Consider the following 144,179-nt stretch of genomic DNA (forward strand, 5'->3'; position numbering starts at 1 on the left):
TTATTTGAAAAATGGTGACTAGTATAAAGTAGAAAACTATTGGTCAATATTAAAGTGCACGTCATACATCTTGGCGGCCGAGTTTAGGTTCGTTCTGCGCATCTGACGTCACAAAACACAGTCAGCCAATAAACAGAGAACGACGTTGCCATATCTCGACAGCAATGCAGAGCACGGACGAGTGTCTTCAGTTTTAGAAACGTTCAGTCATAAATAAAGTAATAGAACAAAAGCAATGTCTTGATAGCAGACTCTTTTACAGAAAGTTTGGAAAAAGCATTCTTTATACCAATTGCTTCATATTCTATTAATTAATTAAACCAAACAAGCAACAAGACTCCTAATTCAGGCGATAGCAAGGAAAGGTGTTTGTTTCAATCTCACGAACTGCTTTTTCGCAATAAAGAACAGCGGTAATTGTTTATTGTTATTTGTACTTCGATGAAGCGTGAGTAATTCATAGTCATACCAACAGTGTTTATAAGTAGTTGCGTGAGGTGTTAGAGTCCTTATGGAGTTACGCTGTTCGATGAGCTGAGGTAGCGGAATGGCTAAGGTGTTGGGCTTCCAAGTGAAAGGTTATGAGTTCAAACCTTGTGCGATGCTTGATCTTTTCTTTATTTAAAAACAATATTGGAGTGCCTTACTTCACGAATTTTATTCGTTTGAATGAAATTTCTAGTGCTTTGCCTCTTCATTAACTTTTTCGCTGCTGCAGACACATGCTCCCCGCATTCCGTGCTGTGCGCGATTTTGTCATCACTGCACTTCTCGCCTGTGCAGACACATGGTGTTCCCACTGCTTTGACACACTTATCATTCGATTTCACAAAAACTATTTGGCCAAAAAATTTGATTTTTACACGTCTTCTTGCCTGATACCTTCCCCCCATAAATGACTTAATTTTGTTTTGATGTGCAGAATCAAATGTAGTAAACCATTGTACGAAATTTTGAAGAGTTTGCAGAGGTAAAAGTCCATAGCGTATACTTTCCGTATGGCCGATTTTAGTTGCCACAATGTTGAGAATGAAATGTGGACAAGATACCTAAATTTCATATAATATTTACTGTATAACAATATCGCATTTAATTTAAGTACCACATAGGTGTCGTATGTAATATTGAGAAATATCCGTCTTTGGCGACTGTAATAAAAGTTTATATACACACGGCGCGTTTGGCTTTATTTTAAAGCACTTCCATCGGTGAAAGGTATGGCACATACACAATGGTATTCATGTTCTATTTCTTGTTTTTGTTCCATAGTCGTAGTTTTACCAATGGTATTGAAATATATCCCTCTTCTGCAACTGTAATAAGTGACTTATTTCGACCAGACGCGTTTCTCTCTTTTGAAGCATCATAAGAGGACTGTATTTTGTGTCCTCCATTGCCAAGTCACCTTTCGTAGTTTTGTGCTGCGGTAGCACAATATTCAACGTTTGTGTTGGCTCATCAGTGTTTTAGCAAATAAATGCTGTTTGTGTGTGCCACACACAAAATTATATTTGACATAGCTCTGAGCACTTCACTGACAGACGGTATATTCAAGTCCTAATGTTTTTGTAAGTCCACAGTTTTGTTTAATGTATTTTGTCTACTTCCTTTTGATTGATTGAAGTGCTTTAAAATAAAGCCAAACGTGCCCAGTGTAAGTAAAACTTTTGTTACAGTCGCGAAAGGTGGAATATTTCTCAATATTACATACGACACTTATGTGGTACTTAAATTAAATGAAATATGTAGGTATCTTGTCCACATTTCATTCTCAACATTGTGGCAACTAAAATCGACCATACGGAAAGTATACTCTATGGACTTTTACCTCTGCAAACTCTTCAAAATTTCGTGCAAAGGTTTACTATATTTAATGCTGCATAATAACTGCGTTGAACATCGAAACAAAATTAAGTCATTTATGGGGGGATGGTATCAGTCAAGAAGATAGGTAAAAATCTAATTTTTGAGCCATATAGTTATTGTGGAATCGAATGATAAAGAGTGTCAAAGCAGTCGGAACACAATGTGTCTGCACAGGCGAGCAGTGCAGTGACAAAATCGCCCACAGCGCGGAATGCAGGGAGCACGTCTTTGTAGCAGCGAAAGGGTTAATGCGGACGTGGTGGCTTTATTTCATGAACTGCGCGCTCCCACCTACACGTAAGCTTGCGAACTATGCTATACTATGGCCCTGCTTCTATTGGCGCGTGCGTCGTGTGCAACTGGCAACGCAGCAATCTCCAGTGTCTGGGCGGGCATGCGCGAGCCGCCAAGATAAAAGAACTGAACTATAGTCCTCCCAGCATTTTCCAAAATATTAGAAAACCTGATAAAGCACAGCATCAACAGATATCTAAATGACCATAAGTTGCTAAACAGAAATAAGCATGGCTTCCAGATAAAAACACAGAAACAGCAGTGGAGTGCTACACTAAACAACAATCAAAAATCTAGAAAACGATAATAGCATAGTAGGAGTAAATTTAGATCTCTTCAAAGTATTCGATACCGTCAGTCATGGCATTCTTTCAGAAAAGTTGGATGTGTTAGGAATTCATGGGACAGAGAAACAGTGTTTTGAATCATACCTACTAAACAGAACACAGATCGTAGGACTGGTGTCAACTTACTCCAACCACAACACAAATTTAATATCAGATGCAAAAAAGTGGAAATAGGAATGCAATAATGCAGTATTCTATGCCCAATATTGTTTCTTGTCTATATAAATAAAATCCATACTTCAGATGGTGCAGCCAATACCATTATGTTTGCAGATGATACTAGTGTCATAATAATTGCACTAAAGCAGCTGTTTCAAACAACTACTGATCTAGTCCTAAAGAATGTCCACTCTTGGTCAAATGCAAACAAGTCGACATTAATGGCAAATAAAACAAATTATATGCAATTCGAGAAAAAAACCAAAATGTAAATGATGGTCTAGTTTTGGGTGTTCATACTATAGACAGAGAAGGATTCATGTTGATGAAAACTTAAATTTTAACAACGATGCAGTGAAACTTTCACAGAAACTTAATTTATCTCAGAGGTCGCCAGGCTGGAATATTTTGGCTACTGTCAGTCTCTTGCAACTTAGGGATAATATTTTGGTGATTCCACACACCGACACACCCACCCACTCAACCACCCACCCACCCACCAACCCACACACACACACACACACACACACACACACACACACACACACACACACACACACACAAACACACACACACACATATATATATATACATATATACACACACACATATATATATATATATATATATATATATATATACACACACCCAAATTAGCACAGCACTCCATACTCAAAAAGAACAAAAAACAGTTAAAATGGCATGTAGCCATATTGGCACAAAACTTTGTAACAGACTGCCAGTCAGCATCAGAAAGTCAGAAGATGTTGTGAAAGATATAAATACAAAAAATCAAAATGTAAAAATGGTCCAGTTAACCTAACTGTAACCTACATTTGGACAATTTCCATACAATATTTATTGTCTGTTGATGGATTAATAAAATAAAATAAAGATCACATCCCAATAACGAAACAATATCACCAAATCACCGATGTAGCCAAACATCTTCTGAATAGCATATTAATAAAAGTTGAATTAATAAATATTAAATTAAAGTGTACTCCGAGTTGTTAGTCTTATTGCTGTAACCCAGATAGATATTTATCACACAATATGTATCAAATTAGAAAGAACATGACAGGTGTCAGTAACCAATTTCTCAAGTACTGTGAAACAGCGAATGTAGTGCAGCTGACCTTTTATATTATGTTGTTGCTTCTACACTGGCAAGCTATGAATGCATTATTAGGCATGCCGACACGTCACGAGTGATTTATCAGGAAATGATAGTCTTTATCTTGAAAATAAATAGTTCTTGGTCTGACAGCTGATTCGGGTATGTTGCCAGAGGCGCAAAATGTCATATAAGAACATAAACATTTGATCAGTGAGTTATGTTGTCTGATTGTCACGTGTATTGTATTTCGTTTCTGAATGTATACCTGTTAATGAAAGTGGCTCAGTTAACCCCACCACATAGCTCAATTAACTTGCTGCAGTGGGTTAATTTAGTTTAGTTTTTTATTTAGTTATGTGTTCCACTGGTCAGTCTCACAGCAACTGTTATAATGTGTAATGTGTCAAGTGCATAAGAAATGCACACATGAATCAAGGTTTTGTTATGTGTTTTTGTTTTTAAAGCTTAATATTTGTACTACCTGTCCCATTTCCTTAAATGGCAAAAAATTGATGTATTATACCTATAGATTTATTTATTCCCATTCAAGAATTCATCTGTGGTATAGAAGGAGTTTTCAAGGACATATGATTTCAATTTATTTTTGAAACTATTATTGCTGTCTGTCAGGCATTTTACTTCAACAGGTAATTTATTGAAATGTTTTGCAGCAGCGTATTTTACCCCTATCTATGCCAAAGAGAAGTTAAGTAGAGGATAGTGTAAGTCTTTCTTCCTTATGGAATTATAATCATGAATGTCACTGTTGTTTTTAACTGGTCCATGTTGTTGAGAACAAATTTCATTAGTGACTAAATGCGCTTTGAAACTGTTGTAAGAATTCCTGGTCTTTAAACAGATACCTACTAGATTTGCGACTATGAGCCTCACACATTATTCTAACCACTTTTTTTTTAGCAGTGAATACTTTTTGCCTAAGAGTTGAGTTCCCCAAAATATTATTCTGTATGACATCAGAGAGTGAATGTATGCAAAGTATGTTAGCTTACTAACTTCTATATATATTGGCAGTTATTCTGATTGCAAAAGTTGCTGATCCTAATCGCCTTAGGAGATCCTAATATTAATTTTCCAATTAAGATTTTCGTCTATGTACATCCAAAAACTTAGTATGCTCTATCCTGACTATTGACTTCTGTTGATATGTTATATTTATTGAAGGAACTGTACTCTTTGCAGCAGAAAATTTGATGTAGTGTGTTTCTTCAAAGTTTAGAGTAAGCCCATTCGCAGAACCCAATTAATAACTTTTTCTAATGAAATTATTTGTATAATTTTCTATTGGAGTTTCTTTTATTGGATTAATAATGATGCTTGTATCATTGCAACCTATGTCAGTTTAGCTTCTTGTTTCGATAAGAAGGGATGTCATTCATGTATATCAATATCACAAGGAGACACATAATCGAACCCTGTGGAACACCTAATGGAATTTCACCCCAGTTAGATGAAGTGGTAAACTTCCTTAAATCAACTAAACCACACAAACAAACTTTTTGCCTTCCTGTTCTGTAGATATGACATAAACCACTCACATGCTGTACCATTTGTACCACAGAATTGCAATTTCTGTAACATAATGTCATGGTTTGCACAATCAAATCCTCTGGATAAGTCACATAAATTCCTATTGGTGACATTTCACTATTTAAAGACTCTACTAAGTGGGCATTGAAATTGTATATTGTCTCAGTGCAGCAGCATTTTTGAAATCCAGACTGGGATTTACTAAGTATCTCATTACTGTTGAGAAGGCTAACCACTCTTGGATACATTATTTTCTCTGGGCAGTAATTATTGACATTTGTGGTGTACCATTTTTTGTACAGAGGCTTGACAATGACATATTTTAACCTGTCTGGGTTAAATACCTTGAGTTAAGTGATGCATTACATAGCTGACTCAGAACATCAGCTGTAACTGCTCCACATCCTTCTAATATCTTGTTAGATATGTCATCTACTCAAAAGAGCATTTATTTTTCAAAGATTTTATGATTTCTTCTTATTTCACAAGAGGTTGTTAGGCGAAAATTAATCTGATTAAGATTTCTCAAAACTGACTGTTCCATGTGCTGCTTGGCCTTTTTCTTTTGAACTATTCTCACCAATTTTTTACCTACATTTAAAAATGGTTGTTAAATACATTATCTACTTGTGTACTGTTGGTTAAGATAGTCTCATTCTCTTTAATAGTAATACTATCTACCCCAGTAGTCACTTTCCCTGTCTCCCTTCTAACAACATTCCATATTTCGTGATTTCGTGATCTGTTTTCTTAGTATGTTAGAATAGTTTTTATAATGTAAAATTACTTCTGGTGTTTAATTAATTCTTGCTGTCTCATGTAGTTTTCTTTTTCTTTCTGAAGACACTGTAATACCTTTGGTAATCCAAGGTTTCTTTGAAAACTATTTGTTGTTGCAGTTAGTAATTTTTTTGGGCAACAATGTTCAGAAAGGGATATAAATTCATCAAGAAATTTGTGGCATTTATTATTAGCATTTGACTCATTATATACATCTTCCCAATTAACATTTCTTAAACGTTCTCTGAAGTACTCTATAGATATCAGAATGAGCAACTTTACACTTTTACTTAGCGGTTTCTGGACTGTACACTCTGCTAGATTTTCAAGTTTATCAGTTGTGCATCATGGTCTGACAATCCATTTATCACAGGGAAAGTGTGGGTCAGTTTTACATCCTATTGCTGTGCAAATACATCTATTAGAGTGCTACTATCTTCAGATGTACGTGTAGGGAAAACGATTACTAATTCTAAGTTATGTCATTAATAACACTTCTGGTTCACCACAGATTAATAACTTCTTCTTTCTGTCTGACAGAGAGCATAATGTGTAGTAAGACTTTTTTTATGAATAGGTCTGAATCTCCTAATAGGGACATGTACACTATTGCTGATATCAACACTACATTATCTAACTGTAGTTCACATGCACGAACTTTAAAGTGCTGATTGAAACAGAATTTGCTTACTTTTACAATTTCTTATTTAAATCCTTGTTTTGTGTTAATGGCAACTCCTCCTCTATCCACATTAGATCTGCAGCTGTAAGTTGCTAAATTATACCTATTTATACTGACAATTTCTATCCCCACAGTTACTACTACTTTATTTTTTATTCCCCCCATGTTTTAGATGAAGTAAATTGATACTACCCTTAGCTTTATCTCTAATTACTGTACATGAAGCTTATTTTATACTATTTTTCTTGATTGTTGTCTGTCTGGAGTTTCACTTTAACCTAAAAAACCTGTCTGCCTGGTCCCCACTAACCACAGGGATCATCACTTGTGTGACTGTGGCCCTCCCTACAATGGACCACTTGCAACTATGTTACGTTTTGGTCTCTCCTTTTGTTAACAATTAGGTCTGGTTCTTATAATTTTTTTTTCAAACATTGACTACATGGAACCAAAATAATTATGCACTAAATATTCACTTGTTGTGAGAGATATAAATACAAAAAAATATAAAAATGGTCCAGTTAACCTAACTGTACACTAAATTACATGTACAACTACCATATAACATCTATTGTCTATGGGTGGATAAAAAAAATGAAATAAAGACCACATCCCAACAGTATCGCCAAACCACCAATGTAGCCACAACGTGCACTTAACGCAGTTAATGTCAAAGTGGTTCATGTTACCCCACTGTCCTATTTTACCCCATTTTACAGGAGGCTTTTAAAATAAATGTCTTAAATGAATGTTAAAAGGAGGCTTCACCAAAAAGATAAGCTTTTTGCTCTTATTCTTTCAGGAATTTTAAAATGTCGCTATATAATTATACAATATTATATAATATTAAAATACCGAAATATAATGAGATTTTTGCACCTTTTAGTTACATATGCTGAGACGATTCCATCTTTTGAACAGCATAACAATAAAAGTTAAATTAATAAATATTAAATTAAAGAGTACTCTCAGTTGTTACTCTTATTGCTGTAACCTAGATAGATATTTAGCATACAATATGTGTCTAATTAGAAATAATGTGACAGGTGTCAGTAACTAATTTCTCTAGTACTGTGAAACAGCGAAAGTAGTGCTGCTGACCTTTTATATTATGTCGTTGCTTCTTCACTGGCAAGCTATGAGCGCAGTATCAGGCATGCTGACAAGTCACGTACGATTTATCAGGAAATATTCATTTTCCTTCTTTATTGTGACGATAGTCTTAATCTTGAAACAAAGTAGTGCTTGGTCTGACGGCTGATTGGGGTATGTTGCCAGAGATGCAAAATGTCACATCAGAACATAAACATTTGACCAGTGAGTTGTGTTGTATGATTGTCATGTGTACTGTACATTTACATTGTTCTGCAAGACAGAGTGGTTTTATAGAGAAATGGTGGGTGGAGGGTTTGGGCCGTCGTTAAGTAAAAGAGAAGCGGTACGTTTGAAGGGAGTGAGAATGGGCGGGTTTCTGCCTTAGTATAGCGCTAATATCCTCTCACTGAGTTAACCATTTTTTTATGGACTGTGGAGTATTAGATATGGTTTTGTGCTATATTTCTGTGGTCATGTACAGTGTAACCGACTCAAAAAAGCTTGAAGTAACGGTGTCGGAAACAAAACGGATGTTAAGTGGTACTAGCAGCCCAAGATTCATGTCTCACAAAAACCTTTCACATGCCCCGTACAGTTTTAATCGATATCTGTTAAATATTGCGCCTTTCCATCATGCGAAATTTATTGTAAGTTGCTTTGACTGTGTTAAGTTCCTGAAACCAATTTTAAGAACTTTCGACCAACTACGAAAACAGTAATTACAAGATGTAAACACGTTTTACTGTGTTAGCGAAATTTTCTCTTTCATATCGGTGTTACGATGTGGACCAATTGACTTTAAAAATTGATTTTTGCATACGTTCTGTTAAATACGCCCTCCCCAAAACTTTTTCAGTTGGAATTTCATGAAATATGGAGGGTTATTGTTTAAACTTACCGAAATATAGTATCTGCTTGCGGTATTACCGAGTTTTTTTTTATAAATTGTTTCTCTGAGTCGAGAAAGAGTGCCCTTTTTTTCCAGCTGTGTATAAATTCAACGTCTTCATTGTACATTAAGGAATTCATTGAGAAGAGTTCATTATTGCGTCTTTCACGCAGCGTTTTGTACTCAATCAATCGATCTCTGTATTCATCCGTTAACAATATACATTGTATGGATGTAGTCAATTACAATATAGTTTCTTATCTTTAATTTGTTTCAAAAACTTGGATAATAAATACATTTTATACCAGTATATATAAATATTATTTTTCCATATTCAGATATTCTTCAATGCTATAAAAACTGTGTGTTACTAAAAATTGTTTAAGATCTACCTTGAATTTAAGAAATCCTTTAATTTTCTTTATTGTAGAAGGCAATGCACTAAAAAGTATTTTGAGCTGGTAATTTATGTAAGCATAATAGGCACACAGCTATGATTCAGTGTTGCAACCTTCCCGAAGCATTCTTAGCACATAGCAGCATTTACTTAATTTTTTACTCAAAACTTCTAGATGCTTTTCAAGTGCTCATCCACCCATATAATGAGGAATTTTGTGAATGGAGCTTGTGCAATAACATAGTTCCCTAACTCAGCTTTCTCTTCTTCTAGCTTTACTTTTAATATTACTGAAATTCATCAATACTGTTTTATCCTTATTTATGATCTAAGCATTATCACTAAACCATTTTCCTGTCTCATTTATTGTCCTAGAGACACTGCTGCAGATTATCCTCAGTGTATCCTTTTATAAAAATGCTAGTGTCATCAGCGAACATCACAGTTTCTGCAACTGTCAGATGGTTTGGCAAATCGTTTATGTACACCAAGAACAAGAGGGCCTAACACAGAACCCTGGGGCACTCCATATCTAGTTTTTTGAAATCTGAAAGACACTCTTTGCCTTCATGACTTATTTGTACTTTCTGCTGTCTTATCAGAGAGATAAGCCTTGAAGCATTTGAAGGCAAGTCCCCAGACCCCATAACATTCTAGTTTCATAATAGTCATCTCTGATTAAATCAAACGCTTTAGATAAATCTAAGACTATTTCACATCTTAATTTGTTCTTGTACAAGGCATTTAGAACCATTTTCTTAAATTGGAAGACTGCCGTTTCTGTGGATCTGTTTTTTCTAAACTCGTTTTGAGCGTTAGTCAGTGTTTTATTTTTATTCAGGAAGTGAGCTATCCTTTCATACATTACTCTTTCACTATCCTTTTTGTGAAGTGGCTTTATCATGGAGAGTTTGTTTTGATGAGAACACCCTTGTCCTGAAAGAAGTATTAGTAATGTCCGCTAGGTGAGTATCTACACTGGTAGAACTATGTTTGATTACCTTGTCTGGAATTCCGTTAATACCACAAGACATTTTATTTTTTAGTTTATTAGTAGTCTTTGTATATTCACATTCTGTTACTGGGTAGTCTTTTCACAAGTTGGTACTTTTATGTTTTTGTTGTTTGAATTGCACAGACTTTTAATTAGGTTCGGTGCTATGTTCACATAATGTTCATTGAATATATTGGCTACCTGTTGATCATCTTCTATCACTTTACCCTCACTTTTAATTTTGAAATTATGAGTCTTGGTTTTACGTTTTCCAGCCGGCTGAAGTGGCCGTGCGGTTAAAGGCTCTGCAGTCTGGAACCGCAAGACCGCTACGGTCGCAGGTTCAAATCCTGCCTCGGGCATGGATGTTTGTGATGTCCTTAGGTTAGTTAGGTTTAACTAGTTCTAAGTTCTAGGGGACTAATGACCTCAGCAGTTGAGTCCCATAGTGCTCAGAGCCATTTGAACCATTTTACGTTTTCCCATTGTTTATAACATTCCAAATCGATTTTGATTTATTGCTTCCCTTATTAATGTATGTATCATTGCTTAGCCATTTTTCTGCCTTTAAAACTTTCCTATAGACCCTTCTATATTTCCTGTAGTATGGTTTTATTGTTGTATTTATTTTAGCATGTTTGCTTAGGTTTCTAAGGGTGGTTGCTGATTTTTTTAAAAAAAATCTCTTGTGTTACCCCATGTGTTTGTCTTCTCACTGACTTTAATTCTTTGTGACAGGAATGCTCCATTGTAGCAGTATTTATAATCAGTGAGAAAACTGTCATACTTTCTGTCTGCAATATCAGTTTGCTCTATGCCCCACTGCACCCTTTTTAGCATACAATTAAATACCCTTATGTCATTTGCATTAACAAGTCTTCTTTGTACGTATTTTTCAGTGACTGTGTATTTCTTATTGTTCTCATTTAAAGCCATATGGTCAGAAAAGCCTGTATCTGTTACTTCAACATTGTACTCACAACTTTGTTTGTTGGTAAATATCTGATAGTGTTGTTTCAGACCCATCCCCAATATCTGGTAATTTCCTGCACTGTAGGTTGCATGTTGTACGTGTTAAACAGATTTAATAATTGTATCTTGTTCTTATTACTTTTGTTATAATTAATGTTAAAGTCACCAAGAACTATTGTGCATTTTGACCTGCCTCTCAATTCATTTAAAAGAACATCTATATAATAAGAATTGGGTAAAGTAATCTAATGGGAACCTATAGATGCAAGCAATGATAGTTTGACAGTCTGTAAGTTCGCAAATACAACATTCAAAATATTTTTCTGCGCACTTCACCTTGCTAAGTTTTACCTCCATAGATCACATAATGTAGGAGAAACTGCAGTGTTCTCAAACAAGTTAATGAATAGGTTAGTTAAAAAACGTAAAATATGTAGCTTTTAGATGCTTTGTTAATTGGTATAATTGTTGTTGGTCTGCATTAATCTTACTTTGTACTTGGAATGTCTGAAAAATGTGTTGTATCAATATAGAGGAAGGCAACTTTATCACTAATCAACAGTTGTTTTACCTGCTACCATGTTATCTTTATTTAATTAAAATGGGAAGTGGATTGTATTTTACTAGTAATTGAAATAGGAACAACAACAACAGCTTTAACACACAAATGTATCAACCCTGTTAAAAATGCCTCTCCGTAAGTGGTTAACAATTAGGTGCAGTTTTTCTTATAATTTTATCCTTTGTATTGTATATTGGTGTGAAACTGTATGGATAACAGTAACATATTCAGCCAAAGAACATATATTAATATACTGTTAAACTGCTATTGGACCATTTATTTATACTTGAAAGTAGGCCCTACTTGCACAAATTGTAACTGGAGTTACGAACTATTTTACTTTGAATCGTCTGAATTTCAATGAATTCGTGAAATTCACTGTTATACTGTAAGCTACTTGTGGAGGACTTTCGTAACAGGAAGCTAATTTGGAACTAATACAATCACTTAAGAGGATGTTTGGTCTTTTCAGTCATTCCAGTAGTTAAGTTTCCCAAACAGTCAGAAGCATCAGTGTAAAGGTCATTCTGGTTTTGAAAATAATGTCTTGAAGGTATGTGATGTTCCTTCAGAATTCTTCCGGTGAACTGCTATCAGATGTTTTTGCCCAGTCCAAGCTGCATGCAGTCGTTTCATGTTACACATTTGACTAAGGGTCATTCATGGTCGGAGGGACATTTTACTGGAAGTTGTAAAGTGGTAAAATTATTGTTAATTTATTCTTGCACTGTTGTCTACACTACATTCTTCTTGCCAACAATGAAATTTTTGGTGAGAATGCATTTTGTATAAGGTTATAACTCCAAGAAGATAGTGCTACTTCTTGTGATTATTCCATCATTTTCTTTGTTTTCAAGGCATGGTTTTGACAATTTAATAGTAGTATTTTAATGAAAATGTATAAGAATTATTTTACTTACATTTTAAGGTACAAAATAAAATGAGAAGACTGCACTGCGGTACTAATAGTCAAACTATAGAAGCTTTAGAAAATATTATCATCGTCATCTTGTGTCTAAAGACAGGTTTGATGCATCCTTTTAGGCTGCTATATCCTGTGCAAGACTCTTTATCTCTGAGTAAGGAATCCTACTGAATCTGATTGCTGTATTTGTCTCTTGGTCTCCCTCTACCTTCTACAGTTTTTGCTCTTCTCCATCCTCCACCCTTTTCCCATTTCTCTGAAATGTGATCCCTTGATGTCTTAGAATTTGTCCTATCAACCAATCCCTCCTCATAAAGTTGTCACAAATTCCTTTCCTCCCCAGTTCTTTTCAGTGCCTTCTAATTAGTTACAGGGTCTATCTGTCCATCTACTTATCTAATTGTGAGCCTGTTTCTGTAGCACCAGATTTAGAAAGTGTTGATTCTCTCCTTGCCTAAACTGTTTGTCCATGTTTCATTTTCATACATGGCTACGCTCCAAACAAAGGAAGGTGACAATAAGAGAGATGTCAGTAACCACTGACCTGTTTCACTACTGACATCATTTTCTAAATTTTTGAGAAGGTGATGTATTCTAGGATAGTATCTCACCTTCCAACAATAATATCTTCAGCAAATTGCAGTCTGGGTTTTGGAAGGACAGTTCTACTGAGAAAGAGAGATTTGTGTACACTCACCGGATTTTATGATTGCATTAAATAATACAACAGCACTGGTTGGTATTTTCTACCGCTGGGTCAATGGAAGCAACAGATTCCACACAGTAGCTTCAACCTGTGATGTAATGGTAGTGGTGTGTGTGGTATCACTACGGCACGGTGTTTTTGAGTTGGTTCTGTTTGTAGGCGTTGTTGAATTTCATGATGCACCTCTGGTGTTGGATGTGGACGTGCAGAGTTTAACGTGTGGTGTTCGGTTCATTTGATTTGAATTTTGGTTGTCGTTGTGCTAAAGTGGTTTCGAGTTTAGGTAGTTGATGCGGTAACGTTTTGTTATTTGTTTTGGTTATTCTATAGTAATTGTGATGTTATGTCTGTTGTATATTTATAGTAGGTTAGTTGTGTTTTAATTCATGAAGTGAATATGGAGTATTTGGGTATCTCTAAATTGTTGGAGTTTTTGTTTCCACTTTCTGGAGTTGTCGGTGTTAGTTTTTTGGTATCGATAGCTGTGGTTAAGCTATAAAGGTAAGGAGAATTTCAGATTCCACCTTTCAGCGATGTAGGTGTTGGGGTTGAATCATATAGATAAAGGGAAATGTCAGATTCCTGTGGTTTTGTTGGTGTAGCGGAATGTTGTAATTTAATTTTTTTTATATCATTTGTTTTAGGATGGTGTGGTGGTCTTTTTTTATTATTACATCTTTACCATGTCCCCCCCCCCCCCCTCCCCAACTCCCAAATTTCCACGGTTGTCCCATTAGCTTCATTTTACTTTTAGTGTGAGACATTATTGTTTCATTTTTATTTTTGTTAGTGTGTGAATGTAGTGATGCCATCATCAGTTTTGTATATCTTGCAACTAGCCATTTCTGCCATACTGGTGACATCATCTGTCAAAGCAGATGAATAGAATTGGACACTTTTGTAATGCCCTGTGGCCTATCTTGTGTGAATTACAGTATTCTCGCAGATAAATTGAAGTTTCATGGTATTGATTATACATAGCCAACCAATGGATAATATCATCGAACAAAAAAAAAAAAAAATTGCAGGAAGTTGTACTTAGTAATTCAACCAAGTCTGGGGTCATAATGCTGACTGGGGAGAAGAAATATCGCTGCGGTTCCCTGATGCTCAGTCTTAGGTGAGCTATTGGTCTTCGTATCTACACCTACATCTATACTCCACAAACCACAGCGAGGTGCTTGGCATAGCATATATCCCATTGTACCAGTTATTAGGGCTGCTTCCCATTCCATTCAAGTATGGAGTGCAAGAAGAATGATTGTTTTAATGGCTTCGTGCCTGCTGTCGGTATCCTTATCTTATTCTTATGATGCCTGTGTGAGAGAAATGTAGGGTACTGTAATGTATTAGTAGAGTTGTCATTTAAAGCGGGTTGTTGAAACTTTGTGAATAGATTTTCTTGGGGTTTTTGAGCCCTGCAGTTTAATTCCTTCAGAATCTGTGACATTCCGCCACAGATGAAACATATACGTGACCATTCATAAGGCACTTCCTTGTATGTGTTAAATATCCCCTGTTCGTCTTATGTTGTATGGGTCCCGCACACTTCAACAATATTCTAGAACCAATTGCAAGAGTTATTTGTAAGTAATATGTTTTGTAGACTGATTGCGTTTCCCCAGTATTCTACCAATAAACTGAAGTTTACTGCTTGTTTTTTCCATGACTGAAGCTGTGTGATCATTCTGTTTCATATCTCAAGTGTTACATCCATGTAGTTGTATGAGTTGGCTGATTCTAACAATGACTATTGTCATCGAATACTAGGTTTTTTGTTTTGTGAAGTGCACAATTTTACAAGTCTGAACATTGAAAACAAGTTGTCAGCCTCTGCACCACTTTGAAATCTTTCAAAGATCTGACTGAATATTTGTGTACTTTCTTTCTGACAGTACTTCATTATAGATAACTGCATCATCTGCAAAAAGTCAGAGGTTACTATTAATGTTGTCCGCAAGGTCCTTAATATATAACATGAACAGCAAGAATGTCAACACACTTCCCTGGGGCACATCTGAAGTTAATTCTACATATGACGAAGACTGTCCATCCAAGATAACATGCTGCGTCCTCCCTGTCAAAAGGTCCTCAGTCCAATTACAAAATTCGTTTGAAACCACATATGATGGTACTTCAACAGTAAGCATAGATGTACCAGTGAGTCAAATGCTTTTCGGAAATAGAGACATACTGTATCTACCTGACTGGCTTGATCCAGAGCTATCAGTGTATCATGTGACACAAGTGCGAGTTGGGTTTCACATTGTCAACGCTTTCTGAATCCTTGGTGGTTGGCACTGATGAGGTATATGTAAACAATCTTCCATGTAACTGATGAAAGCAGAATAAGTTCTCTTTGGAGACAACATTAGTATTGTAACGAATCCAAGCATAGATACAGAAACAGAATAAATGATTAGCAAAATTCTTAATAGTACCATTGACTTGTTTCTGCGAATGGCCTCGCCCTCAATTTTAAAAAGACACAGTATACTCAGTTCTGCACATCTATAGGTGCTACACCAGAGATAAGTGCAAGACATGGTGAGGAAATTAAAAATAGGGTGTAAACTTCAGAATTATTGGGTGTCAATACTGATGAGAATTTAAATAGGAAAAAATGCGTTTTGGATCTCCTAAAACAACTGAGTTCAGCCACATTTGCACTTAGTCATTGCAAATCGTGGGGAGAGACAAATCATTAAGATGACGTGTTTTGTGTATTTCCATTCAATAATGTCGTAGTGAATAATGTTCCGGGGAAATTCGGATAAGAAAGAAAATCTTCGTTGCACAAAAAGATGCAGAAAGAATGTGTGATGCTCACCCACGATCATCTTGTAGACATCTGTTTAAGGAGTTGGACATTCTGACTACTGCTTCATAGTATATTTGTATTCCCTCGAAGTTTGTCTTAAATAATTCACTACAGTTCAAAAAGAGTAATGATGTACATAATTACAATACCTGAAGGAAAAACAGCATTGATTACTCCACTTTAAGATTGTCTTTAGCACAATAAGGGGTGCACAATGATGCAACAAAAATTTTTGATCTCTTTCCAAGTGATATAAAATGTCTGACAGACAGCAGGGTAAATTTGGAAACAAGCTGTGAAAGTTTCTCCGTGACAGATCCATCTATTCTGTAGAAGCATTTCTGTTACTGTAATGTGTAAAAGGTGGTGGGTAGGAATTACTGACTGGCATCATATGATATCTTTTTGTTCTTTTTGGAAAAAGAATTAGAAACTCTCAGAATGTAAACTTGTGTACAAATTAATTTGTGATGTAAATGTAAAATGACTCATTCCTCATCAGTACATCCTATTGTGCAAAATGAAAGTGACTTACTAATTAATTTCCTTCCTAATAGTCAAATCTATATTTGATAACAAATTGCAAAACTCATCTACTACTTTGTGTCTCATTTCCTTACCAAATTTTCTCAACGTCACATGATATAATTAGACTGCCTTCAGTTATCCTTGTTTTGCATTTGTTGTTGATCATATCATATCCCCATTTCAAGATTAGATTAGATTAGATACAGAGTTCGTTCTATAGACCAAGAAAGAAAATGATTCTTGTGGTTGTGGAAGACGTCAAATTATAACACAGAAAACATAGAACATTTGACTATAATACTCACTTCTCTGATCATTTATCAAGAGATGGTCAAAATATGTGAATACGTTACACTAAACTGGAACTGCTAATATTTACAGAATTAATCAAATGTCAGAATGGAACACAGTCTTTCAAACTCTGTTTAATCTGTGCTTTATCTGAAACCAAGTTTTTAATGGTTGCTGGTAGTTCATTGAAAATGTATGTACCTGAATATTGGACCCTGTTTTGGACCAAAGTAAGAGATTTTATATCTTTATGTAGATTGTTCTTATTCCTAGTATTGATTTGCAACAAATTTCAATAAGGAATAAATATACTGAGAAGCAGTGGTTAGAACAGTCTGTTCCTGGCATTGATTTGTAAATGATGAGCTTGAAATGAGTTTATTACATGCTTCCGCACTTTAAAAACTTTTGCTTGTTTGATGAGTTACCCCAAATATGATCCCATATGACATAATAGAATGAAAGTAAGCAAAGTATATATATCTCCTACATCTGACATCACTTGTGTGCCAAATATAGAGTTATTTAGGCATGTCAGTAATTCAGTGGTATTTGCTTCCCTTCCGACTTTATTTTAGAGTTGTAATCCCAGAAATTTAACAATGTCAACCTCTTCCAACTGCAAGTCTTCATATGTTATACACATGCTGCAAGGAAATCTCACACAGGTTCTGAATTGCAAATAGTGCATTTTTTCAAAGATCAGCAACAGTGAATTAGCTTTAAACCATTTATTAATGTAAGTGAAAATTTGATTAGCAGTCATTTCTAAATCTGTACTCGACTTGGTATTTATTGCAATGTTCGCATATTGCAATGTTCGCATCATCTGCAAACAAAACAAACTTACCTGGCAGTGTTACATGCGAGACATCATTAATGTACACAAGAAAAAGCAGTGGATCCAAGATGGAACATTGAGGAACATCACATGTAGTTAATTCCCAATCAGATGAAGACTCATTGCTTACTCAAGACATTGTCCATTCATTTTAGCTTTTCTTCAGAGTCCTTTGCTGTCTGACAGAATTACGATGTCATCGGGGAACCTCAAAGGATTTATTTCTTCTCCCTGAACTTCAGCAAGGAGAGCTGCATCAAACCAGTTGCAGGACTGAAGACAACAACAACAACAACCTGAACTTCAATTCCTTCTCCAAATGTTTCTTTGGTTTCCTTTACTGCTTGGTCAGTGTACAATTTGGACTGCTTCCCTTTAACATCTCTCGACTCTTATAACTACAGTCTGGTTTTTGTAAAAGTTGTATATAACCAGTTGCTCCCTGTATTTGACCCCTGCTACCTTCAGAATTTTGAAGCGAGTATTCCAGACAACATTGTCAAAAGCTTTCTCCAAGTCTACAAATGCTATAAACACATCTTCTAAGAGAAGTTGTAGGGTTAGTATTTCCTCATGTATTCCTACATTTCTCCAGAATCCAAACTGACCTTTACTGAGTTTGGTTTCTACAAGTTCTTCATTCTTCTGTAAAGAATTCATATTAGGATTTTGCAGCCATGACATGCTAAACTGTTATATCAGTAATTTTCACATCTGTCTCGACCTGCTTTCTCTCCAATTGAAAATATTACGTTCTTCTTGAAATCTGAGGGTATTTTGCGTACTGGGTAGAAGAATTTTGTCATGGCTGGCACTTGCAAGGCTGTCACTAGTTCTGACAGAACGTGGTCAATGCCTAGGGCCTTGTTTAGACGTAAGTCTTTAAGAGCTCTGTCAAATTATTCTCCCCCTGCAGATCCAGGGGTAAGAATAGGCCGTAGGTATTCCTGCCTGTCGTAAGAGGCGACTAAAAGGAGTCTTACACCTTTCAGCCTTAATGTGATGGTCCCCTGTAGGGTCTGACCTCAATTCTTCAAAATTTTTCCGAAAAGTGAGCTAATTGGGGAAGGGCACCTTACACAATGCATCGTGTCCATCGTGCCTTGAGATCTGTAGCCCGCTTTCTTGTCGGCGCATTCCAGTCCTTCTCATTCTCCATCTCTTGGGCAAGGACACCTTCTTAGGTGTGTTTACCACCATGCACCATGCAGTGTCACTTTGTGCCAACGATGACCATGGACTTGTTCCAGCACAGTAGCCAGACCGTTGTGGTGGGGCCGCCATGTACCCTGTTGGTTGTAGCCCCCTGACAACATAGGGATTCCTCTGCTGATGGCTGCACTGTTAACTCCCCACGTATGCCAAGGAGTAGATGCCTGTCACCCTGGGACATCGGGACTCCCAGCAGTGACCATACTGCCAGGTGGCCTTTGCTGCGGCTGGCTGGCACCCGTGGGGAGGCCCCCTGGTCTGAGTGGGTGGCATTAGGGCGGATGATGCACGATGAACTGTACCACATGCTCACACTGGTGATCAAACACCAGCAGTCTCTAAGCGTTCTAAGTCTCAGTACAATGTAAGGAAGTACGACCCTAAATCATTGGCTTCCCTGGCCACACCATAGGAGGAACACCATGCTAAGGATGGCAGCGAACCTTATTCACTCTGGTACCTCGTATGTACAAGAACTGACGTGGACTCCTTTGTTTTGATGAAGCCACAGTTTTTTGTAGACCATTTAGAAGACAAGTGCGGTCGGGGTCAGTCTTGATAAAAACAGCATCCTTTGCCCAGTTAAGAGGATTACTCACTTGTGACAAGCTGGGGGATGTTCCATTACCGTCACACCCCATAAGAGCTTAAATATGGTCCAGGGTATTATATTTCACAGGGACCTTCTTTTGCAGTCTGACAATGAGCTGCATGCAAACTTAGTGATGGGGCATTCATTTTGTTCGGTGCGTCCATCGGGGTCCGAGGGGTAATCAGGTTGCCACCAGTGCCTTCCTTTTGGCCTTCCAGGAGGACCCATTGCCCAAGAATGTCAAGGTGGTGGTCTATTGCGTGATGTAAAGCCATGTATCCCTCCCCCTATGTGGTGCTTTAAGTGCTGGAAGTTCGACCATTTGTCTTCCCGCTGGACTTCCAGCGTCACATGTCGAGATTGTGGGTGTCCATCACATCCCAATAATCCATGTGCCCCGCCTCCTATCTGTGTCAACTGCGGAGAGCATCTATCCTCTTGGTCACCAGACTGCAGGATTTTACAGCGCCAAAGGGAAATCGTGGAATAAAAGACCCTAGACCGACTGACACCTACACTGAGGCTAAGAGGAAATTTGAGCATCTACATCCTGTGGCTATGACCACCTGTTAAGCCCATGCTATGAGAATAGTTGTAGCCGCATCCGTTCTGCGAATTCCGGTTGGCTCTCAGAGCCGGAAGACTACACCTGCCCCCTTGATGGTGGGGGCATTTCCCTTCCTGTTGCTCCCACACCACCTACCTTGGGAGCACTGCCCCCCCCCCCCCCCCCCCTTCACCCCCTCAACCATCAGGGACACCTGTCCCCACTTCCCAGCCGGAGAAGTTTGAATCTTCTTCTTCTTCACCTCTCACTAGAAAGGGGTCCCTTGGGTCACTCCCTTCTCAAGTTTCTGCTAGTGGGAAAGATTACTCCCACCAGTGGCTGAAGTGCCCAAAAGTAGCTAGTCATAGGGCTTCGCGATCATCCTCAGTCCCGTAGACTGAACCAGTGAAATCCTCCCAGCCAGAGAAACCCAAGGAGTAGTGAGAGAAATCCAAAAAGAAGACCCCCTAAGGCCAAGGGATTTGCGGTTGCACCCACACCACCACTACCAACAAGCTTTACTCCTAAGGATGAGATGGAGATTCTGGAGTCTGCTGAGGACCCAGATCTCGCCTGACCCACAGATACCATGGATACAGACTGCTCAGGAAATAAATTGGTGGCTGCAGGTGACCCTGAGGCGTAAATTGCCTCATCGAATGTTCCATGCCTTCTCAGCCTCTTGATCACGTCATGCTCTAGTGGAGTTGGGGTGGTTTTTTCCACTGCCTGGCTCAGCTACTGCAACTGTTTAGCTTGACACCCTCTTTCTGCATTGCCCTCCAGGAAACCTGGTTCCCAGCAATGCAGAACCCTGCCCTCTGCAGCTATAACGGATATTACAGGAACAATAGTGACAACAATCGAGTGTGAGGTGGAGATTGTGTCAATGTTCTCAACTCGGTATGTAGTGAACCTTGCCCCTTCAAACCTCTCTTGAAGCTGTGGCCGTCAGGATAAGGATGACGCAGAAAATAACTGCCTGCAACATATATCTTCCTCCAGATGGTGCAGTACCCCTGAACGCATTGGCTGCACTGATTGATCAACTCCCTAAACCTTTCCTACTTCTGGGGGATTTTAATGCCTGTAATGGCACCGTGCTCATTGGCCGAGGCAGAGAGATCAAAAATGTACTGTCACAACTCAACCTCTGCCTCTTAAATACAGGTGCCCCCACACATTTCAGTCTGGCACATGGCACATATTTGGCTATTGATCTCTTCAGTTTGCAGACCTGGCCTTCTTCCATGTATCCACTGGAGAGCACATTATGACATGTGTGTTAGTGACCACTTCCTTACCTTCCTGTCACTCCCCCAGCATCAGGCGCACGGAGGCCTGCCCAGATGGGCTTTAAGTTATGCGGACTGGGAAATTTTCACCTCTGCTGTCACTGTTGAATCTCCCTCACATGGTAATATTGATGTGATGGTTGAGTAGGTGAGTACAACTATCGTTTCTGCAGCAGAAAACGCGATCCCTCACTCTTCAGGGTGCCCACGGCGAAAGGCAGTCCCTTGGTGGTCACCAGAAGTCGATGAAGCAATTAAGAAGCGTTGGCGAGCTCTTTAGTGGTGTAAGCGGCACCCTTCCCTGGAGCACCTCATAGCCTTTAAACGGCTCCGTGCCCACGTTCGCCAACTTCCCAAACGACGGAAGCAGAAGTGCTGGTCGAGACATGTCTCGACTATTGGGTGTCATAAATCACCTTCTCAAGTCTGGGCAGAGATCAAACGTGTTTTCGGGTACCAGACCCCAACAGGTGTTCCCGGTGTTACCATAAATGGCGTGTTTTCTATCAACGCAAATGCGATTGCTGAGCACTTTGCTTGAGCCTCTGCATCGGAGAATTACCCCCAGCCTTTCGCACTCTCAAATGGCGGCTGGAAGAGAAAGTGATTTTGTTCACTACACATGACAGTGAATCCTATAATGCCCCATTTACAGAGTGGGAGCTCATCAATGCCCTTGCACATTGCCCTGACACAGCTCCTGGGCCTGACCGGATCCACAGTCAGCTGATTAAACGTCTCTCATCTGACTACAAGCAACATATGCTTGTGATCTTCAACTGTATCTGGTGCGATGACATCCTTCCATCGCAATGGTGGGATAGCGCCATCATTCCGGTGCTCAGTCCCGCTAAAAAACCGCTTGATGTGGATAGCTATCGGCCCATCAGCCTCACCAACGTTGTTTGTAGGCTGCTGGAACGTATGGTGTGTTGGCAGTTGGTTTGGGTCCTGGAGTCACGTGGCCTACTGGCTCCATGTCAGGGAGGCTTCCGCCAGCATCACTCTACCACTGATAATCTTGAGTCCTTAGAGTCTGTCATCTGCACAGCCTTTTCCAGATGCCAACACTTGGCTGCTGTCTTTTTTGATTTACAAAAAGCGTATGACATGACCTGGCGACATTGTATCCTTGCCACATTATATGGGTGGGTTCTCAGAGACCCACTCCCGTTTTTTATCCAAAATGTCCTGTTGCTCTGTACTTTCTGTGTCCAAGTTGGTGCCTTTCACAGTTCCATCCATATCCAGGAGATTGCAGTCCCACAGGGCTCCGTATTGAATGCGTCTATTTTTAGTGGCCATTAACAGTCTACAGGCAGCTGTAGGGCCATCAGTCTCGCCTTCTCTATATGCGGATGACTTCTGCATTTCTTACTGCACCTCCAGTACTGGTGTTGCTGCGCGGCCCCTACTGGGAGCCATTCACAGGGCGGTATCATGTGCTCTAGCCCATGGCTTCCAGTTCTCAGGCGCGAAGTCGTTTGTCGTGCACTTCTGTAGATGTTGTACCATTCATCCGGAACCAGAACTTTATCTTACTGACGATCAACTCACTGTAGTGGAGGCATATCGATTCTTAGGACAGGTTTTTGATGCCAGATTGACTTGGCTGCCTCATCTCTGTCAGCTTAAGCAGAAATGCTGACAGCACCTCAATGCCCTCCGCTGCCTGAGCAACACCAACTGGGGTGCAGATCGCTCTAAGCTGCTGCAGCTCTACAGAGCCCTTGTTCAATTCCATCTTGACTATGGGAGTGTGGTTTATGGTTTGGCAGCGCTGTCGGCGTTGCGTTTACTCGAACCAGTTCACCACTGTGGCGTTCACCTAGCGACTGGTTCTTTTAGAACGAGTCTGGTGGCTAGTGTCCTGGTGGAGGCTGGAGTCCTTCCATTGAAGGTGCACAACTGCTCGCTAGTTACATTGCACATGTTCATAGTTCTGCGCATCCAAATTATCGTCACCCACATCGGCGACCCAGGTGAGGGCTAATGATTGTGGTTCGCGTGCGTTCCCTTCTGTCTGAACTGGAGTCCTTCCCTCTACCACCTCTGCTTGAGGTCCATTCACATACAGCTCGATGATGTACACCTAGGCTACCGCTTTGCCTGAACCTTCCACATGGCCCTAAGGACTTAATGTACCGGGGCCATGAAGTGGTTTGCACCGATAGCTCAATGGCTGATGGTCATGTTGGCTTTGCATATGTTCATGGAGGACATATAGAACAGCACTCCTTGGCCAGTGGCTGCAGTGTTTTCACTGCAGAGCTGGCAGCCATATTTCGTTCTCTTGAGCACGTCTGCTCATTCTCAGGCGAGTAATTTCTCCTGTGTACTGACTACTGACTCCTTGAGCAGCCTGCAAGCTATCGACCAGTGCTACCCTTGTCATCCTTTGGTAGCGACCATCCAAGAGTCCATGTATGCCCTGGAACAGTTCAGTCGTTTGATGGTGTTTGTCTGGACCTCAGGTCACGTCAGAATCCCAGGCAACAAACTTACCGACAGGCTGGTCTAACAGGCTATGCGGAAACCGGTTCTGGAGATAGGCACCTCTGAACCTGACCTGCATTCTGACTTACGCCGCAGGGTTTTTCGGCTTTGGGAGACGGAGTGGCATAACAGTACGCACAACAAACTGTGTGTCACTAAGGAGACTACAAATGTGTGGAAGCCTTCCATGCGGGCCTTTTGCAGGGAGTCAGATGTCCTCTGCCGACTCTGCATTGGCCACGCTTGTGCGACCCACAGTTACCTCTTATGCCATGAAGACTCGCCTCAGTGTCGGTGCGGTGCCCAGTTGACAGTGGCCCATCTTCTGGTGCACTGTCCCACTTTGACTGCCCTGCGATGAAATCTTGGGTTACCAGACTCGTTGCCGCTAATTTTATCTGACGTTTTATTCGTGAGGGTGGGTTTTATCATTTGATTTAAGTTTTAGCACATGTCCGTTGTCTCTGTGTTCTCCAACCTTGTGCTTTTAGGGTGGAGGTTTGAATGTGTTGCAGAGTGGCTGGCTTCTCCTTTTTATTTTCATGGCCAGCCAGCCATGGTCTTCTGCTTTGTTGTTTTTGCTCTCTTCATCTCGTTCCTGTGGTTTTTTTGTTCCTCATTTGCCCATTTACACGTTTGTTGCCCTTCATCATTCTTGTGATTTTTTTTTTCCTTTCATTCTGTTTCGTGTTGTCAGTCTAGTTTGTTTTATTCTCACACTTGTGGCATTGTTTTATTCAGAACAAGGGACTGATGAGCTCATAGTTTGGTCCCTTCCTCCCTCTTTTAATCCAACCAACCAATCAAATTCTTCTTGCAGTATCATGTATTCCATTTCATCTTCATGTACATCCTCTTCCATTTCTATAATATTTCCTGCTAGTTCATCTTTCTTATGTAGATACTCTATATACTCCTTCCATCTATCGGCTTCCCTACTTTGCTTAGGATTAGTTTTCCATCTGATCTCTTGATATTCACACAGCTGCTTTTCTTTTCTCCGAAGGGCTCTTTAATTTTCCTGCAAGTCTGTTTTCCGTAGTGATATATGCTTCTAGATCCTTACATTTGTCCTCTAACCATTCCTGCTTGTTGTTGTTGTTGTTGTTGTTGTGGTGGTCTTCAGTCCTGAGACTGGTTTGATGCAGCTCTCCATGCTAATCTATCCTGTGCAAGCTCCTTCATCTTCCAGTACCTACTGCAACTTACATCCTTCTGAATCTGCTTAGTGTATTCATCTCTTTGTCTCCCTCTATGATTTTTACCCTCCACGTTGCCCTCCAATGCTAAATTTGTGATCCCTTGATGCCTCGGGACATGTCCTACCAACCGATCCCTTCTTCTAGTCAACTTGTGACACAAACTTCTCCCCAATCCTATTCAGTACCTCCTCATTAGTTATGTGATCTACCCATCTAATCTTCAACATTCTTCTGTAGCACCACATTTCGAAAGCTTCCATTCTCTTCTTGTCCAAACTAATTATTGTCCATGTTTCACTTCCATACATGGCTACACTCCATACAAATACTTTCAGAAACGACTTCCTGACACTTAAATCAATACTCGATGTTAACAAATTTCTCTTCTTCAGAAACGCTTTCCTTGCCATTGCCAGTCTACATTTTATATCCTCTCTACTTCGACCATCATCAGTTATTTTGATCCTCAAATAGCAAAACTCCTTTACTACTTTAAGTGTCTCATTTCCTAATCTAATTCCCTCAGCATCACCCGACTTAATTCGACTACATTCCATTATCCTCATTTTGCTTTTGTTGATGTTCATCTTATATCCTCCTTTCAAGACACTGTCCATTCCGTTCAGCTGCTCTTCCAAGTCCTTTGCTGTCTCTGACAGAATTACAATGTCATCGGCGAACCTCAAAGTTTTTATTTCTTCTCCATGGATTTTAATACCTACTCCAAATTTTTCTTTTGTTTCCTTTACTGCTTGCTCAATATACAGATTGAACAACATCGGGGAGAGGCTACAACCCTGTCTCACTCCCTTCCCAACCACTGCTTCCCTTTCATGCCCCTCGACTCTTATAACTGCCATCTCGTTTCTGTACAAATTGTAAATAGCCTTTCGCTCCCTGTATTTTACCCTTGCCACCTTCAGAATTTGAGAGAGAGTATTCCAGTCAACATTGCTTAGCAATTTTCATTCCTTTCCCCAGCCGATGTTCACCAATTTTTCCATCTCTATCAGTTCCTAATATTCAATTGGAGTCCCCCATCAAAATTAAATTTTTGTCTGCTGTTACTATCTAAATAATTTCTTTTGTCTCGTCGGACACTTTTTCAGTCTCTTCATCTGTGGTGGGTGTGGACTTTGCATATCTTGTCTAAGGTATCTTCCTGTCACTGCCCCAGCATCAGGCCCACGGGCGCCTGCCCAAATGGGCTTTAAGTATGGTGGACTTAGAAACTTTCACCTCTGCTGTCACTGTTGAATGTCCCCCACACGGGAACATCAATGCGATGGTTGAGCAGGTGACTACAACAATTGTCTGCGGCAGAAACCGCGATCCCTCGCTCTTCAGGGTGCCCCTGGCGTAAGGCAGTTCCTTGGTGGTCATGGTCACCAGAAGTCGCTGAAGCAATTAAGGAGTGTCGGCGAGCTCTACAGCTGCATAAGTGGCACCCTTCCCTGGAGCACCTCATAGCCTTTAAACGGCTCTGTGCCCACGTTTGCCAACTTCCCAAACGACGGAAGCAGAAGTGCTGGTCGAGATATGTCTCGACAATTGGGTGCCATATATCACCTTCCCAAGTCTGGGCAAAGATTAATGTGTTGGGTACCAGACCCCAGCAAGTGTTCCCGGTGTTACCATAAATGCCGTGTTATCTATCAACGCAAATGCGATTGCTGAGCACTTTGCTCGAGCCTCTGCATTGGAGAATTACCCCCAGCCTTTCACACTCTCAAACGGTGGCTGGAAGGGTATGTGATTTTGTTCACTACACATGCCACAGTGAATCCTATAATGCCCCATTTACAGAGTGGGAGCTCCTCAGTGCCCTTGCACATTGCCCTGACACAGCTCCTGGGCCTGATCGGATCCACAGTCAGCTGAGTAAACATCTTTCATCTGACTAAAAGCGACATATCCTTGTTATCTTCAACTGTATCTGGTGCGATGGCATCCTTCCATCGCAATGGTGGCATAGCACCATCATTCCGGTGCTCAAACCCAGTAAAAACTCACTTGATGTGGATAGCTATTGACCCATCAGCCTCACCAACGTTGTTTGTGTAGGCTGCTGGAATGTATGGTGTGTCGGCGGTTGGTTTGGGTCCTGGATTCACTTGGCCTACTGGCTCCATGCGAGGGCGGCTTCCACCAGGGTTGCTCTACCACTGATAATTTTGTGTCCCTTGAGTTTGCCATCTGAACAGCCTATTCCAGATGCTCACACCTATTTGCTATCTTTTTTTCTTACGTAAAGCATAAGACACAACTTGGTGACATCATACCCTTGCTACTTGTATGAGTGGGATCTCCATTTTTTTTTTTCAAAACTTCCTGTCGCTCTGTACTTTCTGTGTCCAAGTTGGTGCCTCCCATAGTTCCATCCATATCCAGGAGAATGGAGTCCCGCAGGGCTCTGTTTTGGGTGTCCCTCTATTTTTAGTGGCCATTAACAGTCTAGCAGCAGCTGTCAGGCCATCCATCTCGCTTTATCTGTATGCAGAGGACTTCTGCATTTTATACTGCTGCTCCAGTACTGGTGTTGCTGAGAGTCGCCTACAGGAAGCCATCCACAAGGCACAGTCATGGGCTCTAGCCCATGGCTTCCAGTTTCCCATCATGAAGACGGGTGTCATGCATTTGTCGGTGTTGTACCGTTCATCTGGAACCAGCACTTCACCTTAATGAGGATCCACTCTCTGTAGTGGAGACATATCGATTCTTAGGTCTGATTTTTGATGCTTGTTTGACTTGGCTTCCTCATCTTCGTCAGCTTAAACAGAAGTGTTGGCAGCACCTCAATGCCTTACACTGCCTGAGCAACACCAACTGGGGTGCAGATCGCTCCATGCTGCTGCAGCTCTACAGAGCCCTTGTTCAATACTGCCTTGACTGTGGGAGTGTGATTTATGGTTCAGCAGAGCGCTCAGTATTACATTTGCTTGACCCATTGCAGAGTTAGACTAGCGACAGGGGCTTTTAGGATGAGTCCGGTGACAAGCATACTGGTGGAGACTGGAGTCCCTCCGATGATCAGATGTGCACAACTGATTGCCAGTTTAACGTTGCACACATTTATAGCTCTCCTGAACATCCTAATTACAGTCTTCTTTTCCCAACCATGGCAGTTCAACTCTCGCGTAAGCTGCCCAGGTCAGGGCTAATGATTGCAGTTTGCGTGCGATCACTTCTATCTGATCTGGAGACCTTCCCTTTAACACCTCTCCTCGAGGTCCATTCATGTACACATCCATGTAGGTTGAAGCTTTGCCTGGACCTTACGCGTGGCCCTAAGGACTCTGTTAAACCTGCGGCTCTCTGCTGTCACTTCCTCTAGGTTCTTGAAGTGTTCCGGGGCTCTGAAGTGGTTTACACCGACGGTTCGATGGCTGATGTAATGTTGGCTTCGCCTTTGTCCACACAGGCCATATTGAACAGCATTCCTTGCCCGATGGCTGCAGTGTTTTCAGTGCAGAACTGGTGGCCATGTCTTGTGCACTTCATTGTATCCGTTCATGCCTCGAGGAATCAGTTTCTTCTGTGTACTGACTCCTTGAGCAGCCTACAGGCTATCGACCAGTGCTACCCTCGCCATCCTTTGTGGTGTCCATCAAGGAGTCCATCTATGACGTGGACCGGTCCCGTGCCACAGGCTGGCCTAACAGGCTATGTGGAAACCGCTTCTGGAGATAGGCATCTCTGAACCTGACCTGCATTCTGACTTGTGCCGCAGGGTTTTTCAGCTTTGGGAGACAGAATGGCATAACATACGCACAACAAACTGTGTGTCACTAAGGAGACTATGAATGTGTGGAAGTCTTCCATGCAGGCCTCTCGCAGGGAATCAGATGTCCTCTGCCGGCTCCGCATTGGCCACGCTTGTGCGACTCAGTTATCTGTTGCGCCATGAAGACCAGCCTCAGTGTCAGTGCAGCGCCCAATTGACAGTGGCCCATCTTCTGGTGCACTGTCCCACTTTGACTGCCCAGTGACGGAATCTTGGGTTACCAGACTCATTGCCGCTAATTTTATGTGACAAAGCCTCATTGGCTGATTTAGTTTTACGTTTTATTCATGAGGGTGGGTTTTATCATTTGATCAAGTTTTAGAGCATGTCCTTTGTCTCTTTGTTCCTCCACCCTAGTGCTTTTGGGGTGAAGGTTTGAATGTGCTGCAGATTGGCTGGCTTCTCCTTTTTATTCTCGTGGTCAGCCAGCCACTGTAATCTGCTTTCTTGTTTTACTCTATACTATTTCTGGCGTCTCTGTTGTTTTCTTGTCTTTTTTTTTTGTTCCTTTTAGTGTTTGTTGCCTTTCCTTCGTTCTTGTGGTTTTTCCTTTCTTTCCATTTTGTGTTATATGTCTCGTCTTGTTTATTCTCACATTGTGGCATTGTTTTATTAGGAACAAGGGACCGATGACCTTGTAGTTTGCCCCCCCCCCCCCCCCCCCTCCCTCTTTTAAACCAACGAGCCAACCTTTCTTTGTGCAGAATATGAGAGTTGTGCTCCGACCAATATCTGCATTACAGAAGTTTTCATAACCTGACAAATGAAACAGGTGTTGTCTGACACGAAGCGAGGGATCTAAGTAACCATCAGCAGTTGACGTTCACAGCCAGTTAAAATTATGAATTTTTTTTTTTTTTTCCCTGATCCTCCAACTACAGCTCCTGCTCTACACCCACACGATAGACTTGTGAGTTCATGTCTTTTCGTACACGATGACATGCTGTGAAAGATACACCAACCTGTTGCAGTAATCTCCTTAATGACTTGTGGGGACTTCTCATAATGCAAGTGCATTCTGTCTGTAGAGTCTGGGGTCTTGATTCCTCTGAACTTGCTGAACGGATCTTATAGCCCCCCCCCCCCCCCCCCCCATTTCTTGTACAGATCCAAAGTGCTGGTCGAGGGGAGTTTCCTACCAGGACACTTCAATTGAAATATTTCTTTACATTCCTTGATGGAGCCTGTCTTTATCTAACACTCCACAATATCAATTTGTCTAGTGCAAAGTGCTCCATTTCTGTGACAACTCAACAATACGAGCTTCTAACAACAACTGATGTATGAACACACAGTAGCTCTCAACTTTCCAGTAAAATGCAGTATAGCCAACTTTAGAGACAGTGTTGCCACTTCATAAGCATTTCAACTAGAGATAATTAAACGGTACATGAAATATACTGGTTTTATGTGGGACACTCTGTACTTATACATTACCACTGAAAAAAGGAATAGAAGTAAATCCATTCACTGTACCTGAGAAATGTCCCAAAATTTGTGTAACTGCTCACTTTGCAGCCTCAGAAAGAACATAATCTGAGACTTGTAGTTAAATACTCCACACTATTCAGTAATGGCCAAATCTGAACTGTACTTGCTGGGTTGTTAACTACTTTCTGTGATGGGTTCCTTGGCATCTTCATCTATGTGCATAATCTGCAAGCCCCCGTATGGTGTGTGGGGAAGGGTACGTTGTACCACCATTAGTCTTTCTGTTCCACGTGCAGAACTAGGGAGAACCAATGGTTTATAAGCGCCATTTGTGCCCAGATTTCTCTTATCTTCATGGTACTTATGTAAAATGTAAGTTGACAGCAGAACAACTGTTCTGCAGTCAGCTTGAAATGCTGGTTCTCTTAATTTTCTCAACAGTGTTCTAGAGAAAGAATATAGTCTTTCCTCCAGGGACTCCCATTTGAGTTCACTAAGCATCTCTATAATACATGCATGTCAATCAAATCCACTGGTAACAAATCTAGCAGCATGCATTTGAATTGCTTCAATGTTTTCCTTTAATCTGACATCCTACAGATAACAAATACTCGAGCTATAATCAAGAATGGGTCATACTGGTGTTCTCTGTGCAATCTCCTTTAAAGATGAACCACACTTTCGCAGAATTCTCCTAATAAACTGAAGCCAACCATTTATCTTCCCTACTACAATCCTTAAATGGTCATTCCATTTTATATCGCTTTGCAACATTATGCCCTTAGATTTAATTGTCACGACTGTGTCCAGCAACACACTACTAATGCCATATTCAAAAATTATCGGATTGTTTTTACTACTCACCTGAATTAATGTTAATTTTACTACGTTTGCAACAAGCAGCCAGTCATCACACCAACTAGAAATTTTGTCTAAATTGTCTTGTATCGTAAGCAAAGAGGCACAAATTGGTGCTCAAACTGTCCATCAGACCATTTATGTACCCTCTAAAGCAAAGACACATCATGAAGAAATTATCTGAATGACACAGAAATCAGATGGTGTGACATACTTCAACAGAAAAACAAATGATTACAATTTCAGAAAAATTGGACCCCCCACAGGGTTCAGAATTCCTTTGTGAGTAGGTGCTTGGGTATCACAGGCCTCCAGCCGATGCAGCATTACTTCCCTTTCATGCTGCACACTTGTACTTCCAATATCCTTTTCCCCCCTTCATCCACTCGGATGGTTTTCTTGGCACAGGCCCAGTTTGAACGTGGTTATGATTATGATTTGGGACTCTGTTTCTCCTTCCAGTGATCTCTGTAACTTTTCGTTAAATAAACACATTGTTGTTGGGTTTCACTGACCACCAGTTTTCAAAAGTCTCCAAAAGTGCAGATCATTCAGGGAAGGTTGCCCAATGTGGTGTATGCTGCTGACCCTTTGTGTCTTTCCATCGTTGAACTCTTCCCTTTATTAAGGCAATACACACAAAACCCAGCATGATAGCCATGCCATTGTGGTGGAGGTGGAGGTGGAGGTGGAGGTGGAGGGGGAGAGAGTCGTCATGACCTGTATGGTAGTAGCCCCTGACTGTGCAAGAATCACATTGTTTGTACATGAGCTGAAAACTCCCCATGCCCACCAAGAGTATGTGCCCATTGTGACTGGGTACAGGGACTCCGAGCAAAGGATTTACTGGCCAGGTAGCCATTGGTGAGGCAGGGTGGCACCCATGGGGAGAGCTCCCATTTAAAGTGGGCAGCACCATGGCAGATGAGCTGCAAGTGAAGTGGATGAAGTTATCTCCATCTAGTGGTCATACAGCCCCAGCAGTCTGTATGGAAGGAATGTCCTCGTTTAATGCAGAAGATATGACCCTAAAATGGTCCCTTCCCTGGCTACACTGTGGGAGGAGTGTAGGGCTAAGCAGCAAGCAGAGAAATACTCCCTGAAATACTTGGTTTGCGCAAGGACGGTTGGGGATTCCTTCTGGGCCAAAAAGCTCTTATTCTGCTTGGAAAACACAGAAGACAAGTTTGGGGGAGCGGCAGGCAGCTGTAAAATTAAAAGCGGATCAGTTTTGATCCAAACAGCATCCCCTGTCCAGTCACCGGTGTTGCTTACTTGTAACAAGTTGAGTGGCATACTGGTGACTGTCACTACTCAAAATAGTCTAAATATGGTTCAGGGATTCATTTTTCACCAAAACCTGCTCTTGCAGTTGGATGATGAGCTATGCGTCAACTTGGATTGTATGAGAGTGCACACTTTGTCATGTCCATATGGGGCCAAAGGATTTTAGGATTGTTACCAGTGCCTTCATCTTGGTATCTGAGGGTAATTCATTGCCTGGTCCATAGGGGGCCAAAGGACTTCAGGATTGTTAACAGTGCCTTCATCTTGGCCTTTGAGGGTGATTCATTATCAGGAAACATCAAGGTGATGGTATACCAGTACAATGTGAAACCGAGTCTCTCCCCCCCCCCCCCCCCCCCCCTCCCCGCGTCCCTCTCTCTTCCCATGCAATGCTTCAAGTGTTTGAAATTTGAGTACATGTCTTCGCATTGCAAGCACACCCATCTGTAGAGATTGCAGAAGACCACTGTGTGTGAATGCTCCTTGTGCACCTCCCACCCATCTGTGTTACCTGTGGAAAGCACCATTCTCCCTACTTTCTGGATTGCAGAAAGAAAATAAAATAAAAGAATATACGACTCTGGACAAACTTATCAAGAATCTTAGTAGTAGTATGAGTGGCTGCACCCACCATGTAGGATGATGTCATATGCTGCAGCTACGATGACATTTACCCCTTTGGCGATGGTACTCCTGCCCCTTACACCACCTACGTGTGCCGTCAGGGCCAATCGACCAAGCCTGCCCCCTTGATGGTTGGAGCTCTCCTCTTGCTGTTTCTTTCACACCTACATTGGGATCATTGGCTTCCCACCCTCTGGGGCCATTGGTCCCCACCTCCCAGCGAAAGACAGATCACCTTCGTCTGACAGCTTCTCTTGCTAGAAAGGGGTCACTTGGGACCCTTCCTTCCAAGGCTACTGCCGGTTTACAACCAAACACCAGCTACTGGCTGAAGGAGCACAGACTACTGGTTGCAGGGCTTTGCGATCATCATTGCCTGAAACAAGTCCTCAAAGAAGAGGAAAGATAAGAAGTAGTACTCCAAGAGGGAGGAAATTCCAGTGGTCCTCATGCTACCGTACCCCGCCTGTTCCACTCCTGTGGCTAAGATGGAGAAGAAGCAGGTGGCCTGTGAGGCACCGGGTCACGCCATAAAACAGAACCCAGAACCTATGTGTTTATGCCTTAACCAGCAGCAGAAGCAGCAGGTGACCCTAGGTCATGACGTGCCTCCTTGGTCCCTTCAATGGCCTCACAGAACATCGACAACATTATTCTACAGTGGAATTGTGGTCCACCACCTGGCTGAGCTAAGACATCTTTTAAGCACTTTCCCTGCCTTCTGTATTGCCCTTCAGGAGACTTGGTTTCCAGCAACTTGTACCCTGGACCTTTATAGATATTAGGGATATTATAAGAATTGTTGCTATTTATGACAGTGTGTTGGGTTGTGTTAGCTTGTATGTTCTGGACACACTATATATAAGTGCATTTCGGATATTGCCATCTGCAATGTTCGTCTCCCTCCCAATGATGAAATGTCTGAGGACATACTGTTTTCATTGGATTCTCAGCTCTCCCCACCTTTCCTAATCTTGGATGATGTCAACACCCATAACATTTTGTTGGGTGGTACAATGATCACTGGCTGCAGTAAAGACCTCGAAAATTTACTGGCACAACTTGATGTTTGCCTCTTGAATACTGGTGGCCCTACACGCTTGATTGTGGCATACAGATCTTATTTGGCCATGATCTTTCCATTTGCAGCTCTTGTCTCCTCCCATCCATCCACTTGAGAGTCCAAGATAACCTTTATGGTAGTGACCACTTCCCTTCCCTCCCTCAGCATCACTCCCCTGCATGCCTGCCCAGATGGGCTCTCAACAGTGCTGACTGGGGTGGGGTATTTTAGCCTCAGCTGTCACCCTTTCACTCCCTCCGCCGCATGGAGATTTCATGAGGCAGTCCAGAATACAACTATAGCAATTCTTTTTGGCAGCTGATTTAGTGGTTCCCAGTTCTACGGACCGACCCCAGTCTAAGACAGTCTCTTGGTGATCATCAGAAATCGCAAAAGCCATTAGAGGTCGTAGGTAGGCTCTCAAATGCCGTAAGTGGCACCCATCGATGGAGCACCTCATTGCCTTCAAGTGACTCTGTGCCCAGGACCAACACTAATAAAAAGATAGAAGTGAGAATGCTGGGAACTATAAGTTTCAACCATTGCGCTACATACCTTTCCTTCGCAGGTTTGGACAAAGATCAGATGTCTCTATGGGTACCAGATACCTGTTGAAACTGTGCTGTGGCGGTATACATGGGAAAAAACTTTCAGGGTTTCTCTTCAAAATAACGTGTGTGACATCTGTACAATGTTTGGTTCTTGTGCAATAAATAATTGAAAGTGTTCCCGGACTTTATGTACACCCTGTATGTTAGAAATGTCATTAACGTAAGAGAGGTCTGGTTTTGAGTGAGGCAGTTTGAAAAGTTGCCTCCTCAAAGTGTTCTATGTAGAAAACAGCAATCTTGGGGGGCCAGTTGGGTTCTCCTGGGTACACCACCTGTTCCTCATAAAACAGCTACTATGTATAGAGCAGGTGGGGCTGAGGTACTTGGTTTTGTTCCCTGTATAGGGATGCCCTTAGCCAAGCTTGCAAGGGTTTTCAGGAAATGAATCATTAAAACTCTTCAAACCACTGCAAATGCTGAAAGAATATTCGAAAGAGAAGTTTTCTGTAAGGCTGTAGTTCTTCATGCTCACAAGAAAAGAATTAACATGTTTCTGTGTTATGTTTTGCTACTAAAATCTTATTTACTGTCCATCCTTCGTTGTTTTCCTTTACCGTCTTTTGCTACCCATATTTAACAAATATCAAAACCAAACTTTCATTGCTAGTTGGATATACTGTCTTCAGGAAACAAGGGTGAATCACGTTTTAAGAACAGCAATCATTTGACACCCCCCCTCCCCTCCTCCTCACCCGTTTGAATTTTTCCACTATATGGCTATGTAGCTCATCGGTGCTGAGAAGTGAAGTGGTGAAATGTGATGTCAATTGACTCTTCCCTGTCCATGCAGTCCATCCATCCTATGGTATTTTGCTTTTTCTTTGTTATTTGTTTCATTTCTAATAGAGCATGGCATTTCATTAGTAATGGGGCAGAACATGTATGTTAATTTCGTAGGAAGAAATTAATGACTGAGTCGTAACTGTTACATATACTGGTATTTTACAGGCAAAATGGATGATAATTGAATTATCCTTCACTTTTATCATTCATTATCAAATAAAAGAAGATGGCTTGTGAGGAATGCTCTATTCGGTTTTCTGTCTTCAAAAGAAAAGTAAGTAGTTGCTACATTAATATTGAAAATATATGTTAGTGCGTGTAAATGTAAGTAATGCCAACAACAAACTATCCAAATACTCTGCATAGCAAAGATAAGTTAAAGTAAAACCATATTAACAGTTTTTGAATTTAGATAATTTTTAATTTAGAATTTACCTGGGAAATTCATTTTTTAAAATAATCCTAGTTGCAACTTATCATTTTATCTAAATGAAGAACCAGTTTTCTCTTTTGTTGAAAATTCAGTGATTGTAATTGGTCATGATATGGAAATGTCAATTACGTAACTATAGTTGTAGTAGTAGTAGTAATAATAATAATAGAAGGAAACAAAACCAAACATGCAACACAAACAAAAAGAAATTTTACCAGACAATAGATAACACACACATTAAAATAGACAATCCACCAAACATAACAGACATGGAACACTTCTGGAGCAACATATGGTCAAACCCGGCACAACATAACTGGCATGCACAGTGGATACAAGCAGAAACAGATACATACAAGATGATACCACAAATGCCTGAAGTGATAATTTTGCAACATGAAGTCACCCGAGCAATTAATTCTACGCACAATTGGAAAGCCCCTGGAAATGATAAAATAGCAAATTTCTGGCTAAAGAAGTTCACCTCAACACATTCACATCTAACTAAATTATTTAACAATATAATAGAAGGAAACATTCCACGTGGGAAAAATTATATATAAAATCAAAGATGAGGTGACTTACCGAACGAAAGCGCTGGCAGGTCGATAGACACACAAACAAACACAAACATACACACAAAATTCAAGCTTTCGCAACAAACTGTTGCCTCATCAGGAAAGAGGGAAGGAGAGGGGAAGACGAAAGGAAGTGGGTTTTAAGGGAGAGGGTAAGGAGTCATTCCAATCCCGGGAGCGGAAAGACTTACCTTAGGGGGAAAAAAGGACAGGTATACACTCGCACACACGCACATATCCATATGTCTGCTTGTGTCTGTATGTGTGGATGGATATGTGCGTGTGTGCGAGTGTATACCTGTCCTTTTTTCCCCCTAAGGTAAGTCTTTCCGCTCCCGGGATTGGAATGACTCCTTACCCTCTCCCTTAAAACCCACTTCCTTTCGTCTTCCCCTCTCCTTCCCTCTTTCCTGATGAGGCAACAGTTTGTTGCGAAAGCTTGAATTTTGTGTGTATGTTTGTGTTTGTTTGTGTGTCTATCGACCTGCCAGCGCTTTCGTTCGGTAAGTCACCTCATCTTTGATTTTATATATAAATTATTTAACAGTTACATTGCAGACCCATACACATTCCCTGATACACTTACACAAGGAATAACTTATCTGAAACCTAAAGATCAAGCAGACACAGCAAACCCAGCTAAATATCGCCCCATAACATGCCTACCAACGATCTACAAAATATTAACTTCAGCCATTACACAGAAATTAATGACACATACAACACAGAACAAAATTATAAATGAAGAACAAAAAGGCTGCTGCAAAGGAGCACGAGGATGTAAAGAGCAACTGATAATAGATGCAGAGGTGACATATCAAGCTAAAACTAAACAAAGGTCGCTACACTACGCATACATTGATTACCAAAAAGCTTTTGATAGTGTACCCCACTCATGGTTACTACAGATATTGGAAATATACAAAATAGATCCTAAATTGATACAGTTCCTAAACATAATAATGAAAAACTGGAAAACCACACTTAATATCCAAACAAATTCAGATAATATCACATCACAGCCAATACAGATTAAGCGTGGAATATACCAAGGAGACTCATTAAGTCCTTTCTGGTTCTGTCTTGCTCTGTACCCACTATCCAACATGGTAAGTAATACAAATTATGGATATAATATTACTGGAACATACCAATGCAAAATCACACATTTGCTATACATGGATGATCTAAAACTACTGGCAGCAACAAATCAACAACTCAACCAATTACTAAAGATAACAGAAGTATTTAGCAATGATATAAATATGGCTTTTGGAACAGACAAATGTAAGGAAAATAGCATAGTCAAGGGAAAACACACTAAACAAGAAGATTACATATTGGATAACCACAGCGACTGCATAGAAGCGATGGAAAAACAAATACCTATAAATATCTAGGATACAGACAAAAAATAGGAATAGATAATACAAATATTAAAGGAGAACTAAAAGAAAAATATAGACAAAGACTAACAAAAATACTGAAAACAGAATTGACAGCAAGAAACAAGACAAAAGCTATAAATACTTATGCTATACCAGTATTGACCTACCCATTTGGAGTAGTGAAATGGAGCAACACAGACCTAGAAGCACTCAATACACTTACATGATCGCAATGCCACAAATATAGAATACATCACATACATTCAGCAACAGAAAGATTCACATTAAGCAGAAAGGAAGGTGGAAGGGAATTTATCGACATAAAAAACCTACATTATGGACAGGTAGACAATTTAAGAAAATTCTTTCTAGAACGAGCAGAAACTAGCAAAATACACAAAGCAATCACTCATATAAATACATCGGCTACACCACTGCAATTTCATAACCACTTCTACAATCCTTTAGATCACATAACATCAACACAGCCACACATTGATCAAGACGCATCCAACACATTGCTAAGAAAAGGCAATATATACAGTGAGACGGAAGGATTCATGATTGCAATACAGGATCAAACAATAAACACCAGATATTACAGCAAGCATATTATTAAAGATCCCAATACCACAGCAGATAAATGCAGACTTTGCAGACAAGAAATAGAAACAGTAGATCACATCACAAGTGGATGTACAATACTAGCAAATACAGAATACCCCAGAAGACATGACAATGTAGCAAAAATAATACATCAACAGCTTGCCTTACAACATAAACTTACAAAACAACACGTTCCCACATACAAGTATGCACCACAAAATGTACTGGAGAATGATGAATACAAATTATACTGGAACAGAACCATTATAACGGATAAAACACCACCACATAACAAACCTGACATCATACTCACCAATAAAAGAAGAAATTAACACAACTAATCGAAATATCCATACCCAATACAACAAATATACAAAAGAAAACAGGAGAAAAAATTGAAAAATACATCCAACTGGCTGAGGAAGTCAAGGACATGTGGCATCAGGATAAAGTTGACATTATACCAATTATACTATCAACTACAGGAGTCATACCACACAATATCCACCAGTACATCAATGCAATACAGCTACATCCAAACTTATATATACAACTACAGAAATCCGTAATTATTGATACATGTTCAATTACCCGAAGGTTCCTAAATGCAATGTAACATATACCATACAGTTAAAAGGAAGTGACGCTTGATCAAGGTCCGCGTCACTCCATTTTTAACCGGGCTTAACGTCTGAGAAAGTGAAGGAAATAATAATAATAATAATAATAATAATAATAATAATAATAATAATAATAATAATAATAATAATAAAGTGTATTTGTTGGAGATTTGATAATGTGTATAGTTTCTCCATTCAGTTCATTGTATTTTTGGGCACATAAAAGTATATACTTCACTCTTGCATCTGCAAGAAATAAAAGCAGCCATGGAGTGAATACATTTGTATGGTAAAAGTCAAAACTGAAATGCTTTTTGCATTAAAAGTAGCATAGTGTGATAGATCTTAAATGATTAATAAACTACAAACTTAAAGTACTCCTCTCTGGGACTCTGAACTCATTATATTTTCTTTAGAAACAGTGTGGCATTTGCCTTCGTTACTACTGCAAACACTGTTTACTTCCAAGAAGAGATGACTGTACAATCAAGTCACCATGTATACGATTGTCAGACAAGAAGTACATGTGTAGAAAATGCCGAATTTTGAGTGCTCGTCCACTAAATCGTTCTCTTCTCCTTCAACTAAGAGTGAGAGATTTGCAGCTGTATCTCTCTTCCCAGAAAATTTCTACAAGAGGATGTGTTGGTATGTATAATTTTTTGGCCTTTTCTTTTTGTTGAAATTGCTCTGAGAACTAAGTGCTTCATTTAATTTCTTTGTGCATAAAATTAAACTACAGTGCTTTGAAAACATGTGTTCACAAGAAAACAAAAGTCTCACATAGAACTAATAAGTAAATGGGCATTGTATATGCGTCGCTTGCGTTATATGCAAAGGTCGTTAGTGGTAGTAGCAGTAGTTTAGTCATTCAGAGAGAGTATAGATTGATTGGATTTCATAAAAAAATAAAATGTGTATAGTACCCTGCACAATATTCAAAACTACATATACAATATTGGAAAAAAAGAATCACTACATGAAAGAGTAGGTCTGCAACATAAATGAAAGTTGGTAGGCATGTTTCTACATCTGAAAGATGATGTATTCCCATTTAGCACCAGTCACATAAGAGTGGCGCCAGTAGCGCCACTCGGAGTACGTAAATCTGGTTTGCTTTAAATATGTGTTGTAATGGTCATGAGCGTTACTTACCTTAGAGATTGGACATAGTGAATTTATGTTAGTCAAGAAAGCCTTTAATATGACAGATGCCATCATCAACAGCTCACGTAGTTTGAATGAGGTTGTGTAATAGGGCTACGAGAAGCAGGGTGCTCCTTGTGCAATATTGTAGAAAGACTTGGCATGAATGTAGACACGCCATATGATTTGGCAGTGATCATAAGAATGTACAGATGCAAGATGACTGCATTCCAGAATGCCCTGTGGCACTACTGAGAGGGAAGACCATGTTTGGTGTACGGCTGTGGTGTATCATACTGCATCTGCAGAAACAATTTGAGCAGCAGTTGGGACGACAAATGGTTACAAATCGCTTTTAATAACTTTACTTATGTCTTGACCAGGCTTTTATTTTTCGTCAATCTTAAACTTTTCAAGTTTTTTTTCAAAGTCGTATGTCAGTCGTATAAAAACATTAGATGCACTGTATAACGTCAACATTCTCAAGCATGACAGTTTGCACTTGCCTTGTGTTCGAGAATGTTGATGTGAAGCAGTGTATCTAATGTTTTCGTATGACGTACATAGCACTGTCTTTCAAAATGATAGAAAGTGGAAAAGTGTAAGGTTGATGAGAAATAAGCCTGGTCAAGACATAAGTTAAGTCATTAAAATTGTAACCAGATGGTTGTGTTGTCTCGCAGCATTTTCATGCAAATTGCAGCTGTTACAAATCGATTACTTCAACAGCTCTGAACCAGACACCCTGGAGCATGCATTACATTGACACCAAAAAACCACCATTTGTGCCTTCGGTGGCGTCAAACGAGAGCTCATAGGAGGGCAGGTTGGAGGTCTGTTGTTTTTTCTGATAAAAACTGGTTCTGCCTTGGTGCCCATGATGGCCATGTGTTGGTTAGGAGAAGGCAAGTCGAGGGCCTGCAGGCAACCTGTCTGCGGGCTACACACACTGGATTTCCACATGAAGTTATGGTCTAGGATGCGATTTTGTATGACAGCAGGAGCAATCTTGTTTTTATCACAAGCACTATGACTGAAAATGTGTATGTCTGTTTGGTGATTTGACCTTTTGTGCTGCCATTTGTGAACAGCTTTCCAGGGGGTGTTTTCAAACAGATAATGCTCGCCCACATACCGCTACAGATAATGCTCGCCCACATACCGCTGTTGTAACCCAACATCATCCGCGACAAAGTGCAACAGGCATGGAACTCCATCCAGCAACTGACATCTGGCATCTGTACAACAGAATCCATGCACATTTGTGTGCTTGCATTCAACATTCTGGTATATCACTGGTTGTTAATGTACCAGGTTTCACATTTGCAATGTTTTATCTCGCAATTGCATTAACCTGTGATCTTGCTATGTTAATCTCTTAAAAATATGTAACCTAGCCAAATGTGTTCCCAAAATTTCATTGCTTCACTTTCATTATTTTTTGGTGCTCCAATTTCTTTTCTTTTTTTGTCCCCCATCAATATACAATACTGATGAATTACAAAAATTTATTTTTTTAATATGTAGTTGATATTTATTACAAATAATGTGTTGTTACATTTTGCTCAAAATATTAAGACATTAGAGCAAGCACTTGATGACTTGCAATAAATTAATATAGTTATATATCACAAGTTTATTGCAGGTACACATTTACATTGTAATAAAAACATAAAGATTTGAATAATGCTCTCTTAAATGAAGAAATCTTGTTTATTTCTTTTATCTGTGCTGAAAGTTTTTGTAAAGTCTAGTACCCTGGATGTATGTATGTCTTTGTACTGAAGCCATGCTTACCTTTTCTATATGGATGTCATTAAAAGTCAGTTCCGAAACTGTCAGTCTATTTGTGTTAATTACACTTGTTTTGTATATAGAGTCTAAGGGTGGAGTATTTAGTTGTTGACATAATTGTTTGGAGGGTGTTAGCCTTGAACTATTGGTAGTCATTCAATCAGCTTACTTTTGTATAATGATGGTAGTTTGCAGGTTTGCCTTACAACCACCCCAAGAGGTGAAGCTATTGGTAATAGCAGAATGGAAGTAAGCTACATTGTCTACTACATGTATTACTAATTATGCATAGGGCACAAAGCAAGCTGAGCTTATCTTAGTGAGATAGAGGATGTGATCTTCCATTCAAAATTTTCTTAAATGTGCACACCTAAAAATTTGGTAACAGCTACTCTCTCAGTTCATTTATTTTGAATTCTGAGGTCCAGATCATGATTTAACTTTTTTCTGTAATGAATATAATTGGTTTCTGATAGATTAAAGATTAACTAGTACATTTCAAACCAGTTTTGCATGTATTCCTAAACTCTGGTTGCAGATGTTGGCAATACCTGTTTTATATCAGTTCCATCATCTGTGTCATCAGTAAACACATTTATGAGAGTCCCATTGATAGGAATCTCTATAATTTACGTAAATAAGAAATAAGACATCCTAGAACACTGTCCTGTGGTACCCCTATTGGTACAGTCTGAAAATCAGATCTGTAAACAAGTAATTTCTATTGTTTCTGTCACTGCCTTCAGTCCGAAGACTGGTTTAATGCAGCACTCCACACTACTGTATCCGGTGCAATCCTCTTCATCTCCTAATAACTACTGCAACTCGCGTCCTTTTGTACTTACTTACTGCATTCATCTCTGTCTCACTCAACAATTCTTACCACCCCGCCCTGCACTTGCATAACCACCCTCCCTTCCCTTCCCTTCTATTCTATTCTAAATTGGTGATCCCTTGATGTCTCAGAATGTGTCCAGTGTTCATGTGTCCTTTTAGTCAGGTCATGCCACAAATTTCTTTTCTCCTCAGTTCTATTCAGTAACTTCTCATTGGTTACATGATCGCCCATCTGATCTTCAGCATTCTTCAGTAGCTCCACATTTCAAAAGCAATTATCTTCTTGCGTGAAATAATTCTCATCCACATTTCAGTTCCATACTATGCTGCAATCGAGACAATACCTCCAGAAAATACTTCATAACACTTAACTCTGTATTAGATTTTAGCAAATTTCTCTTCTTCAGAAAAATTTTTCTAGCCATGCCAGTCTGTATTTTATATCGTCTCTACTTTGGTAATAATCTGCTACTTTACTGCCCAAATAGCAAAACTCTTTTACTACTTTTAGTGACTCATTGCCTAATTTATTACCTCAGCATCACCTAATTTAATTAAACTACATTTCATTACCCTTGGTTTGCTTTTGATGTCCCTCTTATGTCATCCTCTCTAGACACAGTCCATTCCAATCAACTGCTCTTCAGGGTTCTTTGCTGTCTCTGACAGTATTACATTGTCATTGGCAAACCTCAAAGTTTTTATTTCTTTTCCCTGGATTGTAATTCATACTCAAAATTTTTCTTTGGTTTCCATCGATTTAATGTCATCAGGGATCGTTAGAACCCTTTCTCACTCTGTTCTCAACGACTTTTTCTCTTTCATGTCTGTCGACTCCTATAACTGCATCTGGTTTCTGTACGTGTTATAAATAGCCCTTAGCTCCTGGCATTTTATGCCCTCTACCTTCAGAGAGCATTTTGTCGAAAGCTTTCTCTAAGTTCACGAATGCTAAAAACGTAAGTTTGCCTTTCCTAAACCTATTTTCTAAGAGAAGTCGTAGGGTCATCGCTGCCTTGCATGTTCCTACATTTCTCCAGAATCCAAACTGATCTTCACCTAGGTCAAATTCTGTTAGTTTTTCATTCTTCTGTAAATAATTTGTGTTAGTATTTTGTAACCATGACCTATTAAATGGATAGTTTGATAATTTTCAGATCTGTCGGCATCTGCTTTCTTTGGAGTTGGAACTTTTTCTTCTTGAAGTCTGAGATTCAGTGTTTAGTCAGATTGTTCTTGCAGTACCAAATCTCTAATCTCACCTTCATCTAGATCCTCTTCCCTTTCTGTAATATTGGCTTCAAGTTAACGTCCCTTATACAGCCTCTCTATATACCTCTTCCACCTCTCAGCTTTCCCTTCTTTGCATAACACTAGTTTATTATCTGAGCTCTTGGTCTAGGTGGGGTCAGTCGTAACAAATACTGCTCATAACATCTTTCGCGAAACACTCAGTGTCTAAGGAAGGCATCCGTTAGTTTTCCGTTTCAAACAAACTGAGTTTTATAGCTGACCTTCACATGCTCATTCTATAGAGTGGTCCCATATAAGTCCCATATAAGTCCACTCCAATGAGTGTTTTATTGGTATGCACTAACAGGGAAAGCAAAATATGAAGAATAACCAGTATTCCAACAGCAGTAGCACTGCCGTGGTCCATGGTGACTTCTACAGCACTACAGCAACATTGGTCAGTCACTGCTGGAGTTATGTTTATGCTTCATGTTTTACTGTCCCTCTTAATGCTTATTGATAGAATGACAAATTTAGGATTACTCTATTGAATGGGCATATAAAATTCAGCATTTTCTTGTAATGGAAACAGACACTCTCCGTCAATACTAGGTGTTGAGTGGAAGATATGATGAGCAGTATTTATTTGGACGGACTCCAGCTACACATGGCAAAAACGAAATTGCAGATGTCTGCCAAAACATCAGAGAAAATAACACTGATGACTCTTGGGGGGGGGGGGGGGGGACACCTTGTATATGCTTGTATGTCATTACATTTGGGCTCTAGTTAATCCTGCTTAGCCACTTTGCACGTTTTGTCAATCTCATTTTTTAGAAGTTTATATTCCCGTTTGCTTGCTTCACTTGCTGCATTTTTATATTTTCTCCTTTCATCAGTTAAATTTGATATGCTCTGGGATACCCTAGAATTTCTACTGGGCCTTGTCTTTTTACCTATTTGGTCCTGTGCTGCCTTCATTGCTTCATCTCCTGTTTGTCTTCTACTGCGTACCTTTTCTCTGTCAGTTGTTGCCCAATTCTTCCTCTGAAACTCTCAACGATCTCTTGTTCTTTCAACTTATTCAGGACCCATCTCCTTGTTTTGCTATCTATTTTCAATTTCTTCATTTTTAATTAGAGTTCGTAATTAATGAATTTATGTCCATGTTTACATCTGCCCCTGGAAACATCTTGCAGTTTAAAATCTGGCCACGAAATCTCTATCTTACCTTTAAAATAACTAATCTGAAAGCTTTCAGGTCTCTTTCACAAATACAACCTTCTGTCATGATTCTTAAACCAAATGTTAGCTATGATTAAATTTTGCTCTGGGCAGAATTCTACCCATAGTGTCTACTTCATTCCTTTCACCCAGTCCACATTCATCTACTACTTTCCTCCTCTTCAGTTTCCTTTCATAGAATTGCAGTGCCCGTCACAATTAAATTTTCCTCTCCTTAAGCTATTTGAAGAATTTCTTTAATCTTATCATACATTTTTCCAGTCTCTTTATCTGTATAGCTGATTAGCATACAAATTTATACTACTTTGGTGGGTGTTGCCTTCTTGTATTTCTTGGCTACAATAATGCATTCACTATGCTGTTCATAGTAGCTACCCTCATTCCTATTTTCTTATTTATTATTAAACCTACTTCTCCTTTACCCCTACTTGATTTTGGATTTATAACCCTGTATTGATGTGCCCAGATGACCTGTTCCTCCTGCCACTGAACTTCACTAATTCCCACTATATCTAATGTCTCTTTTTAAATTTTCTAACCTACCTGCCCATTTAAGGGATCCAACATTTGATTGTCCAATCTGTAGATTGTCAGTTTCATTTTTCATGGCGATCGCGGTCAGTGTCAGAGAGCTTCTCTCCGGGCTTGGGGCCTTAATTCTTCCGCCTCCTTTCAGGGCACCTCTGTGTACACCCCCGTGGTGTGTGCCTCGCCCTCGCCTTCAGCTGGAATTGGCACAGGGCCCGAAGGACTCAGTCCCTCTGGAGGCCTTCCGCCACCGTTTTCTTTCCCTCCTTGCAATGTGTCAGGGCTCTGGCATTGCGTACACTGACGGCTCGATGGTTGCTTGTCGTGCCGGTTATGCGCTTACTCTAGGGGACCATTCCGAACAACGTTCATTGCTGGCTGGCTGCAGCGTTTACACTGCTGAGCTGGTCGCCATCTTTCGTGCCCTAGAGTATATCCGCTCCTGCTCAGGTGAGTCCTTCGTGATCTGTAGCGATTCCCTGAGCAGTTTACGAGCTCTCGACCAGTGTTTCGCTCGTTCTTGTCTGGTGATGGCTATCCAGGAGTCCCTGCATACTCTTGCCCGTTGCGGCCGCTCTGTGGTCTTTGTGTGGCCCCCGGTCATGTCGGTATCCCGGGCAATGAATATGTTGACCGCCTGGCGAAAGAGGCCATCAGTAAACCATCTATGAACATTGGCCTCCCAGAGACTGATTTGCGAGCAGTCCTCCGCCGAAAAGTTTTTGCGCTTTGGGACACTGAATGGCGCGATCGGATCACGCCCAATAAACTCCGTGCCATTAAGGAGACGACGACTGTGTGGCGGTCATCCATGCGAGCCAACCGCAGGGACTCAGTCGTCCTTTGTCGGCTCCGCATTGGCCGCTCTTGGCTGACACACAGTTACTTACTGCATCGGGAGGACCCTCCTCTGTGTCGCTGCGGGGCGGCTTTGACAGTGGCCCACATTTTGTTGGCCTGCCCCCTTTTAGCTCTGGTCAGGCAGACATATGCGCTGCCTGATATGCTCCCTGCCCTTTTAACTGATGACCCTGCTATGGCTGGCTTAGTTTTACGTTTTATTCGGGCAGGGGGTTTTTATCATTTAATTTGAGTGTTTGTTTTATTTTATTGTTTTGTGTTGATTCTGGTCTTTGGCCTACGGTTTTAAACTGAGTTTTTAATGCGTTCTCGGTGGTTGGCTTTTCCTTTTTTATTCTATGGTCGGCCAACCACCGCCACACTCAGTGTGATTTTAATTTGTTATGTCTGTTCTTTGTCCGAGTTTTTCTTGTCCTGTGTTGTCTGTTGTCTCTCTTATCCGTTTTTTTTACTCTGTGTGGTGGTTTTTAAGTTTTGGAACAAAGGACCGATGTCCTTTGCAGTCTGGTCCCTTTAATCCCACAAACCAACCAACCGACATCCTCCTGAGTAATCCCCGTCTGGAGGTCCAAATGGGGGTCTGTTTTACTTAGGAAATATTTTACCCATGATGAGGCCCTCATCATGTCACCATACAGTAGTGCTGCATGCCCTTTGCTGTCAGCCATTTCCAGTACCAGCACAGCAAGGCCATGCTGGTTGATGTTATAAGGCCAGATCAACCAACCAGATTGCTGCCCCTCTTTAGGAACCACACATTTGTCTGGCCTTCAACTGATACCCCTCCATTGTGGTTGCACCTATGGTACGGCTGTCTATATTGTCGAAGCACGCAGGCCACCCCCACCACTGCAAGGTCCATGGTTCATGAAGGGGTAATTACACTACCTGTCTCCTGTTTTGGATATACACTATGTGATCCCCCCCCCCCCCCCTCTAGCCTTGATGACAGCTTCCACTCTCGCAGGCATACGTTCAGTCAGGTGCTGGAAGTTGTCTTGGGGAATGGCAGCCCATTCTTCACGGAGTGCTGCACTGAGGAGAGGTATTGGTGTTGGTCGGTGAGTCCCACCATGAAGTCTACGTTCACAAACATCCCAAAAGTGTTCTATAGGATTCAAGTCAGGACTCTGTGCAGGCCAGTCCATTACAGGGATGTTATTATCGTATAATCACTCCACCACAGACCGTGCATTATGAACGGGTGCTCGATCGTGTTGAAAGACGCAATCGCCATCCCCGACTTGCTCTTCAACAGTGAAAAACAAGAATGTGCTTAAATGTATGCCTGTGCTGTGATAGTGCCATGCAAAACAATGAAGTGTGCAAGCCCCCTCCATGAAAAACACGACCACACCATAACACTACTGCCTCTGAATTTTACTGTTTGCACTACACACGCCATTTTAGTTACCCTCCATGACGGGGGTTTTTGTGGCCCTCTTCCAATTTTTATCCACGAGTTTTTATCCCACTGGCTCTTCCGGGTTAGAGTTGGCACTTCACTCAGCACTCCTCGGATTCAGGAGAACGGTATCCCAAAGGGTACTGTATTGTTACACTCTTCCTCACAACCATCAATGAGCTTGTAACCTCTGTTGTGCCTCTGGTTATCCCGGCCTTGTACATCGACGATTTTTGTGTTTGGTGCAGCTCCCATCTGCTGCGCTCTGGCTCAAAGGTGCCATATGATGGACCTCTGCATGGCCTGTCTCCCGTGGCTTCCAGTTTTATCCCTCCAAAACACGGGTTATGCATTTTTGTCGTTGACCCACAGTACACCTCGATCCAGAACTTTATTTAGGCAACCAGCTCCTAGATGTTGCAGCAAGAGTCCCATTTCTTGAACATTATTTCTGATTAAAAGCTGACATGGCTGCCCCATATTCGCCACCTGAAGCCTACATGCTCTCCGCCTCCTGACCCACACATTTTGGGGTGCAGACTGTGCTGCTCTTCTCCATTCTTACTGTGCTCTGGTCTTGCCCAGACTACACTATGGTGGTCAGGTTTATGGCTCAGCAGCTCCTGCCACTCTGAAAATACTTGAACCTGTTCAACATTGTAGTGTGAATTTGGATATTGGTGCCTTTCGCACTAGTCCTATTGACAGACAGTCTTCAGGGATTCCTCCTCTGCAAATATGAAGAAGCCAACTTTTGGTTTCCTATGTAATCACCATTTGCAAATTCCCTGACTGTCCCATGTACCCTGTTTTGTCAACAAATGAGGGATGTTTCCTTCCCAACAATCGCCCAGGGGTGTGCGGGTGGGATTGCCGGTTGGAATGCATCTCACTTCTCTCTGTCAAGATATCCATGTCCACTCACTGGAATGCACCCCCCTGTATTTCCTCTCATCCCCCCCCCCCCCTCCTCAGATGGTGCCTAGACCACAGATTAGGACCAACCAATTTCAGGGTCCTAAGGTTGCTATTACCCCGATGGTCGTTTGGCGTCTTGTATGTTCCATCCTTGCAGAGTTGCAGGGTGCTGCCATCTTCTACACTGACATTTCTAAGATGAGAGATACAGCAGGATATGCTTTCACCTCTCCTCCTGGCTTAGAACACAATTTATTGTTGGGATCATGTACTGTGTTCACAGCAGAGCTGCTAATCATTAACAGGGCCCTCCATTTTGCCGCTCGGGCGTCCGTCCATAGTGTTTTAATGTGCACCAACTTGATGAACATCCTGCAGGAATCAACCGATGACTCTTGTAAACTTTTAGTCTCTGCTATTCATTACCTTCTCTCTGCCCTTGGCTATGCTGCCTGCTCAGTTATCTTTCTCTCGGTCCCTAGTCATGTGGGTATTCCAGGGAATGAACTGGCTGACCATTTGGGTAGCGAAGCAGATGCTTAACCCCCATTCCTTTTTATAATTCCAGCTGTGGATATGTGGATCTATGTCAAATCTCTCTTTGCCCAAAAGTGGAATGACATCTGGTGCACTACTGCTCTCAGGAATAAACTTCACACAATCAAGGAGACTACTGTGGTTTGATGCCCTTCCTTCCACTCCTCTCGGAAAGAGTCCACTATCTTATGCCTTATACGCATTGGTCATACCAGGCTCACCCATTGTTTCCTCTTGTGTAACAAACCACCTCCTCAATGTAGTTGTGGAGCCAGACTGACGGTATCCCATATATTGGTGGAATGTCCTCTTCTTTGGCCTTTTGTGCTAATTATAGTCTTCCAGGTGCCTTAATTTTAATGTTAGCAGATGATTCATGGATGGTCCTCAGTTTCCTCTGTGAAAGTGGTATTTATTTTCAGATATAAGGTTTTGCTTTACTCCTAGAGCAGAGGCTAGGTGATTGGGGGCCTCTCTTCATGTTTTCTCGGTCTGAGACCCCATGGCCAGTCAGCCATGGAAAGACCGCTCATTTTTTCCAGTTTTTGGATTTGGTCTACTGTTTTATTCCTTCTACTGTGTATTTTAACTTTCTCGTTTGATAATGTGACTCCTCTGATTGGATCCATCCACTTGTAGCAGACACGCTCTCTTTCATGAGTAACTTTGGAATCGTGGGGCTGAAACCTGACCATTTAGTCCCATGACCCCCTCTCACTTGGAGTTGAGCATAAGACAGGAAATACAATGGTGCTGTATCTGAGATGATGCTGTCATCTTAATTGATCACAAACTGGGATGAGCCTTCCTCTGCTTGGCTGCATATCGGCATCTCAGTGTGGTGGCACCGTGAAGCTGAGTGATGGTGTGGTTTTGCCATTGCCTCCCATTCGCTGTCACAGCATGTAGTCAGACATGGTTACCTTCTGTGGTATTGATGCGATGTTCTGAGCTTTTTAAGGCACCGTGATCTTTGAATAACACCTCATTCCTCCTCCCCCTCCCCCACTCCACAAACATCTACTCTGTCATGTAGGGCGAATGTACATGACAGTGGCAGAGGTGGAGGAGGATAGGGGGGAGGGCACTGAATGTGGATGCAGATCAGGAGGCATGGAGGTGTAATGATGGCCAATGGCATATCCCTGCCCACACCCTGATATCCTTCATTAGAGTTACTGGTAACACTGGCAAAAAAAACCAGTCCGAGTGCACATCTGCAACCAGAGATGCAGATGCTGTGGTCAGGTGAATGGCAAAGGGATTTATTGAAGTGGTGTGATGACATGGTGGGTGGCATGTCCATAGACATCAGTTCAGGCTGTGGGATAGGTGGCGATGTTGGCAGCGGTGGCAGTGTTAGTGGCAGTGGCAGTGGCAGTGGCAGAGCATTAAGGTCCATGGGCACCACAGTGGATTGGCCAGTCAGTGAGTGCGGAGACACACGATTTCTGTGCCGTGCCAAGTGTGGCTAAACGCTCTGCGGCAGAATCTTGGACACCTCAGACGCGTGCCATAGCTGGTTTTGGTGGCACCGCTACAGTTCTGCAGAACCTTGGTTGATGTATGAACAAAGTCCAATTGCTTTGGTAATGACTCCGTATTCCCAATGCTGTTTCTTCCCGAAAACTATGTGGAAGACAACATCTTGTGGCTGCAACTTTGTCTGATCTGGTGGAATGAATTGTTTCTATGGTGGTTGCAGGAGATGCCACAGGGTTCTGCTTTAGTGTTAGACTGAAGGTGAAAAGGTGCAGTTGTCACATGATGTATGCCATTGGTGGCACAAAGCTGGTGGAAATTGGCTGTTGTGAATTGTGGGCCATTTTCCGAGACAGTGACCTCTGGAAGACCTTAAAGACAGGTGGATCTCACAGGAACAACAAAAGGAAACTTACTATGAGTGTCAACCACTAACAAACATTGTTTTTTTTCTATAATGGTCCCGCAAAATCAATATGAATGTATTGCCACTGTCCGGATGGAGGTGGCCACTCAGAAAAGCAATGCAGAGGCAGTGACTAATGTTCCACATTATTTTCTTCTGTGGTATCAATATGAGGTGCCGACTTTGTTATAGCACTGCGATATTTGGATGGCACCACAATGTGGGGTTGTCGCAAACTTGAAAGGTGCCGGTAGATAGGATGTGTAGGCACACCGTGGAAAATTTTTAAAATAAGCAGTACTCTTACTCTTACCAAAGGATTTTGACCTATCATCTGGGGGAACTCCAGTATTTTTAGAATGCCAAAATTCTGTAAGTTGTTTCTTATTTTATTTTATTAGCTGGATCTGAAGATGACTGTTATGTATGATCTAAACTATTCATTGATAATTTTTGTTGTTGTGCAACTAAGGCTGTAAAAATAAACTTCTCTTAAAATAGATCTTGTTGGGGTATTTCTAGTGATAAAATGTTGCCCATTATAAGCATCTATTAATCAAAATAGACGTCACGTGATTATGCTTTTTTCCAATCACAGAGTTTGGAAATCATGAGTGACTTTGATTCCCATCTTCAATGAACTTTCATATGTTGCATGTGACATATGATGATATGATTTAAAATTCATTTGTGTCTGTCTCCATTTCACATAATTTTCTTTGTTGTTGAACAGCACTAGACTATACACACTAAACTCGGTAGCAAAATGTAATTGTGGGGTGCAAATACTCTTCTCGGGTTTGTTGTTGGATCATATTGTGAAAATCTCACAATATTTTTGTCAATAGAACTGTTCAACATCTTCAGATGGTGCTAGCTGCTGTTGTCACTGCTAAAAAGCATGACTGATTGATATAGGTGCATGCCATCTTCGAAATTAGTCAGGCCAGGAGCAGGCAATATGCACTTGTAGGAAGGTGCTTGGAGTTGGAGGAAAGTGGTGCTCTTAGTGCCCCCTGCCAGGAACTGTAGAGACCTTTTGCACTTGCACTGTGGGCAGTGACTGTGCTGCCAGATGCTCCTGTGGTGAATTAAATGTCAGCAGTGCGCTGCGTTGCGTTATGAATAAAAATTCTTGTTTATTCTGTTTTGATTTAATGGCAGCTAGTGGTGTATTCAAGGCCGCTTTTAATTGAAAATGTCCATCCTTGTTAAGATTGTCTTTAAGGAGGCCACATTTGTGTGTACAGTGGACAGAGTCCCAGAAAGATAATGCTGAGGGTAAAACTTCGGTCTTCTCATAAAGCGTGCAATGTCCCATGTACAGGCTATGCTCTTCTACCACTGATTTATCAGGTTGGCCCAGGTGTATATGACAGTAGTGTTAACACAATGTTATTGCATGGTTTAGCATGTCTGCCCCAATATAAGATTTCCCACATTGGTATGGGATCTTATGCAAACTGTGTTTCTTAAGAACAAGATCGTCTTTGACCGAGCGCAACAAATTCCTCAATTTTCCTTGTGGCCACACTTGATGTTGTGAGATTCTTTCTATTCCTGAAGACATGTCACCAAAATACAGGAAGAATGCTGTTGTTGTGGGTGCCGCCGCATAGTCATTTGTGTCCCTGCTTAGAACAGAATGTGTGACTTACCTATCAGAAAAGCCACTCTGTTTGAACACTGTTCTTAGGTGTTGTAGCTCAACAGGTGGATTTTACGTATCTGTGGCCGCATGCGCTCTATGCACGAAGGAGCTTAAGGCACCACTGCATCATGCAGGATGATGAAATTTTGTGGCCTGTAAATAAAACACTCTGCGATTTGGTTTACGTTAGACTCTGTCCCAGTGTACCATCGACTTTTCTTCCAACCATGGCATCCAGGAATGGTAAAATGCCATATTTTTCCGTTCCAAGGGGAACTGTACATTTGGATGGAGAAAGTTCAAATGCTAGAGAAACATGGGTAATGTGTTTATTCCATGGACCCACATCACAAATATATTGTCTACACGTCACCAGAAGCAGGAAGGTTGGGGACTTGTGAACTGCAGCACTTTTTGCTCAGTCTTCCATAAAATAGTCAGCTACCATGAGAGACAGAGAACTTCCCATGGCGACACCATCAGCTTGTTCCAAATACTGGTTATTGAATAAGAAATAAGTTGAGGTAAGTTCACGTTTGAACAATGTCACAATGTCTTACCTGAAACTTAATGCTCATAAACTCTAATGAGTCCGGCAGAGGTACATTCATGAATAAAGATAAAACATCAAGGCTAACCAAAAGATTCAATGTTTGTAGCTTAAGAGTCTTCAGGCATTCTATGAAGTCCTCTGAATTCCAGATATGATGGTCACATTTGCCTAAGAGATGTCCAAACAGTAAAATAAAAAAATTTACAGAGGAAATAAGTAGTCTTCCCAATATTGTTCACTATTGGAAGACTAGGGTTCACATCCTTACGTATCTTTGGTCGGCTGTACAGTCTTGGGGGGAGAAGTGCAGCCTGTTGGTACAGGCCTACCAAAGATAAATAAGGATGGGTCCCCTTTTCCCCCAATAGTGAGAAATATTGCAGCCCCCACGTATTTCCCCGTTAAATATGTTAATTCGCTGTTGGGACCACTGACACGAAAATGTGATCGCCATATCCAGAATTCTGATGACGTTATAGAACACCTGGATGCTTAAGCTACAATTGTTGGATCTTTTGCTTAGTTTAAATACACATAACCTTACCCGTAATTAATCATACAGTGTAGGCTTTCACGGCCAGTGTTGTCTTCAGTTGAAACTTCCCGACTGAGAGGCCATGGTCGATGTATAAAATTTCCACCTAACTTCTCGTCTCCATCTACGGGAGACATCTTCTGATGATGTCATCCGGCCACTGCCACTGAGGCTCCAGGTACTCTCGCATTTATAGAGCGCATGGAGGGCACCACCATTCGTCACGTGATGCAGACAGTATGCCTCTCTTTGGAAGTCGTCGTCATTCTCGATTAAGAGTAATAGATTGTCATTCTGCTGGCACTACGTCGACATCCGTATTTTGTCCAACTTTAAAACTTCCTCTTTTCTATTAAAATTATTATGGTGTTTGTGAATCTCTCTTCCTTCTCTATACACGTGTGCATGATAATGAGATGTTCATGCTAGAACGCTTGTCTCATTAAATTTAATTTTGTGGTTCTCATCTTGAAAAACATGCTCAGCCGATTTTTTGATGTGTGCTAAGTGGCAGTTTTTTAGGTTTCGCTAAACGGATGTTTACATTTCTTTTCATTGTTCCAATATCTACTTGTCCACAACTGCATGGAATTTTGTATACCCCAGGTGTTGCTAGGTGGTGTCGGGCGTCTTTTGCAGTTCTTAAATATTCCTTAATCTTCTTGGTGGGTCTGAAGATTGTTTCGATCCCATACTTGCCCAGAACTTTCCCAATACATTCTGTGACTGTATTAATGAATGGTAGGAAAACTTTTCCAGTAGGTGACCGTTGTTGCTCTTGACTTCTGGCTTCTTTTCTTCTTTGATGGAGGGCTCGATCAATTTCCTTACTGGTATATCCGTTTTTCATGAAGGCTGACCGTTAGTGATTTAATTCATCTTGCAAGTAAGCCGGCTCGCAGATTTTGTTGGCTCTGTCCATCGAGGTTTTCATGACACCTCTTTTTTGCCTGAGATGATGGTTTGATTCCTTGTGGAGGTATCGATCCTTGTGAGTGTTCTTTCTATATACATTGTGGCCCAGCGTCCCATCCACCCGTTTAATTACTGACACATCCAGGAAATTGAGTTGACTGTTGCTCTCTTTCTCCATCATAAACTGTATCTTCGGGTTAATACTGTTCAGATGCAACAAAAGAAGACATCCAGCCCTTCTTCACCATGAGGCCACGCTACAAATGTGTCAACATAGCAGTACCATTTAGTTGGCTTTTTACTGGCAGTCTGCAGTGCTCGCTGTTCGAAGATCTCCATAAGTAAATTGGCAACAGCTGGGCTGAGAGGGTTTCCCATCGCCACCCTGTCAATCTGTTCGTAAAACTTGTTGTTGTACTGGAAATAAGTTGTTGTCAGGCAGTGTTTAAATAAACCCACTATGTCATTCAGAAAAATATCTGCTATAATAACTTTGTCTACAGGCACCATGGTAAACAATGACAGTACATCGAAGCTCACAAGAATCACTTGGGCTGACGTTAATCTCCCTCAGTTTTTCAATAAAATGCGCCAGGTTTTTAATGTAACTGACCGTTCTGCCAATGTATGGTTGCAGCAAGCAGGCGAGATATCTGGCCACTTCTTGTGTTGGAGATCCTATAGCACTCACAATTGGTCTCATCGGGACCTGTGGTTTATGTACCTTTGGGAGTCCATATAGTCTGGGTGGATAAGCTTCCATTTTGCAGAGTTGTATATCGACCACGGCCTCTCAGCCTGGAAGTTTCAACTGAAGACTTACCCGTAATTATCCTAACAATCTGTAACACAAACAAACAAAATAAGCAAAATTGCAAAAATCATAACAAAACAACACATTAACTACTTCATTGACCGTAACACTTACAGCATACGAGGTATATGGACATTTTCCTCCTGTCGCTTACTTTCCTATTCCATCTCTCTTGCTTCCTTCCTTGTTTGCACTTACATTCCCTCTGGGATTGATTCTGACTCACCTCTGACAGCTGTTGTAGACCCCCCTGCGGGTCCGGGGTAAGAATAGGCCCGAGGTATTCCTGCCTGTCATAAGAGGCAACTAAAAGGAGTTTCAACCGTTTCAGCCTTCCATGTGATGGTCCCCCTTGGGGTTTGACCTCCATTTTTCAAAATTCTACAGAAGTACGAGCCTTTTGGGGAAGGACGCCTTACGTGGTGTACCACTGGTCCTCAGTTCACTAAGATCTTGGCACTCAGCATTGTACCGGCGTTGTAACCATACCCACTATTCCTCAAATTGGGCATAAACGCCTGATGGGATGTACAAGTTACGCCCATAGTGCGTCCCCATCTGCACCTACGATCATGATGGACTTTCCATGACACCAGAAATCCAGCACGGTAGCCAGCCCGTTGTGGTGGGGTCGTCATGTACCCTCTAGGTTGTAGCCCCCTGACAACACAGGGATCGTACTGCCGATACCTGAGCTGCACCCTCCCCATGTCGGCCAAGGAGTAGATGCCCGTCTCCTTGGGGCATCAGGACTCCCGGCAACGATCATCCTGCCAGGTGGCCCTTGCTGAGGCTGGGTGGCGCCCGTGGGGAGAGCCCCTGGTCGGAGTGGGTGGTATTGGGGCGGACGTTTCGCAGATGAAATGTCAACACGTATCAGGTCGCTCTGCGGCCGAGTCTTTCAAAAGGAAAGGTACTATCTCTAGTTCTGGTTCTCCTGCCCTTTCCCCCTTGGCCACTCCCTGGGAGGAGGGACAGGCCCGCCGGCTTGGGGTGAAGTACTTCCCCCGCTATTTGGTCTGTTCTCGAACTGATGGGGGGACGTTCACCACCTCCAAGCCCATGTTCTTTGTTCAGCACATTGAGGACATCTTCGGGGAAATCGAGGCTCTCAGTAAGATGCGTTCGGGGTCCGTTCTTATAAAGACCGCCTCCGCCACACAGTCGGCGGCGCTCCAGGCGTGCGACCGCCTAGGGGACATCCCAGTGTCCATTGTCCTGCATCTGGCACTAAATAGGACGCAGGGGGTTATTTTTCATCGGGACCTCCTGCTGCAATCTGATGAGGAGCTCAGGGCCAACCTGGAGCGCCGAGGCGTGCATTTCATCCGGCGAGTCCAGCGCGCCCCCAAAGACCGTCGCATCGACACCGGGGCCTTTATCCGCGCCTTCGAGGGGGACGTTCTCCCGGAGAAGGTAAAGGTGATGTGCTACCGGTGCGACGTGTGACCTTACGTCCCGCCTCCTATGCGCTGTTTTGCTGTTTTCGGTGTTTGCGCTTTGGGCACATGTCGTCACGGTGTGAGGCTGAGCCCCTTTGTGGCGACTGTGGACGTCCTCTTCGTGAGGAACATACATGCACCCCACCACCTCGGTGCGTTAATTGTCCTGGCATCCACTCGCCTAGATCCTCAGACTGCCCCGCATATCAGAAGGAGAAGAAGATACAAGAACTCAAAACTTTGAATCATCTCTCTTATTCTGAGGCCAGGAAGAAGTATGACCGCCTCCATCCCGTGCCGTTGCCCACTTCGTTTGCCTCAGTTGTGTCCACTCCTTCCGCGGTATCCTCACCCCTATCCTGTCCCCCCTCCGCCTCCTCCCCCCATCCGGGGTCTCTGCCTCCGCCTCCGCCTCCCAAATCCCTCCCTTCCAAATCCTCCTCCCCCGTGCCCCCCGCCCCCTCTGCCCCAGGTCCCCCGACCCCCCCCCCCCCCCCCCTGTCGGTTCGAGTGGTATGTCCTTTCTGACACCTATTCGAGCGACCACTTCCCCTTTAACAGTTTTACTCCCTCTTCTGTCGTATGGAGTGGCCTGCGCCGGCTGTCGGGCATTAAGGCCCACTCCTCGGTACCTGGCCTGACCTCAGGCAATGAGGTCCTCATTGATCCTGTGGCTGTCTCCAACGCCTTTGGCCGGTTTTTCGCGGAGATGCAAGCTCCGCCCATTACCACCCTGCCTTCCTTCCCAGGAAAGAGGCAGAAGAGGCTCGGCGACCTTCCTTCTACTCGCTGAATCTGGAAACTTATAATGCCCCCTTTACTATGCGGGAACTCGAACGTGCACTTGTACTGTCCCGGTCCTCTGCTCCAGGGCCAGATGCCATTCACGTTCAGATGCTGGCACACCTTTCTCCGGCGGGCAAAAGCTTCCTTCTTCGTACCTAGAATCACGTCTGGACCGAAGGTCAGGTCCCCATGCGTTGGCGTGACGCCGTCGTTGTTCCTATACCCAAACCCGGGAAGGATAGACACCTTCCTTGTAGTTACCGCCCCATTTCTCTTACAAGCTGCGTCTGTAAGGTGATGGAGCGCATGGTTCATGCTCGGTTAGTTTGGATTCTTGAATCTCGACGGCTACTTACCAATGTTCAATGCGGCTTTCGTCGATGCCGCTCCGTTGTTGACCACCTTGTGACCTTGTTGACGTTCATCATGAACAACTTTTTGCGAAGGCGCCAAACGGTAGCCGTGTTCTTCGATGTGGAGAAGGCTTATGATACCTGTTGGAGAGGAGGTATCCTCCGCACTATGCACAGGTGGGGCGTACGCGGTCGCCTGCCCCTTTTTATTGATTCCTTTTTAACGGATCGAAAGTTTAGGGTACGTGTGGGTTCCGTATTGTCCGACGTCTTCCTCCAAGAGAACGGAGTGCCTTAGGGCTCCGTCTTGAGCGTAGCCCTTTTTGCCATTGCGATTAATCCCATTATGGATTGCATTCCACCTAATGTCTCACGCTCTCTCTTTGTTGATGACTTCGTGATCTACTGCAGTGCCCAGAGAACATGACTCCTGGAGCGCTGCCTTCAGCGTTGTCTAGACAGCTTATACTCATGAAGCGTGGCAAATGGCTTCCGGTTCTCTGAAGAGAAGACGGTTTGTATCAACTTTTGGCGATATAAAGCGTTCCTTCTGCCATCCTTACATCTCGGTCCCGTTGTTCTCCTATTCGTGGAAACAACTAAGTTTCTAGGGCTCACGTTGGACAGGAAACTGTGTTGGTCTCCGCATGTCTCTTATTTGGCGGCGCGTTGTACACGTTCCCTTAATGTCCTCAGAGTTCTTAGTGGTTCATCTTGGGGAGCGGATCGCACTGTCCTGCTTCGCTTGTATCGGTCCATAATCCGATCGAAGCTGGATTATGGGAGCTTCGTCTACTCGTCTGCTCGGCCATCCCTCTTACGCCGTCTCAACTCCATCCACCATCGGGGGTTACGTCTTGCGACCGTAGCCTTCTACACTAGTCCTGTCGAGAGTCTTTATGCTGAAGCTGCTGAATTACCATTGACCTACCAGCACGACGTACTGCTGTGTCGGTATGCCTGCCGGCTGTCGTCTATGCCCGACCACCCCTCTTACCAGTCCCTCTTCGCCGATTCTCTCGACCGTCAGTACGGGTTGTGTGTCTGCCCTGCTGCCCCCCGGAGTCCGCTTCCGTCGCCTGCTTCGACAATTGGATTTTGCCCTCCCTACCACCTTCAGAGAGGGTGAGAGCCCGACATCACCTTGGCTCCAGGCTCCGGTTCATATTTATCTCGACCTCAGCTCACTCCCGAAGGAGGGTACTCCGGCTGCAGTGTATTGCTCACGGTTTGTCGAACTTCGTGCTCGACTTGCCAGTCACACCTTTATTTACACCGATGGCTCCAAAACTGACGATGGTGTCGGCTGTGCCTTTGTCGTCGGGGCCGTCACCTTTAAATACCGGCTCCTCGACCAATGTTCGAGCTTTACGGCCGAGCTTTTTGCTCTCCATCAGGCCATTCAGTATGCCCGCCGCCACCGCCATTCATCGTATGTACTCTGCTCTGACTCACTCAGTGCTCTTCAGAGCCTTGGAGCTCCTTATCCGGTCCATCCCTTGATTCAGCGGATACAGCAGTCCCTCCATTCTTTCGCTGATAATGGTTCTCCTTTCAGCTTTCTGTGGGTTCCTGGACATGTAGGAGTGACTGAGAATGAGGCTGCGGATGCTGCAGCCAAGGCTGCAGTCCTCCTGCCTCGGCCAGCCTCCCTTTGTGTCCCGTCATCTGACGTTCGCGGGGATGTTTGTAAGAGGCTTGTGTCGTTGTGGTGGGATGCTTAGTCATCCCTCCAAGGAAACAAGCTCCGGGCAGTAAAACCGCCCCCAACTGCTTGGAGAACATCCTCCCGACCATCTCGGCAAGAGGAGGTCCTTCTGACCAGGTTGCGGATTGGGCATTGCCGGTTTAGCCACCGCTACCTGCTCTCCGGTGACCCAGCCCCGCAGTGCCCTTGTGGTCAGACATGTTTTATTATCGTGTCCCCGCTTTAGTCAATCTCGTGTTGTCCTGTCGCTGCCATCTACTTTACCGGATATTTTAGCTGATGACGCTCGAGCAGCTGCTCGTGTTCTGCGTTTTATAACTTTGACTGGCTTGTCCAAAGACATCTAACCTTTTTACTTATTTTATCTGCATCTTTGTCAGGTCTTTCTGGTGTCCCCCCCCCCCCCCCCCCCCCTCCCCTTGAGTTTTACTAGATTCCATGTGCTCTAACAACGGTGGCTGGGTGCTAATGACCTCAGTAGTTGAGCGCCCTTAAACCCCACAAAAAAAAACTGTTGTAGACATCAAGTACGTAATATTTTTGAAAACTGAAGTTCCATGTTCACATGATTTGTTACTTGGTAAGGGCCACGGTACTGTCACAAAGTTCTTTGTCCTTTTTTTTTTTGAGTGTATGGACTTGACAACATTACAATGGAACTTCGATTTTACATTTTTCACAATTCCTTTTTTTTTTTTTTTGAGTGTATGGACTTGACAACATTACAATGGAACTTCGATTTTACATTTTTCACAATTCTACGAGAGAGAGAGAGAGAGAGAGAGAGAGAGAGAGAGAGAAAATTCCGATGTAATCTATGATTGGTGTTGCCAACACAACTTGCAACATTTAGTTCTTACATAACCTCTTGAACACCCTCCTCAGTCCTTGGTGAATATTCTTGCATACAAGTGAAAAAACATGTAGTTTAAAATATCAGGAAAAGGGTAGATTGCTATTCACTGTAAAGATGACCCATTGAACTGCAAAGAGGCACAATGAAAAGACTGTTAACCACACACACAAACAAATTCACACAAGCAAGCACACCACGTGCACAAGTGACTGGTTCTCCCCCCCCCCCCCCCAACCCACCTCCCAACGCTCCACCTGGCATTCTCGCCATATCACCATCTAGTCTCTGCATGTCCCACACTAAACATCGCTCTTCTCTTCCCCTACCTGTACCCTGCTCCCCTTTACCCCATTCCAGATTGTTATTTATGTGACAGTTGTATTCCGGTTAGACCTACCTATGTTAGCAGTCGTGTGCATGAGGTGTGCTTGCTTATGTGGATAGGTTTTTTGGCCAAAAACTGTCTTTTCGTTATGCCTTTCTGCAACTCAGTGGATCATGTTTGCGGTGAGTAGCAATCTATCCTTTTTGTAATATTGCCGATTTTCCAACCTGGCGTTTCCATTGTTTAATTATGCAATCTAGGTACACTAGACATTGATGAAGCTTCAATCCTTTCAGCACCTGGCCCAACAAAAGCTGGAAGGCTGCTGGTGCCAAATGGTATTCTTCAGTAGTAAAATGCCCCCAGATGCTGAAAACACACTAGCCACTCTATCCTCTGGAGCCACTTTCAACTTGTACCCACTCTTCAAGTACATTGTTGAGAAGTACGGCACTGACAAAGACTATCAGTGTGTGTGTGCGTGTGCGTGTGCGTGTGGGGTTCCCTCTTAAGTTAAATCAGTGCTTATTACCACCCAGACCACCCCTATCTTTATTATTTTAATAATGTTGCTGGTCTATACTGTGCCAGCTGTTCCCACGAGACCACTGATAATTCGTACCTCCCCTATTATTAAATAGCTGGCAGGACTGCCTCTGTATGTGCCCCATATTTGGAATTGGGTAGGTACCTGTTGTAGTCTTACTATTCAAATGGCAGTAATCGCAACAGAATCAATATTTCCTCTATATATCTGCGACATCTTTCGTACAATTAAAATTCTCATCCCAGGGGCCTCACGGTAAAAAAGTCCTGTAACTCTAACATCTCTTCCATCTGTGTCCTCTGTTCCCTTAAAATGCTTCACTGTATCATGAAATGCTGTCTTAGCAGCATCTTGTGTTAGCAGCATCTTGTGCCATCTTCTAGCCTACACTTTCCGTGCAGCAATCCTCCATCTCCAGGATTTCTAACATTGGCACCAATATTACCTTTAACAACTTGTCAGTACCAAAATCATTCACATGGTCGGGCACTACCTTACCTACAGACCTCTGATGTGTGTGGATGATACTTTACTGTAAAACATGCTGCATTTAATAATCACTATTTTCCAGTAGTTCCACTCAGTAGTTCCACTAGCGATCAGTCAGGCTCCATATTCGCCCTTGTGACTTCCCAGCACCACTCGACACGCAGTCCCACAATCATGCGAATTAAGCCTTAATGTCATTGTATGTGGTGTAACTGTATTACCTTGTACAGCAGATGCCTCACTAGAGATAAACAGCTTCCCGTAGGGGAAATGTTTTCCCACTGAGCTCAACCACACATAATTAAAGGTTGTTTATGGTATGATGCTGACACAGTATAGCCCAAGGAACATGCTGTAGCCCTCACTTACATAAGACACCACTTCCATACACTTTTTCCATCATTATCGACCCTAATGGCTGTAAATCACTATGTTCTATCGCACACAGTTTATAATGTGTTGGGTTGCACTGCCTCCTACCCGCCAACTCTCCAGGGACTATAGACACATGCCTCCCTGTGTCTGATGAAAACTTACACTCTTACCACCTATTACACCCACTATGGCGCATTCTGCCTACGCGTTTACTTTTACTGTGAATGCTTTTTGGTGGATCTGGGGTTCCCTCTTAATTTAAATCAGTGCTTATTACCACCCAGACCACCCCTATCTTTATTATTTTAATAATGTTGCTGGTCTATACTGTGCCAGCTGTTCCCACGAGACCACTGATAATTCGTACCTCCCCTATTATTAAATAGCTGGCAGGACTGCCTCTGTATGTGCCCCATATGTCTGAAATAAAATCATCATATATTTGCCGAATGCTCTTTGACAATCTCTTACCTTGGTTGCAACATCAGTCTTCTCAAATTCAAATTCCAACCTAATTACTGCATGGGGGAGACCTCTAAGAGCAGCAGTGTGCACCCTGAGGATAGCATTTCTGCATGGAGACCTCTAAGTGCAACAATCTGCACCCTCAGAAAAGCATAGTGCCCTTTACTTAGTTTCCTGTATTAACACCTTAATTACAACCTGACTAGGTGTTAACTCATATGTGTATACATTAAGCTTTCTAATTATGTCAACAAAATCTTTGATGGATTTGTTAGGACTCTTAGAAAAACCATTCAATTGTTCACAGAAAAACCACACACTATTTTGCTTCCTGTAATACTGTACCAGTCCCTGCTGGAGTTGCTCAAAAGTTTTTGTCCAGTGCCTCTGTGCAACATACAAATGACTTTCTCCCCCTGAAAAGTGCAGCCTTGCTATTTGTAACAACGGTTTGTCTGACTAACCCTCTGTCAGCTGATGACATGAGATCCTCTACAAATGATAATTTAGAAGACCTGCCGGAAAAGAGAGCAACGAGGTTCACAACAGCTGGATCTACCCCCCAGACTCTTGTGATTTCAACAATCCTAATTCATCCTCCTTCTCTGCTAATTTATTATACACAAATGTATTGTCTGCCTCCAGTTGCACTAATTGATTAACAATGGCATAACCTCCTCTCCAGTGACACCTTGTCTCTCTGATTTTGCCATTGCCTCCCTCTTACTCGTATTTACATCTCAGAAATAAGAACCCAAAAATAATATGAACAGCACACTTGTCAGCTACGAGCATGGTTTGATAAATTTTGGTAAAAAAGCAAGAAAAAAGTTTGTTTCATAAAAACTCACCTTCTTGACATTGTCTCGTTTGAGGAATATACAAGTGGTCCAGTGACGTTCCAGGTTTTCATCCCATCAGAAAAATAGGTTGCCAAACTCTGCAGAATACTCATTGACTACAAATATCACTTCCTAATTTGATGAAAATGTCTTACAAGCAAGCCAAAGTTTCAAGTGAGGGAACAGGAACAAGTCATTTTGGGCTAAGTCAGGTGAATATGGTGGATGAGGAACCAATTCAAAGCCCAATTCTTGCAGTTTCACCACTTTTACCACTAATCTGTGGGATGTTGTATTACCATGATGAAAGAGCACTTTTTTTATATGCCAACCTCAGTCTTCTGCAGCCATTGCAAGTTTCAAGCAATCCGACAATGAAGCATGATGGGGTCTTGTTGTGTTCTGCTTTTTCCCAAGTAAGGTATGAGGAGAATTCCTTGGGGGGAAAAAAATAGTGGCCATCACCTTACCAGCTGCCAAAATGGTCTTTATCTTCTTTGGTGCACTTTCACCAACCTTTGCCCATTGTTTTGACTGCTGTTCTGACTTGATGGCCCCAGGTTTCAACAACAGTCACCCCCCAGGGGGTCCACAACTCTTTTGTGGATACGTGCGTAGCGAGCACAGGACCCTGAGCTAATGTGGCCCGCCTTCCTTTCCGGGCTGCATACCTTCCATTTCCGCATCCTTCCCTATCCCCCATCTTTGCCCCCCCCCCCACCCCTCACCTCCGGCTCTTTCCTTCCCTTTCTCCCCCTCTGGGAGTATGTTTTGTGCCTACGTCCGGAGACGGACACTCGAAAATGTAACACATTCTTCGCTTTCTCTGCTTGCACGTCTTCATCCTTCCTTTGTCCTTCTCTTTTCCTTACCTCTTCTCTTTACCCTTTTCTCCACTGCAGCGTTTGAGACCTCTCTCCTTCCTTTCCCTTTCTTTGTTTTTCCCTTTCAATGTTTTCCTCCCTGTGCGTGTCTGAAGGCCGACCCACGCATTTTCGTGTGTAGCCGGTGACGGGGTAACGCGTAATTCCCCGCCCCGGGTAGACAGGTAGGACACGTACGTACCCCCTGGTAACGGCCAGGCCCAGGGAGGGGTCCCTCCGTCCATTTCTTGGGAGGTGTGGCCTGAGGTGTGAACAATCACCTAAGGCGGGAGTGCCCTCAGAGAGGGCCCCCACAAGGGAGGAGCGCGCCATCGGAGACGCCGGTAATCATGGGGGATTCTTCCGCAATGGTTTCCTGATCTTCCACTATGTCTGCTCACAAGCGTAAGTTCACTGAGTCTCAGCCACAGACAGTTCTTCCATCGTTGCCACAGTTCCTTGTTGTTTCTCGGTCTGACGAAGGTCACGACTTCTCCACGGTCGACCCTTTCATTATTCAGAAAGGTGTTGACGCAACTGCAGGTCCTGTAAAGTCTTGTTCCAGATTATGGAATGGCACCTTGTTGTTAGAAACAGTCAGTGCCCTCCAGGCACAAAAATTGCTGCGTACTTCACTGCTCCACACCTTCCCTGTCTGGGTGGAAGCGCACCGCACCGCACTTTAAATTCCTCATGTGGAGTCGTTTATACCTGCTCCCTCGACAGATTGTCCGACGAGGAAATTCAACACTATCTATCTGACCAGGGCGTAACGGCTGTTCATAGAGTTATGAAAAGGGTTGACACGAACATCGTTCCAACCCGTACTGTCTTCTTGACGTTTGACAGAGTTCAGCTCCCATCGAACATAAAAGCGGGCTATGAGATAATTTCCGTTCGCCCCTACGTCTCAAACCCTACGCGTTGCTATCGGTGTCAGCGGTTCAATCATACCAGACAGTCCTGTTCCAACCCGGCCAAATGTGTTGTGTGGCAAGGATGCCCATGAGGGTGCTTGTCCACCTCCATCCCCTTGTTGCATCAACTGTATGGGTGACCACCCTGCTTCCTCTCGAGATTGCCCCATTTTTAAAGACTCGAAAATTATTCGCCAGTCGAAAGCCCACTGTGCCTCAGACAGGAAAATACAGCACTGTCCTTGCGTCTCCTCGGCCAACAAAGGAGGCGGCCATGCAGACTTGTGATGCCACCTTTAGTGACACGGTCGTCAGATCGGCCAGTGCAAAGATCGCCTGTTCAACCTCCCCACTTTCGCCTGCTCACTCTATGGCTCATCCTTCATCAGGTTCTGCTAAATCTCGATCCCAGAAGTCAGACACCTGGACTTCCAAAAAAGAGCATACTCGTGAAGATCTTTTACGTTCCCCAACTTCACAACCATCGGTTCCTCCTTCATCTAAACATCATGGTTCCTAGAAGGCTAATAAGAAACCCAGTTCCTCTCCTTCTCCGCCATGGCGTATCTCGTGTACAGCACCACTTGGCGGTAACCGCCCTCGGCAGTCTTCTGTGTCGCCAAGGCGCACTACTGGTGGCCGATCAACCGGCCGATCGCTGGTGGCAGGAGCTGCTCCTGAACAACCTATGGATCAGGATCTTCTGCCTTCACCTGAGTGCCGTTCCATGCTGTCGGTCGCAAGCTCCGAGCAGTCGTTGAGTTGACGGCAACCTTGGTCACATTCTTCCATTTTCTGTCCACCCTATGTCCATTATCCATTGGAATATCCACGGCATTCGAGCCAATCGGGATGAATTGACGATCCTCTTACGATCCTACTCGCCGGTCGTCTTCTGTCTTCAGGAAACAAAGCTGCGTCCCCACGACCGCTTTGTTTTCCCCCATTTTCAGTCAGTCCGATTTGATCTCCCCTCTGTTGAAGGCACTCCAGCACATGGAGGACTCATGATTCTTCTCCATGATACTCTCCATTACCACCCAATCCCCTTAAACACTTCCTTACAAGCAGTCACTGTCCGTCTTTCCCTTTCTGGATACACCTTCTCTCTTTGTACTGTATACATTCCATCGTCCCCACGAATGGCACGAGCTGATATCCTTCATCTTCTTGGTCAGCTTCCACCCCCCTATTTGCTGGTTGGGGACTTCAGTGCCCACCACCCGCTTTGGGGATCTCCACATCCTTGTCCGCGTGGCTCACTATTGATAGATGTCTTCCACCAAGCGGATCTTGTTTGCCTCAACACTGGGGATCCTACATTTTTGTCTGCCTCCACGACAAATTTCTCTCATTTGGACCTTTCGGTCGGTACTGTTCTGCTAGCTCGGCGCTTCGAATGGTTCGCCCTTGCTGATACACACTCGAGTGACCACTTTGCATGTGTCCTTATATTGCAGCCACAACTGCCATATATGCGCCCGAGACGCTGGAAGTTTGCCCAAGCCGATTGGACACTTTTTTCGTCTCTAGTGACATTCGATGACCGTCACTTTCCTAGCGTCGACGATGAGGTCACTCGTATAACAGACGTTATTCTTACAGCTGCGGAACGTTCAATACCTCGCACCCCGGAATTACCCTGGCACCCCCCAGTTCATTGGTGGAACGAGGCATGCCGTGACGCAATACGTGAGCAGCGACGTGCTCTTCGCGTTTTCAGACACCATCCTACATTAGCCAACTGTATCCGCTATAAGCAGTTCCGTGTGCGGTGCCGTCGCGTCATCCGCGATAGCAAGAAGGCAAGCTAGGACTTCTTTACTAGCTCATTTAACACCTTCACTCCCTCTTCGGAAGTTTGGAGTCGGATTCAACGGTTATCAGGCGCGCCTAGTTTCTCCCCGGTCTCTGGGCTCACTGTCGCGCATGATACATTAGTGGACCCCGTCGCAATTTCTATCTCATTGGGTCAACACTTTGCTGAGATTTTGAGCTCTTCAAATTACCCGCCAGTGTTTCTCCTGAAGAAACGTGTAGCGGAATTGCGACCTCTTGCTTTCTCCTCTCAAAATAGCGAAAGTTACAATACTGTTTTCTCCATGCAGGAACTCCAACATGCACTCTGTTCTTCTCGCTCCTCCGCCCCAGGACCGGATGGTATCCACATCCAAATGTTGCTGCATTTATCATACCATAGTCTGCATTACCTCCTTCGCCTTTATAATGGAATTTGGACCGACAGTACTTTTCCCAGATGATGGCGGGAAGCTATCGTCGTTCCTGTTCCGAAACCTGGAAAGGACAAACATCTCCCCTCTAGCTATCGCCCCATTTCTCTCAGGAGTAGTGTATGTAAGGTTTTGGAGCGTATGGTGAATTGCCGTTTAGCTTGGTGGCTGGAGTCCCGCAGTCTTTTAACACCTGCCCAATGCGGTTTCCGAAAGCATCGTTCTGCAGTTGACCATCTTGTTGCTCTCTCCACTTATATCATGAACAATTTTCTCCGGAAACGCCAAACAGTGGCAATATATTTTGATCTGGAGAGAGCATACGATACCTGTTGGAGGACAGGCATCCTCCGCACACTATTCTCTTGGGGCTTTCTCGGTCGGTTGCCCCTTTTTCTTCGCGAATTTATGGCGGAGCACACATTTGAAGTGCAGGTGAACACTACTCTCTCCTGTACCTTCTCCCAAGAAAACGGGGTACCCCAGGGCTCCGTGCTAAGTGTTGTACTGTTTGCCATTGCCATAAATCCAATTATGGATTGTCTCCTTCCTGATGTCTCGGGCTCCCTCTTTGTGGACGATTTTGCGATCTACTACAGCTCTCAATGGACCAGCCTTCTTGAACGAAGTCTTCAAGGCTGTCTCGATCGCCTCCACTCTTGGAGCATTGAAACAGGCTTCCGCTTTTCTCCCAGTAAGACCGTTTGTGTTAATTTTTGGCGTTGTACGGAGTTTCTTCCACCTTCTTTACGTCTAGGACCTGTCAACCTTCCGTTTTCGGACGTCGCTAAATTCTTGGGTCTTATGTTTGACAGAAAACTGTGCTGGTCCTCCCACGTTTCCTATCTTTCGGCTCGCTGTCTGCGATCCCTCAACACCCTCCGTGTCCTGAATAGTACCTCCTGGGGAGCGGACGGAGTGGTCCTTCTCCGCCTCTATCGTGCTTTAGTGTGCTCGAAATTGGGCTATGGAAGCATAGTTTACTCCTCTGCTCGGCTGTCTATTCTTCAGCGTCTCGACTCTATCCACCACCGTGGATTACGTTTAGTATCTGGAGTTTTTTACACCAGCCTTGTGGAAAGCCTTTATGCTGAGACTGCTGAACCTCCGCTGTCCAGTCTGCGAGCTGTCCTTCTAAGTCGTTATGCTAGCTATTTGTCTTCCATGCCTGCTAATCTGGCCCATGAGATTTTTTTTTTTTTTTTTTCGACGCCTCCCTACTACCACCGGGAGTCCGCTTCCGTCAACTGCTCTATTCTCTTCCCTTCCACTTTCCTAAAACTTTCTTAACAACTCCGGGTACAGCACCGCCTTGGCTCCATCCCCGGACCTGCCTGCTCCGTGAACTTTGTCAGTTTCCCAAGGATGGTACCCCTTCACTTGTTTATCGTCGGGCATTTTCTGCTCTATGTGCGCAAATGAAGGAAGCCACATTTATTTACACTGATGGCTCAAAAACATCGTTTGGTGTAGGGAGTGCCTATATTGTTGGCGACACCCCAAATTGATTTCAGCTTCCCGACCAGTGTTCGGTTTAGACTGCGGAGCTTTACGCTGTTCTCCAGGCTGTCCAATACATCCGTCGCCATCAGCGGATACAGTATGTTATCTGTTCAGATTCTCTCAGCTCTCTCTGCAGTCTCAAAGCTCTCTACCTGTCCACCCTCTGGTCCACCAGATTCAGGACTGCCTACGCATGCTCCACTTGGGGGGCATCTCGTTGGCGTTCCTCTGGATCCCAGGACACGTTGGTATCTGTGGAAATGAGGTGGCTGATATAGCGGCCAAGGCTGTGGTCTCTCTTCTTCGGCCAGCTATTTGCACGATTCCCTTCGCCAATCTACGGAGTGTTTTATGTCGTCGTGTTGTTCTTTTATGGCATGCACATTGGTCAACACTTCCCCATAATAAATTGTGGGACGTGAAAGCTTTTCCCTGTGCTTGGACCTCTTCCTCCCGAACGCGTCATCGGGAGGAGGTAATTTTAACTAGACTCCGGATAGGGCACTGTCTTTTTAGCCATAGACATCTTTTAAGCGGCGGTCCTCCCCCACTCTGTCCCCACTGCTCTCAGCTGTGGACGGTAAGACACCTTTTACTTGAGTGCCCCTATTTTACTCCGTTACGCGCCAGTCTACAGCTGTCGCCTGATATATCATCCATTTTAGCAGATGACACGTGCTCAGGCGATCGCGTTCTCGAGTTTATTAGTGCCAGTGAGATGACGTCAGTCATTTGAAGCTCTTTTTGGGGACAACCAACCCCTTTCTGTAGTGGTTTTTTAAGCTTTCCATCTGCTTTTAGTTTCTCCAATTTTTTGAGTTTCGTTCCCATTGCTGCTGGTTTCCATTTTCGTTTTTTACCTTTTCCTAAGTCACAGACCGGGCGCTAATGACCGTAGCAGTTTTGCGCCTTAAATTAAAAAATTAAAAATTAAAAAAAAGTCACAAATCAATCCAAAAAGTCTTGCACTTAAATATCGCTAGACATCATGTTGAAATGTTGTACCGGATGTGCTTTCAGTTGAGTGTGAACAATCGTGGCTCTCACCTCATACACAGCTTCTTCATAGCCAATTCTCCATGCAGGTTATTATGCACACTGTTCACTGTGGCAACATCAGCTTTCCTGACATTTCTGAAGAGTGCCAGTGACGTTTGCTGGTGTGAATAGCACAGCTGCAGGCTGGTAGGGCCCAGCAGATACACTGATGACAGGGAAACAAAACTTTATTAGCTTCAGATACAGATCAGATGATTAGCAGTGTGAGGCAGACACGTCGCACTTTGGTGATAGTCTGTCAAAGGATCACAGGCAGCCACTTCAATCTTGGCAAGAAGGAACAGTGTCAGCACACTGGATGTTAACACGAAGCAGAGCGATGGCCGATGGCCTGGCAGTGGGCCACGTCCTTGATGATGTCAGCAGCACTCCATTTTATCTTGTGATGGTGTTATGCTGTGGCGGACACTTACATTTCGGTAGCTCAGGCCTGTTGACATCCACAGTGAAGGCAAAGGAAGACTGCTGTGCACGAGAGAGAACCTTCTGCTCTCTGGCAAGACTCGGACGGTGATAGGTGCAGGCAGCAGGTCAGCAGCACTGTTGTACGAAGTCCTACAAGGAGACTCAATGCTGGCGAAAGCTGGCTTGACCCAGTCTCAAACCCACGGCAGCAGTTGGTGATACCCAGCCATCATGCCATCTGATGTGGCCCTGCTGTCATGGTTGTGCTCCTGGACTCCGAATGCCTCTGCCGCAAAATCTGCTACTTTGCACTAAAACCGTGCACAGTCGTGTAGCTCATAACAAGCCTCTTGTCTTAGTGTGATGTCACTGTCCTGCCTGCTCTGGTTGAAACCACTGCGTGGTGCAGTTCTCTGCTGAGTGCGGCTAGCCTGTCTCCCAATCCATTTGCGTACATGCTGTAATAATCCACATCATGACACACTACGCTTTCTGCTCAGTGGTAGCTTGACAGAACGTTACACTGTGTCTCGTTACAAATTATTCAAAGTTCTAATTAAACCAAGTAGTGACACTACAGTATTGTAATCGTAAGATAATCCTGCTACATTATTGTGTTTTGTGACAAGCTTAATTTTACATTTTTGATCATACTATACACACCTACATTTTTTATATATTAAAGTAGGTTCTCAATCTTTGTACCGCTTGGAAATTTTCATGACTTTAAAATCCTGTAAAGATTTGATTTAAAATATGTGAGAATAGCTTCAGGTGTCAAGTTACTTCATTACATGTAACTGAATCTGCAAAAGTCAGATAACAGTTAACTATTTGACTGCTACAGATGAGCTCACAGCATTGTGTGCCGAGTGCAGCTTTGCCATTGCTATACTTCTTGCGTAATTCTACTATCCATGCTGAGAGGTGGCATTCTGGCTGCTGTGAAATACCTATCACCTTATTGTAAGAGAACTAGAAGATGGAAAAAAATTGATTTTTTTCTTATCTTGCAGTCTGACATCTTTGCTCAGTAAAGGACTGATTTTGTTCTAGTTATTCATCATAGTTAACTGTGATGCTTCAGATTGAGAAAAAGCATTTCACGAAATTGTAAAGTATTTGCATAAATTTTGCACGCAGTTGATTACGGCTCATGCATAGCTAAATATGAAATGTATACAAGATATTGAAATTTCTCATCAACAGCAGTGAAAGGTCAGCAGAATGGATCGTGTAAACACACACATAGTGCTTAAGGAAAACTAAGGGGCCTTCTTTAAAACAAGTCCTCAGCACATGGAGAGCAGCAAAGCGTAACGAGTCCACAGCAGTCAGAGTTAATACGAAACATGAAGAGAAAGGGACCCACCGTACTTGCCTGCGGCACAGCTGAAGAGGAATGAAACAATTTTTCCCCCACCTTTCATTTATTTTCATTCATAATTGTTGCTGGGCTTGGATCATTAATTCTTCCTTCTTTCCATGCTACATCCTTATTTTCTCACAGCAGTTTTCCATTCTTCTGTGGGGATGGGGTGTGAAGCTATTTTTATTGGTGCATATCACTTTGATATTATCCTTGTTACATTTACTTTGTATGCAGTTTGTAACATTTTTTTTTTCCTCCGCTACACTGCATATTTATTTCTCTCTATGTGTAACCTTAAGTGACATTTATGATTTTTTTTCAATTTTGCAGAGAAAGATGACTTGATAAATTTGCTACTTCAACATGTCAATGGTGCTAATAATGTGCCAAGGTATGCAACAACTGGATTTCATAGTCAAACAGATTTATCTTGGAGAGAGGAGAGGCAAGAGCAACAACAGCGTAGCAATTCTGCAGAAGATTTTGCATCATACACTGATTCTCCTGCTTCTGCCAGTAATGTCATGGCTGATCAACCAGTGAACACATTCCAAAGTAGTACAGCTACAAATTCTTGTTCAGACTTGGGCAGTGATAATGGCAGAATTTCAAATGATAGCAATTTACACAGAAGCAGTAGCATAGATATCAACTCTGAGAATCAGTGGAGTAATACTAATCATGGGTCCATTGATGGAGTGGTCCAGCAGGAAGATACCATACAGAAAGATACCAAGTTTAAGGTAAATATGCACATATGTTATGTATGTTTTGTAATGGGAAATAAGTGTTTGTGTGTATCTCTGTAAAAATATTGTTCAGCTTTTCTATTTTAAAGGGCAACAGTTCTCTCACATTTTTATTTTGTGAGCATAAATCCCATTAGAGGCTTTCCATTTGAAAGTGTACACCAGTTGAGAATAAAATAGATGTTACTGAAGTGACATGGTGGTACTTGGAGTTTGATAATTATTATACTTTGTAACAACCCTAGTAAAAATACCATCATTATTAATGGTTAACACACTGTAAGAACTTGTTCTGGCTGAATGTAATTGGCCAGTTCTGGAAGGAACAAAATATCTTAATTCTATGGCTAACAAGACCTTATTGATTGTATCAAGCACTTGTCATGTACTCTGGGGCAATTACTAACTGGTCTTACCGTCCCTCTCCTATCTCTCCCCCCCCCCCCCCCCCCCCCCCCCCCCCCCTGCCTTTTCAACAAAACACACAAGAGGTCAAAACTGCTCTGTAATGGCAACAGATTTGCCACCTTGGGAACCCCCTGATTTCCCCATAACTTGTTGGTGGTCACATTTAATAACATGTTATACAGTGGGGGATTTCTCTGTGCATCTAGTACATCAAACTACATAGATAAAATCTAAGAGTCCTGGTATTGCTAACTTTCATGCACCCATAGAGTTGTTGTACTGTGTGTTACTATTTACTGCCTTTTTAATAATGACAATAAGTATCAACTAACAGAAAATCGTGCATCTCTTCTGGGGACCTTCAATTAGTGATTAACTTTTCTGCTATGGTTTAATTTGAAATATTTCACCAGGAAGTAAATCAGGATTACAGAACTTTAATGGTAAAGTAAATGTTGTTATTTTCATGGCTTTGTCTTCATTTCTGCCATATAAATTTTTATATTTAAGCGTTCAGAGAGTGTTGCTGTTGGACAAAGTCATGATAGATGTATGAGGGTCTTTCTGAAAGTAATGTCTCCTATTTTTATTCATGGTAACAGCTGGAGGTACATAAATTGCAACAGCACAGCTAAATAGAGCAATATTTCAGCTGCAGACTCATTTTTCCACATAGTTACCATTTGTTACGCAGTTTTGCCAACAATGAACAAGAACTTTCATGACACACTTGTAAAAATTGGAATCGGTTGAGACTAACCATTTTCTTAAAGCTTTGACAACAGCATCCACATATTGAAAATGTTCATCTTGTAGCTCATCTTTGACAGATGGAAGTATGAAGACACTAAATTGAGACTGTACAGTGGATGTGGTAAGACAGTCCAGCCAAATTTTACATTGAATTACATGATTACAAAACTTGTGTGGGGCCTGGCATTATCATGTTGCAGGTGAAAGTTGTTCTTCTTTCAGCCTTACCCTTGAAATTTGGGCTTTCAGTTTGGTCACTGTTGTATTGTAGTGTGCTGAATTTACAGTTTTTCCAGGCTCCAGGACATCCAAAAGAAACCACACATTGGATATCCCAAAAGACTGTGCACCTCACTTTACCTGCAGACGGCTGTGTCTTGAATTCCTTCTTTGACAGAGAATTTGCGTGTCGCCATTCCATAGACTGTCTTTTGGATTCCGTCTCTTAGTGGAGACACCACATCTTATCTCCAGTGACAATGCTATTCAGAAAATCGTTAGCTTCCTATTCGTCCAGCAGATCCTGGCAAATTTCCATTTAGTGAGTTTTTTTCTTTTGTAAGCATCCATCTGATAACCAAGATGTCCTAACATTGTTTCCAAGGCATCACAGCTGACATTCAGCTTTGCACACAATTCTCTGGTCATTATCTGCTGTTCAGCACGGATGAGTTGGTCAAGATGGACTTAATTGCGAGGGATGACAGCTGTGCAGGGTCAACCAGGCTGTGGCTTGTTATGCACACCCTTTTCACCACCTTGAAAATGCCGTCCCATTGCCTCACATTGCTCACGTCTATTGTTTCGTTTCCTACACCTTTAGCAAGCATCAGTGAATTTCAGTTGGTGCAGTTTCTTCAGCAGCAAGGAATTAAAGCACCCATTGCTGCTGTATACCCGCATCCATATCAGACTCGATTTTAGGAGACTCCTCAGCTGGTGCCAACTAGTGCAGAATATTGGGACACCTGCAAGTGAAAGAGGAAGTTCAGTCATTGTCACTACACCAATGACATCTGGCATGAACATCCAAAGTCACCACAAAAAATAGGAGGCAATACTTTGGAATGACCCTCATCTTAAGTGCCTATCTGAGACAGTACTACATCTCTAATAACATAATAGTCAGCAAAGCAGTAAACTCAAATCTGTGTTGCTTCTGCATTCCATTGATGTCTGGTGGCCAAACACTCACTTATAACTAGATGTGTGCCTGGAATAACACTGGCAGTCCTTCACACACACACACACACACACACACACACACACACACACCTCTCTCTCTCTCTCTCTCTCTCTCTCTCTCTCTCTCTCTCTCTCTCTCTCTCTCTCTCCCTTTGAAAGCTTCATAATTTGGCTAAACCATTAATCATAGAAAAGGATTTTGAAGCAGTAGCCATTCAGTTATATAGTTTAAAGAAGAAAATAATTGTTGCAGCAATTTACAGATCACCATCTGGAGATACTGAAGTCTTTCTTAAGAATTTGGAAGAAATGCTCAACATTTTCTCAAGTGAGAACTCTACCATAATTCTTTGTGGTGACTTTAATATTAATCTATTGGTCCAGAGTTCAGTAAAAGAAAAGTTTTTAGACATACTAAAGAGCTTCAACATGTTCACCCACATACCAGCTCCCACTAGAACAACAGATTCCAGTGAAAGCCTAATAGATAACACCTTCTCAAATGTGGTCACACTTGAAGTTGCAGTTACAAATGTGAATATAGGATTATCAGATTATAATGCACTAACCTTTAATCTCACTGCAACTCCCAAGGAGGAGAAAAATAAAAATGAGTACAAACAATTTTTCTCTACTGAAGATTGTAATCAGTTCAAAAATAATTTAAAAAATTCAGTTTGGTCAGAGGTCTTGGCACAAACAAACACAAATTATGCTTACAGTACATTTGCTTCCACTTTTATGACATACTTTGAAATGTTTCCCAAAAAAGCTTTTGAGTTATAGATCATCTGGATCCAAAGGGACCTGGATTACAGCTGGGCGCAAAGTAATAGCAAAAGCAAAATTATTAAGTAATGATAGATTGATAAGGCAGGCTAGTAACAAGTCCAGAATGATGTGTAAAATGGTAAAAAAAGAAACTGGAGGTCAAACTAAAGAGCAGGAAATCAATCTTAAAAATAATGAAAATATCCCCATAGAAAAAGATGCAATGGCAAACTATGTAAACAATTATTTTGTAAATATTCCCCTTACTTTAAGTAGTAAATTTAAGCAACAACCAACAGCGACGACTCCAATGGTAAATACCAACATGATGGCAATCCCAACAGATGAGCATGAAGTTCTAAAAGTCATTGAATGCTTGAAATCCAAAATGTCCTCTGGGATGGATGATGTACCTGTATCAATAATTAAGAAAATTGCTCCATGTGTTGTCAAACCTATAGTGCACATAGCAGACTTGTCCCTTAGTGAAGCGATATTTCCGGATAAACTTAAAATCTCTAAAGTGATACCTCTATATGAAAATGGTGAAAGACATAAAATAGAAAATTACCGACCTATATCTCTCCTCCCAGCCTTCTCCAAAATACTTGAGGAATTAATGAAAACCAGGGTTACAAAATATCTAGAAAAACGTAAACTAATAAATAAGTAAACATGGTTTTTGAGCAGGGCACAATACAGAAACAGCCATTTTGGACTACACAACGGAAATGATAAGAAATTTGGAGTCAAATAAACAGATTGTTAGAATTAATCTAGATTTATCCAAAGCCTTAGATACTGTGAACCATGTAATATTACTAGGGAAACTTGAAGCAATAGGCATCAGGGGTACTGTTAAAAAATGGTTTGAATCTTATCTGCAAAACAGGTAACAAGTTGTTGAGCTGAGGTCATCCAACAATCTTCACAATTTTAAACTCATATATGAACCAAAACAAATCGAAATAGGTGTTCCACAGGGCAGCATTCTGGGACCATTGTTATTTCTAATTTATATCAATGATATACAGGCTCCAGACAGCTCAGCCAAAATTCTACTATTTGCAGATGACACGAGTATCATAATTAGTGATATAAAAGAATCATTGTGTACTACAGCAGAAAAAATGCTCTCATACATACAGTCATGGTTTTGTTCAAATAAGCCGACATTAAATACAAAGAAAACAAACTTTATACAGTATGAAAGCAAGTGTTAGGGGGAAAATATGTGCCTTATGCTGGATAGCAAACAAATAGGAAAAGTGTGCACCACAAAGTTTCTGGGTATGTGAATTGACCAAGATTTAAACTGGAATGAACACAGTGTATATCTTACTCAGAAACTTAGCTCAGCATGTTTTGCCTTAAGAATAATATCAAAGGTATGTAGCAAGGAATGTATTAGAGTGGTGTACTTTAGTTATTTCCAATCAGTTGCAAGCTATGGCATAAGTTTTTAGGGTAAAACCAGGTCAAGACTGACATTTTTACTATGCAAAAAAGAGCTATTCATATCATGACACACAGACCACCACAAACTTGCTGTAGACCCTTATTCAGACAACTAAAGATACTGACAATACCATCGATATATATTTTTAAATACCTGGAAATGATCAGTAAAAATAATTGCAATCTCAAACCAACTCAAGCTACCATGATCACAATACAAGGTATTGTAAAGACTTCCACATTCCCTATGTAGCAAAAACTAGAAGTCAGAAACATGTTAGCCACTTAGGAATAAAGCTTTTAAATGCACTTCCATCTCAAATTAAAGAATTGAAAGGCAAAAATAATTTCAAGCATGAAGTAAAAAAAATACTTGATGGAAAAATGCTACTACAGTGTAAATGAATACCTGTCTCAGACTGTGGACTGAAACCTGTACTAATTTTTTTTTAATTTAAACTAATTTGGTTATGTTTAAAACTTCGTAATTATGGTACTTATGAAAAATTTGTTAAATATCCGTAATACATTTTGTGTATAAGGCGTAGTTGATGATCTATAATTGTTTATCATGAGCACATACTTCTGTTTTCCTGTAATAAGTTCTTGTACACTACTTATGTACTATGTGTATGTAATTTGTTTTGCTGTCCATTTATTGTGTGTATGTGTTATTATGTGTTACTTGTAATCAAATGACAAATCCTTTATCACATGTGTGATCTATTGGATGCTAAATAAATAAATCAGACCAACTGCTGCTCCATGATAATGAATTCTCTTAAAGTGTTCATTTGCTTTTCTTTTGGAACTCATATGTAAGCACTTGGTTATTGTTGAGTGAAGTCAGTATAGGGTTGCAATCTGACACGCACTGGTTGATGTAATTCTCTTGGTGTATGCATAAGATTTATTGTGTCTGATGACACAAATGCATGAAACAGTAGTAGCTTTGTCAAGACCTAGGAACTTAATGTCAATATAAATGCCTGTTATATCAGGGTAACTTGCTCCCCTTGATTACTTCGTATGTACTAGTGTGTGCAGTTGATCTTCAAAGTTTGGACTGATTATAATGTGCATCACATCAGGAGGTGGCTCTACACCTGGGGATAGGGGACAGGGGAGGCATTTAGGGCATTGTGGAGGGGATGATGTTTGCTTAGGTGTGATGGCAGAGACGGGTCAGGGACTGTGCGTGTTGCCAAGCCATGTTGTTGCAGAATCTTGAAACCAGTTTTGATCAATTTGTCGTCGAGAATAGACCAATTTTGAAAAACCTTACTTTATGTCTTGACGAAGTAGCGTCAAGTGATGAATAACTGTACAGCCAATTACCAGCACAGTGGTAGTCCCCTGACCATGCAGAGATCACACTGTTGGTGGCTGAATTCGCATGACTGAGCTGCAGTTGACAGTTGATGGTTGGAGAGACATAATTACAGTTACAGGTTAGTCTGTGTAAACCAGTTATGTTAGCCACTGAGACATCGTGTATATGGATGGTGTTAACCCCTTCAGCATCAGCTAAGGCCTGAAGATGGTGCACTGAAGTGCTGAAACTTGAAGCCATACAATAAATGACATCATAAGGACGGCTGTAGGTGGTTTCATTTTCTTAAAATAAGAAATGGCCATACTCACCCAGGCCTCCAGTCACAAGGATGGACATACAAAACTTTGCTCACCAAAGGTTACGGAGGAGGAAGAGGAGGAGAATTGGGGCAAGGCTCCTTTGGTGCCCCTGGAGGTGCTGATCACCCCACACATTTGGAATCTGAGCTGATGTTTGTGGATGTGGTTGCATCCCCATTGGTGACACACAGTGAACTGCAGCGTGTCCAGTCCTCCTGTCCCTTTCACACCTGACCTGGCCACCATTCATACAACCATTCAGTGGAATTGTAATGCATACTACTGTAACCTGCCAGAGCTACATCATCGTATTTGCTTTTCTTCTGTAGTTTGCATTGCTCTCCAAGAAATGCGCTTCATTGATGACTGTTCTCCAATGCTCTGTCATTGCACATTCTGTTGGAACCATGCTGGTCCTGAAAGAGCATCTGAAGATGTCTGTACCTGGAGTTTGTACAGATGTGTCAGTGAATAGACCCTCCTTTGCAACTAATTGGAGGCAATAGCAGTGCAGGTGCAAACGACTTAAGCTATTACCATTTGCAGTCTTTCCCTACTTCCAGGCAGGCCAGTTCCTTATGTTGAACTGACCACATTAATCAAACTATTACCCCCGCTCCTTGCCCACCCTTTTCTCATACTTGGGGTCTTCAGCACACACCACCCCCTGTGGGGGGATTAGCACTTCACAGACCGTGGCCTGTTTCTCCTCAATGATGGTTCTCCTACGCATTTCAGTGCCACCCATGGCACCTTTTCAGCTATTTATCTCATGGTCTCTTCACCCAATCTTGCGGCTTTTGTACATTGCTCACTACATGATGACATTTGTGACAGTGACCACTTCTTGGTGATACTGTAGTTTCCTTGCCATCACCAGACTGACTGACTGCCATGTTCGGCACTTCAGAGGCATCTGGCCTTCGTATGCCTCTGCTGTTACATTTGATGCCTGTGTTGTGCAAAGCATCTCCGTTCCGATCATCCACACTGCCGGAACTTCTATTCCCCTTTCTACAGTTCTCAACCCAGCCCCCCCCCCCCCTCTCCTCTCCTCCCCTCACCCCCATCCATCGGCTGGTGCCATGATAGACCAAAGACATTGCAATAGCTATTCGGGATCACCGCTGAGCCCTACAATGATTGAAAAGACGTCCATCGCAGATCAGCTTTATAACTTTCAAGTTACTTCATACTGAGGCTCGCTATCTAATCAGATGCAGTAAGGAGGATTGCTGAAGCTGCTCTTTCTTCTCCCTGGGAACATGTGCCTCTTTATCTAAGATGTTAGCTCGTTGCTAATACCTCTTCTAACTCCTCAGCTCCTTGGTTTTATGGGCCATCAATGATCAACAGCTATGCCAGGTCTTGTCCTACAGGGTGGTCTGTGTACTGATTGATCCATTCTTGCAGAACACCTTGCAATCCACTTTGCGGTAGCTTTGGCTTCATCTCCCTATCTAGGTACCTACTGCAGAAGTGACAAGTTGAAGACATCCTATTATGTTTCATTCTCCACCAATCTGAATCCTGTAATGAACTGGGAACTATGTCATACTCTTGGCTTGTTCCAAGACACAGCCCCAAGCCCTGATTCAATTCAGTCAGATGGTCCAACACGTGAATGTTCCCCAAATGCAACATCTACTCATGGTCTTTAACTGTATTTAGCTCCAAGGAGCCTTCCTCTCATGATGATAAGATGACAGAGTTGTCTCAGTCCTTAAGCCAGGCAAGAACATAGCACCTCTTGACGGTTACTGGCTGATTAGACTGACTGACATACTCAGTAAGCTACTTGAGAGGATGGTTGCCCACAGATTATGCTGAGTTCTCGAGATGTGGAGCCTTTTGTCCCTCTGTCTTTGTGGGAGTTTCTGTGAGGAAACTGCTAAGGTTGGGAGCTGTAGTCTAACAGGGTTTTTCTAAACACCAATACCTTATCAATGTCTTTTTTGACCTGCACGACACTGCTTGGCATCATCACATTTAACTTTCGTCTGTGACTGGAGCTTTCGAGGCCAACTAACAATTTTTATTCATAAACTTTCGTCCATCGGTTGATCCAGGTTAGAGTTGGCAGTTCACTCAACTCCTCACGGGTCCAAGATAATGGCATCTCACAAAGGTCTGTGTTGAGTGTCACACTCTTCCTTTTACTATCAGTGGGCTAGTGACGTGTTGGGCCACTGGTCATCAATGTGCTGTATATTGATGGTTTTTGCATTTGGTACAGCTCCCAGTTGGTAGCCTCTACTGCATGCTAGCTCCGAGGTGCCATCCAGTAGGCCTCGGCATGAGCTCTTTCCTATGCTTTCCAGTTGTCTCCTACAAAAATGAAAGTCAATAACTTCTGCCATCATATCCTGGTCCATCGTGACCTGGAACTTTACCAGAAGTTGATTGGCTGCCCAGATTCTTCACCTGAAGATAGCTGCATGTGGAAGCTTAAAGCTCTCTGCTTTCTTGCCCACACATCTTGGGGTGTGGTTCATGCTAACCTTATCCGTGTTTACTGGGCCCTGGTTTCGTCCCATCTGGTCTAGGATTGCCAGGTTTGTGGCTCGGTGTCTCCTTCAACTTTGAAACTGTTTGATCCAGTCCACCATTGGATGATGATCTTGGTCACAGGTACTTTTCAGACACACACAGTGTGTTTACAGCAGAGCTGAGAGCTATTATTAGAGCCCTCCATTTTATTAAACGGACCTCAATTTACCATCTTTTAATATGTTTTGACTCAATGTGCAGTCTCCCGCATTATTGACCAATGCTATTGTTGCCACCCTTCGGTCTCCATTATTTATGACCTTCTCACTGATCTCAGTCGTGTTGTCTGGCCAGTTGTCTTTCTCAGAGTCCTAAGTCCTGTTGGTATCCCAGGAAACGAACTGGCCAATCATTTGACTAGAGGAGCACTTACTTGCCAATACCAGGTGCTAATTTGCATGTGCACATGAGATTCTGCTTGCTTGGAAATGGAGTGACGTCTGGTGGACTACTGTCCCATCTAACAAACTCTGCAAAAGTGAGGAGACTACTGAGTGTGGTACTCTTCCTCCTGCTTCTCCCAGCAGGACTCCACACTCCTTTGTCGACTTCACATTGGTCATATCAGGTTAACCCTTAGTTTTACTGTATGTAATGAGCCTTCCAGACGGTAGCTCGTATCTTGGTGGAATCCCCCTTCCTCCCTCCCCCTCCTCGCCCCATTTCCCTTTCCTTGATAGTGCAGATTCAGTTTGCCTTCTTTCTGCTGCACTCAGTTTTCTGTTGTAGGTGTTGCAGTCTGTTGAATAGTGGGTGCGGTTGACTGTTACGGATCAGGGGTGGGACAGCTGTAGGTGGAACATTTACTGATGCGTGCAGAGCCCCGGCATACCCATCTGGTGACTTCCCTATTTCCTTTCTCGCTTTGCCAGTATCACATATCTTTTACTGTAGTATTATTTGAACAGTGAGAAGATAATCCATCAGCAGAATTTAGAACATATCTCAGAAAACTGATGTCATGACCTTTCTGGCCAGTTGCATAGCATTTAGTTTCTTCGTGGTGGTGAATCAATATGTTTCCACTGCTTTGACTGTTGTTTCGTCACTGAGGTATAGTAGTGGACTCAAGTTTCATCTGTTGTCATAAACCAGTGCAAAAAAATCCTTTTGGTTGTTCCGAAAATGGGTCCGATATTTTTTTGACATTTCCATTCTGATGTGTTGCTGGTTGAATTGCGGCACCCATCTAGCAGATAATTTCACGTACAAAATTCCACTGTTAAAATGTGACATGCCTGTTCAGATAACATCCCTATAGCTTCAGCGGTTGCTCTAACTTTGTCAGTGATCCTCCATGACAATTTTATGCACTTTTGGAACAATTTCTGGGGTGATAGCACATCTTGGCCACTCGAATCTCGATTTCCCCCCCATCTTCACAAACCACTTACACGGGAGCATCAACAGAGAGACATCCGCACTCCTATCTCATCCAGAGCACTGATGCACCTTGTGTTTACTCATTCTCTAAATCTAAACATATTTGTTAGACATTCACATTTTTTCCTTTTAGGCCTGCAGTGGAATATCTCTTGAAGATATAAAAAGTGCCGAAGAGATGGAAAAACTTTCCGTGAAGCAAATAAAGGAAATTCTGTCACTGAATAGAGTAGACTTCAAAGGGTGTGTGGAAAAATCAGAATTAATAGAACGCTTGTCTCGTCTCTGGCACGATAATCACAAATCAAGAACAGGTACTGTATAATAAGTTGATTTTGTGATAAAAAAATAAATGTTTCTTTCCTTTCAACCTTGAGGTTCTTAGCATAATCAAACTAATTTTCAATTTGTCATAGATATTAAGGTAATTAGTTTCTTGCACAATAATGTCAATGTTGCTGTTAGTTTTAGGACTGTAATTCAGATACTTAGGCATTATGCATCCCATTACCTTTGCGGCAGCGTCATACCCCAGGGATGGAAGGCTGACATCATTTTTGTATTTTCCTATTTTTCTGTTGTGAACTATTGAGAAGCCTTTTACTCCCAGTGTCCTTCAGTTATAAGGACATTGTGTGTAAAACGCTATATGATCAAAAGTATCCGGACACCCCAAAACCATATGTTTTTCATATTAGGTGCATTGTGCTGCCACCTACTGCCAAGTACTCCACATCAGTGACCTCAGTAATCATTACACATCATGAGATAACAGAATGGGGCACTCTACGGAACTCATGGACTTCAAATGTGGTCAGGTGATTGGGTGTTTCTTGGGTCATAGGTCAGTATGCAAGATTTCCACACTCCTAAACATCCCTAGGTCCACTGTTTCCGATGTGATACTGAACTCGAAACATGAAGGGACACGTACAACACAAAAGCGTACGGGCCGACCTCACCTGTTGACTGACAGACTGCCAACAGTTGAAGATAGTTGTAATGTGTAGTAGGCAGACATCTATCTGGACCATCACACAGGAATTGAAATTTCCATCAGGAACCACTGTAAGTACTAAGACAGTTAGGCGGGAGGCAATCAGACTAGGATTTCATGGTGAAGCGGCTGCTTGTAAGTTATACATCACGCCTGCAAATGCCAAATGATGTCTCGATTGGTGTAAGGAGTGTAAACATTGGACGATTGAACAATGGAAAAACATTTCGTGGCATAACGAATCATGGTACACAATGTGGCGATCCAATGGCATGGTGTGGGTACGGCGAATGCCTGGTGAATGTCATCTGCCAGAGTGTGTAGTGCTGACAGTAAAATTTGGAGGCGGTGGTGTTATGGTGTGGTCGTGTTTTTCATGGAGGGGACTTGCACCCCCTTGTTGTTTTGAGTGGCGCCATCACAGCACAGGTCTACATTGATGTTTTAAGCACCTCCTTGCTTCCCACTGTTCAAGAGCAATTCAGGGATGGCGATTGCATCTTACAACACGATCGAGCAACCGTTCATAATGCACGTCCTGTGGCGGAGTAGTTACATGACAATAACATCCCTGTGATGGACTGGCCTGCACAGAGTCCTGACTTGAATAATGTAGAACACCTTTGGGATGTTTTGGAACACAGACTTTGTGTCAGGTCTGCTGACCGACATTGATCTCTCTCCTCAGTGCAGCACTCCTTGAAGAATGGGCTGCCATTCCCCAAGAAACCTTCCAGCATGTGACTGAACGTATGCCTGTGAAAGTGGAAGCTGTCATCAAGGCTAAGGGTCCCCCAACACCAAATTGAACTCCAGTATTGCCGATGGAGGATGCCACAAACTTGCAAGTCATTTTCAGCCAGAGTCCGAATACTTTGGATCACATAGTGTATTTAGAACATTGCACCATATTATGAAGACAGGATAGTGAAAGTGTGAGAAGTAAATAGGTTATCCAAATTACTTTCATAATGTTCCTTTGCTTCTTGTTTCCTAAATAAATTATATCTTCTCTAAGCAAATTATATCAGCATTTACAGTGGTCGTATATTGTTCAATTAATACAGATTGCGCATCACTATTGTTCTTACTATTGTTGTATGAATGTGAGGCAGACAAATTTCGGAAACATATGGTGAAACTTTCAGATTTGCTTTTATTAAGTTTGCTCCCCACTGCGGGTCCGGGCATTAGAATAGGCCCAAGGTATTCCTGCCTGTCGTAAGAGGTGACTAAAAGGAGTCTCACACATTTCAGCCTTTATTTGATGGTCCCCTGTAGGGTTTGACCTCCATTTTCAAAATTTCCTGAAGAGCGAGCCAATTCGGGAAGGGTGCATAGTGTCAATCATGCGCTGAGACTTTTCACATCCTTCGTCGACGTGGATCTGCACTTCGGCTAATTCTCCAGCCATTGGGGGAGGTTACCCTCCTGGGTTTTCCTCCATCCTCTGTGCAGTAGCGCTTTCTGCACAGTCCGTTGTGGTGGAGCTACCATGTACTCTGTTGGTTGCAGTCCCCTGACCACACAAGGGTTGCTCTGCTGGTGTCTGCGCCGTTAACTCCCCACATATGCCAAGGAGTAGATGCCCGCCACCCTGGGGCATCGGCACTCCCGGCAATGGCCATCCTGTGAGGTGGCCTTTGCTGTGGCTGGGTGGCACCTATGGAGAGGGCCCCTGGTCGCAGTGGGTGGTATCAGGGCAGATGACATGCTATGAAGCGTAGTATGTCTTCTCTTGCTGGTGTTTGACACCAGCAGTCTCTAAGTGGTCAAGGTCTAACTTCAATGCTAAGAAATACGACCCCAAACCATTCTCCTGGCCACACCATGGGAGGAACGCCAGGCTAAGGATGGCAACAAAGCTTATTCACCCCAGTACCTCGTATTTATGAGAGTTGATGGGGAATCTTGTTTGTCAATGAAACCTCAGTTTTTTGTGGAGCATTTAGAGGACAAATTTGGGGAGGTGGAGGGCTTCTCCAAAATGCAGTCAGTCGGTCTTGATCAAAACAGTACCCTCTGCCCAGTCTGGGCACTACCCGCCTGTGACAAGTTGGGGGATGTTTCCATTACCACCACGCCCCATAAGAGCCTGAATATGGTCCAGGGTTTCATTTCACAGGGACCTTCTTTTGCAGTCTGACAATGAGCTGCGTGCCAATTTAGAGCGGCGAGGTGTTCATTTTGTCCAGCGCGTCCACTGGGATCCAAGGGATAATCATGTTGCCACTGGTGCCTTCATCTTGGCCTTTAAGGGTGACACATTACCTGAGAAGGTCAAGGTGATGGTCTGCAACTGTGACGTAAAGCCATATATCCCTTTCCAGATGTGGTGCTTTAAGTGCTGGAGATCCTTCCCGCTGTGCTTCCAGTGTCACCTGTGTAGATTGTGGATGTCCTTCACATCCCAATACTGCTTATGCTCCACCTCCCATATGCGTCAACTGTGGAGAGCACCATTCGCCTAGCTCGCCAGACTGCAGGATTCTCCACGAAGAAAGACAGAACAATAATGGAAAACAAGACCCTGGACTGACTGACCTACACTGAAGCTAAGAGAAAATGAGAGGCTGCATCCTGTGTATATGACATCAACCTATGCCACCGCTATGACAACAGTTCTACCATCTTCCGTTCCACCGTGTACAGTTGGCTCTCAGAGCTGTTAGACTCCACTTGCCCCTTGATGGTGGGGGGGCACTTCCCTCCCTGTTGCACCTGCACAACCTACTTCAGGAGCAACATCCTCCCCCCCCCCCCCCCCCCCCTCCCCTTCCCACCCGCCCAACCATTGGTGTCATCTATCTCCCCACTGCTCAGCCAGAGAAGATTAAGAATTCTTTCACTCCTCTTGCCAGTAAGGGATCCCGTGGGTCACTCCCTTCCCACGTTCCTACCAGTGGCAAAGCTGACACCCACCAGTTGCTGCAGCAACCAAAGGTAGCTGGTCGTAGGGCTTCACGGTCCTCCTCAGTCACTGAGATTCAATCAATGAAGCACTCCCACCCAGACAAACCTAAGGAGCGGCGAGAGAAAGCTAAAAATAAAAGACCCCCCAAGAACCAAGGCACTGCACTGGCACCCACACCACCACTACCTACAAGCTTTGCGTCTGAGGATGAGATGGAGATTCTGGTGTCTGCTAAGGACCTAGATCTCTCTGGGCCCTCAGACACAATGAATGTCGATCACACAGGTACTCAACTGGTGGCAGCAGATGACCCTGAGGCGTAGACTACCTCATTGAGTGTTTCATGCGTTCCCAGTCTCACAATCACATAACCCTCCTGTGGAATTGTGGCGGTTTTTTCCACCACCTGGCTGAGATATGGCAACTGTTAAGCTTTCTGCTTTGCCTCCCAGGAAGCCTGGTTCCCAGAAATGCAGACCACTGCCCTTTGTGGCTAAGCCACTTCCTCATCCCCTCAAACCCAGAACCTCCCTCAGAAGAACCACAAAAGTGCCCCACTTGTGACAGGATACTTTCCTGGACTGGATCAGACTCTGAATGTGGCTCTCCAGCAGGGATACGACTTCCTCAAATCCTGCCCTGAAATGAGATCCATCCTTCATGAAATCCTCCCCACTCCACCAAGAGTGTCTTTCCGCCGTCCACCTAACCTTCGTAACCTCTTAGTTCATCCCTATGAAATCCCCAAACCACCTTCCGTACCCTCTGGCTCCTACCCTTGTAACCGCCCCCGGTGTAAAACCTGTCCCATGCACCCTCCCACCACCACCTACTCCAGTCCTGTAACCCGGAAGGTGTACACGATCAAAGGCAGAGCCACGTGTGAAAGCACCCACGTGATTTGCCAACTGACCTGCCTACACTGTGACACATTCTATGTGGGAATGACCAGCAACAAACTGTCCATTCGCATGAATGGACACAGGCAGACAGTGTTTGTTGGTAATGAGGATCACCCTGTGGCTAAACATGCCTTGGTGCACGGCCAGCACATCTTGGCACAGTGTTACATCGTCCGGGTTATCTGGATACTTCCCACTAACACCAACCCATCCGAACTCCGGAGATGGGAACTTGCTCTTCAATATATCCTCTCTTCCTGTTATCCACCAGGCCTCAATCTCCGCTAATTTCAAGTTGCCGCCACTCTCCAGCAGGAGAGCTTCTGTGAAGTTTGGAAGGTAGGAGACGAGGTACTGGTAGAAGGAAAGCTGTGAGTACCGGGCGTGAGTCGTGCTTCGGTAGCTCAGTTGGTAGAGCACTTGCCCGCGAAAGGCAAAGGTCCCAAGTTCGAGTCTCGGTCGGGCACACGTTTTTAATCTGCCAGGAAGTTGCATTAACCTGGTAGGTCACAAATTCACAATAAATCTCAGTTGGGTTACATGGTAAAGTATTTTATTAATTTTAAGTAGTAAACTAAAAGGAAAATAATATTTTATTTAGTTTTATAATTGGCTCTCTTATGTAAAATGCAGTACTTTAAATCTTTTACATGTAAAGTAGTTTGGTTCTGATATACATTTATTCTGTCTTAACAGAGTTGGACAATTTGAGCCTTCAAGAATTATGCAAAATATGTATGGATGCTCCTATTGAATGTGTTATTTTGGAATGTGGACATATGGCTGCTTGTATGAAATGTGGAAAGCAACTAAGCGAGTGTCCTATTTGCCGGCAATTTGTTGTGCGAGTTGTGCGAACTTTTCGAGCATAAGTGATAATTTTATATTTACTGTTACAAAAATTTACTTTTTATGTGTGTGAATTTTAGTATTACATAAAAGGAAAAGTTTTTGTGTGTATTGAGATAACTAAAGATATGTGCTTTTAAAAACAATAAAAAGAACATTGTAAACTAGTATTTCTATTACCAGTAGCTTAGAAGGCCGTGTACTTTGTTACCAATAAATGACTGGATGAATTAAAACTGTATATCAACTATAAGCATGTGTACATTGTGCATCTCAGATTTAATAAGAACAAAACTGAAATAGACCTATATTTCCTTACTTTCGTCGTCTTTTGGTGAAGCACGTTACTCTGCCCATGTGTTCATATTATTATTATTATTATTATTATTATTATTATTATTGTTATTATTATTATATTGTGACTCTTACAGGAGCACTGGATGAATAGATTTTTGCTACAAAGTAATGATTAGAAGGGAAAAATCTCAATTTCTTTAAGCAGATTATTGATAAAGGAACAAGATGCCTGTGTTAATTTTATGATGCAGTTCCATGCAACAGGGTATAATTGGTGGAGAGCCACACACTGTTCTCTTAGCTATGAAACAGTGTGTTTTGCAAAGCTGCTTAAAACTTGAAAGGTTATTATTTGTAAACTCATCTAATGTCAAGACATTTAGCGCAGACACACTTAAGTATTCCTTTACCTGAGCACATCACCTGACAAAGGAACCAAGTACCTGCTTGTGGAGGATGGGCAAATGAATTGCTCAGTTCGAAAATTAGCTCGTTATATGTCCTAGCATTTAGTCGCACACAACACTAAGGCCAGCAGCTGAACCCACCAAAATAATGAGGCAAGAGATTTGTACGTTGTTGCAGACAGCTCAGATGAATCAAAATTTTACAGTCTTATTACAGTTTGTAGAGTTTGCAGCAGCATTCTCATGCATCACCAAATTATTGCTGACTGAACACATTCTTCAGTTTGTGCTCTGCATTCGTAACCCTCATGCCTGTTGTGCTCTGTAGAAGTGTACAGTGCTGCAGTTGGTTTTGTATGTTGAGTGAAAAGTTTACTACAAGAAGACTGTATAATGAATACACAAAGTATGGATTCACATTCTTTGAAACGCAAAGTTCCATGTTATAATGTCCTCAGTAACAACTCGTGGCAGGCTCTACATCTGAAACATCATCTAACATCTCATTTGGCATTGAAAAATATAAAAAAAGCTTTTTCTTGCAAAAAAAGAGTTTTCACTGCACTTGACTTGCACTTTCAGTGCAGCATCCAGTTCCTCAGGTGAAGTGTATGAAGCTAAAGATAGTATGTGGATCTTAGTGAGGGCTAATAGGATCAGGATTTTTCTTTCTGGAAATACTTCGGAAACCAGAAAGTGAACCTAACATGGTCAGTTAAACTGCATGAAACTAGACTCGACTGGGATCTTTCAGCAGGAAAATGAGAAAGCTATTGAAGAATCATTTGATATTTCCCTTCTTATGTAAAAAAAAAAAAAACCACACAGAATTGGTGAGATGTATACAAATCTTCCATTTTTAAAGCAACAAGAATTGGTTTTGGAGAAAAGAGTGAAAAATGGATGACATACATATTTCAAACAACAGTGTGCAATGTAGGCTTGAAGAAATGGCACTGAATGTGAAAGAACAGCTAGTTAAGTCTGAAAATATTTCTATTTTTTGCCTTGCAGTGTGATTACATCTTCAACGACGTCACTTAATAGTGTACTGCCGGTTTATGGACAAGAAGAAAGTAATGGTAGAACTATTGTTACCTGAAAACCTGGAAACATCAAAAGTTTGGGACTTACTTTCCACCATTAGTGAATCATTGGTTCAAAATGGTTTGTCTTGGGACAGTTATGGGAATTTGTACTGATAGAGCACAAGCCATGTTAGGTTCACTTTCTAGCTTCCTAAGTATTGCCGAATAAATAAATATAATCTTATTGGTTCTCACTGTAAGATCCACAGGCAAGCCCTAGCTTCTAAAATTATGTGAGAAGCTGAACACTGCACTGAAAGAGGCTATCAGTGTATTTAATATAATTAAGTCGATTATTCTGAAAACACATTTTTTCCTAGTCTGTCTCTTGATCAGTGCTGAACATCAGTCATTAATCTTTCATACAAGTCTGGCGGCTTTGAAAGGTCAATATGGTTAGTGGGCTGTATGAATTGAAATCAGAGGTAGAACTATTTCTTTTGAGTTGAGGGAAAGCCGAGCAGCATTCATTCACTAATTTCTGCTTTATATTTTCCACAGCATACCTTGCAGGCTTCTTTGAAATCATGAATAACCTGACTGAAACTACAAAGTAGAAACACCACAATTGTGGATGCCTGTGATGCCATAAGGTCCTTCTTGGAAAAGGCAAATTTACTGAAGCATCACTGGGTGCTCCCATTACTAACTTTTCATCGTTCTCTCAATACAGTGAACTTCCATATAGACAACAGCGCAATGTCAACGACTGGAAAGTGATCGTCAGTGAACACCTGGAACAGCCTCAAGAAGAGTTCCTCATTTGTCTTCAGAAGACTGGCAGGGTATAATAGGAAGATTACCCATCATCTTTTGTAGCTGATGTGCATGCACATGCTGATGAAATACAGGATGATGCTATTAAACTGATTAGAGTGCTAAAGAACAGTTTGCAACAAATGGGGCTGGAAAAATTTTGGGTCAGTTTCCTTCCTGTTCATCCAGAAGTGGAAAAGGAAGCCTTAAGTCCTTATGCAGTTCTCATGTACAGTCGTATAAGAGACTAGATTCTCCACAGTAGCCATCATGAAAACAAAACACCATGCTCGCCTGAATGTGGAGAGTGACCTTAGACGTGCTTTAACATTCAGGAGCTCCTTAAAGAAAAACAGTCTCTATCATCTCATTGATGGTCTGAATTCTTCAGATTTTCATTACATAAAAAATGTTGGATGTGAGAATTGTTGTTCAATTGAAAACAATATAATTAGGTATTCAAGTAACATATAAAGACGTTTCTATTTTTGACTACAAAGTCCTTTGAAACACTATAGTTATGTACTACTCTACATTTAATAACACTCTTTCACTGAAGTGTGAACTGCAGATTACTGCCAAATAAAATTGCTTAAAAGAAGCAAAATAAGTTATTAAATAAATGCACAGACAGAGTGGTGCATGGGATGTTATGGAGCTGCAAATGAGAGATAACAGGTAGGAAAGGGTGCAGTCTACTGGTCCAATATCTTGACTGTAATTGTTGCTCAAAGTGTTTAAGAGATATTAATTCTCAAAAGTTTAAGCGATGTGGTTCACATATTGTGCCAATGTAACTTCTGTCATTTTTTAAGTATAGTTATTATTATTATTCGTTACAGTCAACTTTGGACTACGCTAAGCATCAGTCATTTCTTGTGCTTTCTCTTGCGTTCTTCCCAGTACTTCTTCATTTTTTTCTGAGTGGGCTTCTTTACGTTCTTGCGACCAGGTTGTTCCCGTCTTCTTTGATTGCGTTCGGTCTTTGAATCCCTGTATTTTGTTGATGGCATTCCTATATTCCATTCTGTTGTAAACTGTCTCTGGTATAATGTTCATTTCTGCAATGTCTTCTTTTACTTCTTTCAGCCAGTTAATTTGTGTCTTTCTGCTTTCCATGTATTCCAGGATTTTCTTTGCCGTTCTTTCTGGTGCCATTCTTTTGACATGCCCATAGAAACTCAGTCTTCTCTTTTTAAAGGATGTTGTCAGTTTTTCAATTTTCTCGTATAACTCTTTATTGGATCGCAATTTATAATCCTGTCCATCCTTTTTAGGTCCTAAGATCTTTCTCAGTATTTTTCTCTCTTTTATTTCCAATTTCTCCAACAGACGTTTTCTATTCAGTGGGATGCATTCAATCGCATACAAACTTACTGGTTTTATTACCGCATTGTAGTGCCTGAGCTTGGCATTGATGGAGATCGACTTTTTATTGTATACATTTCGGCATAGCTGGTATGCCGTTTCCATCTTTATTGCTCTTTCCTGTAGTGAAACATTTGGTAACCCTGTCGGTGTAATCCATTCCCCTAGATACTTAAATTTATGAACTCTCTTAATTATTCCATATTTAGTTTGCAATGTCTGTGTTGGGTCTGTTTTGTCCTGTATCATCAGTTCTGTCTTTTCATACGATATTTGTAGACCTGTCTTCTCAGCGATCTCATGCAGCATTTCTATCTGAATCTTTGCTGTTTCGATGTCATCTGCCAATATTGCCATGTCATCAGCAAATGCCAGACATTCAATTTTTGTTTTATTTCTTCCTAACGTTATCCCATTTTTCACTCCAGCTTCTGCCATCTTCTTTCTCCATTCCCTGACCACTTTTTCAAGGACAATGTTAAACAACAGCGGGGAGAGCCCATCCCCTTGTCTAACACCTGTTCCAATTACAAACGGTTGTGACAATCTACCCAAAAACTTCACTTGCGATTTTGTTCCCGTAAGGGTTTCCTGGATTAGACTTTTGCTTTTATCATCAATCCCAAATTCTTCTAATGTGTTAATCAGAGTTGGTCTATCAATAGAATCATATGCTTTTTTGAAGTCTATGAATGTAATTACTAGATTTTTCGATGTGCGTGCGCGAAGTTGTATTATGGAGAGTAGACTGAATATCTGTTCACTGCATGATCTTCCTTTTCTAAACCCAGCCTGATATTCACCCAGTTCTTTCTCTACCTGATTTTCAATCCTGTTTTGTAGTGCCTTGGATAGGATCTTATAGGCCACTGATAACAATGAGATACCTCTGTAGTTATTTGCATTTGTCTTGGCACCCTTCTTATGTAACGGATGAATCAATGCTGTCTTCCATTCCTCCGGAATCTTCTCTGTATTCCAAATCTCTTCAAACAGCGCCTCGAAATTATTTATTAAGTTTTCTCCTGCGTATTTCAGTAGTTCCGCGACTAACGAATCTTTACCAGATGCTTTATTGTTTTTCAATCCTTTCAAGATCTCTTTAATTTCTTCTTTATTAGGTGGTTCAGAGTCTGGTAGCTTATTCTTAGGCTTCTCAAATGTCAAGGTTTCATCAGGTCTTTTGCAGCTTAGCAGCGTTTCAAAGTAGTTCGCTAGGTGTTGGCAATTTTGTTCCACGCTGGTGATCAGATTTCCTTTTTCATCTTTGAAGCAGAGTGTCGGTGGTTTATATCTTGTTATTGTAGTTCTGAATGTTTGAAAGAAATTGCGTGTATTATTCTTAGAAAATTCATCTTGTATTTTCTGTATTTGTTGTGTGTCACATTTCCTTCGTTCACTTTTAATGATTTTCGTCGTTTCACGTCTTTGCGTTTTGAACTGCTCCCAGTCAGTTGGCCTTTTGGTTGAGTTGTATTTCTCCCAAGTTCTGGCTCTTTTCTGTAGTGCTTTCTCACAGACCTCATTCCACCAGGGATGCTTTTTCTTTTTGGTTAGTAAAATTGTTTGTTCTGCTGCGTCTCGTATTGAGGTTGCAATTTCTTCCCATTTGTGACTTTTGATTTTATCTGTCTTTTCCTTGTAGTCGTCTAAGACTTGCTGATTGAGCATTAAGTCCTGTACTCTGTATTTGGCTATTTTTGTTTCGTCACTCTTGTGACTTCTTTCTGGTGTTAATTTCATCTTAATTTTGGTCAGATAATGGTCAGAATCAAAGTTGGCCCCTTTCACCACCTGTACATCTTGAATGTCCCTTGAATTATCATAACTTATTGCCACGTGATCAATCTGGAACTCGCCAAGTAATTTGTTCGGTGATTTCCATGTTGTTTGTTTTTTGGGATTCTTCTGGAATTTAGTTGTCATAATGTTCAATTTGAATTTCTCACAAAACTCTACTAATCTCTGGCCATTCATGTTAGTTTTAGTGTGTGCTGTAAACCTCCCTGTGCTTTTTGATAATTCGTTTCTTCCAATTTGTGCATTAAAGTCTCCTAACAGAATTGTAGTGTGTTGCTCAGGGATCTTCCCTATTGTTTCTTCCAGTTCCTCCCAAAATGTCTGCACTTTCTCTGGATTTTGTTGGTTGTCTTTATTTATTGGTGCATGGGCATTTATAAGTGTGTACTTTTTATTTTTATTTCTGAATGTTATCAATGATATTCTTGGTGATTTAGATTTAAATTCTAGTACCTTAGTAGAAAATGAGTTATGTATCACAAATGCTGTGCCATATACCCGAAGACCTTTTGTATTCTTTACTATCTGTGCTGGTTTCCCTTTATAAATCCTGTACTGGTCTGCCTGTACTGTATCCTCATCTGGGTATCTTGTTTCTTGTATAGCCAGAACTTTTAGTTTGTGTTCATCCATTAGTTTTGTCAGTTCTTTTTGTTTACCTGTTCTCAGCATTGAGTTCACGTTCAGTGTTCCTATGAACGTTTGATGTCTGTTCCTATGTTTAGCGTTAGGGATCCTAGGACCCTCCGACTGGTCTGTTGCGCAATGATGCTGGGCCCCCGGATCCGAATGCCCAGCTTCGGCGGTATTACCACCACGGGGAGGAAACTTTCTCATTGCACCTTCCATTTCTGATACTTGGTTAAAGCTGTTGTTTCCAGAGGTATACACCTCCTTCCACTAAGACTTAGTTCGCTACACTAAGAAGTTAATTCAGGCCGCTCCTCTGGAGTACAGACGCCTTTCGCAGCCGCTTCTCTGAAGTACAGACGCTGCTGATTGAAGATAACTCTTCCGCTCCAAAAGCCGTTGGGACATATAGTGTCTTCTTCCGCCTTCTGGACCGTTGGTTAATCTTCACCTCTACCGCCAGTTCCGCCGTTCCGATGATCTTCATCTCCGCCTTCACTGCCGTTGAGGTCTTCACCGTTACCCTGGCAAGGGACCCTTACGAGGTACTATCACCCGGGCCAGGTGAACCAAGGTTTTTTAACGAGGTTGTTACTCCTCCCCCTCCTCCTTTTTCAACCGGGCTTGGGACCGGCTTTGGCGGAGTTATTATAGTTATTATTAAAGTGGTAATGTATGTTTCTCACTGTTGTAATTTTCGTGGATTTTTCATATGATGATTCTATGCTTCATTATGTAATTTTGTTGTATTCTGGAGTAATCATAACTTCACACATTGCGAAGACATCCATCTTTGATGAATTCGATCTTTGGCGCCTCTTCAACCATCCCATCCCTACTACAGTACATGGGGAAATCCAGTGGACAGGTAGACATGGTTGCTCACTTGCTTTGCATTTGCTCTGCCCCAGTCATGTCTACATAATATGCCCACTGCCAGCTTGGTAAATGGGCATTACCTCACATCTTACAGCCCATTGTTACCACAGGAGCAGTTAGTCGATGTTGACTGCTATTGGTGATTTAGCATAGATAATTTTCCCATCATATTAGCTAGATTTTTCTGTGCTCTATTAGTTTACATCATCTAAAGGATTAGTTCACAACTTACGTTTTCTTTTGACTTCATACTATGGCATGCTCTAAATGGGTTCTAAAACAGTGAAATTGTTAATACATTGGGACAAGAACTGGATATCAGAAATATTGTAGATGCAGCCCACTAAATGTACTTTGTACTTTCATCCGCATTGTAAGATGTTATGAGTTCCTCTTAATAGGGGTTTGACTAGCTCCAGTAGAGGGCTTATTTCTCAGTTACATTATATGTAAAATTCAGGACCTACCTTTAATGTCGAGACCAGTACAGTGAAACAACTGGAACAATGTTCTCAACAGAATCTGAGGAAGCTGCTGCTGCTTGCGAGTACAGTTAGTGCAGAGGAAGGGTTTCTCGAGCTGATGTGTTTACAGCCTGAGCTGTGGGTGAGTTCATCTCTTCCTTCCTCAGCCATGTATTGTATCTGCCTGAGATGAACTGTTGCACAACATAGAGGTGTACTGTGGGTTGCCTCCTCTGTAGGCTGCTGGTGATAACATTGCAGGATATACAGAATAAACAATACAACCATGACATAAGCATACTGTGTTTGTCAACCACATCTGCTGTAGACACCTTGGTATCAGGCGACACCAGTTTCACTAGTAGAGGCACAAGAGTCGATGGACTTAATGCTGCCATTGTTCATCTTCTGTAGATCACATGCCTGATGGTCACCGCAGCAGTATTCTTCCACTTGGCGGCTCTAAAGGACACCACCTGGCCGACTAGAGCCATATCACACCTGATGTCACTCCTGGCTAAGCACTAACAACAATTACTGGCCCCTCAGTCAGATCTCAATTTGCCCCACTGCAGTCCTTCACTCTGTCATGTGAGTCTTCACACTTTGATTCACTGGTCGTCCATGCTGAGCCTGATGTTGGCTGCAGTTGAGAACCATCAGTGCACAACTCATTGTCACTCTTGGATCTTGCTAGCTGTATCCCATCCAATGGCGCCATCTCTATTCAACAGCCATGCTACCTCCAACTGGACTCTGCCTCACTTGGACCTCGTTCCTGGATCATCCCCAAGTCCTGAAACTCACACAGCGATGGTGCCCTTGTCAGAACTCTCCCAATGCTACAGCAACAATATAAGGAATAGATAGATTGCTATTTATCATAAAGATGACACGTTAAGTTGCAGGGCGGTACAATGAAAAGACAGTTACGCATTAGCTTTTGCCCAAAGCCTTCTTCAAAAAATGACACACACACACACACACACACACACACACACACACACACACACACACACACACACACACACACCTTCTTTAACATAAGGAAGCACACCTTGCATACACATGCTGCCAACTCCGGCAGCTCTGACCAGAATGCAGCAATCTGGAGGGGGCAGGGAAAGAACAGTGGGGTACACATGAGAGGAGAGAAGATCACTTTGTCTCAGAGCATGCAGGGACTAGACTGCCAACAAGTGCAGTGTTGGGAGGCTGTCAGGCAGGAAGGGTTGGGGATGGGGGAGTGAAGGAGGAGAGGAGTGGGGAAGAGGAAAGACAGGCGGGTGCTTTGGCAGAGAACAGCACACAAAGAGGGTGGGAGACAAGAATAGGAGATAAGACAGAGGGGGTGTTAGATGTTAGGTGGAGGGTGTGGAGACAGTAGGTTACCATTGGTTGAGGCTAGGATAATTTCATAAGTATAAATCCCATTTGCACAGTTCATAAAAGCTGGAAGGGAGGGTAGGATCCAGGTAGTGAACCAGCCCTTGAAATAAAACAACTTACATTCAGCTGTATGTTGTGCTACAGGGTGATCTACTTTACTCTTGGCCACAGTTTGGCAGTGGCTGTTCATCCTGGTGGACAGCTGGTTGTATATATAAAAAGCTATGAAGTGATTGCAGCGGATCTGGTATATGACATACTTCCTCAGGTGGCCTGGCCCCTGATGTGGTAGGATAAACCTGTGATTGGTATGGAATAGGAAGTACTGTGTATGTGGATCAGGCACATTTTGCACCTGGGTCTTCCACAGGGATATGATCCCTGTCACAAGGTGTTGGGATTGGGAGTGGTATGGGGATGGACAAGGATTTTATGGAGGTTGGGTTGTTGACAAATAACCACTTTAGGAAGAGTAGAAAGGATCTTGGGTAGGCTATCTTTCGTTTCAGGGCATGATGATATGTAATCAAAGCTCTGATAGAGAATGTGCTTCAGTTGAACCAGTCAAGGGTGGTACTGGGTGACGAATGGGGCACTCCTTTGCGGCTGGTTCTTAGGGATGGTGGGAGGATATGGTGTATGAGGGAAAATGGCATGAGAGATATGTTTGCAGACTAGGTCTGGGGGGATAGTGCCTGTCTATGAAGGCCATTGAGACCTTCAGAATACTGGGCAAGGAAGTTACTGTCACTGCAAATACCCTGTCCATGGTGACCAGGCTGTATAAGAGGGAATTTTGGTGTGAAAGGGATGACAGCTGTCAAAATACAGGTATTGTTGGCGGGTTTAATGTGGACGGCAGTGTGGAAGGATCCACCACAGAGTATTAGTTAAGCATCCAGGAGGGTGGCACAATGAGTTGAGGACCAGGTGTCATATTCCCGAGTCCAGATCATGAAGATATCAGCAATGAACCTAAACCAGACTTGGGGTTAAGCATTGTGGGAGCTTGGAAGTTCTCCTCTAGATGGCACAGGCATCCCAGAACCACATCTGCTTCCTCTGCAAGAAACTGCTACTGCGTAATTCCTGCTACATACATCACATCTGATACTGAATCCCTTGCTCTCCAGCATCTTTGAGAGCATTCCAGACAAATTTCATAAGCTATTCAATCTGCTGACATCCTAGTGCTGCCTCTAAGCACTGTAATCCAACTGCTACCCAACCCACAGTGTTCCTGCTCCTTAACCCCTCATAGGACACAGAGACCCTCCTAGTTGACCTTTTGAACATACCACATCCCCCAAAACTCCCTATCAACACTGTCACACAGTGTTTTCCTACATGATGCTTTACTCGGCACTGCGCCGACCCACTTAAATCACACTACCCTACCACTGAGTTGCACAACAGTATGTAACACGCACAATTTCTGACTCCCAACATTCCTTCACATTTTAACTAACTTCATTACTGTAAAACTCCTACGTTTAACAAACTTAATCACTCGAATCATTCGATCCTCTACACAACTTCCATGAAGGTGGCACGCTGGGTTGAGGAGGACCACTTGAAGCAGTTACGAGAGAAGCTGTTGAGGTTGTGTCTTGGCCCAAGTCCAGATCATGAAGATACCATCAATGAACCTAAACCAGACTAGGAGTTTGGCGTTTTGGGAGACCAGGATGGTCCCTTCTAGATAGCCAATAAAAAGGTTGGCATAGGTCGATGAGACAGGGCACTGACCTGTCCCATTGCCATCACTGCCATGCTCCTCCAGCCACGATCACAGCAGAGGCCCGCAGTGTGTGGTTCCAGATGCCGCGGTATAACCCAGCGAGGCCATAGCAGCTACAGTCACTGCAACGGGGGACACCTGTGAGAATCCACCAGCCACCTTCACGGTCAGGCACAGGATATTGTGTATAATGTCATAAATTTAGTGGAAGAGGGTAATGAGAGAGATCTGCTTTACCGCTACAGCACAAGAGTCGCTTCCAATGGAATGCCCACCTCTGCGGCTGCCCACTCCCCCATTTAGCTGCCTTCACAGTTCCAGCCCAAGCTGTATTGCAGACACTGTACCATTGGCTGCCAAAGAGCCCATTTCCACCATTAACCCTCATCCTAATGCCAGTAGCTTCTTGACTCTGTCTTTTTATCTTACAGCAGTCCCCCTACACTCAGGCAAATCCTAAATACACACTACTTCCAGACACACGTCTTCATGCTATCAGCATTGCTGCCTATCTGTTTAATAAAAGTCTGACCCCCTCATAAGGCCTAATATTGAGCCCCCAAATTCAGGTTTAATTGTGCTAAAACTATGAAGAAAGTCCTTTGCTGTACTTTCTTTAGTGGGAGCATTTGTTCATGAGCCACCTTACCACAGCCAGCCCGAAGCGCACATTGAATCTTGCCATAACTAGTGCACAACTTCTTCCAGAGAAGATCTTGCCCTCCACTTGTTCCTGGAAACTATTCGCAAAATCATCTTTGATTTTCTTGCCATGTCTGATTAATGGTGCACTTCTGCTTATATGGCAGAGGTGTTGTTTCCCTTTATTCCACAATATTTGGTGACTGAATCTACATCTTCAATTGCTGAAAGTTTTGCTGTCATGTCTGCCCCCAGTATCTGAGTGGTCGGTGCGACAATGTCAATTCTAAGGGCCCAGGTTCGATTCCCGGCTGAGTCAAAGATTTCCTCCGCTCGGGGACTGGGTGTTGTGTTGTCCTTATGATCATCATTTCATCCCCATTGATGCGCAAGTCGCCAAAGTGGCGTCAAATCGAAAGACTTGCACCCGGCGAACGGTCTACCCGACGGGAGGCCCTAGTCACACGACATATTTTTTTTTTTTTTAGCATTCCAACCAGAGCACCACTGTTTATAGTTTAGTTTGGCTTGTGATGAACATTCTGATATACTGTCTTGTAGCATTTCCCAGCTCTGGTGGATGTGATGGGTTGGTAAGACTTTAATAAATTGAGTACCTGACTCCAAACCTTGTTTAAATTGAAACCTTTGTCCTTGTTTACTACATTTGACACATTTATTTCAATAGACTCTTTAATTTACTGTGTTAGAAATTTTTATTTGCACCACAATACTGGAATCGCCATATTTCATTTCATGATTAATTCAAGGTGGTACTCGGTGACCGCTGATTTGTGTGGTTGTTTGGCATGTGTCACTGTTGTTCCTTGCCTCTATCTTCAATTGTTCTCCCCCTCTTAAGACTACCTGCAGTCACATGAATGCAGTAGACACCCAGCATGTGGAGACCTGGATCACCTCAAGCATTACAAAGATTATTTTTTAACTTTGTTGATGGGGGTAAGATACAGTGGCTGCCACATATATGAAGAATCTACTAATCTTTCTGAGCATTTGACCTGGATAAGGTGAACAAGTGGTTCTTTGCTTATCTTCCTCCGTCTCATTTTCAACCTCCTTTTCAGGAGTTCTTGATTTTTTAACTGCAAAGCAATGGATTTCAGGGAATATCAGTATAGGCTCTGAAAAACGAAAGAGCGTCAACGGGAGTAGTGGGCATCGGGAGTCGAACTTGGCTATAAATCGCAGCACAGGATCAATGATAGTTCAGTCTTGTTGGAGTGTTGGGAGGCCAGGCAGTAAGTACACACAACACCAAAACTTCATTTCAGTTGGCTTTTAATTTTCTTTGGTAGAACAATCGGTGGTACTTTGTGTGTGGTATTTTCATATATGTATACTATTCTACTTCAACATTTCACTTCTACTCCTCTTCAAATTCACTTTCAAACTGACACTGCTAGTTCTTCTAACACTAATAAACAAACCTCTAATTCTACAAATAGCTGTTTCTTGTCTTCTTAATGTGACAACACATGAAAACTGAAACTATTCACCAATATTGATAACTACAGATAAATTTGCAACATTTACAGTCTTAGTACAAAAGTGTTTCAGGATAAAGCTGGTGGACAGCGAATGATGTTGACAAGTCAATGCCACGTATTTTCCCATTGGAAACAAATATTTTGCAAAAAACTATGTTATTCTCAACAGTACTGCAAAGTTGTTTCCAATTATTTCTTAATTGGCCACAGAATTCATTTACGTGGTGGTGGTAGTGGTCTTCGGTCCAAAGACTAGTTTCAAGCAGCTCTCTATGCTACTCTATCCGTGCAAGCCTCTTCATCTCCGAGTAACTACCATGCCCTACATCCTTCTGAATCTGCTTACTGTATTCATCTTTTGGTCTCCCTCAATGATTTTTACCACCCACACTTCTCTCCAGCACTAAATTGGTGGTCCCCTGATGCCTCAATGTTTCCTATGAACAGATCCCTTCTTATAGTTGAGTTGTGCCGCAAATTCCTCTTCTCCCCTATTCTGTTTAGTACCTCCTCATTAGTTACGTGATCAACTCATTTAATCTTCAGCATCCTTCTGTAGCACCACATTTCGAAAGCTTCTATTCTCCTCTCATCCAAACTGTTTATCGTCCATGTTTCATGTCCATACATGGCTGCACTCCATACAAATACTTTCAGTAACGACTTCCTGACAATTAAATCCGTACTGTATGTTAACAAATTTCTCTTCTTCAGAAACGCTTTCCTTGCCGTTGCCAGTCTGCATTTGATATCCTCTCTACTTCGACTATCATCAGTTATTTTGCTCTCCAAGTAGTGAAGCACATATACTGCTTTAAGTGTCTCATTTCCTAATCTAATTCCCTCAGCATCACTTGATTTAATTTGACCACATTCCATTATCATCGTTTTACTATTGCTGATGTTCATCTTATATCCTGCTTTCAAGACACTGTCCATTCCGTTCAACTGCTCTTCCAAGTCTTTTGCTATCTCTGACAGAATTACGATGTCGTCGGTGAACCTCAAAGTTTTTATTTCTTCCCCATGCATTTAATTTCCTAGTCCAAATTTTTCTTTTCTTTCCTTTGCTGCTTGCTCAATATATAGATTGAATAATATTGGAAATAGGCTACAATCCTGTCTCACTCCCTTCTCAACCTTTGCTTCCCTTTCTTGCCCCCTCGACTTTTATAACTGCCATCTGATTTCTGTACAAATTATAAATAGCCTTTTGCTCACTGTGTTTGACCCCCTGCCACCTTTAGAATTTGAAAGAGAGTATTCCAGTCAACATTGTCAAAAGCTTTCTCTTAGTCTACAAATGCTATAAACTTTGCCTTTCCTAAACCTATCTTCTATGAGAAGCCATAGGATAGGTACTGCCTTGCGTGTTCCTACATTCTCCAGATCCAAAAAAGATCTTCCCTGAGGTCAGTGTCTACCAGTTTTCCATTCGTCTATAAAGAATTCGTGCTAGTATTTTGCAACCGTGACTTATTAAACCGATAGTTTGGTAATCTTCACACCTATGAGCACCTGCTTTCTTTGGAGTTGGTATTATTATAATCTTCTTGAAGTCTGAGGGTATTTTTCATTTAAGTAATTCTCTTAAATGTTAAGTTTCATTTCATGACAAAAATTAGGCTATACTTTCCCAACAGACTCATTTTTATGTAATTAAAACAGATTTTTATATACAGATTGTTTTTGTGTGACAGGTTTCCTGTGGTTTGCTGCATCACTGTAACTGACACCCATAAATTAATTGCCTTATTGTCTACCTGCATCAACAACTTTAACATATGTGTTATTAATTACATTGTTTTGTACATCTTCTAAGTGAAATTCCACAAAGCATTAAATTGTTTTTGTCCTAATCTACTGTTTAATTCAATTTGACAGTTTCAACCTTGGTTTTTACAATTGAAAAGTTCAGTTTCTCACTCATTCATCACTTACGAAAGTTTTTCATCAATTTTGGAGTGCTTTCTGCACTTTGGCTACTTAGCTTGCTTTTTTACTCTTCAGTTCTGTTTATTTCAGCTATCTGACTGCCTCGCTCACTTATTGAGACTTTAATTTTGTTACTTAATTCATATTTTGATTCACTGTTAAAAATATTGAATTTATTGTGTGTTTGGCATTAGAGTCAACTTGCACTTCGATTTCCCCCCACTCCATAACTGTTCAAGCGTAACATTTCCCCCTTTTGGATGAAAACTTTGTTCATAACTCGAAGCCTCCCCCATCTCTTTGCCTGACATCAGCTCCTGTTTAATTAGCTTTTAGGTGCTTCCTTCAGTTTAGAACTGTAAAAAAAGTGACTTCACAGACAAAGTACTACAGTCACTGATCAAAAATCACAATGAAAAACAGTACTTGTGTTTTTGCTTTGTAAGTTGTTGAGGTTCCAATCCAATCTGAAATCACTCACTGTGTTCCATTTGGCCTTTCTTTCCTCTTATCCTTCCGGCATGCAGTATGACTGTTGGCTTGCCAGTATGATTTTGTTTGTCCTTGCAAAACATCCCAAATTTGCAGATGATTGCAATCTAAGATACAAAACAAAATATTTAGTACTGAAACTGCATTGTCGTCAATCCTAGCTCCTAACACCATTTTGTAACATTTTGATACAAAATAGTATGATCTATTGACAATAAAAACAAATCTTTGTCTTCTAACTGGTTCATGAAGCATCTTGATAGAATTTCTAGCAGGAACTATGCTTAGCCTTGTCCCCTTTTTCATGGTAGGGCTGATTGTTAAAAATCTTGCTATGTTGCTATTTAAATTAATCGTGGTTCTTAATACATGTTGGATGTCAGATACCCATTTTAATTAACAAACTGTAAACATGTTTTTGATCAATTTTTCACTTTGTGTTATTACTTTTCATAATTACATCAATCTTTACAAAACATATTGCATGTGGCCAAGACTGAGACATGCTGTGTAATACTGACTGGAACTCAGAAAAATTGAGACTGAGCCAAAAACTGAGACTTGTGGGTATATTTGTCCAGCTATGTGTAAATGACAATAAGTTCATATAACATTATTAACATGACTTAGTAAATGTATTTGCATTTAACATTTACAACTCAGTAAGAATTTGATTACTCAGTTTGGTCCTTAAGAAAGTGTTGCCATGTTTTATATAAGTCATATTATTGTAAACACACATTTTTTATACAAAATTTGGGAAAGTGATTGTTTGACACAATCAGCTTAAAAAAGTTTTAATTTCTGCTTTAATTAACAGTACAATTTGTAATGCTATTGTTCTCATAGAATCTTGCTTTGGTTACAGGCATTATGCCAAACTGTTGTTTCCAAAATAAATAGTCAGGATATAAGGAAATGATGTCAAACCGATAGTCTGAAAATTTCTTCAAAAGTAAGTTTACATAAAATAATGAAAATTTGATATCCAGTAGAAAGCCTTTTTTTAAGTGTAATGTTAACTGTACACACACCTTCTAGTGAAATTACGAGTTCCATTGTTTAACCCTTACGATGTCTGTGGAAAATTTTCTCATAAATTTGTATGCTATAAGTCACATGTGAAGATTAAACAATCAAAAAGCATTGGGAATTGATATTCCGAAACAAAAAAAAGAACTGCCCTCTCAGCAAATGTACTAAAATATTGGTACCTTTAAGGTGCTAGTAAAGATAAACAGATCGATAAGGACCTTATGATAACAGGCAGACATTGAGAAGCAGATTAGATCAGCGCTTTGATTCACAACTGAGGATATGCTTGTACAGATCAGTATTAATTGTGCATAGTTGCATTTACCAGTTTTATAAATAAAGCGAAGTTGAAAGTTGTGTACTTTGTTATGTTGGACATCATAACCCAAATTCTGTCAACCAACCAACTTAAAGGATCTCAAAACAAACAACAACAAACAAAACTACAATATCCAGCTTGTTTATGGGCCAGTCCACTGTTTAGAGTCTCATCTATACAGTTGGGGTTTCTCTCTTCTTACTTCATTAATCATAGATTTTTCACATTTAGCAGAAGCAATGAAAATGCCAAATGCTCTGTGGTATCTCATTATAGCTGACATGTGAGCCATGTATGTCACACTGGGTGAAAGAGAGTGCCATCCACTCCCCCCCCCCCCCCCCCCCCCCCATGGAATTACATATTGTTGCTGATAATTTAGGCTTGTGAATATAATTATTACAATACTAGAGCTTGATGAACGGAGTTAGTACAGTGATGGCTGTATAATCTTGTAATGGCTGTATTTGCATCAGAATAGATTTCCTGAAATGGAAATGTCTCAGTAGTGTCTGCACTAGGTAAATCACAGGGGGAATGTAGGACAAAATGTCATTTGGTATACTAACCAATTCCCAAAATAAAAACCAATACTAACCACCTCAGCATTCTTTTAATACAGATGATCAAATTTGTAATGTTAAGTGTGTGTTAACATAACCCATTTTGAAGTTGGACTATTGATAAAAATTTTAAAAGATGATGCCCAAAAATAGATTGTCCCATATAACTTTTTTCAGTACACACACAAAATTAAGTTACTGTATACATTTAATCCAAAATTCAGATTGAATTATGTGAATTCAGTATAAATAGAGTAATGAGTTATTATGATACAAAATTGCTAAATGCATAATTGATAAATAATAGTGGAAGGTACAGGAACTTGAAAGTTTTTTTGCTCTTATGCCCAAAATCTGTAGAACAGGATCATACCTACAGATTGCCAGATAATCATTCCTCTATGGATGAAGCCAAGAATGAGTGATCAAAACATCTGGACTTGTAAATTAATGAAAAGAACAACAGAGAGAATGCCATTGGCACAGGATAAGGAGTTAGTTGGCACTGAATGATTCATCAGGACAAGAATGCAGATCTGGAGCTGAATGGTTTTGGAAAAAATAGTGACACTCTGATTTCAATGGGCAAAGAGGCTAGACATTGTGACCCGCTGATTTCAATGGGCTTCAGGAGATTGGTTGTGGCGGAGGAGGTCAAAGGTTATGAAGGATCTTTGGAATCTATACAGTACTTAAAAATAAGGGAAGTTTCTTAGTCTTTCAGGCCTGTAACTAATAATTACTAAGAAATCAAAGAATAGTGATTTTTGATCTGTGCTTATAGGTTCTATTCGCCTGTTATTCAATTTGTTTACTTCTTGATAAAAGAATTGAAGTTATATATTGTTAGTTAAAAAAAAATTGCGCACAATAAAAAAAAAAAAAAAATTGATGGTGGATGTGCATACGTATTTCGAGGTCATGTATTTGATTGTTTGTGCACATTGTACTTTCCTCATTTAAAATATCAGCAAAGGATCCAAATCAGTGATTCTTCAATTTCTTGGAAACTTTTAAATTGCATGCTACGTATAAATGAAATTTCCTTATTTCTGAGTCTTTCAATAACTATACCTTGTCCACTTTGCTTTTTGACCTTAAACCATCGTACATTAAATGTATTTTGCATTTTACTTGAAAGTCGCTTGCCTGGTGTTGACAGATAAATACAATATTGCAGTGTATGTGTTATTTCAGATACGATGCAAAATTCCTTTACACATGCATGCACTGTTGCGATTACAGCCATCATGAAATACATTAAATGTATTTGCAATTGTGGATATGGACAACACTCAGCTGCAGAATGGAATGACAACAATGAAAATTTGTGCCAGAGCAATACTTGAACTCAGATTTCCCACTTATCGCAAGCAGTCGCCTTACCATTTGGCTATCGATACACACTTCATGGCCAGACCAAAAGGTCCATACGTCATCAACCATGTGTTGATGTCCTGTACTAGTACATCCATTATGTATATTCTTGTACAGGCAAGACGTTTTACTTGAAAGTCACTTGGCCGGTGTTGGTGAATAAATACGATATTGCAGTGACTGTGTTATTCCAAATACGGTGCAAAGTTCCTTTGGACATGCATGTAAGTCAAAAGGAACTTAGCATCATATTGGGAATAACAAAGGAACTGTAATATTGTATTAAACCATAATTTTCTTTGAAAACAGAAACATAGTGACATAAACCCTTTCATATGGGCTACTTGTGAGTGGCCCCCAACTAGTAAGCTGAAGCTCATCAGATCAGTGGCCTGCAGGGTGTGACTTCTCTTATTAATAAGAATAAGGAAAAAGCTAGTGTCTTCTTGTGAATCTTCAACATAGAAAATGTGTTTGACACTGTAAGGTTTATATTTATTTACTGGTAATTTATATTCATACCAAACAACTGGCAACTTAATACTTTAGTAGTACATCTGATGATTAAGAATATTGTGTAGAATGTACAAAGTCCACAAAAGTCGATGAGCGATCATAACACACCAAAGTACAGATCCTTGGCATCAATTTTATAAATCAGGTAGATCAGCTGTTGTCTCAAATCCCATCAGTCATTAACTTTAGAATTTCGTTCAGTTCAATCTGTAGTTGCCTTACACTCTCCAGCAGTGCACTGCAGCTGTGTACTCTGTGTGGCCTACAATGATGAACAGCGTGTGGTTGTGTGTTTATCCTTTTCTGAGTTCACTTCACTTCAAGTACTATGAGATATACACTGATTGAACTACATAAATTATTTTATTCCCAACTTCATGCGATACAGACCACATACGTATTTTTTCACTCTCTCAGATAACTCACATTCTGCTTGTTATTCTAGATCCAGACTTTAAAAAACCATAGAGCAAACATTGTTTTGTAACAACTCTTCAGCTTTTTCCACATCATCTGTAAAATACAATGTTTGTTTTCTGTAAGTGTATGTCATAAGTTTTACATTTTTAGTTAATCTCACAGTAAACAGTTATCACCTAATATGTATCTAAGTAGTAGTGATGGTAATTGTTTCATAACATCATATGCAAATTTCTCAAACTTTGACCTTTGTAGAGTTTTGGTAAGTATTTCAACCAATTATGCTTCTGCACTGCAATACTTTTTCCCAAACAAGCCTTCTCTGTACTGTCGGCAACGTAGTTGAATTTTGTATCTATGTCTTTACTTTGTGTGACTATTCTGATCTCGTCATTTGATTGTCTGCAGGACATCATATTTTGGGATAATTTATCATTAAGAGAAAAAGTATTCTTTTGCACATAAGCATGTAATCAGAATAATAGCTGGAGCCTACCCAATATCAACTGGCAGACATTTATTTAAGGAACTAAGGACATTCACAGTACCTTCACAATACATCTGCACTCTGTAAACCACCGTGAGGTCCATGGTTGAGGGTACATCCCATTGTACAAGTTATTAGGGTTTCTCCCTGCTCCATTTGTGTGTGGAGTGCAGGAAGAATGGTTGATAGAATGCCTCTGTGCAAGCAGTAATAATTGTAATCTTATCCTCATGATCCCTGTGTGACTGATAAATAGGGGATTGTTGTATATTCCTAGATAAATGTATTCATACATATATTCACTTACGAAATTTATTATATAACCCATCCCAGTTCAAAAATAATAGGAAAGTGCACAGCTCCAACACTAGAAGGAAGGATGATAGTAATTATTCTGGGTTAAATCTGACTTTATCACAGAAAGGGGTGAATTATGCTGCCACAAAAGTCTTCGGTCATTTACCAAATAGCATTAAAAGTCCGACAGATAGCGTACCAGCATTGAAAAACAAATTCAAAGAATTTCTGAATGACAAATCCTTCTACTGAACAGATGAATCTTTAGATATGAAGTAGTAATGCTGTGCTGCCTTTGAGCGCAGCACAGACACACTGTTCTGCGCTCATAGGCAGCACACCGCGCCTGGTACACGCGACACTCAGGAACCACAGCACAGCTACGACACCTGAGGATGGGCTTATAACAGTCCGAAACGGTCGTGTGAAAATAAAGTAATTTACAACTGAAGCGGTATTTTCAACCTCTGCTGAAATTCTCACATTTTAGGTTCTCGTGGTTCAATTGATCTAAATAATTTTGAAGAATGTCGGGCAGAATTTTTGTTTTTACATAAATATATTTCCACCCATTTTACTACATCGCACTTATTTTGAATTTTCATTTTAACAAAGCCGAGATTACATTGTTCACTTACAATACAAAAAATACACTCAATCACATCAGAGGCGCACTTAAAACTCCTCACTCTGTGGTAATAACAATATTCCAAAGGGTTTGCAACTTTTTTAACAAATGAATTTCTATTAGTTCAATTATTATTTCATAAATGAATCCAGAAATAAACGTAATAAACAGTACTAGATTGCGTAATTAATTATATAAATTTTAAGTGTGCCAAATAATTTGTATTTTCAAATGTTAAAAAACCACCCCAACAACAACCATTTTAACTGTACATTCAGAGCTAGTACATATTGATTGTTATAACAAAAATAAAGTAATTCCTTTTCATAAATTTTAGCTTGAAATATAACTTGTTGTTGTTGTTGTGGTCGTCAGTCCTGAGACAGGTTTGATGCAGCTCTCCATGCTACTCTATCCTGTGCAAGCTTCTTCATCTCCCAGTACCTACTGCAGCCTACATCCTTCTGAATCTGCTTAGTGTATTCATCTCTTGGTCTCCCTCTATCATTTTTACTCTCCACGCTAAATTGGTGATCCCTCGATGTCTCAGAATATCGCCTACCAACTGACCCCTTCTTCTTGTCAAGTTGTGCCACAAGCTCCTCTTCTCACCAATTCTATTCAATACCTCCTCATTAGTTATGTGATCTACCCATCTAATCTTCAGCATTTTTCTGTAGCACCACATTTCAAAAGCTTCTGTTCTGTTCTTGTCTAAACTATTTATCGTCCACATTTCACTTCCATACATGGCTACACTCCATGCATATACTTTCAGAAACGACTTCCTGACACTTAAATCAATACTCGATGTTAACAAATTTCTCTTCTTCAGAAACGCTTTCCTTGCCTTTGCCAGTCTACATTTTATATCCTCTCTACTTCGACCATCATCAGTTATTTTGCTCCCCAAATAGCAAAACTCATTTACTGCTTTAAGTGTCTCATTTCCTAATCTAATTCCCTCAGCATCACCCGACTTAATTTGACTACAATCCATTATCTTCATTTTGCTTTTGTTGATGTTCATCTTACATCCTCCTTTCAAGACACTGTCCATTCCGTTCAACTGCTCTTCCAAGTCCATCGGCGAACCTTAAAGTTTTTATTTCTTCTCCATGGATTTTAATACCCACTCCGAACTTTTCTTTTGTTTCCTTTATTGCTTACTCAATATACAGATTGAATAACATCGGGGAGAGGCTACAACCCTGTCTCACTCCCTTCCCAACCACTGCTTCCCTTTCATACCCCTCGACTCTTATAACTGCCATCTGCTTTCTGTACAAATTGTAAATAGCCTTTCGTTCCCTGTATTTTACCCCTGCCACTTTCAGAATTTGAAAGAGAGTATTCCAATCAACATTGTCAAAAGCTTTCTCCAAGTCTACAAATGCTAGAAACGTAGGTTTGCCTTTCCTTAATCTTTCTTCTAAGATAAGTCGTAGGGTCAGTATTGCCTCATGTGCTCCAATATTTCTACGGAATCCAAACTGATCTTCCCCGAGGTCGGCTTCGATCAGTTTTTCCATTCGTCTGTAAAGAATTCTCGTTAGTATTTTGCAGCTGTGACTTATTAAACTGATAGTTCAGTAATTTTCACATCTGTCAACACCTGCTTTCTTTGGGATTGGAATTATTATATTCTTCTTGAAGTCTGAGGGTATTTCGCCTGTCTCATCCATCTTGCTCACCAGATGGTAGAGTTTTGTCAGGACTAGCTCTCCCAAGGCTGTCAGTAGTTCTAATGGAATGTTGTCTACTCCAGGGGCCTCGTTTCGACTCAGGTCTTTAAGTGCTCTGTCAAACTCTTCATGCAGTATCGCATCTCCCATTTCATCTTCATCCACATCCTCTTCCATTTCTTTAATGTTGTCCTCAAGTACATCGCCCTTGTATAAACCCTCTATATACTCCTTCCACCTTTCTGGTTTCCGTTCTTTGCTCAGAACTGGGTTTCCATCAAAGCTCTTGATATTCATGCAAGTGGTTCTCTTTTCTCCAAAGGTCTCTCTAATTTTCCTGTAGGCAGTATCTATCTTACCCCTAGTGAGATAAGCCTCTACATCCTTACATTTGTCCTCTAGCCATTCCTGCTTAGCTATTTTGCACTTCCTGTCGATCTCATTTTTGAGACATTTGTATTCCTTTTTGCCTGCTTCATTTACTGCGTTTTTGTATTTTCTCCTTTCATCAATTAAATTCAATATTTCTTCTGTTACCCAAGGGTTTCTACTAGCCCTCGTCTTTTTACCTATTTGATCCTCTGCTGCCTTCACTATTTCATCCCTCAAAGCTACCCATTCTTCTTCTACTGTATTTCTTTCCCCCATTCCTGTCAATTGTTCCCTTATGCTCTCCCTGAAACTCTGTACAACCTCTGGTTTTTCAGTTTATCCAGGTCCCATCTCCTTAAATTCCCACCTTTTTGCAGTTTCTTCAGTTTCAATCTACAGTTCATAACCAATAGATTGTGGTCAGAGTCCACATCTGCCCCTGGAAATGTCTCACAATTTAAAACCTGGTTCCTAAATCTCTGTCTTACCATTATATAATCTATCTGATATCTTTTAGTATCTCCAGGGTTCGTCCATGCATACAACCTTCTTTCATGATTCTTAAACCAAGTGTTAGCTATGATTAAATTATGCTCTGTGCAAAATTCTACCAGGCGGCTTCCTCTTTCATTTCTTAGCCCCAATCCATATTCACCTACTATGTTTCCTTCTCTTCCTTTTCCTACTATCGAATTCCAGTAACCCATGACTATTAAATTTTTGCCTCCCTTCACTATGTGTATAATTTCTTTTATCTCATCATACATTTCATCAATTTCGTCATCATCTGCAGAGCTAGTTGGCATATAAACTTGTACTATTGTAGTAGGTGTGGGCTTCGTGTCAATGTTGGCCACAATAATGCGTTCACTTTGCTGTTTGTAGTAGCTTACCTGCACTCCTACTTTTTTATTCATTATTAAACCTACTCCTGCATTACTCCTATTTGATTTTGTATTTATAACCCTTTATTCACCTGACCAAAAGTCTTGTTCCTCCTGCCACCGAACTTCACTAATTCCCACTATATCTAACTTTAACCTATCCATTTCCCTTTTTAAATTTTCTAACCTACCTGCCCGATTAAGGAATCTGACATTCCATGCTCAGATCCATAGAACGCCAGTTTTCTTTCTCCTGATAACAACGTCCTCTGTACTGTGTGTAAAATTATATGAAATTTTTCAGAAAAGCAGCTTAGATCTGTCCAAAAGTCGAAAAACAATGTTAGTATCGGCTACAACTGTTGAGGAGATGTAATGCTAGAGTATGATGTCTCTTTACAATTGGCAGTTCAAACTGTGGCAAATAATGTCCCCTTAGAGAAATGTCAGCAAGGGATGGGAAGAAACACCTGGTGCACTCACTATGTATGAGTGGGCCTCATTCCACACATCGAAGAGGCCGTTCTGGCACACACTGAGGGAACAGGATGCAACCAATGGTGGGCCCAGAGGTCATACTAGGTTTATTCCAGCAACTGACAGAGAAGGCTGAGAATACCAGTCTTGCTCAAAGATTTTGAATGAAGTACAAAATTTGCGGCATTGTCCCCAGAACAACTTGTAGCCCCATGATTCTGAGTAGAGTGGAAAGCGTGAACCAAAGGCTTAGAGAGTTCTGTGACTGGCTAGACTGTGACTTCTTAGGATTGCGCCAAAGGGTCGGTAACTGTAGGGTCTCCCTAAATGGTTCAGGTGTGCACTGTACACCAGAGGCTGGTACCCGGGTAGCTGACTGTGTGAGTGGTGCACATGAGGTTTTTCTTTTGAATAGGTGATCTCTGGCCCAACCCCCCTCCCCTGTCAGATAAAAGTAGCTATATGAAACCCAGGTGTATCAGTTCAAGATCAAAATAAACACACCCAGACACCCCCCCCCAATCCAATCAAAATACACACACACACACACACACACACACACACACACACACCTGTACACACAGAGGTGAGAACATTAAAATCATAGTAGTTAACAGCTGAAGAATTTGCAACAAGGTGCCAGCATTTGAAGTGCTCCTAAAAGGCAGTGAAGCTCACATAATAATAGGTACAGAAAGCTGGTCAAAACCATAAGCTGACAGTAGTGATACTTTTGGGGGAAATTTAGGGATGTATAGAAAGGATAGGATAATGGGAAATGGAGGTGGTAAATTTGTTGCAGTAGACAAGAATTCCAAATCCACAAAGATTGTTGGGGCAATATTTTGTATAAAGCATGGGCATGAATATATAATTTGATCTTTCTACTGACCAGCAGAGTCACCTCCTGATGTAATCAAAAACTTCAGAGAAAATGTTGGATTTCCCAATCATACTGTCATCATTGGAGGAGACTTCAGCCATGTAACAATCACTTGGGATGATTACAGTTTTGGTAGTGGTGAGCATGACAAGACAGCTTGTGAAACTCTACTAAATGCCTTCACTGAAAACTCCACGCATGCTGGAAATATATTAGATCTGTTGGCAGCAAATAGACCTGAACTCTTTGAGGATGTCTTCAACGAAACTGGCATATAGCAACAATGAATACCAAATTACAAAGGGCAACCAAAACTAATAGAAAATTCTACCTGTTCAGTAAAGACAAAGAAGGAGTAGTGTCATAACTCAGTGAAAAACTTGAAACTTCTAGCTCAGAACAGGAGCACTTATAAGAAACTATGGCTCAAATTTAAAAGAACAGTTGACTATATACTGGGCATTATATGTACCCAGTAGAACAGTTAATGATGGGAGGGATCCACCATGGTATATAGTCACTATAAAGGCACTGAGGCTTCTGCGTAATAGGTATAAAACATAGCAAAGTTTATAGACAGAGCGTTGCTGAGAGCAATGCTTTCGTCTGTCAAAAGCAATATGTGAAGCCCTGATGATAACCATGGCAGAATGTTGTTGAATGATCTTTCACAAAACCCAAAGAAATTCTGGTTGTATGTAAAGAGTACTAGTGGCACCAAACTTAGCATCCAGTCACTTGTGAATGAGACAGGAGCTGAAATTGTGGGTAGCAAAACAAAAACAAAAATGCTTAAATCCATTTTCAAATGTTATTTTTTACAGAAAACCCAGGAATACTGCCCCAATTTAAGTATTGGATCACTGAAAAGATGAGTGAAATAGATACTAGTGTCAGTGCTGTTGAGAAACAGCTGAAATCATTAAAATTGATTGGAACCCCTAGTGGATTCTTCACCCAGTGTGCATCTGATTTAGCCCCTCATTCTGTGGTCTATTGTAGAACACTTGACCTAAAAACCATATACAAGATGGGTAGCAGAAGGGATCCACAAAACTGAAATCCAATATCTTTGACACCGATTTGTTATAGAATCTTATAATATATTTTCAGCTCAAACATAATGAGATATCTCAAACAGAATGAACTCCTCAATGCCAACTAGCAAGTATTTCAAAAACATCGATGATATGAAACTCAACTTGCACTTTTCTCACATGACATACTGAAGGTCCTGGATCAAAGCAGTAATGTAGATTTCCAAAAAGCATTTGACTCAGTACTACGCCTACACGTACTATCAATTGTATGATCATATGGGATATTAAGTGAAATTTGTGACTGGATTGAAGATCGGTAGGTAGGACACAAGAAGTTATCTTGGATAAAGAGTGATCAGCAGATGTAGAGGTAACTTCAGGTGTACGCCATGGAAGTGTGATGAGTCCCTTGCTATTCACATTATATATAAACAGGTTGACTGCCATGTAGCTGTCTGCAGCCAAAGCACAACCACACACCTGATGCCATGTGGCTGCCAGCAGCCACAGTAGTCTCACAGCCAACAGTGTGTACATGGCCTGGCTTTGCCTTCCCTTGCGGTGAAACACTTGTCACTAAGCATGCAGCAGTCTACGTGTTGCAACCTTGTGGATAATATTAAAAGTAACCTCAGCGTCTTTGCAGATGGTGCAATTATCTGTAATCGAGTACAGTCTGAAAGAAATTGCACATATATTGTCAGAGCTTCATAACATTTCAAAGTGGTGCAGACTGGCAACATGCTTCAAATGTTCAGAAATGTATAACTGTGCACAAACTGTTAAAAAAACGTAGATCCTAAGATTATTATATTAGTGAGTCACAACTTGATTCATTAAACTCATACAAATACATGGGGGTAACACTTTGTAAGGATATGAAATGGAACGATCACATAGGTTCAGTAGTGGGTGAAGCAGGTACCAGACTTCAACTTACTGGTAGAATGCAATGAATCTACAAAGGAGATTGCTTACATATCACTCATGTGACCCATTCCAGAATATTGCTAAAGTGTGTGGGACCCATACCAAATAAGACCAGCAGGGGATATTGAATTTAAATAGAGAAGGGCAGCACTAATGGTCACAGGTTTTTTTTTTTTGACCTGCAGGAAAGTGTTAAAACTGGCAGACTCATGAAGACAGACGTAAACTATACTGAGAAAGTCTACTTCAAAAGTTTCAGGAAATGGCTTTGAATGATGCCTCAAGGAATATCCCCCCTCCTGTTCATATTGCTCTCAAAGAGATCAAGCGCCCAAGATCAGACTAAATAACACGACAAGTGCAGAGACATTTAAACAGTCATTCTTCCCATATACCATTAATGAATGGAATTTTTGCAGAGTATGGATGTAGGTGTGACATACATTACGTCCTTGAGAGTATAGTTGTCACCTACAAAGTTTCCTGTGGCTACTGTTTTCATTGATCCACCTTGTTTGGTAACCTTGACAACAGAATTATAGTCCTTCATATTTATTAAGTTGTCCACCTCATTACACGTACGAGGTGTGATCAGACCTTCAAAGCAATCACCCACGGTATAACACACTTGTGCCAGTGCCAGTTTTGGATGCACTTGTGGAACTCACTTTTCATTTTGGTGTTCCATGTCCTTATTTATTTCATAAATGGTGGCAAAACATTCTTTCATAGTTCTCTTCAACATCAGGACCGGAAAGAAATGCAGGGGGCCATGTCCAGTGAATACGGTGGCTGAGGCAACATAATGGTTTTGTTTTCTGCCAGAAAACCATGTGTGAGTGGGAGCATTATCGTGATGCACATGGTTTTGCCATAATCCTGCTCATTTTCTTCACACTGCTTCATGCAAATAGTGCGTAACTTGCAGGTAGTGTTCCTTATTGGCCATATGACGATAAGGCAGGAACTCGTGGTGCACTGTCCCATTGCAATCGAAGGAAACAGTGAGAAGGACCTTCATGTGTGATTGAGCTTGTCAAATAATAATAATTATTATTATCATCCCCCCCCCCCCACCTGTTGCTTCATGCAGTTTCCATTGGGACAGTTGGGCCTTGGTTTTGATATCATACCCATATACCAATATACTAATTTTTAGCCACCTGTCATAACCTTCTTTTACAAGTCTGCATCATTGTAGACTTCATTCAGTGTTCCTGAGAGATGTCATTATTGTCAAAATTCAACAGTTTTGGAACAATCTTTGCTGCTACATGTTTCATACCCAGAACATAAAAAAAATTGCTTGACATGAGCCAAAGGATATGCCAATGTCATCAGTAACCTCTCTGATGGTAATTCAGGTGTTTTTCAGAACCATTTTCCATACTTCTCCCACATTATTGTCAGTAACTGATGTGGTAGGGCATCCATGGTGATCATTATCTTTGCCTTCTTGACCCTCTCTGAATTGCATATATCACTCGTAAAGTCTTGTCTTACTCATAGTAGATTCGAAAAAAGCCTGAGTCAACATTTTGAATGCAGGGCTGCACTTGATTCCATTTTCAAGCAAATTTTGATGCAGATTGTTTGATCCATTATTCTGGGTAGTAAAAATTCATCCAGAACTAGAAAGCGAATATAAACTTCTTGACTGTCAACAATAAACTAAATATTCAACTGATCAGGAAGATGTGTACCGACATGATAAAAGAAAAGTTTTGAAAATTGGATGTATAAAGCTTGAGAAACTAAAAGATTCCAGTGACTTCTTGATCGCACCTCATATGTCCTGTACGTGCACTATTAACAACCATGATCATTTATTTTTTTGTTGTTAGTTTCTTCTGAAATCTTCTCTTTGTTTAATTAATAAGCAGTAAATGCAGTGTCTTCTCTCTCATTTTCTTCAGTGATGTCTTCTATGTTTTCTTCAATGACTGGATCTTCTTTGATGTCTTCTAATGTGAAAAATGCTATTTTTCTGTTGACTTTGCTCTTGGAACATTCTCTCAAGAGACCTACACCTGGGCTATTCTAACCATGCTCGTTCTGCATGTCCACATCTGATGTCAGAAGTGAGACATCACACCTTTCAATCTGAAGGGACAACATCCTCCAGAAGCTACATATCTGAACCTACCTGGGTTGCAGAGGGCTACGTTACACTGGAGCAGCCAAACCACCGCCCCATAGCTGCTGCCTGCCACATACTGCTGGGTCACAGTGGGTTCAGCTGTGTATCTTCCATTGATGACAGTGGAGCATCTATTAGTTGGAGACAGCTACAGAGCCATCACCAGGTCTTGCCATCACATTCAGACAGATTCATCACATAAACCACCAGGCACCATACTGCAGCCACTGGTCTGCCCAACTGAGAATGAATGCTACAGACTTGTCATGAAAAATAATGATATTTTCCCTTTTTACTTATTGTATTTTCAAATGCTCTGGATGTAAAGTCATAACATTTTGCTTACTTTAGTTTGGCTTTTACTGTTCACGCTTTCTCTAAATATTGGTGATAATAGTGAGAAATACTTACTTAGTTTCTTTCACATAGTGATTTAATGATCGTGATAGTGGTCGCATGAAAACTCTGAGCTGATTTAAATCATTTTCTAATGTAGAATGGTACAAACAAGGTGGGGAGCCACTGACTACAATCCTGTGGAGGTGCAGTCTTATGATAAGATGTCAGGTGCCCTCAATTGATCTTTGAATGTGCAACCCTTAAAGCACGGTCTTCTGGTGAGAATAGTTGCTTGAGGAGATGTCTTTTTCTTATGGCTCAGCTATCAATTTCCTTTTAAGAACTTAACATAAAGATTTCATAGCTGTTCAAGCTAAAATGCAGTAATAGTCATCCCTTCTATTTTTCTTGTTTTCAATTGGAGCCTTTTGTGCTCCTACACTCAGCTAACAAATGTTGACTATTGAATGCAGATGGCCTACTACAATTAAATGGTTGTAGTTCATCACACATGTCAGTTATCGAGACTTCCTGAATGCGGAAAATTAGTCGTGACATGTTTTGCCCACTCACAGAGTAAGAGTTGCAAATGTTTGACTATTTTCCACTTGTGATCTATTTTACAACTCTTGAACAACAATCATAAGTTTCGAGATTGCAAAATCCAATATGTAACTGCAAGATAAAAGAACTTCAAATTAGAAAATGACAGTTGATAAACACAATCACAGAGTCCAGTTCACCTGGTCGTACGATGTCTGATGGTTTTGACACAGTGTGGTGGTTTTTGTGTATCATCAACATCGACAAGTGCAGTGAATATGGATGATACGATGCTCTATGGTATTCTGCAGTTTGAATTCACTCTTTTTTTTTTTAAGCAGTTGCATTGATTTGATTTTGTAAATGACACTGACAATATTATACACATGTATAATGCATTATTCAAACTACAACTTCTCCCGGATAATTATTTTGTTCAAATTGCACAAGAATTCCAGATTTTACATCAGAGATTTATAATTTTTTTTGTCTTCGATGGATTTAATTATTCTTAGCAAATTGATCATGAAAAGGAACCGCAGAATACCACCCGCACACAACACTGACATATGCTACCAGAAATATTTTTCTCCGTGATTTATGAGTAGTTTAATTTTGGCCACATACATCAGCAATGAAATCTTGTTCAACAATAAATACCATCAGCACTGTTCTTAGAAAATGCAGTCTGATCCGATTAATTTTTTCTTTTATAAATGGAGTTCAGTACCACGGGTGCACATTTATTTCTTACACATCGGAATATTAAAAGTTTGCAGTTCCAAGCAATTTAAATTTGCTGCTGTAATAAAAGTTAAGATGGCGGCCATCAAAAGATAGAGGATTTCTTTTTTAATCATTAGATCATTCTCGAACAATCGAGATAACAGTACATTTCCATGTTCATGGGAAATACACATATTTTATCGTTTCTTGGGACAGAGATCCATGTTTGACTTCTTTTAGCCAGAATGTCCCTGATAAGTCATTTTATATAAATTCATACTGAAATGTGTACACTAATTAGTACACAGTCAGTTACTATTCGAGAGGTGGCTGACATGATCACACAGCTCACACATGACCAACAATCGTTGCATGTACGGCACTATATGACTCAATCTCATTTAAATTATTTTATGCATTTCATTGATATGTACACTACAAAAAAAATAATAAAATTCATTACATCTAATACAATAATATTTAAGCGCACATTTATGAAGATGCTGAATTCTTTTATTAAAATGTGTTTATCATGGAGATTCTTCACTCCTTGCACAAATAATTCAAGAATATTATATTGTGACACTTGACGTGTAAATTTACAAACTAACAAACATATAATATCATTGCATTACTAAAACTAAACATCACATTTATTAATGTTCGGTACATTAGCACCTCTTATTAGTCCTTTCTAATTACAAACATTTTATTGCAAATATTTTTTCATGTCTTTATGGCAATATAGCCCCTAGTCCAGGGAACCGAGTGAGCTGCTCTACAATGGGTCTTGTGCGGGAATACATTCATTTTATATTGATAATCTTTTATTATACCAGGTAGTTCAACGAATACTTCGTGATATTCAGACAATAATTCAGTCAATTGCTTAGCCTCAGAAGTATTAATGCAAGTTGTCTCCTTTATTTTTTCTTGTATTGTTGCCACGATGTCATTCGCATCACTGGGTACATCGTTATTTCGGTTTTGACTACGTACCTGCGGGTGCTCTTGGTTCAACATTAACATCTTCTGTTTACTGACAGAAAGGTGTACCTTTTGCATTAATGGAAGGTTTGCACCGAACTCACGATTCAACATCAAAGTTATCGGTCGCTGTTGGTGATTAAGATCACATGTCCCTTGGGCAAGATTAATTATACCTTCCTTTTCCCGAAGGAACTCAAGTCCAAGTACCACTGGTACAGATAAGTTATCTATCAATAGGAACGTGCATGTCAAGCGATCATTTCCTAAGGTAACTTCCGCCTGTGTCTGGAATATTATGGTTTGTGTCTTATTTCCCAATGCTCCAATAACCTTGCAATTTGCGACGGGTAAGATCGGTAATTTTCCTAGTTGCGAAACGATACATTTGCACCTGTATCGAGCAGAATTGTAGTTGGTGTCCCATTTATACTCCCGTTGACACTTCCTTGAATTATTTCCTTTTCTACCTTATCAGAAATGACAGGTTCTTGATATAGCTCATCTTCTAATTTATTTCCATCCTGATATCGAATCATGTTTATATTGTGCTTCTTCGACCTATTGCCTTCCTTGTTGCCCTCGGTCGCCTGGTGAAGGCCTACAGGGACCGCAATTAGTTTGTCGGCTTCTATGAATTTTGTTTGGTATCAGAAGGTACCTCTGTTGTTTTCACATTTTGTGAATTTTCTGTTGTAGTTGGAGGTGGCCTGCTTGTATCCCACCACGGTGGATATTGGCTGTTTGGCATCGGAATAGCTTGGACATAGTTTACCGTCTGGCCTGTATTAAAAGAACCTTGCGACGGTTGTCAATGGCTTGGTCCTGGTTGCCGCCAATATTCGTTATCTCTGCGCGTATTCTTTGGCTTATCTTTGTACGGACTGTTTGGTCTGTGGTCATTCCATCTTTTTTGGTTATTAATGTCACTATGAAAATTTGAATTCTGATTGTGATGCTGCCTTGGATTGCCATTCGGCTGTCGGTATTTTTCAAATTTCCTGTAATCCTTATTATTATTATCATTGTAACCACAGTCTTGGTTGTATTGGTTTCTATTACTGTTATTGTTGTAATTGCTGTTTCCATAAGATTTATTTTTATTTTGTTTAGGACTAGCTTCACCCCTATTTACCTTGTTTGAATTCCATGAATTCTTTCCGTTCGGACTGTTTGTATTGGTGGTGACATCAGAAGTTTTTCTGGCGTCGTCCAGTACAAGATCCAAGGAATCGATTACAGACAGAAATTCTTTTAAGTCGGTGTCTGTAACATTGAACAGTTTCTCTCTAATGTGGATTGGTAGTCTGGCTTTTAGTACTCGTAACAAAAACAGGCTCATCCCAGTATCTGGTCATGTTAACATATTTTTCAAAATATTTCCTTAATGAACCTGATTTTGGATTATAGACTTCGGCATTGTATACTATTTTACGAAGTCGCTCTTGAATAGACACCGACCAAAATTGATCTAAAAACGCCTTTTCAAAGTCTTGAAAGGTTTTACAAGTTTCTGTGGCATTTAATGCCCATAATGACGCATCACCAGAGATATGTGATACTACAAATTGTATCTTTTGTTCTTCTGACCATGATTTTGGGAGAACACTTTTGAAATTACAGATAAATACAACAGGGTGTACGTTTCTTTTGCTTTCTTCATTGAAGATCTGAAACTGCCGATTCTTGATGAGACTCTCTTCATGTATCAGAGTTGTTAGTTGCATTGAACTGCTATCATTTGCAGGTGTCGCATTTACCTTTTTACAAGTACACTCTGCTTCGTTATCATGATTGTTTCTTGTTGTCACGCATTGCTGCAGCAAAATCATTTGATTACTAAAGTCTGGTTTTCTTTGCGGTACAAGAAGATTCAGTGTAGAATGTTCTGTGTACGTTTGCCAGTCAGCGTCAGTGTTGTTATTGCTGCATACTGACAGATTTTGTGGGTTATGGTTTTCAGGATACTTCGCTCTGACTATCTCGGTTTTGACTTGCCTATGAATTTCGGAAGGAATATCTTCCTGCAATGTTTTGACAGCTGTGGCTAGAGCTTTGAATCTATTCACTATCCCGTTTGTTTAAAGTTTGATTAATCTGGCGGACAATTTCCTCATCTCTTTTAAGATATATGTTGTTGATATTTTCAACTAATTTCCTTTCCCCTTCTTGGTCTTTAATTTCTTGTTCCTGTCTCTCTCTCTCTAGCCCTTTATTCCCTCTGCTGGGTAGTAAATTTTTCGAATAATGCTGTTAACATATCCTGTAACGGCATAGCTTCTGCGTTGTGCACTTGTGCCCCTGGGTCGGTACAAATAGTGTCTCTATTTTCTAACTGATTGACTGGTGGAGTGCCAGTTTGCTTCGGCAGCTCTTCATTGAAGATCTGAAACTGCCGATTCTTGATGAGACTCTCTTCATGTATCAGAGTTGTTAGTTGCATTGAACTGCTATCATTTGCAGGTGTCGCATTTACCTTTGCTTTCTTCATTGAAGATCTGAAACTGCCGATTCTTGATGAGACTCTCTTCATGTATCAGAGTTGTTAGTTGCATTGAACTGCTATCATTTGCAGGTGTCGCATTTACCTTTTTACAAGTACACTCTGCTTCGTTATCATGATTGTTTCTTGTTGTCACGCATTGCTGCAGCAAAATCATTTGATTACTAAAGTCTGGTTTTCTTTGCGGTACAAGAAGATTCGGTGTAGAATGTTCTGTGTACGTTTGCCAGTCAGCGTCAGTGTTGTTATTGCTGCATACTGACAGATTTTGTGGGTTATGGTTTTCAGGATACTTCGCTCTGACTATCTCGGTTTTGACTTGCCTATGAATTTCGGAAGGAATTCAACAACATCTTTGCCTCTGCCTCGACTGACATCTCTGCCCAAACTCTTTGTCTTTAAATATGTCTGCTTGTGTCTGTATATGTGTGGATGGATATGTGTGTGTGTGCAAGTGTATACCCGTCCTTTTTCCCCCCTAAGGTAAGTCTTTCCGCTCCTGGGATTGGAATGACTCCTTACCCTCTCCCTTAAAACCCACATCCTTTCGTCTTTCCCTCTCCTTCCCTCTTTCCTGATGAGGCAACAGTTTGTTGCGAAAGCTTGAATTTTGCGTGTATGTTTGTGTGTCTGTCGACCTGCCAGCACTTTCATTTGGTAAGTCACTACATCTTTGTTTTTAGATATATTTTTCCTACGTGGAATGTTTCCCTCTATTATAACAATATATATATATATATATATATATATATATATATATATATATATATAAACACTGAAAACTCTTTAGATCTGTGTAGAGAATCATTTTCAAATTTTTAAGATTTAGTAGTAACTTTCACGCACTCGGTTTATTGGATCTGTTCTACTTATGGCTGCTGGTGTTGAATCTAAGTTGAATGCAACGAATGTTGCCTATGTGCAACTACAAAATTAATATAGCAAAGATGGATCCGTGTTCCTACCTTTGTACTCCTCTGAAGTGGTCAGTAGCGCTTTATTTGATTCGTCTGTCGCACCAGCTCTAGTATTAGTAGTAACAGCAACTCGGTGGACAGGTGTCAATGTTCGTGAAAAAACAATACATACAAATAATTAATAAGTTGTTGTGGCAATTTATACCTGTAATAAATTACAAAATTTTTATGTTATTATTTTATTTAAATGAACAAATGTGCATTGGTGGTCCCTGATCGGGCGCCAGTGTGGCGGTTTTTGTGTATCATCAACATTGACAAGTGCAATGAATATGGATGATACGATACTCTATGGTATTCTGCGGTTTGAATTCACTCTGGTTTTTTTTTTTTTTTTTGCATTGATCTTAAATGACACTGACAATATTATACGCATGTATAATTCATTATTCAAACTACAACTTCTCCCGGATAATTATTTTGTTCAAATTGTACAAGAATTCCACCTGACGTAGTGTAATAATGTTGACCGTAAGCTGTGTTCATATCACTACAGAGCTTTATAATTTTTTTGTCTTCGATGGATTTAATTATTCTTAGCAAATTGATCATGAATAGGAACCACAGAATACCACCCGCACACAACACTGACGTATGCTACCAGAAATATTTTTCTCCGTGATTCGTGCGTAGTTTAATTTTGGCCACATACATCAGCAATGAAATCTTGTTCAACAATAAATACCATCAGCACTGTTCTTAGAAAATGCAGTCTGGTTCGATTAATTTTTTCTTTTATAAATAGAGTTCAGTACCACTGGTGCACATTTATTTCTTACACATTGGAATATTGAAAGTTTGCAGTTTCAAGTAATTTAAATTTGCCTCTGTAATAAAAGTTAAGATGGCGGCCAACAAAAGACAGAGGATTTCTTTTTTAATTAAGATTTTCCTTTTCCCAATAAATCATTTAAATCATTTAAATTGATGCCACCAATAAAAAAATTATTAAATTGTTTTGAAAATTAGTTTAACACAAACCCATGCTATTTTCAACTAGAAGTACAGACGAAGTTGCTATATAATCGCAACTAACAATGGCTGCGCTTCTTGCAGCTGTGATAAAACAATTAATACAAAATTATAATTAAAGAAGGAAGTGAATTTTCAATAATTAATCATAAATAGTTTTAACGCATTTGGCTCTATTTGTTTTTACCAGCAAATGAACATAAAAGTACAATAATTTTACATTAAATGTTTTTCATTTAACAGACCTCAAATCGATTCGCGTCTTGCGTCAGCGATGTACATCAGAAGAAGACGACAAAAGGGTACAAAACAAAAGAAAGAATGACATAGATCAACAAAGAATGCGAGGCAAATATTGTCTCTGTTTTACATAATTATCATCTTTTTAAGAAATAATTACATAATTGAATGAATATTATCCACACGTTGATATTCCACTCATAATAAAAAATATGTATATATCGTGGATGTTATAACAGCTGCGACCTGTGTGGTGGAATTGTTGTTGATATTTCTGACATTACATGTAGGTTAAAAAACGAAGGGAATCATTTTGAGCTCCATCAGACTATCTACTTTTGCAGACAACTAAAGTCCGATTAAAAAAAAAAGCGGGGGGGGGAGTAGATTCCATCTTATGACTTCGTGGGTACATTGTGTGATGTTTACCACCAGACCATGAGCAGTTGCAGTCTTGTAGCCTCTCGGGGAAATTACAACACTTTCTCCAGACACTACTGCGTTCCATGATGTTGACAGATTGTGTATATTGTCGTACTTCGAATTCTGTGGGGCAATTGACTTCATTGGCCACCTTATGTGTATGACTCAGTCTTAGCCTCTGTGGCAGCCAGCCAGCAATAAATTTTTGTGGTCTAAAACTGTAATCCCCATCTACCTACACAAATGAAGTCAGCAGCTAGCAATAGGCACAGTGGGTCACAGGAGAAAACAAAAGCACGACAATGAGATTTGTGGACACTGTCGCCCTAGGCAGGTGAGTAACCAATCCAATTTGCTAATGTAGCCACCTAGGTTGTACGTGAGGGATCGTATGATGGGCCATTGCTTTCTTCTTGATACCTGATCTGATGTTAGCACATTGCCAGCCCCTCAGGAAAAGAGAGCAACGCCAACTAATCTTGCCCACCTCAAGGCAATCGACAATTCATCATAAAGAGAGAGTGAGATAGAAGTTTATCTCCAGTTTAGTAAAAAATGCCAATGGAAGTTTGTGCTAGTGGATGTAGTGGAACTCATATTGGGTGCAGATTTCACCAGCCACCAGCATCTCCAGGTAGACCTCAGTGCAGGGCAAATTAAGATGGATGGATAGGTCGTGAGAGGTTCATTGGGAGAGATGGCTGTGAGCGTAATGGGCTCAAGTCAGAATTCGGGGATAAAAGATGAGAACCACAGTAGTGAGAGTTGAGTAAAAAGTGCTGTGCATAACACAGTCCACCATATTAACACTGTAGCGGGTCTACCTATATTGCAGCAGCCAAGAAGGTTAGTGTGTGGCTATTTTGGCATGGCAAAAGCAGAATTTGACAATATGCTGTATGCAGGGATTTTGCACAGGTCAAATAGCTTATGGACATCACCACTGCATCTTGTTATGAAGAAAGATGGCACTCGTAGGCCTTGGTGAGATCACCTCAGATTGAATACGTGCACAATTCTCGACTGGTATCCAGTGCTGAGTGTTACAGATCTTACTGATGTGCTTCCAGGGGCCATGATTTTCAGTATCATTGATTGCAAAAAAAGGCTTATAATCGAATACCCAAATGCTGAAGACATCAGTACATACCCTATTCAGTTTAATCAAATACTTACAAATGCCATTTGGGCTAAAAAACGCTGCACAGAGTTGCAGCATTTTGTAGATGACATACTGCAGGGACTAGACTGCTGTTTTGCATATCTTGTTGATGTTTTGATAGTCATGGTAATCCATTGGTACATGAGGAACACCTCAAGAAGGTATTTTGAACAGATCAGCAAGTATCGCAGAGCTGTCAACAAGACAAAATGTAATCCATGACAGGAACAAGTAACATTTCTCAGTCACACAGTGTCTTTGGCTTCAGTGACTGGCATACATCCTATGAAAGACAGGATTAATGTCCTACAGGACATACCTTGCCTGATGGACTGTCATCAGCTAAGGAGGTTCCTAGCAGTCTTAAACTTCTATCGTCAGCTCTTACCAGGCAGGCAAGATGCAAGCACCTATGATGGCAGCACTGCCAGGTAAAGATACCTAAGGACTACAACCACTGCCATGGATGAAAGACTTGCAATGGTCTCTTGACCAGTGCAAAACCAGTTTAGAAAACACAGTTCTTTTTTCATGAGATGCCCCTAGCAATGGTGGTAGACATAAGCCACACACTGTCAGTTGGTGCAAAACCAATGGCAGCTGTTGGATTTTTTTCCTTGCACAAGCTCACAGAAGGGCAGGACAGATGAAGCACATATGACGATGAGCTGCTAGTCATTTATGAAGTGATATTACATTTTGACACTATGTGGAAGTCAAACCATTTTCTGTATATATGGATAATGAATCAATAACTTCCACTTTTGGTAAAAACAAAGACAGCTACTCTCTGAGACAATCCTAACAGCTGGAGTTAACCAGCCAGGATCATAAGATGCAAATGTACCATATTTGCTTCAACAAGTACAGAGGCAAGTTGCGAAACTATGTCCAACTCTAGTATTATGGCACAGGCATAATGATATTTTCACCCACAAAAGCTTGTGAACACACTTTCACATTATGCCTGGGAAGATGCAGTATGGATCCTTTTGTAACCACCATACACTGGGCCTTGCAAAGTGTTAAGAGATGAGCATACCTTATGCATACAGTGTAATGGCAAGCAGCTGGCTGTATCAATAGAACGAGTGAAACTGGCTTATATCCTCATATTTGATGACGAGACAGTTCTAGGGAATTAGACAAAACCAGCACCTGCTACACCAGAATGAAGAGGACCAAACAGGAGAAAGTGCAGCTACTGCTCCTCCAGGCAAACCAACACTTGATACCAGAGACTCCATTAATTCATAGTGTGGCAAGGCAACAAATCCACTTCAAACACCCACACATTCTGGGAGCTGCACTCTATCACAGGGGAGCTGTGTAGGAATTGTCATGGGAAAGGAAACTTGCTAAGTGATTTTTGTATGCTTTGAATCAGAGATCACATTTATGTTTTTTGTTCTTTGGAATAATTAATTGCTCTTTGTTTGCTACTTTCTTACAGCTGTAATATTTTTGAGAGAGAATAAAAAGTTATTGCAGAGAAGTAGTGTAATCACTTAATTCACTACGTTAAGCATCATACAAGAGCACTACACAAATAAAATGACCTTTCAGTCCAGTTATTACAAGGAGATCCTCGACATCTAGAAGTGCCGTTTCCAGCTTTCAACTGCTACGTGCAAACAGCTGGAAGTGACAACAGTATCTGTCTATAGATCTGTGACAACACTGATGTGTTGCCATAGAGATGTTTACAAAATCACATTATATGATTGGTTGAGGTAGGTGTGTGAAGCTGCCCTGTGGTCAACTGAAGAATGGGATACAACTCATTGGCTTTGATCAGTTACATCATATTTAACTCATAGATGATAATTTGTTTACTTCTGAGCCATAGATATTAAATCAGTTATCTTGGAAAATGAGGCATGAAAATCATAAATTTAAATTAATGAATGCAGTGCTAAAAGAAAGAAATTGTGTTCATGTTTCACTATTGGTTACCATTTCAAAGAATTTGTGTACACATTTTAATTTATTTGTCATAATTTTATCTGATACTGAGTGTATGAAGTCTTTAAGATAACCCTTTATAAATTTTAAGTTTCATTCTGAGTAATTTTTAAATATTTGGGCAGAGTTATTATTCACGCTAGGCAATTTTAAGATATTGTTATTCATTTTTAAGTATGGATATATTCATGCAAGTGAGTAAGGATGGCATGGCTGATGATGATATGGGTGTAGATATGTTATCTACAATTAGTTTTTTACAAAAAATTAGGATTAATTGCTGAATATGTTTGTTGCCATGAGTGTGCCCAAAATACACAATTGTCGAGAGTGACCCCGTGCCACACTAATATGTTTGGAGTTGTAGCAAGGACAGGTTGCGGTGTTCCATTAGAAGAGGAATATATTTTGAAAAATCTAAACTGGCTTTGAGAGACATTATGAAGATTACTTATTCCTGCTGTTTGAGGTATCCTGTGTTTGCATGATGTCAAGTGAGGGATCGTACATAATCAATTGGTACTCATTTTGTCAAGAAGTTGGTGGGTAGTATTTAAAGTATAGAGGTCATTGTAGAAATTGAGGAAGCTGCTTTAAGGGAAACCAAGTCTGTGATGGGGTTAAGGGTTTCAGGGAGGGGCTGTTATTTTAGGGACAGAAAGTTCTGCAATTGCATTCACGTTGGTTCATAGTTAAACAAAGAAAGTGTTGGTCAAATTAAATGAGGAGCATGTTGCTGAGGGGCTCTATCACTATGTCTGATAGGTATCCATTGTATAGAGATTGGAGCAAGAGAGCTTTCTTATTTACTTGTTAACCATAGCATCAAATTCAGAAATTCTCATACTGAGGCATGCACCAACACTATAAGCGGTTCTGGGGGCCATGACATCTGTTGCAGGGAGAGAAAAATGGAGCATTTCCACATTACAGGGGCATTTGGCTGAATATTCTTGGAGGTTCGTGCATTTGTCAAAATATCTTTCCACAAAGCATACAACTACTACCAGTGTCATAACACAGCAAAAGATCTACATCTACATCTACATGACTACTCTGCAGTTCACATTTAAGTGCTTGGCAGAGGGTTCATTGAACCACAATCATACTATCTCTCTACCATTCCACTCCCGAACAGCGCACAGGAAAAACGAACACCTAAACCTTTCTGTTCGAGCTCTGATTTCTCTTATTTTATTTTGATGATCATTCCTACCAATGTAGGCTGGGCTCAACAAAATATTTTCGCATTCGGAAGAGAAAGTTGGTGACTGAAATTTCGTAAATAGATGTCACCGCGACGAAAAACGTCTTTGCTTTAATGACTTCCATCCCAACTCACGTATCATATCTCTCACACTCTCTCCCCTATTATGTGATAATACAAAACGAGCTGCCCTTTTTTGCACCCTTTCGATGTCCTCCGTCAATCCCACCGGGTAAGGATCCCACACCGCGCAGCAATATTCTAACAGAGGACGAACAAGTGTAGTGTAAACTGTCTCTTTAGTGGATTTGTTGCATCTTCTAAGTGTCCTGCCAATGAAACGCAACCTTTGGCTCGCCTTCCGCACAATATTGTCTATGTGGTCTTTCCAACTGAAGTTGTTCGTAATTTTAACACCCAGGTACTTAGTTGAATTGACAGCCTTGAGAATTGTACTATTTATCAAGGAATCGAATTCCAACGGATTTCTTTTGGAACTCATGTGGATCACCTCACACTTTTCGTTATTTAGCCTCAACTGCCACCTGCCACACCATACAGCAATCTTTTCTAAATCGCTTTGCAACTGATACTGGTCTTCAGTTGACCTTACTAGACGGTAAATTACAGCATCATCTGTGAACAACCTAAGAGAACTGCTCAGATTGTCACCCAGGTCAGATCTGACAGAGATCCCAAGAAAATTCTGATCCTATGTAAAATTGGTAAGCAGGTCTAAGGCTTCCATCCAGTCACTCATTGACCAGTCTGGTGTGGCAGTTGAAGATACAAAAATGAAAGCTGAAGTTTTAAATTTGCACTTAAGAAATGATTCACAAAGGAGAATAATACAAAAATACAATAATACAAAAATACCACTGTTTGATCACTGAACAGACTTCTGTATGGAAGACATAGTAGTAATAAGCATCCCTGGTACACGGAAACAAGTGAAAGAGTTGAAAACAAAAAAGTTTCCGTGTCCGAATGGAGTCCCAAGTCAGTTTTACAAAGAGTACTCTATTGCATTGGCCCCTTACTTAGCTTGCATTTATTGTGAATCTCCCATCCAGCACAAGGTCCCAGGCAAACACAAAAAAGATCAGGTGACTCCTGTATAAATGAAGGATAAAAGAATGGACCCACAAAATTACAGACCAGACCCTGACATTGGTGTGCTACAGGATACTGGAACATATTGTCAGTTCGAATATAATAAGTTTTCCTGAGTCTGAGAAGCTTATGTCCACATTCTATGTTTCTAGATTTCTGGAAAGCATTTGCTACAGTGTCCCATTGGAGACTGTTAACAAAGGTACAAGCATGTGGAATTGGTTCCCATTTATGTGAGTAGCTCAAAGATCTCTTCAGTAATAGAACCCAGTATGTTTTCCTCGATGGTGACTGGTCATCAGAGACAAAGGTATTGCCAGGAGTGCCGCAGGGAAGTTTGAAAGGACCGCTGTTATTTTCTATACACATAAATCAACTGGTGGACATTATTAGCAGCAATCTGCAGTTGTCTGCTGATGATGCTGTGGTGTACAAGAAGGTGTCAAAGTTCAGTGACTGTAGGAGGATACAGGATGACTTTGACAAAATGTCTAGGTGGAATGGCAGCTTCCTCTAAATGTAGAAAAATGTAAGTTAATATGGACAAGAAGGAAAAACAGATCCATAATGTTCAGACACAGCATCAGTAATGTCCCACTTGAAACAGTCGCTTTGTTTAAATATCTGGGATAACAGTGTAAAGAGGTACGAAATGGAATGAGCATGTGAGGATTGTGGTGTGGAAGGCGAACAGTCAACTTCGGCTTCCTGGAGAATTTTGGGAAAGTTTGATTCATCTGTAGAAAAGACCACATAGAAGATGTTAGTACAACCTATTCCTGAGTGTTTGGTTTCTGTACCAGGTCAGATTAAAGGAAGACTTCGAAGCAATTCAGACGTAGACTGCTTGTTTTCTTTATGAGTAGGTTCGAACAACATTCAAGTTTTATGGAGATGCTTCAGGAACTCAAATGGGTATCTCTGGAGAAAAGCCAACATTCTTTTTGAGGAACACTATTGAGAAAATTTAGAGAACTGGCATTTGAAGCTGACTACAGAATGATTCTCTTGCCATCAATGTATATTTCATGGAAGGACCATGAAAATAAGATACGAGAAATTTGGGCTCATACAGAGGCATACAGACAGTCATTTTTCACTTGCTCTATTTCCAAGTCAAACAGAAAGTGAAATGACCAGTAGTAGTAGTAGTAGTAGTAGTAGTAGTAGTATAGGGGACCAGTCTGCCCTGTACCATATGGTGGTTTGCAGGGTATGTAAGTAGACATAGCCAATACATGTTGCCCATTTAAGTCTTTTCTTAAGCGTGTTGCAGAGATGTATAGACCAAAAGCTAAATTGATCTCAGTGAGGGGGAGGGGGGGGGGGGGATGGGAGGTTTAATGTTAATTAGGGAAAGGGTTGGGAACTGATATTCCTAGGGTATTAATTTGAGATATTTTTGATTTTTGATTTTGTTTTAGTTTCTTGTGTTAGGTAATGTTTGATGTGTGTGTTTGGGTTTTGTTATTTTGATTTTGTTGCTTTCTTGTAAATCCAGGTAAGAAGGAAGTGGAATAGTCGATGCTGCATGTTGTGGTTTGGTATACTATTTACATTTTTTTTAATTTTTATTTTTATTTAGTTTCTTTGTGATTTTGTGTGTGTGTGTTTTTGTGTATGTATTTATTTTTATATGTTTGTGCAGTTATTTCTGTTTGTGTGCCTGTAATTATGTGATTTCTTGACATCCTTCAAGGCCAATGTTTCTCAAGGCCAGCTTAGGTGTTTTCTGGAGGAGTGTATGGTGAGTTTATTGTTTTCTTTTTCTATAACATTAATTTTGTTTTTTAATTTTTTTCTGTTTCAGTTTTATATTTTTTTCTGTCGTTATTGGGTTTTGTTGGTGTTTAATGTTTTGGGTAACAGTGGTATTCCATTATTTGGTTGACAAACATAGGCTAACTGTATAACAGGATACCTGTGTTAGAGTTGTTGTTTTATCCATTTTGGGTAAGACTGGTATCCTGTTATTCATTTGAGATATACAGGTCAACTGAAGAACAGGATACAAATGGTTGGTCAGTTGGTGTTTCCACCATGAGTAAAGACTAGAATATTTATGTCAGTTTTGTAATTCTTTATATCGTGGGTGATACCTAGCATCCTGTTTTTCAGTTGACCTATATTACAGGGTACCAACATTAGGTATGTTGTTCTGTTTGGCACTGGCAATACCAATGCTTGGTTGGTCACTTTTTCCCTCATGGTTAACACTGGTATCCTCGACCTCAGTTGGAGAATAGGATGCCAGTGTGTGGTACATCTTATTTTTCATGTTGTGTGATTAATTTTCCTACTATTTTTGTTAGTATTGTCTTTTGTGGCAATGTTTGTAGATCTGTTTTTAGAACATAATCATCCAAAACCCCTAATTATTGCATCTGACTCATTAATTTCATTTATTTTATGGACTTTGATAAACTGGGTCTTCTTATTGTTCTTCATCTAATAAGATTCTTATACAATTATGGGTTTATGTGATGTGCTTGTATGATCTCTATTCTCTGTTCTACATTATTTTGTTTGCATTTTCATTAGATTAAAAGATAATGTTATGAGCATGGGTTTTCCTGGTGTATGTCTACAATCTCTGTTCTCTGTGCTATATTTCTGAACATTTGTTCATGCTTTCAAATGTTTGTCGTGTATCATCTGCGCCTTATGTATGACAGCATTAGTCAAAGCATTGCCACAGAGATATTTACAAAATCGCATTACATGAGTTGTTGAGGTAGGTACTGGAATGTTTCCTTGGTCTTTATCTCCATAATGGGAGTGTAAGGAATAGGCCATTGAAAGATTCCAGTAGTCGATCCATAACTTTCATATCTTGCTATGTTTCATACTTCTCATATTTTTTTCCCTCATGGTCACGATTCAATACCAATGCTGAAAGGGTCCTGCTATTCAGTACCCTTGAACCATGACATAGCTTCTCTTGTGTGGACTTCGATCCATTGGATCTAAGATGCTGAAAGGGCCTTTTCTTGTCCAAGTGGGATAACACACTCTGAGAAGTTGTATTTCCTGTAATGTACAACTCTAACTTCTCTTAATGAATTGACTACACATGTGTTACATTCCAGCTAGATGTTGTCATGCATCCATCTCACGTGGGACTCAGAACAACAGTACAATAAAAAAACAGAACATCAATGCCGTGATGATTTCTTTGGTGTCATGGAGTTCATGTGCACTCCATGCCTTTCCCTTGTGGCTCCACAGAGCAAATGATTCCACCCAGCAGGCAGGAGTGCTAGTCCGTGGCCCACATCACCGACAGCATGGGATTGGTACAATTCCTATTGCTAACCCATGAATACCTTTCTCAGCCAATGGATATAAAGGACATGAAACATCTCATTCTACAAATGATACGTTACACCTCACATTACCCCACTGAGGTGAAAGACATCATGCTCCTAAACAGTTCTAAAAGTTTAATGCATTTACAATAAACCTCAATTTTCAAACAGTTGTGTAATGTTATAACTTCAAAAAGTGTTAAGGTTTTTGCAGTTCTTTTTCCTCTGGGACTTCACATAACATTTCACTCAACTCAGCTCATATATCCCCAATTGCTTCTTGTAATAACTTTAGCCAACCGAGCTATGTTCAGATCCTGTCCCTAAGGAATTCATATAAAATTATCTTTTTCATTGCATTCTTTGTTTAACACAGTATAATTTCCCTGCTGATCCATCATTCAGATATTTTAATTTTGTAATTACACTTTGGAAATCTCTTTTTGTCCTTATTACCCACGCTAGATGATCTCTAATTCTCTTATCTATGGGTATTCTGACATTCCCCATAGAATGGTCTTGTCACAACTTCACCAACACAGACTCCAAAAAATGGCCTCAAAGAGCCCCTATTGTAGCACATTGTCAGTCATCAGTGTCTCGTGTTCATCTGTCTGTTATCTAACTTTAAATGAGTAGCCCAGATGCAAAAGCCGCTAAATGCATTTTTTGTCAATTTTGAGTTGAGCACACTGCACTATAGTTTTTTTCAGCACCCACAAGATGGAATATGTTTCAGGATGCAAAACACAATATAAATCATTGAAAATGGCTGTAGGAAATCATGTTTGGCTGCAAAAGCTGCTAACTACACATTGTCTGTGCCAGCAAAGCCCGCTAAATGTCAAACATTTGCAAAATCCACCAAGTTCAACAGGCATGGTATTGCCATGCCATGTCCAGATGCAAAACACACCAACTGACACCAGACTTACCAAAATAGACATTCAAAGCTACCTTTCAGTTTGTTATGATTAGAAAGGATATTTTTCTTATTCGGAGTTAGGTTGGCTGCGATGTAGCAAATGCGTATGCAACAGTGAAGCTCTCGTTACTGATGCTTTGTCGTAATGTATGTCGGTAATCAAAGTTCAGCTGATAAGGAGTGTGTGTGCTGATTTATTTGCATGAGGTTTTTTGAAGAGAAATGAGTAATTTTGTGGATGGTTTAAATGCCGAAGATAGTACAAACAAAGTGAAAGTAATTGAAATACTAGGAATTCTGCAAAAATTTGAACCCGTAGTAGTAACTGAAAATATCCAGAATGAGACTGAGGGCAACAGTCCCTCCTGGAAAAGTAGGGGGAGTTCTGATCAGTGGAAAAGAAATGTTTCCAAAACAGAAAGGTAATAGCATCAAAAGTATTAATAAACCCCATATTATGATATGAAAACTGTGTTCACACTGAGTGTTATGGCATAAATATAAGGCTTAGTGAAAGAGACTGTAAATGTAAGGCTTAGTGAAAGAGACTGGTAACTGGCATTTCCAGATTTAAAAAGTCAAAAAAGAATTTTCGTGACAAGCAAAAACAAGATTTGTCTAGTCCATGGCAAGCCCTTCTATAATTTTGAAGCTGGAGAGGTGAAGAGCATCCTGAAGAGAGGAAAAAATTTCAGTAAAGGAAATGGCCCAACACCAATCTCAGAAATGTCAAAAAGCTTTTGGAGCTCCATTTTAGTGAAGACTGGGTGACCCACGACAAACTCAAATTTTACACCAAGCAGTTAGATGAGCAGGAAGGCACTCCTAAGAGATGTCCTGCTGCTGCTGACCCTCAGAACAAAGAAGACACCAGAAGCAAATAGACAGTGTCAAGGTCGATCACCTGAAAGCAATTTTCAGCTAGTTTTATTTTCTGGAATTTTTTGTCACAGTTTTAACTAAGATGCAACTTTTCACCTATTTTATTATTTTCTAAATTTTATCAACATTTTACTAAGATGCAATTTGGAACTTATTTTATGTTCAACAATATCTTGTGATGTCAAAAGCACAATGGTGTATTTTTTAACAGTTGCATACCAATGCTGTATGTTGCACTGCCCAACACCAATGGGGGGGGGGGGGGGGGGGGGGGGGGTCAGCGGCTGACCCCACAACCATCACACATTCTCTATCTAGGATAAATATCACATTACTTATGTATTTCCATAATTTTGGCAGATTAGAAGATTAAAATGTTGATTATTATTATTGGGAAAGGGTTCCTGGGACATTTTTAGTAAAAAATAAATAGTTTTTTTTACATTTATCTGTATTAATTTCATAATTACAAGAATTACTCAGATTCACATTCAGAACACTTTACAGTACGAACTACTACTTCTTTCTTGGTGTGTGCAGAGCAGATATATTTCCTGCAAGAAGTGCAAGATTTCATGTACTTACGGTCTTTGCTTCTGGCGCATAAGTAACAGCATCCTTTCTTTGTCAGATTATGCACAGCTGCGCGTGTTACTTTCCGTGGCGGCTCCGTAATGTTGTTTCCTCTGCTCACAGCTCCTTGATTTTGATTACACTCATACCCAAAAGTTGATAACGCTATAGTGTATTTTGAGTGTAGGCCTACAGCATTTTGAGTACGTCTTTTCATGTTGAGGTCACAAAGTACACGGGCAAGATCTTTCAGGTACTTCTTTCTTCCAGAACTCTTTGTGAGGTAATTCTTTGTCCATTTCTTGCGTGTATCTTGAAATACAACATATGAATTGTATGCTGCAATGTCAATCAAGTTGAAAAACACCACCATAGGCCATCGACGCATTGCTCGACGGCAGCTGTACGTACTTACACACTTATCGAATGTATCCACCCCTGACTTTGTACTATTGTAGAATAGGATGATGTCTGCCTTCTCTTCCATCACATTCATGTCATGATCTTGGGATGACAATACTGTGACAACCTTTCCTTTCTTAGGCACGTAACTGACTAAAGTGGCATCATCACTAAAGGCAAATCGGATTGTTCCCGGTGTAGCTTTTTTTAGAGAAACAGGACAGAGTTCTGTAGGAACATGGTGTTTGTCACTTCGATTAGTACCAACGGTAGTTATTTTCTGTTTCAAAGATCAGATGTGAGTGGAATGGTGGTGAACTTTCTGTCCATGTTAACATTTCTTCCAGATTGTTTCAAGTCAGACATTTCATTCAATTTCCAGATTGTTTCAAGTCAGACATTTCATTCAATCTTCTAACTATTTCAGGGCCACTGTTATGGTTCTTCTCATTAGCATGCTTTCCAGCGTAGGAATCTGCAGCGAAGCAATATTTTGTATCTTAATCACATAACAGGTTCACCTCTATTCCATTTTCCTGGTTTTGTTGGAATATATAGCCTAAATGGGCTTCACCCATGGAAGGTCACAAGTTCTTCATCCACTGTGACTGACTCACTAGGATTATAAAACTCAAGAAATTTACTATCATGTTCCATATATCCCTGATAGGAGCAAATTTGTTGGTCTGTCTTCTAGCTTCTCGCGATAGAGCATCATCAAAACTCAAGCACTTCAGTAAGAGCCTCAGTCTATGCTCTGAAAATGGAGCTCGGTACATCGGAAAGTTTTCTTTACTAAATATATCAAGTAAACTGTCCTTGTTCTGTCTATGGACTCCATAGTTCAGTAGAATTCCAATTGCTGACACAATTTCTTCCCTTCCAAATGCTTTCGAATTTTTTATGAAAATATCTTCAGATGATTCCCTAAGATTTCCAAGCTTTTGATTGGTACACATCAAAATGTTATCCAGGATGAAATCACCAAAGTACATGAGAAAGTCTTTACCTGGTGTATCAGGTTTTATCCCTGGCTTAGTTCCTTTCGGGGTCCTCATTACGTTAGCAACAGACCTCCTCCTTTGATTTACGTAAGGGCTTCTCTTCCATATCATACTTGACGGGGCCACCATGTCTTTTTCAAATTGATCAATTTGTGCTTTCGGCCTGGGTCATCTTCTTGTTGGTTGAATATCTATAAAATATGAAAACAGAACCGAACACTAGCAAACTACGCACTCTACCGAGACACATATCCTAATATACTCCAAAATATCTGCAAAAAGTTATAAAAATCAATACTTACCCTGCTCACTTTCATCCAAATTGCTGCTGTCAGAAACTACTTGATCTGGAATTTCCATGACTACATCTTTAGTTTCACTGCTTGAGCTTTTGGATAGTTCACCACTAAATTCATAGTCTGAACTCTCAAGCAAATTTCTAATTTCGTCATCTGTCAATTTCATCTTCTTGTACATTCTGTCAAATGCCACAAAAATATTACCTTCCACTCACCACACTGTTTAGCGGTTGCCTGCAAGTGGTGATTGTTGACCAGCTACACCTTCAGTTATAACAATCGCTATAACTCAACAATGAGTGTAAACCAAAAGCTGTTCTTATTGTAGATTGTAGCAATTATAATTACGATAAATGTCATGTATTTATTAAATAAACTAATGAACACGACAGGAGTTTTAGCCTAAAAACTTTGTTGGGGTCAATTACTGACCTCCCCCCCCCCCCCCCACCCCCCACCCCCAATTGGTATGCAACTGTTAAAAAACCCTAATGTTGAACATTCTTTTCTGTTCTCTTTTTGATGTTAAATAAGTCAATTTTTCCTGGTAAAATGTCACGTTTGTATTTTTGTATGCCAGTTTTGTAGAATTTTCAGACTTCTCTTTGCAATAAAACATATTGTGTTTATATTCACAATAATTGAATTCCATCCTTCTGTCATTCCTAACATATCACTAAATAGCAGGTTTTACAACCGAATGTTTGTTTCATAATTGGATTGATACATTTGCAAAAACTGCTACCTGGATAAATTGTGTGCAAAAACCGCTAAGTCAATATTTCACTGAAGATGTTAATATATAAAACTTAATTGCAGATTTCAGTCATTAACACAGAGTAATTAATTATTTTTTTACTTATTTTTAAAAAATAAATGAAGTCTTTAAATTTAATAGTTTGGATAGGATGAGTTTTTCATGATTGTCTCAGTTTCACTTATCATGCACTTAGCAGATTTTGCGTCATGGACACTCAAATATTACTACACTGATACCGCCCATAGAAAATTTTCGTAAATCTACTATTGTCTATTAGATTTTATTAGCATATGTTAACAAAATATCTCCCTTATAAAATCTGATAACGAAATTCATTATTGACATTTATTCATGTGTCTATATTGCCTTTTTTTGTTGACTTTCTACAATTGCTTGTATTTGTCTGTTGCAGTGCCAACACACTGTCAGCAGTATTTCATAATGTTAGCAAACTGAACAGCTGATTGGTAACTACTGAGGTACTTAGCACACTTCTTCTCATGTATTTCACGTTACTTAAGTATGCTTAAGTTATGAAACAAATACTAACAAAGAGATAGAGGGGCTGGCCAGTACTTGCCTCAGCTCAGTACAGCCGATAGATACACAAAAAACGGAACCAAAAATTTAAAAATTTACGTTCCTAGCTTTCGAAACAAATGTTCCTTCATCAGGGAGGAGAGAGGGGAAAGAAAGGGAAGAAGGGAAAGTGGACTCAGTTACTCACAACCCAGGTTATGAAGCAACAGGGAAAGGAAAACAGGGAGGGTAGCAAGGATGGAGGCATTGTTGTCAGAGGGAAGCCAAAGATATTCTACTGTAAGTGCTGTGCCAGCTTCAAACCAAAGAGGATGCATACAGAAGTAAAGAGGTATATAGTATAAAGATAAACACAACAATGTAGGATGAAAAGATGCGTGAATGGCTAAAGAGGAAAGGGAAAGAGGAGAAGACCGAAGAGTAAATGGGAGTGAGGTTGTTTAACGTAGGTTCAGTCCAGGGGGATGGCGGGATGAAAGGATGTGTTGGAGTGCAAGTTCCCATCTCTGCAATTCAGAGGAACTGGTGTTTGGTGGGAGAAGCCAAATGGCACATACGGTGTAGCAGGCTCCTAGGTCCCTATAATTATGCTTGAGGGCATGCTCCGCTACTGGGTATTGGACATCTCCTAGGCAGACAGTTCGTCTGTGTCCGTTCATGCGTGCAGCCAGTTTAGTTGTCGTCATTCCGATGTAAAAGGCTGTGCAGTGCAGGCATATCAGCTGATAAATGACATGTGTAGTTTCACATGTGGCCCTGCCTTGAATTGTGTATGTTTTACCAGTAGCGTGGCTGGAGTAGGTGGTTGTGGGGGGATGCATGGGGGAGGTTTTGCAGCGGGGTTGGTTACAGGGGTAGGAACTGCTGGGTAGAGAAGGTAGTCTGGGAATATTGTAGGGTTTATCAAGGATGTTACGGAGGTTAGGGGGGCGACGAAAGGTAACTCTGGGTGGTGTGGGGAGAATTTTGTCAAGGGATGGTCTCATTTCAGGGGGGGTTGACTTGAGAAAATCATATCCCTGGCGGAGTAATTTGTTGATGTATTCGAGGCCAGGATAATATTGGGTGACAGGGGGGATGCTTCTGTGTGGTCTGGGGGTAGGAACATTGTTGTTGGTCGGGGAGGAATGTATTGCTCGGGAGATCTGTTTGTGGACAAGTTCTGCAGGATAGTTGCGGGAGAGGAAAGCACTGGTCAGGTTATTGGTGTAATTGTTGAGGGATTCGTCACTGGAGCGGATATGTTTGCCACAAATACCTAGGCTATTGGGAAGGGAGCGTTTGATGTGGAATGGATGGCAGCTATCAAAGTGAAGGTACTGTTGTTTGTTTGTGGGTTTGATATGGATAGAGGTGTGGATGTGAGCTTCAACAAGATGAAGGTCAGCATCCAGGAAGGTGGCTTGGGTTTTGGAGAAGCACCAGGTGAAATTCAGATTTGAAAAGGAGTTGGGGTTATGGAGGAAATTAAGGAGTGTTTCTTCACCATGAGTCCAGACCACAAAGATGTCATCTATAAACCTATACCAGGCCAGGGGAAGCTGTTGGGTCTTCAGGAAAGACTCCTCCATGCGGCCCATGAAGAGGTTGGCATAGGATGGAGCCATCCTGGTTCCCATGGCCGTTCCCCTGATTTGTTTGTAGGTCTGGCCTTCAAAAGTGAAGTAATTATGGGTGAGGGTGAAGTTGGTAAGTGTGATAAGGAACGAGGTTTTTGGAAGATCTTCGGGTGGGCGTTGGGAGAGATAGTGCTCAAGGACAGAGAGACCATGGGTATGTGGGGTGTTTGTGTAAAGGGATGTAGCATCTATGGTGACAAGAAAGGTTTCAGGTGGGAGAGGAATGGGAATGGATTTGAGGCGTTCTAGGAAGTGGTTTGTGTCTTTGATGTAGGATGGGAGTCTGTGGGTGATAGGTTGGAGGTGTTGGTCTACCAGAACTGAGATATGTTCTGTTGGGGCTTTGAAGCCTGCTACAATGGGATGGCCAGGATGGTTCTCTTTGTGGATTTTGGGTAATAGGTAGAAGGTAGGGGTACGTGGCTCAGGTGGAGTGAGTAAGTCTTGGATGCCGTTGTGCAGCCTTGTGAGGGACGTTGGATTTTTAGGATTTTCTGCAGCTCAGTCTGGATGGAGGGAATGGGATCCTGGGTAACAGCTTTGTAGGTTGAGGTGTCGGAGAGCTGACGCAGTCCTTCTGCCACATACTCCACATGGTCAAGTACCACAGTTGTGGAGCCTTTATCCGCCGGGAGGATGACAATAGAGTGGTCTGTTTTCAGGTCCTTAATGGCACGGGATTCAGCTGGGGTGATGTTGGGGTTTGTCGGGATGTTCTTCGAGAAGGACTGGGAGGCAACACTGGATGTGAGTAATTCCTGAAATGTCTACAAGGGATGGTTTTGGGGGAGGGGAGGAGGATCCCTTTGAGAAGGCTATCGGAGCTGTTCTAGACAGGGTTCAACACTGGGTCTAGTATTTGGGGGCTGTGTTTGGGTAGTGAAATGATATTTCCAGTTGAGGTTCCGGGTGAATGAGAGGAGATCTTTAACCAGGGCAGTGTGGTTGAATTTAGGCATGGGGTTCAAGGTTAAGCCTTTTGATAGAACAGATGTCTCTGAAGGAGAGAGGGATCTGGATGAAAGGTTTAGAACTGAATTGGGACTGGTGATATGTGGCATTTGACTGTGGTTATAGTTGAGATTTAGTCTGTGTGGGGTATGTGCTGGGATGAGGAGATTGAGTAGGGTGGCTAGGCCAGGTTTGTTGGCTATGAGGGGGGTTTGTTGGAGGCTCTGTTGTGGTTGGTGTTTGTGAGGGATAGGGAGAGGGACCCCACTTCTTAGGTGTTGCACTAGCACTGTGGATAGTTTTTTCAGGTGGTGTGTGGCATGGAACTCAAGTTTGCAGCTGACTTCTAGGATGATGTTCCTGAGTGTGTTCTCCAAGCAAGGGTTTGGGAGGTGGAGGACTTTGAAGAGAGATAGGAGCTGTTGGGAGTGGTGGTTACATGAAGTAGTGTAGAGATTCAGGACAAGTTGGGTAAGGGCTAAGGATTGAAGGTTCTGGAAGTCCAGGAGAGACTGGTGGAAGGAGGAATTGCACCCAGAGATGGGAACTTTTAAGGTAAGTCCTTTAGGGGTAATTCCAAAGGTTAAGCAGGACCAGAGGGAAAGTATGTGGGATTGCAGTTTGGCTACGGTGAATGCATGTTTCTGGAATGAATGTAAATAATGTGGTATAGGATTAGGGTACATAGTGGGTAACTGGTGGGTAGGGAAATTAAATAACTAAAGTAAAAATAGTAATCATAAGAAGGAATAAAACACAAAGGGAGGGACGAGAAAGGAAGACTGTGTGTTGGTAATTTCATTACCAAAGGAAGACCGCTAAATAAGAAAAATATGGAAAAAGTTGACCAGACCAAGCAAGTATGTCCAGATCAGGGGAAAAGAACACACGTTGCTCAAAAACAGAGATCGCGTGTGCCGTAAAAAAGATCGCACGTGCCGCAAAAAAAAGATTGCATGCATCGCAAAAAAGTTCGCGGATGGTGCAGAAATGTCCCAAAAAAAAAAAATTTCCTAGGGGAACGGCCATGGGAACCAGGATGGGTCAGTCCTATTCCAACCTCTTCATGGGCTGCATGGAGGAGGCTTGATCTCCCGAGCAATACATTCCTCCCCGTCCAACAACAATGTT

The 144,179-nt window shown here is 41.2% G+C and overlaps 1 protein-coding gene across 3 annotated transcripts; it reads left to right on the forward strand.

Annotated features, from left to right (window-relative positions):
* The first annotated feature begins 7,914 nt into the window (after nt 1-7,914).
* On the forward strand, nt 7,915-89,415 carry LOC126412873 (E3 ubiquitin-protein ligase RNF34). Of its 3 annotated transcripts, none has more exons than XM_050082762.1 (6): nt 7,915-8,062; nt 35,768-35,876; nt 39,644-39,875; nt 72,956-73,368; nt 83,651-83,831; nt 89,027-89,415. In XM_050082762.1, the coding sequence occupies exons 2-6, from the start codon at nt 35,829-35,831 to the stop codon at nt 89,200-89,202; spliced, it is 1,050 nt and encodes a 349-aa protein (XP_049938719.1). In that variant the 5' UTR covers nt 7,915-8,062; nt 35,768-35,828; the 3' UTR covers nt 89,203-89,415. The 3 variants fall into 3 exon arrangements, with proteins under 3 accessions (XP_049938719.1, XP_049938710.1, XP_049938728.1); XM_050082753.1 differs by having other exon boundaries at nt 7,921-8,113; XM_050082771.1 differs by lacking the exon at nt 7,915-8,062 and adding an exon at nt 8,094-8,234.
* The last annotated feature ends 54,764 nt before the right edge of the window (nt 89,416-144,179 follow it).

This window comes from Schistocerca serialis, chromosome 1 (assembly GCF_023864345.2).
Source record: "Schistocerca serialis cubense isolate TAMUIC-IGC-003099 chromosome 1, iqSchSeri2.2, whole genome shotgun sequence".
NCBI classification, from domain to species: Eukaryota; Metazoa; Arthropoda; class Insecta; order Orthoptera; family Acrididae; genus Schistocerca; species Schistocerca serialis.

Bases quoted from the DNA above. Each gene is read 5' to 3' on its own strand.
- LOC126412873 (XM_050082762.1), top strand. From the start codon at position 35,829: ATGGCTTGTGAGGAATGCTCTATTCGGTTTTCTGTCTTCAAAAGAAAA. The intron at 35,877-39,643 runs GTAAGTAGTTGC...TATTTTCTTTAG, and splicing joins TTTCTGTCTTCAAAAGAAAA to AAACAGTGTGGCATTTGCCT. The intron at 83,832-89,026 runs GTACTGTATAAT...CTGTCTTAACAG, and splicing joins TAATCACAAATCAAGAACAG to AGTTGGACAATTTGAGCCTT.